The sequence below is a fragment of the Struthio camelus genome, chromosome 1 (genome assembly GCF_040807025.1).
Source record: "Struthio camelus isolate bStrCam1 chromosome 1, bStrCam1.hap1, whole genome shotgun sequence".
NCBI lineage: Eukaryota > Metazoa > Chordata > Aves > Struthioniformes > Struthionidae > Struthio > Struthio camelus.
This window is the reverse complement of record NC_090942.1, coordinates 223,543,219-223,685,212: the sequence shown is the minus strand read 5'-3', so window position 1 is coordinate 223,685,212 and position 141,994 is coordinate 223,543,219. Positions and strand designations below refer to the sequence as shown.

Sequence of the window (141,994 nt, the reverse complement as noted above, 5' to 3'; positions counted from 1 at the left end):
GAGGACATAACAGACGAGAAGGAAGGCTGCCCATGATGTTGCCTGAGGAAGATGCACAAATGAAGAAATATCCAATTATAGCAGTGAAATATAAGTACCATGAACTGAACATCTTCTGCTGATGATTGAGCCTTGAATGTGTAGTTATTGTATGGATAAAATAATTAACCCATTACAGGAGAGAGGCTGCGGGGTCTCTACCCTTGGAGATATTCAAAACCCTACTGGGCACAAAATCCTACTGTCCTGGGCAACCTGCTTGAGCTGATCCTGCTTGAGCAGGGAGTTTGGACCAGATGGTCTCCAGAGTTCCCTTCCAATCCCAACTGTTCTGTGATTTTGGGATTCTGTGATAGTGCTTGTTAGACATGTGATAGAAATTGGTAAGCAAGGGGAAATGCATCACATGGTGTAGCAGGAACTGAAGAAGGGCATGGAGGAGGGAGCTGTGCCACAGCACAGACAGACTGCAGAAGTAGGAAGCAGTCAGCTATGCACAGTGATCAGTAAGTTGGCAATGTGGCTAAGCAGCAGCGGGAATGCCAAACTCAACCCTAACGTGTGAACTATGAAAAGCATGAGTGTAAGTTCAAGATTGCGCACCGCACGCCCTGTGCAAGGAGGTTTGGTGCCATGGCACATTCATTCCATGGCATGGGAATCCCGAGGATCCTGAGGACGTTCCTGGTAGCTGGAAAGCAAGTCTGGTAGCATGGGAGGTAGTTCATACGGAAAGCGTGAAAGAGGTCACTCCTCCCAGCTTGCCTGAGCTACCATTAAGGAGAACTTAGTAAAAGGCTGAAACTTGGCATTAGGCTTTCCTCTTGAATTGAGAGGAGCAGAGAACTGCCTTTTGGGTAACATCACCTGCCCACAAATAGGTGAAATATCACAATGGATTGAGATGTAAAGCACAGTTAATTTGTCATGTAAACTGTTACCTGCTCAAAAGAGTGAGATTTCTGGAGTGGCCGTGGGCCCGTGACTGCCTGAGCAGCTTCCCACTTTACTGGTCAAATGAGCAGCAGAGATATGTAATAGTTCTTCCTCAGTAACAAAAAAAATAAGCAAAGAGAGACAGGGAAGAGCCTGAAAGCTGTCGGGTGCTTATGAGTCTGTGGAGTACTGCTAGTGAGTGAGTGAATGGTAATTTGTTAATCAGTAAGCTAGAATGCCTAGTACGTAGGGAGGCAGAAGAAATGCACCTCTCAAAAAGCCATACTAGGATTATATTTTTTTATGTCCTGTCCTCTTTAGGATTGAAGCTCTGCTGGAGATCTCTGTTGAAAGGAGAGGAAGCTTCTTCTAAGAGGGTTTTGATGAGCTCATAAGACACTCTTCATAAACTGTCTTAACGAACTGTGTTTGCTGTTAGGCCCCTGTGCTTTATGGAGTGCATCTGTAGTTCATATGGGTGTCCTGAGAGCAGCCTCATGAGACTCAGGCAAGACAAGCACAACTTGAATGATAAAAAGAAGACAAGATCGGAGACAAAAAAGACGTGACTAAATGGCAAGGGAGGCAGAGAAGCCTGAGTGATGTCATATGAGTGAACAAAGTCGTATGATATGAAAGGATAGGTGGAGAATGGCTAAACTTGTCCAAGAAAAAATAAGAAGGGCAGTGAGACGTGCAGAACGGTGCCACTCCACAGCACTTACAGTCAAGAGAAGGAGGTGGCCCACTGTCAGTACTGCCTCCAAATCCTTCCAGTTTGCAGTCTGGAGGGGCCCACCCAAAATTACAGTGACAATTTCGCTTGTTGTTGCACACCTAAAAGAATACAGAAATATTTTATGGCATGAAAAAAAAAAGAATAACATGACTAGGTCTATCACGACAACATAAAATTTCACAGGTACGTCTACAACTAATTTGTCACCTTCATGTGGTTCAAAAATTATGGCTTTTCCTACAAGACAGAGATCCCAGCCCCCTTGGTTATGCATTTATTTGTCATGTCCCGGCCAGATTACCCAGTTCCTGTGTTCCTCAGTTCTCACTCATTGTTCCTAGCAGACCGGCATGCTGTGGCCTAACACATTAATTGCCTGGAAAGGGTAGCAGAGGAGAAGGGCTCCCTGTTACGCTCATGAGGCATTGCTGGCCATCCTCACTGTGGACCAGTTTAGCCTGATATCACTTGGCTGACCGTGTAGACTCCCAACTTTGGGGCTGGACCTCCAAGAGAAACTCCACATCTCTGCTGGAGAGGACTCTCCCTGAAAGCAGCAACAATCTGCCATGCTCAAGAGAAGCAGCACTCCAGCTGACATGCTTCTGGGACCACCTGCCACCCGATCTGAAGCCAGATACCCTTGTGCAGAGGGGCCTGGACACAGCTCTGCCACCTAGTACTACTGGTGCAGGATTTGAGCTTCCTTGGCAGCACCTGGAAGCAGTAGGAGCATCCTCTGTGTCTGTGAGGCTGGGGAGCTGAGAGATAGTGCGGGCATGGGAGAGGGGAAGAGCAGGAGCAGATGAAAAAAGTCCCTTGAGATTACAGCCCTGATTCTGGGTCTATGGGGCCTGAGGCCAACCTACTTCAGTGGCATGCAGTGAGGAGGAGTGCGGAAGTGAGCCTCTCTAACCCTAGTAGTAGATGCTACTTGGCTGGTTGACTATTATTTGTTGTTAGTCCAGGTCTGTGTTATTTTTTGGCATGAGATAGGGTGGAGGCTAGGTTTTTCACTTATTTGCTCTACTTCTCAAACCATGCAGGACAATAATTATTAATTTCAAGAATATGTGTTTAATTTGGAGGAATGCTTCCCAGGAATAACGCATGTGTTTTTTAAATTTTGTGAAAGGTCAAAACTTTCTCTAACTGGAGACAGCAAAAAGAAATGTTTATTCCAGCTACCTCGAGAATTATGTTACCAGGCACATCAACTTCTGACAGAGTCAGCCACCTACAGCTGGTGACAGAGAAGGAGAAAAGCAGTCCTCTGACCCTTCCAATTACAAGCTGAGAGACTGCCAGCAATCTAGTTTCATAAATAAAGCCGAAAAACCAGAAGCACAAATGGAAACAGTAATTTTTCTTACTGGTTCTTAGGGATATTACAGATACAGGGCAGGGTGATAGCAAATCTCCCCTAACGTTCTCCCTTAGCATCCCTGCTAGCATCCAGACACTCTTTCTGCTCATCTACATTAATATCTGTACGGAAGGAAGGATAGATGACCTGAAAGTAAAATTATAACAAATCCATGTGTGAAATAATTATGCCAATATGAATATCTGAAATGTTTGTATTATGGAAGAATAAACACAGCCACTGTGGTATGAAATCTGCCATTTCTTTAGTATTTGCAAAGGAAGTGAAGTGAAGTATTTTTTAGAAGATCTTTTGTCCAGCTCCAGCTGGTTTAAATTCGGTAGCACAAACGGACGCAGTGAAGGATGAAGAGTTACGAAGTGCAAGCTGATTCTTAAAGTATTTGAGGGAACAAAGGAGAAAAATGGAAAAAAAGCATCCAATAAACACTGCTGTTAAGAGTGCTGGGACAGTCGGAGCAGAATTTGGGAGGACAGATACCGGTGAACAACAAAATAAACGCCATGCTGTTGAACCAGAGACCATTCTGAGCTTTTGACATTGCTTTTGAGATACTATATGTGAATTTACACTTTATATATTGTATTTTTCAAAGGATATTTAGGTGTTTTCTACTTACCCCTCTGCCACTGCATTTTGTCTTCGTACAATCATAGTTGAGATACATTGTGCTGACACATGTCCTATTTAAACATATCTGCAAAAACAGACATTTATATGAGTGAAATGATAAAATGACAACAACTAGGAAAGAGCACTGATGGTGAGTAGGATAAAAGTAGTGAAAGACTGCCTGGTGAGTTAAGAAATGAATTTAAATGGTACATAGAAAAAAAAAGAGAGATTGGACAAACCCATTGAGGGTTACAAAATGCACAGAAATGACTTCTGGCCCAGGAGCTGTATAATTGGAGTGGAAAATATTTAAGGTTGCACCAATACTGGATTGCAGTATCCTGTGTGACTGCTCTGTTTTTATGCTTCTGTAGGTATCTGCTGAAAGCTGGAGGAGGATTCTGGGCTAGATGGCCTTTGGACTGACCGTGCACAATCATTCTTATCCTCTGTGTGTCCAATGCTACTTCCCCAGCATGGTCTCCTGACTCCTGGCGGTTTGGGGCTCAGGAACTCCTGTCTTGTCTTGTCCGGTCCGTGTATCATGAACAAGACCTTGAGACTACAGAAAGTGTTTTGTTTGCTCAAACTTGGAATGACTTGGAGTATCTTCATAGCTCTAGGAGACACAAAAGCGTCTCCTCTGCACAGGAGGAGAAAGGAGGAAATATATTTTCAACTTCTTGCTTTCCAAGTGAGTTATTTTGGGAATGAATGTTCATATTGGTGGTATGAGACCTACCTCTCCTGGAAGGGGAATTTTACTGAAATTGAAACTCAAGAGCTCCTTCAAAACGCTTTTTGTGGAACTCAGCACCTCTGTTTTTCTTAGAGTTATTTTTGCTGCCATGTTAATAGCAGGAAACAGGTACTTAAATATGTCACCTTCTTGATTGGAATTTGGTCTACTGCACGGATCAAAGAGAAGAAGTGAATCCTGTTCTTGGAAGAATGTTTAAAATTCTTTCATATGCATAGCAAATAAACTTTGACCTTGGTTGGTAGCTTCACAAGAAGAAGAGAATCTACCACTCCTCCCTTCTAGTGGTAAAAATAGCAGTTGTTACCTTAGCCACTCAGTTCAAGAAAAAAAAAAGACAATGTGCTCCAGCAGCTAATGGAGGCTTTAAGAGAAGGCATTTTGGGGCTTATATCTGAGATCGAGGACATTTTTCGGGACAAAATCTCTCCATTTAATCTTTGTCCTGCACTACTCTCATATCCCTCTAGCTTTCTAAGGGTACCTTGTTTCTACCACACGTTGTGCCGTCTTTCACCGATCCATCATCAGGTGTGTCTGAAGGCAGATGAAATTCCAGTCCCCAACATAAATGGTTGTTCACAGAAGTCTGAACCACGGTCTCGCCGTCTTTCCTGACTGGTATTCTTTTAATGTTAACACACTGCACTCTTCCACACAGGATGTTCCTGAGGTAGAAAAACAAGCCTGTTTGAACATCCTAGTACAAATTTGGCGCATTCCAGCTCGTACTCTTGGAGCAATCCTGGGCGTTTTCTGTGGTTAGAGCTGTCCAGGATCAATCCTTTTAGGCAGTTTGCAGGCAGCCAGCCCTTTTCAGAGGTTAAGATGCTTGGCAAGCATTGTCGCAGTCTGTTTTATGCCAGTTGTCCTCGGTGTCTAGGGTTATATAGATTCCCTTAGCGGATCTATCACGGAAGTTGCAGAGACACTTCCGTTTGTATTTCTGACCCTCACTTTTCATGTGTTTTACCCATTCCTTACATAGTGTGGGGAATACTGATGTTTATGCGAGGAAGAAATGTGTATAGTTCGCTCAGAAACTCATCTCTGCGGCCGGAGATGGTGCAAATGAAGTTCAGGTGCCACCTGTGTAGTGCTCAGTAGGGATGTAGAGAATAAGCTTGACTTAGGAATTGCATCCTGGTGTCTCCTCTAATGACAGCACTGCCCCTCCTTTTGGTGAACTGTCAAACTGCAATCGTGAAAAAAAGATTACGTACAAGTAATCAGGTATTTTGAGTGACTGTTGATGTGCATAGGGACAGGAAATCTCTAAGGTCTTGGTAAATCTCCCTCTTTCCTTTGAATGATTATCCATACCCACACTCAAACGTGGGTGATTCTGAGCAGTCCTAGTCACAGGATGGGACCATAGAGGAGGGCTTGGATAACGATGAGAGCAAAGACTGAAGGACTGCCCTGTCTACAAAAAGGCCCTATCTGGAGATGTACTGACTGGCAAATGGGCCCCTGGCAGCAGCATGAACGGAATTACTGTTGAAGGGAAAAAAAGAGAAACAGTTATCTAACCAAACGGGAAAACCCAGCCCTGGCCAGATGATGGGATAACCCCTTACTGAGGGAGAGGAAACTGGGAAGAATCATGCTCTGAACTTCCATTAATATTGGAAGAGAAGATAAACATTGTAGTTTTCTTCTCTTTTCTTGCAGATAGAAAGATATAAGGCTCTTCTGGACAGGCACAGAGGAAATTTCTCTATTTTTCTGTAAAAAGGAAACTACCTTCACATCGCTTTCTGGGTCAAAGTGACCTGTAAAAAGAAGCTGTCCTGAAGAAGCACTGCCTCAGATTTCTCCTATTGCCCTACACTTTCCTTCTCTACTTTGGTACACAGGTAGGCTCTCAGTAATGCTTGTACATCACTCCTTCATCTATGAAAACTAAACAGAAAAGCCTAGCAGAGCCTCCAAGTTGTACAAAAAGCTGTGCTTCTTTTACTGATCTCCTTTTTCCTTTTGCGTCTCTGTTGGGATTAATCCCAACAAAAGTATTTCAGGCTAAAAAGCTCTTAGAAGCAATGTGTTGGTTTATTGCCTTTTACAGCACTTGCAAGAGTGGTGCCCCAGTCCTGCCTGGCTCCTGCATATTATGTACTGCCATACTTTTACTAATAACAACCACCACTTACTCTTCTCGACATTTAGTGTAATACGTCCCGTTCCAGCCACAGTTGCCACATCGGTCGCCTCGAACGTTCACTTCCCTGAAGCAGCTCAGCGGAGCACGTTGGGCGGCTAAAGAACGAGAGAGCAAAGTGAGGCGTTCATGGGAAGAGAGGGACTAACAGCACCCAACCTGATCCCTTTTGCTTATTTTTGTGATCTTTCTGACATCAAGTTCTAAAGAACTGTAGAAACTTTACAGAAACAATTTCCAAGTCTCAAGTCACTCCTTCCATTTCAAATTGAAATAAAAGAGAGAGTGAAGTGACTAAATGAACAGATTTGCTACCAAGAGATCAACTAATTATCAGGTCAGAATGGACCATGGTATTTATCCAGAACAACCTGGAGCAGAAAATTAGATTGCAGACCTCCAAACCTGTTCTTTTTCTATAATTCTAACCTGCTATTTAGCACAAGTCAGCATCTCTTACATTTCTCCTGAATCCGGAATCACCACCGTTATATTTGATTTTAACAGTGCTAATTCTTGTCAGACAGCAAAAACAGCTCACAGGTTCAGATTTCGGTAAGGCAGAACTATTTCTATCCTAGGGAACTCCCAGATTTTTCAGAACATCTTTATATTTACTGGGTGCTGTGTAAGAGTAACAGAACACCAAGCGAAAAGATGAAGAGCCTGTGGTCAATGCATGACTCCATCAGGCTTTCTTACAAATTTTCAAGTAGCCAGAATAATGTTTTCAGAGTAAAACTAACAGCCAGATTTCAGAGTCAGCCTGCAGAGATGGCTGAGATCAGTGTCTTGGCCACGTCAGCACCAAGTGAATGTTCATGTGACAGTTTCTTAAGTGTTCTTTGTCAAAATGAGGATAAAAATATTCTACCTTATCAATATTCCTGCCTTTTTTAGCAAGGACTTTCATGACAGATGCTGCCATCTTCATGTGCAAAGATTATGGGTTTCCAAGGAGTCCAAACTTTTCATAAATGTGATGGAACACAGAGAAAAGTGGTTTTACTTTATTTTTACTTGACTTGAAAGTGGTTTGTTTTACTTTTACTTGACTTTCACATGGTCTTAAAGAGACCTAAGACTGAAATCCTGATGGGCGTTACTGCAATCAGAATAATTCCACTCTTCCACTCCACAGCTTAAGGACACCTGTAGTGGGGAAGTTTGGTATTTCTTACAGAGTTGAAATAACTTCAAAGAAGACATAGAAAAATCACTTCCGTGCTTGCAGTATGAGCAGGGAGAAATCTAGATGCGCAAACTATATGATGTTGTTGCTTTCAAAGGCGTGAGACTGATCTCAATGGCCCAGAGACTGTCTCCAGCACACATTTATTTCTGGGACACTGTATTGGCAATTGGATGAGGGTGGCCAAGCCTGCTATTCCCTTTTACGCCTTTGAGGATGGGCATGGAGGGATATGCAGGGCACAGAGCAGCCCCAGTGCTGCCCAGAGGTCCATGCGTGAGGCATACGCACATTGGGAACCAGATCTTCCTGAACCGCACTGCAGCAACTGCTACTGCCACAGAAAACCCCTTTTTTATTACCCTATTATTCATACATATGTTATATTATATATATTATATATATATATATACATTGCTCTCTGTATATATTGTTATATAACTATTGTTATAAAATCATTGGGTATTTTAAAAGTATTTGTAGCATTTATTACGCAAGTACTTTTATTCTGATTAGCCGGTCCAGACAGGTAAGATTCACTGCCTTACAAAGTGTAAGCAGTGAGTCATCAGTGACTGTGGAAAAACGAGACTTTTCCAAAGCAGAGGAAGAAGAGGTGGTGAGAGGCGAGACCTGACTAATTGTTATCTTAAGGAGAGAGCTAACTCCAAATCAGATGGTATGGCAGTTCTAAGGATAGCATAGCTTGCCTTTGCCAAATAAAGCTTTGCATTGTGTCTCGTGGTTGTGGCAGTCCCCTTCATAGCAGCGGTCGTGGTCACTACATGGGGTTCCATCTTGCTTAAATACGTCTATGGGGCAGGCGTCCGAAGTTCCATTACAGTACTCTGGAAGATCACATATGTTCCTGACTTCTCTGCATAGTTTTCCTGCTGGCTGAAACTATGCGGAAAAAAAAATAATCCACAAAACAAGTTTTGAATGGAAGTATTTTCGGAAGGGCTAGCCCAAATTACTGACACCTACATGGCAAAATTTTAGGGAATGCCGCCAAAAGTCTATGACGAAGAACAACAAATTGAATTTACAAAAAATCTGACAAAGCAATGATTGGAGGGCGTAAAGGAACAGTAAACAAGGGGACAGTAAGCATTAGAGCACCTAACTGATAGCTTTGAAAAGTAATTAGATCCTTAGTTTACCCTGCATTACAAAGCCAACAGCAGTTGTTTGAGTTATAACTTACCTGACATTTGTGACAACATTCTCCTCTATAACAAGAAGCCCCGTGTGCAAGTAAGCAGGTGGAGGAGAGGCAGCAACCTTCTCGGAGGCATGCCTGGAAGTAAATAATGCCATACCACCTCAGTATTAGAGTTTCTTATTGGGATAGTCTTCCCTGAAGATTTTTATTTAGATCAAGAAACATGGAATTAAAGGAGATTAAGGGGAAAAAAATCTGCCATTTTCTGTCACTCTTCAAATTCCACCATTAGTCTTTTTTCTTCTGGGAGTTCTAAAACAAAGGGAAATACTCATGGCATGTGTGTAGTAAACCTTAACCCAGGATTCCTGTTGGTAGTTACCTGTGCTCTAGAATATACTTAATGTAGGACTTCAACACAGATTTCGCATGTGATAGTGCCAAGTGACTTCACTTGAGAGCTGTAGAAATGCCGATTCACTAGCTGTTTGCTTCCCAAGTGCTCAGCTTCTGACCCCTGTGTCTTCATTGTCCAGGATGTTTTGGGCATCAAGTGCCCACCATCAGTGAAACAATCAGGCTTTGGATGTTCGTGGTTAGGCATTCAAATACAGTAGACACCGTTAGAACAGTTCTTTTTGCTCTCAGGACTACTGCTTCCATCTCATATTCTCTGCTAATCAGCCAGCCTACCAGCTTCACAGTGGTGCTCTTAGAATAGGTTAATTAGTGTTTCCAAAGGACTTACAAATCATTTTGAGCACAACAGAAGAGATTAATCTCTCCTTCTGTCATTTCTGCCTTCTTTCCTACTTTCCTTCTTTCCCCCTTTTAACTCTCCAGTTCTTTCAGCAGTAATCCACCATTTTTTGACGTTCCTAATCCCAAATCGTTCAAGTATTAGAGCTGATGGGCTCTGAACTTTGTTGCGTGGGCAAAAGTAATGACTAAAATTTTAAGGATACCTGGAAACGGAAGGATATCTGTTTTATAAGGATAGCTGGTTAATGGCTTTTCAGCACGAAAGTCAACGACAAGAGACAGGAACAGTAATAAATTCATCACACAAATGCAGAAACCCTAACAAACAGAAGATAATGGAGACAGCAAAGACCAGAGCTCTCAGGACACTGATGGATGGGCCATTGCAGGAACTACTCCAGCGTAGCCTGGAGGAAGTTCAGCCAGAACTTGGCAACTAATAAGAATGGAGAAAACAAGATTATCATGGGTTTCCTGGAAAGACCAAACTTACTTTGCGGTGTTTGAGAGGGAATGTAGGGCTGTGTAAAACTTATTGTGCGTTGTTTTAAGGGGATTTTGGGGATGTACAAAGGTTTTTATGGGATGCTTAGGAAAAGGACTAAAGGCAGGGAAAGGGACAGATTGAGGTGGATTGAGGAGGAACAAGCAAGGGAAAATAGTGAGGAGGACGTAAAAGGGGCCGGCCGCGTGTAAGCAAGCTCCTGGACAGTGCACCTTGGGTGGTTGAGCTGTGCGCCTGAGCACTGCAGTCTGTCCTGTCTTCTTACTAAACTCTGTTCCTAACTTTTTTCTGTATGAGCGTGCTCACAATTTGGTGTGTGTGTGTGTATGTGCATGAGCCACTAACAAACTTGAGGCTGGACTAGCCAACAAAGAGAAGTCAGGGCACCAGCTGTCAGAGAGACCTGGGGGGCTGAAGGCTATATACCTTTTCCTAACATAGTTTTTAAAAACGCTTGAATCCTTTTTACCAGCAAGGTGAAGGATGTTCAAGACAAGCCTGGATATCATACTTGTGCAAATCTCTCACGTGGGAAACATCAGTGCAAAGGCTACATTTTGACAAAGTTACAAACAGCTTTGCACAATAACGATTATGCAAAATGCAAACAAGAATTCCTACTGGGAAATTCAAACGTTCTTGAGCGTCATAGCTGCATGGTTCCTAGAATTATAGCTGTGAAGATAAAAACATGTAAGAATGCTCTTAAAAGCACTCTTACAAAACTCTTCCACTGACTTTAGGATAAATATAATAGAAGAAAGAAAAGAAATGGAATAACTAGACCAGAAGATGGAAATATAGTGAGTGGCAATAATTTGTCTATAGGTAGAGCAGCTTGTCAGCAAAGACATATCTCTTCTCTGGAGTCTCCTGCTTTGACTGCAGCACTTCTCAAATACTTTTATTTTCTTCAAACCCTACATTCCTATGAGCATTAGCACAATCAGAGGAAAATCACCTTTCAATTTGGGCAAGGTGTGGGGAGATCTTGTTTCTGTGCTAGCAAGGGAGCTGTTCTTCTATGCCTGAATGATTCCTTATCGGATACTTGAAAACAGAGTATCTCCAGCATGAACTCACCAGTCGGTCTGCTTAGAGTCTGCTCCGAAAGGTCTCTCTGTAGTTATGGAAAAAAACCCTGACTTTACCTCCAGATATGCTCTGCATACATTTGTGCAAATAATATGTATTTTGGACACAAATAGTGCCATATTTGGGTAAACCCCCATTTCAGAGGAGTCAACAAAAGCGAAAGCCACTGAGCTCATCTGAAGGTGTGGCACTTCAGTGATCGCTCCTTCCCATGACTCAGTGAGCTTTTAAGGTTGAGAAAACACGAGGATTTTAATAACACTTGTGCAATGTAGATTGCAGTGAAATATGTAATTACTAACCTCATCACTGCCACAATCACATTCTTCCTCTTTTTCCAAGACACCATTGCCACAGTGATCGGAGAGAAATGGTTTCAAAGACGGTATGTTGAGTAGACAAGGTAGATTTTTTCTTACTACTTCATCGTAATATTCTTCCAAAGTGCAGTTACTGAATGCAAAGCACGATCTGCAGGAAAATGAAAATACTAATTATATATAATGATACCATATACATATAATAATAGGTGGACTCAAAGGACAACAGGTAGATTAGCTAGCAAACAGGAATATGGGATGTTTTAGGGGGGGTAAGCCTTTCCTCACACCTCTTTTCTCTTATAAAGACACAGGAGAAAACAATACTATGTTGGTGAGTAAGTTTCTGGTGATGAAGGCCCAAGAATTGTCGAGACAATCGGGATGACCAGAAACAAAAACTGTGGGACATTTGTTAATTCTGAGTGATACTCTAACAAGAACCATTTATGCCTACTCTGTGACCTGGAAGAGAAAAGGGGAAGACCACAAAACAGCTTTGGAAGGGCTTTGGTTGTCCTAGAGAGCTGAAGTTGGAAGATGGGACACACCATGGACAATGCAAGATCATCAGGTATGATTCATTCCCAACACGTGGAGAGGAATCGCTGAGCTTGAAAGAGCTTTTATGTGAACACTACAAAAAGTACCCAGAACTTGTGTGCTAACCAGGAGAAAAACAGGTTAGCTTCACACCTAACTGCTCAAATAAATAACTAGCTACTCATGAAAAATGCAGAACTGTGGTGATGATAATTTCCAAAAGTGAAGCTAACTTATTCTTGTGACCCAAAACTAAATAAGAGCTTGCCCTCAAGTTTGGTAAGCATGATGTTAGGCAGTACTGCAAGGACATCACAGCAGCTCAAATAAATAACAAGACTGTGCATATATTCTTTAAAGTGCTCTGCTGAGGACTTATATACCATTAGGGTGATGTATGCTTAGACAAGATTGATTAGGAGTAAGAATTGATATCATGGGATAGGGCAGAAGCAGTAGCAGATGACAAGGATGGACGAGTCAGAAATAAAGTTGCCAGGGATATACATAGGGAAATATTAATACGGATATGGAAATTATTGCAATCAAAGCGGAAGCAGGAGTCACACTGTTTACTGAACGTATCAAGTAATCCGCATATAGGAATTCCAGAAGAACTGTTGTTTAAAGTCAGAGGTCTGGAAACGGATTCATTTAATCAGTACATTAAGACAAAAAGGTTGCTATTTGATAACAGCAAAGACTGAAGGGTTAGAGAGCCATGAAGTGCGATTCTCTGACTTGCTGAAGCATTCACCGCAGCCCTGGTGTGCTGGGTTCTCCATCACCTTGAAGTCACTAAGGAGCTGGCTTCCAGGCTGAGGGGACAGGAGGAACCATCACGAGGTGAGTCAGGACTGCTGATGATCCCATTGAAATAGCTATTTTGGCGCTGATATTATTGAGAGTAAACACAAGTTTGGTAGAAGACATCAGCTTCTCAAGTCATTTACATCTTCATGGAGTCTTAGTTAGTCTCTGATAAAGAAAAGGGTCCAAAATTGTCAAGATTAAGCATGGATTCTCATTCCTGCTGTTCTCATTTTTGTGGTATGTATATTTCAGAAAGTGGAACAGAGATGAGGAATTCTTCACCCTGAGAAAAGTATCCTGCAATTTTGAAGTGAACAAATCTGAAATGGAGCAACCGTCACTGCCTGTTGAGGCTCACTATGTATTGGTGGACCTTTAGAGCTAAGAAGAATGATTCATTTTTATTGACATTGCCATGGACCATAAAGCATTATCAACAACATTTGGAGCTGACAACAGGAATGTTCCTGCAATATCATATGGTTCCTTTGATGCTGAAACAACAGAAGCTGACATTTGACAAATATCCTTGGCAGATTTCAGGAGATATTAATTAGTGGAATTATTTTTCTTGATTATGTAGAATGTTTAGCAACTTGGGTGATGCTGGCTGCAAATCCTCCAGTGGCATTTCAAGTGATCCAGTGACTCACCTCGTCACAGCCTGGATGCTAAGCAGTTTTCTGCCCAACAATCTCCTTTCTGAGATAGTATACACGATAGGTATCTTCCAAAGAGGTTCTCAAGGATCTCAGTTTGATCGTGAAAGAAAAATAGAAAAAAAAGTCCAGCCTAAGACAAAGGTGTGAAGGCATCATGTAGATATACTCATCTCTTAGAGACTAGAGTCATTTCCTTGGTGCCTTGGTGAGCATCACGAGGAGGAGAGCAGGCGCTAGGAAAGCTCCTTCCCCACACAAGGCACCATGTCTGGAAAATACATTTTCACAGATAGCAATTGTAAACAGGCCAGCACAAGAGGAAGGGATGCTGTAACCCATACATCTGCTGGAAGCGTCAAACCTAGCTGTGAAGGAGCTGAAAACAAGCAGCACTTGGGGAAAGCATACTGAAAATAAACGAATGGCAAGTGTGTCCAGTAGAGCCAAGGAAGCCCTGGGAAAACTGGTGTATCTTTTTATCTAAATAATAGCTATTTTCACAAAATTTTTAGGAACTTGATAAAAAAATCATTGGGTCACTTAAGTTGGAAACAATCTGTGGAAGTCTCTGGTCCATCTACCTGCATGAAGCAGGACCAGCTTCTCAGACTTCCATTCTTCTGCCAAGGGTGGCTGGAACTGAGGAATTTAAAGATGCTACGGAGCAACAGGCATACACACCGTTACAGAAACCCAGCAATTGTAGAAACCTAATTTTATTAAGCAACTCAGCTAAAAAAAAGGAAAACACCTTTACTAGTCATGAAAGACCTGAGTTTTCAAAGCCAGGATAAAAAAACCTACAGACACACTGGGAGTGCAGGATGGCTGGCTCAGAAACAGATGACTGACAGCAGTGAGCTGAATCTCACCCAAAGCGATGCAGTGAAAACTAAGCTGTACTTACCCCGGTGATGTTCGCATGATGCATCCTTTATGAGTGCAGTTGCAGTTACAGTCTCTGTCGTGAAATCGTTTGCTATCGTCATGATTGAAACCTAAACTGTGGCCCATCTCATGAGCAAGTGTCATCACGTTACTGATAGTGTCATGCCCAGGGAACTGTATGTAGGAAGAAAAACCACAGGTACACACTTTCTGGAGAGGGTATATATTGATGCAGAGAACTTCAGATCCAGGTTTTAGTGTTTTGCTCAGTGATTATGAAATTTGTGCTAGCTAAGGACTTGCACATGCAAACCACCAATTAGGGAACCCCTAAAGAGAATAGTTCTAGGGAAGCATTAGAGAATTATTATTCAGATCATTCCTAGCACTCACATAATGCTGCTTTCAATGGAGAGTGATCAATCAGAGGCACTTTTATTCGAAAGTACAGCTAGTGCCATCCGTCTTTTGCAAAGTAGTCAAGGGGTTCGTTTACTTACCTAGGAAATTGAAGCCTCAAAATATGTGTCAGCTAAGAACTCAAAACTATAAACTCCCGAGATCAGGGTAATGTGTTAGCATCTAAAGTGGCCACCCGCTTGCCATGACCCAAATTATAAATACACTGTGGGAGTACCGAGTTATTGGGGCAAGATTATGGCCAAAACCTTTTAAACTCAATTATGAGATGATCTCTCCATTTTGGGGCAGGCAGTGGAAACCCTCCAAGTCTCTCCTTACCGAGACAACGCCCATTGAGTTCAGCTGGCACATAGTCCCTTTCCAGGCAAATCCCAGGTCTTTGTAGTGCTGACCGCTGTGGCGGAAAAATTTTGAGCGTTAAAGAAATACAAAACAACATTATCTCAATAATAGGATGCATTGCCTAAATTAAAGTTGGGAAAAAATAGCTTCGGGGAACAAGGAACACCTTTCTTGCAGTAAAATCCTTCAATAGGGAGTCCCTTCAGCTCCACACTGACCTCTTGGGACTAATCACTGACACCCCTAATCAAGATTTCCCTTTCATGCAGAGACTGCATTAAAGGCTAAAAGCATATCCATGTGTTATATGTACGCAGCTGTAAATAAAGCTAAAGGACTTTAAGGGTTTGGGTTTTTTTCACACAGAACAGAGTGTTGCCTACGAATGAAGGAAGTGATGAAGCTTCTTGTTATGTGAGATCTAACATCATCACCTTAGGAAAAAGTTGTAGTTTAAATGGTGAGTTGTAAACCATGTGACACTGAATTAGGACACCTAAAAAATGAGTAGCTGGCATATCTGAAAAATGGGTAGCTTAAAAGAATTTGGTTGTACTGATTTAAAGAGAAGGAAGACTGGAAAAATAGGCTAATACTATAGACTAATAGACTACCTACTTAAAATCTCCCTGGTATCAATTTACATGACAAATGCATATGGATTAGCATATGGACTATTTAAGCTATGATATTGGGACAAAATAATTAGGCTAAAAAAGGTAAAAAAAAAAAAAAAAGGTAAGAAAAGCTAGGTAAAAATTAGAAAAATAGGAGGATGAAAATATTATGTCACTCTGCTTATCGCTCCGCAACCAGTGACCTGAGAGGTTAAAACGAAGGAGTCTTACAGAAGTAGCTCGATATGGTCGTAATTAATGCGGCCTATGACGTCCCTCTGGCACCACATGGAAAAAAATTGCAGCGTATGGGCCAGATCATGGGCGATCGTCACGTGGTCCATGTCGTTCCACATCTCCACCGCGCTCACCACGATCTGCAGCTTCATGGGCCGGTACACCTGGAAGCAGGTCGCTGAGTCAGGCGGGCGCGCGCGACAAAAACCACCCCTTCGCAATCAGAAAGCTGGTGGCCCCGAGCCCTTTCCCTGGTATTCTAGCCAGAAGTGGAGCAGCTGGTCGTTTCCTTTAGTTTAGTGCCTTGTATTAATTTATTAGGGCTTTCTGTATCGCTCATTTTACCTGCGTCGTGGCTGAGTTCTTGGCTGATGCACCAGCGTTTTGTCAGAATAGCCACACAGAAAAAGCGGAAGAGGAAAACTGCTGTTTCTGAGGGCTCAAAGCAAGGAGAGGATGAGGGGAAAGGGCAATGAGCTGCCAGAAAGCATGCAGCAACAGTAACGTAGAGTCCAAATCAAGCATCTTCAAGGGACAATTTCAAAGCATTTTTAAACTGGCTGCGCTCACACTTGAAACAATTTTTAGCAGTTGAAGCAGGTTTTGTACCGTTCAAGAACACATTATTTTCTCGTAGAATAGCTCTAGTCAAACACAGATTATTCATGTCTTTCCCAGACAGAGCACCACGTTAGACAGACAACCAATGGAGCAAAGCAGCAATCACGACCTTCGGATCATTATACTCACCGTGTTCAGGAGGTTGTTTATGGAAATGAGGAGGTGCAACATCAGAGTTTCATTGTAGTGATTAACTTTAAACTGGAAGAGGAGAAAGGAAACGTCACACTCTCAGGGTTCAGACAGAAACCCAGTTTTACGGTGAGCACTGATTGCTCACCCCTTCTGTGTCTGTCTCGGCTATTTCCCGGACTAACTCCCTTTTAACCACATGAGACGTGTCCGTGTCACGGGGTTCCTAGCACCGCTGCGGGTCAGTGGGCCACATTGATTTTGGGAGGAAAGCTCTGTGCATCGACGGGAGCTTTCGGAGGTACCTTTCTTGTACGTACACGTGGGCTGATACAAGCAGTTGCTCTTCATGGTGAGGAAGCACACTGCCAAAAGAAGTGCTTTTATTCCCTTCACCTTTGAGAATCAGTGACAAATGAATCCCCTTCTTGTCTAAAAACAGGCATTGATGTAATGCATTCACACAGGTAGGACTGAACGTGAAGGACTAATTCAAATATAGCAATACAGTCACGACAAAGTACCGCGGCTCTAACTTGCTGACACTTACCAGCTCTTTGTTTGTTATGAGAACTAATTCTAAATATCTCTTGGACACCTGCAATTCGTGAAGATTGGAAACTTCCTGGAAGTGAACAAATCACACCACAGTTATTATGGTAAGTTCAGGAATTTTTACCTGTACGCCAAATTGCAGATCAACGGGGAAAAAAAAAAACAGATGGCATTACTCAAGCAAATTCAGAATTTCCCCGGTACCCATATGACGAGGTATAAGAACACAGTGCAATTATGTGTTGGTGAATGAAAAGGATTAAGGGGTGCCAAGTCTAATCAGGGAGAAACCCGAAATATTCAGAGGCAGAATACAGTAACAGGTCAGCTGTTCATCATATCAGCTGCAGTAGCTGGCATTGCTCACTGAGAGTTGCAAAATTTTTGCGCTGCTTTTCCTTCTGCTGCTCAGAATTTATTTAATAATTAAATCTAGGACTGTACAAAAGTTGTTCTGCATTGGAGGGATAATAGAGTGGGGTCAACAACATGATCTGTCCTGCATCAAGAAGTTCAACACTGGAAACCAGAGAGAGAAACAGATAATTGTTGAGAGAGTCAAAGTTGTCCTGAACTGAAATTGTTCAAGCCACATGAAAGTCTCTAGAATAACTCTTAATTTCGTTTAATTTTTCCCAGAACATCTGAGTAATACAACTAATGGGAATATGCACACTGATAGACCCAACCGCTGAATCAGAAAGGTGCCATTTACTGAACCTGGATTCCAGCAATCTCTGGAAATAAAATCTTTAATACTTCTTGCTTGTGGCCTTTGCACACTTTTTTGAGGATGGGCAGCGCCGTAGTTACAATCTGTCATAGGTACGGCACTCTCAGTCTCGAAACATGAAGAAATGCGTGGAGATTGTTGGCTCGCGCATTTTGCACACCCAGTGAATTAATTGCTGATAGCACTTAATAGGCTAATGTGTAATCTGGAGGCTCATGCTTCCCTTTGGAGGGCACAATTGCTCAGTAGCTGCTATGTCCCATCTCTGACAACGGCCAGCAGATGGGCAAACAGTGAGACTTCCCCGATGCACTGTGACGTGGGTTCTTCCTAAGACAAGAGTGGTGGCTGTGAGTCTAAAATTCTGGTTTTAAGAAACTGTATTTACTTGTTGACATAGCAAAATACTATAGTGTAATCCTTGGAGTTTGATCCAAAGGAACGGCAAGCGAAAGCCAACTGTTGCGCGTGCAGCACTGAGCTCTGGAAAACTGGCCTTAAAAATTCCCTGGAGTCCAAGGGCTGCCACATCTTCTTGCCTGGGATAAAGAAAAAGCTGCAATAATCACTGTTTGCCCCATGCTGCAGAAGGGAAGCTCGAATTTGAAAGCTGATGGAGATCACCATCATCCCCCCTTCCTATGTGAGGAGTTGGCAGAAGGACCTTGTCATGAGATGCGTGAGTGAACTGAGGCTAGATATGGAGTGACACCAAGCTGTTGTCCCCAGTGGTGTTGATTCCTGACACACTTTCATCTGCTGTTAGAGCATCCCAGGGTGTGCAAGATCTGCAAATTTGGACAAATAGCAAGGAAAAAAAAAGAAGGTAACTCTGCAAATGGCAAGGTGGTAGCTCTGGTGTTGGCTGAGATGGGAGTGAGGGAGAGACAACAGCCTTTCTCCTAGAAGCTCTCGTGTGTCTGAGCTAGTAAGAGATGAGAAGTAGGTTTCTACCTCTCAGAAATGTGACTTTCTATCATTTGGCTGTTGCAGAAGTATGCATTACTAAAAAAAATATTGCTTAAGAGTCACTTTAAACAAGGGGACTCATCTCTCTTCTCAGTTGAACAAATTATACTTTATTAATGTTATAAATTGTTCCCTTTCTCTGGGAGCTTCTCGGTAAATTCAATGAAATTATGCTCGTTTATAAAACTATATTTCCAGCATGGGAGCTGATAAGCAATTCTTTCCTCTAAGTGCTTCATATTATTATCAGAAGGCAGCATCTTTGAATGTCGCTATTCCTTTCACTGTCTGCAGTTACAACATGCTGACATAGGATAGACTGTTGCTATAAATAATCCATGCTTCTAGTTACAGAAATAATACTTTATCTCAGCACTTTTGAAAGCAGAAACAGCAGTGACAAAAGTCTTCCCAAGCTCTAAAAAGCACTCATAAATCCAAGCAGATAAATTTTTTTTTAACCAAGGCACTTCTGCAAACAACATCAGTAATAGCCAATATTGAACAAATGATGTCAGAACAAACGAATTGCCTTTGATAACGTGGAAATAGGGTTTCTGAATAGAGGAGAAGCAAGAGATGTGTGCATTTTGACATCATTAAAGCTTCTTTTTCACAATTTAAGCAAACCAGGGCAGTACAGTTCAGGTTTGCTTGCTATAAGGCTTATACTAACATCATTGGGAAGTGAGATAGAGAGAGCAGTTGTTGCTGTTTATCTCCAGGATGTAAAGATGCATTAAATGAAGTCCCATGGGAGTCAGGCTGGACTGGGAAAAGAAAGGCAAACGAAGAGGGTGCAGGAACATCAGTAAGGCAGGTGAAGTAACCTTCTCCCTCACTCGCTGCTCGCAGGACATGAGCAAAAACACTGCTGAGAGACAAGGCACCCATGCGTGGCTACAGGGAGCTGCACCGTAGGGCCCTTTTGGAGTCCAGAGATAAGGCAGAGGCACTTTCACAGTGCCAACGGAACTCTACTTCCTGCTCGCTTGCTCCTTGTCTCCGTTTTGCACTGTTTCAGCTAGATCTCAAGAGAGAATCAAACCCAGGACAGGACGTCCTCATCTGACCAGTCCCTGATGAAGTGTTAACACTTTCACGAGTCTGTAGGGCATTAAGATCCCACAGCCTCTTCAGGTGATTTACAGCTATTATCATGCCAATTAATCATTAATAAGCAATGAGAATATGTCTTTTCTTCACCCTGTAGTCGTTGCACCTACAGTCACACCTCTCAGCCCAGAAAGCTCTTTACCCCACTAAAGCAGTAGGAAGAGTGAATAAGCAGAAGAGGTGCATTGCCTTTCCACCCCTAGGTCAAGATCTCTTCGAGGACGGATGTAAGCTGGGGATGGTTGAGTTTGTGAAATGCTGAACTACTCTGTGTTTGAAAGGAAACATCCCAGAGAAACAGAATTGGGTCTTCTGTTCTCACTATTAAGATCAGGCATGGCTGAAGGTATTGTTTCCATAGCATGAGACATTGCTTATGATAACCACACAGAAATCCTGTTAGCTTTCAGACCCACCAATACAGTATAGCTTGAAACTCCCGTAACGTTCTTCTGAATGCAATAGGAGTTTCCAGTAGAGTTGGGTCATTCCCGCAGTCCCCATGTATGCACACTAACATGCAATACTGCTCTAGCAGAGGAGGAATTCTTACTTCAATAACAAATATTTTACGACTCTCATTTGAAAGGTCTCCATCTTCAGGCAGATCTTCATCTTTTTCAGGCACTTGGCACAGATGAGGTACGTCGCTTTCCAGTGCCTTCCGATAAATAAGATGTTGAAACGTAGAAGAGTTTTCAACAGGTTCGATTTCATACCTCAAATCTCCAATTTGCAAAACTCCACTGTGAATTTTAAAAAAGAAAAGCAACTAAGAGATTTGACGAAGCTAAATGGCTTTTCAAATTCATTTATAAATGTGAAAAGAAAATGTGTATAAATGCACATTTTAAGACAAAAGTCTTAAAAGAGAGTGTAAACAAATGAGAGACAAACAGTAACTTCATCAAACTTTTCTTGTATCAAATACAACAGAAGACAATGTGGTGGCAAAAAGGATGGGTTACTTACCTGTCAGTATTTTTTCAGATACATTGTGGTATCATACTTTGGTCCCCCACCTGTGAACGTTGTTACCCAGCAAATTTGTTACCTTACACACACGTAGGAGTATGCCCAAGGCCCTTCCCTCTCCATGCACACCTCATGTGCTGATAAAAGGGTGAAGAATGCTCTGTCCTCTCCACCCCAGGATTCCCAGTGTTACAAGGACATGAGAGGAGGGAGAGGATGGTGCATTGAGGGGGGTCAAGCAAGAAAGGCTCCTAGAAGGACAGCCATGAGCAAGCAACCCATCCTTCTCACCCAGCACGTGTTTGCATATCCATTTCCACCATGGCTAATTCCAAGCACCGCCCAGCAAATCAGCGACAAGGAGAAGAGGTTCAAAATCCTTAACCAAAAAGAGACTAAAAGTCCACCCTCCCACTGGCATCAGTGGCCTGGGGCACAGCGGCAGGAGCACTGTGCTGGTGAAAGCACGGCTGGAGATGCTGGAGGCGGTCTGTGTAGATCTTGCCGGGGATGAGAATGCAGGAGACACTTCTGGGGCTTTGGTGCTATTTGGGCGAGCCCATATTTTATAGTTTTTAGAGTGGAAGATAAGGAAATATTCCTTTTAGCTTTTTCATAAGGCTGCTCCTACAGTCAGGGATCCAGTGGGACCTTACAAGGAACTTGTCGAAAAGATCTCCTAGGCAAAAAAGTATCATATCCAATGTTTAGGATACATAGGACAGCCGTGAAAGAGCAATCATGCAACTTTGGGGAAAAGTAAAGAGCAGATGAATTTCATACGTTGAGTGAAACTGAGAAGGCAATAAAAGCTCTGTCTGGGCTACTTATTTTTCAAGGAGAATCTGTCTGTAAGAACTGTTTATCTCCGAGAAGACACTGTGGCTGAATAGGTTGTGTCCATTAATAACTATAGGAACATGTCACCACTGGCACAAAAGGCGGTCCTTACAGAAAAACAACCTGAGGATGAGATTCCATGAGGGACTGAGAGGAGGAATAATTAGTTCTTTAAAAAGCCGTGTAGCAGTAGGGTTAAAAAAAAAGAAAATACTCAATCGAGGAATGAAGGGACAAAGTAGTAGCTGTGATGGGCAGTTAGTGTATATTATGTTCTGTAAGGTTATGTCTAGACAGGTGAACTTCTGGGAGCAGGGAGCAGATGTCTGGACAGAAAGTGGGATTTTCCCCAGGACACAGAGGACACTGCGTAATCTGCAGCAGCCCAGGGAGTCCTTAGGATCGCTGGAACAAGCATGCCTGAAGGAAAGGACCCACTTTGAAGGTAGGTAGATGAAGACTGGTTTCCATAAATCTAATTTTCATTTGCTTTTATGAAATTTTGAGTTTTCCCTATTTCGAAAGCTGCCTCGTTTTAGTCTGTATCCTAAAAAAACCCTCACTTAAGCAATTCAAAGACCTTTTGGTCGGGCTTATTTTAAGACGACGGTGTAAGTATGTCTACCCACATCTTGGTCCTATCCCTTGATCTCCTCAGAGAAGTTAAACAGGTCTTCGTTCTGCCAGAGTTCAAATTATTTAGTTCTAAAATGTCCAGAATTACTTGCTCATGTGTCAAAATAGGAAAGCGTGGCCTCGCCAAACACTGAGCTAGAAACCTAGAAGACTTTGCTGAGTCAGTTTTCTTAGTACACAGTTGATGGCATTTGTCAAGAAGACCTCAAATTGCAGAAAATGACCTTTTCCTCACCCTAGCAGTCCCCCAGTATCCGGGCTGTGAGGAGAGCTAAGATGTGAATGTGAAGCTGTCTCCAACTGCGTTGACAGGAGATCCTTTAATGGCAGAAAGGCTTTTGACCACTGAACAGAGAGGCACTTCAGGTGCTGAAAACCGAACTGCCTGGATCAGGCTGGGACTTTGTCCTGCCTGCTCTTACATACTACCTGGGCAGGAGGGGAACTGGAGAAAATCCAGAGAGAACTGGGAATACAGCCAAGAGTTACTGTGGAGGGTCTAATTCTGGAGCAGAACTGTCGGCATTTCTGTGTGATGTCCAAGGCGGCAATACTGATCTCTGTGTAATCCCAGTTTTGGATACTGCTGTCAAAATATTGTTATGAATCTCTCCACAAATGTTGCTCACAAGCAGGAAGACAGTTTGGGATGGACACTGGTGTGCGCATCACCTGAATGCCCGGGGACCAGGCTGAAGCCAGCTCTGAATGCCTCTCATATGGAACTTGGCACAGGAGTAATAAAGATGCAGACTGCCATTATCTCAGGATGGTTTTGGATGATGCTGAATGGTGAGATTGTATGTTCATGGTCAAATCTCTTCCTGCAGAAGAAATGCTATGATAGCTAAGGAATCTAATGGCTCCTCATGTTCCTTAGGTGTTGAGTAAGTCACGCACTTACTTCTGCAGCCATTGGGGCAGAAAGGGATCCCACAGAGCAGGTTCACCCTCACCAGGGATTTCCTTGCTGTTGCTCAAGAGTTCAGGGACAGTGAGACAGAGACAGGGATAGTTTCTCCTTCCAGGGCATGGAGAAATGCACCTAAAGCACAGGGGCTAGACTGTGGTCTAGAAAGTTAGTAGCTGGGGATCATCTCCTAGAGACGCTGACGCAAATACGCTGCATGCATGGGGAAGCAGGGGTTTTGTGGCCCACAGAGGAAGAGGTTTCTAGCAGGGCATGCACCAGCGACAGCCCATGACTGCGAGAAGTATTTTACATTATTTATTTGTTCTTTGATGCACTTTGCAAAACCCGTCATTTGCATGAGCTTTTGGAGAGGTCCCCAAGGCAGACATTTCTGGAGAAGATTAGCAGCCTTGGATCGATAATGTTGTAGTGGGATAATGTAAGTACAATACTGTTCATTTAGGCTGCTGAGCTGGGGATGGTTCATTTAAAAATTCTCATAGGAAAGGTTACACTGGCATTTCTTTTTGCTTGACTATTGTTATCAAGTAAATGAGTTCTACAGTAAAGACCTCAAGAGAAATGGCCGCAACGTTCGTGAGTGACCACTGGTTTAATGATGTGGCTCTGGGAAGTCTGAGTTACAAGAGGCAAAGACACCCGTACGCACACTGCTTTCCGTCACACGTTTGGAGCTTGCAGCATCAGAAATAAATATATTCAAAGACTCAGAGCTCACCTGAAGAGGCAAGTTTCTCAAAGGAAAGCAGCAGAGCGGTGCTTATTTAGTTCACTGCTTTGTAAAGTAAATCTTTAGCATGTAAAAACTTCTACCTGCTTGCACTCTGAGAAAAGAATATAATGCACATACCTGGGACAAGGATTTTATTAAAAACTGATTTTCTATGAAATGACTGCGTTTTAGATCTATACTTTAGATACTGTTAAGAGCTGTAAATGCATTTTTTTAACTATGCTTGAAGATATGTGTTTTAGTACCTGATGCCGAAGCATGTGCTGAGGGACACAAGGGATCCTGGGGAGCCTTCCACAAACCCCTCGTAGTAGCAGTCCTCCTGCAAGGTCCAAACACCCATTACTCCTCCGTTAGCAGCACCTGCATCCCCAGCGCTCATTGCTACGCTGGGCAGATGCTCCAGCACCGGCGACCGTGGCAAAAGCTCCCGTGTCCAGATTAAAAAGCAAAAACTGCATCACTGAAGGGGCATGTAAAAAAACCAAACGAATCCTCAACCCATTTGGAAAGGGTATTTCATGTGCAAAAAAAAAGCGAGGACGTAAAATGTAAGCAGGGAAAGACCATGAGCCTATGTGGGTGAGAGGAGGACCCAAAAGGCCAAGTAAGTGGCACAGCGTGAAAGGGAAAGTCTTGAACGTGAAGACAAGGCACCAGAGTTTTCTTGTGCTTGAAAACCAGGAGTCAAGGGAGAAATCAAAGCAGAGTTAATTAGTAAAGCTATTTGGAAATCAAGAAATGTTGTTCTGATCAATTTGAAATTCTTTTTCCCCATTTTTATCAGCTTTTTATGCAATTTCCTTCTTTCTTTAAATAAAAATGTAAAAATAGTGGATTTTTAGAAAATTGCCCGAAAAACAGAAAGCCATTTCTTGCTTAGATTAATTGGTATAATCAGATGACTCTGAAAAGAGGATGGTAATTTAGTTCTACTCATCATTGTATCTTTGACATATGTCTAAACTTACCTGAACGTACGGGTATTCAGTTATCAGATCTCCCTCTTGACTGTAAGTAAAAACGGGGAGATCCTTGGCTATCAAATTTCTGAAAGTCAGAACAGAAATCCTTAAAATTAGAAATATCAAGTGCTTCCCCTTAAGTGTAGCTATTTCGTTTCTCTCCTGCCGGCTGCAAGAGACGTCTGGTAATTCACTTCCCCGCTTGTCGGCAAGTCCCAGACCGGTGCCGTAATCTCGGCAGCAGAAATCCCGGCAGTGGGAGTGACTGAAGCTACATGACGTCAGATGAAGCCAATTCCCTGGATTTGGACCATGTGAGGTGCAGACAGATGGACAAAAAGATGATTATTTAAGATATATCCATTTATGTACTTTCAAAATGCTGTTCATATGGACATGGGAATGGCCATGATCATTGAGCGTGTGTATCCAATCTGCTCCTCCTGCATGTGGCAGCATTTTAAGCCCTGGACATAGAAGTCCATCAACCCACATGGCAAATATCCTTGGAATACCAGTTTTCTGATAAAAGGTTCAATTGGTCCAAGGCTGGGCTTCAAGGTCCACAGGAAAGACGATGGACAGCCCTAGGTGCTTCCTCAGGATGCGAGGGCTTCCCTGGGATCCCGCAGGCTGGCTGGGTCCCACCAGGAGCTGCCGTGCTGGGAGAAGGTCCATGCAGGGCTGCCACAGCTGCAGTGGCTCAGTGCACGGGTGCTCACGGCACGCCGGGAACGCGGTGCACCCCAGAGAGGATGCAAAAGGCATCTCCCTGGATAAGGCCCTGAGCAACCTGGTCTGACACCAGAGCTGCCTTGCTTTGTGCAGGAGGTGCGACCAGAGACCCCCCCACGGGGAGCTGTGGGGCGGCTGCAGGAGCGGGCAGGCAGAGGATGGGTAGTTGTGCTTAACAGCCGGGAGCATCCCTGGCGCTCGGAGCAGATTGACCACAATAATGGGCCGGTGCAAGAGTCAGAGAGGAAGAAAAACTCGGGAAGCATCAGACACTTACTTTGCTTGTGCTAGATGGACGATATGGTGATTTCCTTCTGCTGTTATTAAATATGACACGTCCTCCTAAACCGTTTGAGACGCAACGTATTAACATTTTCAAGATTTGACTCAACGGCTCCAGCCTTCCCTCATGAAAACCATTTAGTGCCTCTGCTCAAGCGTGTCCCCAAGGGTGATTTTTCCCAAGGGAGCATCTTCTCGAGATGTACCCTCGCACTCTCACCCTATTTAGTGCCCTTCCTTCATTGCCCACTAATGGCCACTGCCAGGAACGGGCTCCCGGGCCAGGTGGACGCGTTCTGGCCTCACGTCCCTGATTTTGCAGCCTCCCATCTCGGGGAAAGTGACTTCGGAAGTATTAGAGATGACAGCCACTCTCTGCAGAGGAGCTGCTTTAGTTTTGCCTTTTCAGCCTGTTTCTAAGTAAAATCAACTCTATTGTTGACAAGGGCTCGATATCTGGACTCCCAGGGTAGATATGTTTTCAGAAAAATATTAAAAGCCCTCTGTTGGCAGAGAAAGGCTCCAAAACTCAGCCCCAAACCCTTTTATCTTATGCAATGCCACACTGATTGCTCGGAGCGCGGTTCCTGTTTTACCCTCTGCCAAAGACTTCTTCTCCAGAAAGAAGTTGTTTATTTTTAAGAATCCTCTTTGTAGCGTTTAGCATTGTTCAGATGGCATTTAAAAAGAAAAAAGCGTTAACAAGCTCTTTTTTAAGTATCCAGTAAGTCAAAAGCTAAAGCCGGGCGCTGGCAGCAATTTCTTAAAAAGCCAGACCAGGAGCAATTTCCTAACAAAACAAATGACCTGTGCAAGCGCCCTGTCCCTTGGCTCCAGCTTCCTCGGCACCGTTACTTCGGAGTAGAGGATTCTTGACGTTTCAAAAAAACCTAGAAGAAATAAACTGCTGAAAATGGACATTTGAATATGACCGAGCTACGGTGGTCCCCTGTCAGCTGAGCCTTCCGAAAATGATTCTGTTCTGTGTTTAAGGGGAAATACCAAATAATGAAATATCTCCCACACCGACAATGTAGAAGGAGGATTTTAAATGGAAGATTTTTTTTTTTAATTTGGCATATTTAAATTTGCAAGTCCGTCTATCTTAAATTAGAGGTATAAAAGCTGGCTGAAGGGCTCTCGGCGCTGTTAACGCTGATTTCTAATGAAGCCCAGGATACAAGAAATCCCAGCGAACATTTTTCAAAGGGGGAAAAATGAGACCATTTCAGTAATGACAAGATGATGCTGAGCCTCGCTTTGATCTCAAGCAAAATCACAGAATCAAAACTGCTCTGGGATCGTAGGAAATTGAATGTCGAGATTTAAAATGAACAGCCTTTGTGAGAGCCAACAAGCCGGTCTGGAAGGGAGGACGCTGTCCCATGACCATGTGCCCGCCGGGTAGGCAGAGCCCGTGTCCCTTCCCACTGCGGCCTGGATGTCCCCAGCCTGTCCTCCATCACCAGCTGGGCTGGTGTCCACGTCCATCCCCATGTCCCCAGCCTGTGTCCCCCTGTGCGCATCCCTGCCCGTATTCCCCAGCTCATGCCCCTGCCCATGTCCCCCAGCCTATGTCCCAGCCTGCGTCCCCTAGCCCGCATCCCCCCCACCAATGCCCCAAGCTCATGTCCCCCAACCAGCAGTCCCCCACGTCCTGTCCCCAGCCTGCGTCCCTGCCCATGTCCCTGCTGTGTCCCCCAGCCCACATCCCTGCCCATGTCTCCAGCCTATGTCCCTGCCTGTGTCTCCCAGCCCACGTCCCTTCCCACGTCTCTGCCTGTGTCCCCAGCTGGTGTCCTCCATCCTGCGTTCCCCACCAGCGTCCCTCAGCCCACGTCTCTAAGCCCACCTCCCCAGCTGGAGTCCCCAGCCCATGTTCCCTATCCTGCATCCCCCACCAGTGTTCCCCAGCCCACGTCCCCCTGCTTGCGTCCCCTACCAGTGACCCCCTGCCCATATCCTCCAGGCCCTGTCCCCAGCCCAACTCCTCCAGCCCGAGTCCTCCAGCCCACATCCCCTAGTTTGCATCCCCCAACCCACATCCCCCATCCTGCGTCCCCCACCCCATGTCCCCAAGCCCGTGTCCCTGTCCCACCTCCCGCATCCCCCATCCTGTGCCCCCCACCCCAACCCAGGCTCCCGGTCGCAGCCCCTCACCTGGGCAGAGGAGCAGGATCAGCGCCGTGACCCTCGTGCCCTGGCGGGGTGGGCAGAGCCCGGCCCCCATGCCCTCACTGCTCGCTGCCCCGGCCAGCCCTGCTGGGACACAGCGCTCAGCCTGGCCTGCCCCGGCCGCCGCGGCTCTGCACCCACCACCCCCAGCTCCACGCTGCCCCCACCAACTGCTCCGGGCCACCTGCAGCTGCCACAGCCCCTTCCCTGCCTGCAGCCATTTCTGGCCTTGTCCCTCACCGTCAGCTCTTTCCTAACCCATGCCCCACACCTGCAGCACCCTGGGGTGCAGCCACCCTGCTGCTATCCTCCAGCCCCACTTTGGTCTTCCGTCTGCCCCCTGGCTCCACTCCCCATCTCCCACGGCCCCTTGCTCTGCCTCTGCAGCTGCCACCCTGACCCCCACCTCCCCTGGCCCTGAACTTCCCCAACGCCCTGCTCTCGCCCATGTCCAGCCCCATCCTTCACCCCAACTGCTGTGGGGGGCCCCTCCATGTCCTGCCCCTTCAGCCTCCAACTGCCACCTGGGCAGGTATGCCACCTCCTGCCATCCTGGTACCTCCTCCATTTGCCACCTGTCCCATCCTGTCCTGTCCTGTCCCTCGTCCACCTGTCATTCATCTCCTGCTTCAGCCCATCCCTCCTCTTAACTGCCACTTGGGCTCATTCTGATACCATCCGCTACTCCAGTCCCATCTCTATCTGCTACCCACCCCACCCCACCCCATCTTGTCCTGTCCCTTACCATCCTTTCTCCACCTCCCATTCATCCCGTCCTATCCTACTTCACCTCATCCCACCCCATCCCATCCCATCTCTCCTCCAACTGCCACCTGGGCATGCCCTGCCACCTCCCACCAGCCCAAACCCAGCTCCACCTGCCACCTATCTCATCCCGTCCCTCCTCCACCTGCCACCCGGGCATGTCCTGCCACCTCCCACCAGCCCAAACCCAGCTCCACCTGCCACCTATCTCATCCCGTCCCTCCTCCACCTGCCACCCATCTCATCCCATCCTGTCCAGTCCCATCCCATCCTTTCTCCACCTGCCACCCACCCCATTCCATCCCATCCCATCCCTCCTCCAACTGCCACCTGGGCACATTCTGCCGCCACCCACCACCCTGGTCCCATCCCCATCTGCCACACAGCCTATCCCATCTCTCCTCCGCCTGCCACTCATCCTATCCCATCCCACCCCACCTCACCCCCACCTACCTCCTGGGGCTGCTCCTCTGTCTCCAGCCTCAGCCCAGCTCCTGCTGTCACCCAGCCTGCACTGCCAGCACCTACTTGGCCCCGCCCTCCCACATATGGCCCCGCCCACCCCACCCGGCCACACCCACCCACCTGCCATCAACCCCACCCATCCCACTTGGCCCCACCCTCCCTCACCTGGCCCCACCCACCCCATCAGATGGGGTGGCTGCAAAAAAAAACCCTAGTGAGGTGTCCTGCTTTCCTAAAAATGCAACATTTTTGTGGGGAAAAAAATCCCCAAACTGCCTCCCAGAGCAGCAGGAGGATCTGCTGACACCGGTGCCTAGGGTATACGGCGGCAGATGAAATTCAGTGCTCGTACGTGCAGAGGAACAAACCAGCTTCCTCATCCGCCAAAACATGGCCCCTCTTCACGAACGGGCCCCAGCAACCCCCACTCAATGCTAAGTAGCCGTCTAGAAGTCAAAAATATTCTTGTGAATTGCTTGAAATCGATTAAAAAAAAGAAAATATCATAATGATTTTCTGTAAATCTTTGACACATCTGCACCATCTTGAGTGCAAAACAGTGCCCATCTCAAAAGGCATTAGGAGAACTAGAAAAGCTAAAGACAAGGATGAAGAAACAGAAAGAAGCATTGAACTTTTCATGAGGCGATATTAAATCCCATCCCTCACTCCCAGCTTTGAAAAGAGAGAACTGGAGCTGTTATAAATGAGCACAATATTGCACGAATAAGGAAAGTAGAAAATAATTTATTCACTGCTCCCCATAGCACAGAAACCAGGCTGCATAAGTTTTCAAACAAAACAAAGTGCTATCTCATGCAGCACATAACCAAAATCTAGAAATCACGGGACTGTTAATGCCAAAATTATGACTCTTCCCACCAAAGCATTTAAATAGAAGAAGCCACATCACGCTGTGCTTTCCCCATGCCAACGCTCTTTCCTTGGCCTGTGCTCAGGCCATTAGCAGGGACATGGTGCTGGACAAAGGGATTTGTGGCTGCACATTGCTCTGCTGTTCCCGTGCTGATGGCAAAGTCTCTTCTAGCAGGACATGCTGGTCCAAGGCATGGCAGAGGTCTACGCTGAGGCAGGTGCTCCAGAGAAGAAACAGTGGCTATGCTTGCCGAAGAGGAGGAAAAAGGACAAAACCCAGCAGAAAACCTACCAGTGTTATAAACTTCTATATCTTTGAATAACCAGATTAATTCCTTTTTCCATCAGCTGAGGCACACCAGGATGCTGTATCGTAGCTGCGTAAGAGGGAAAGAGGATGAAAGGATGGATTTTAACTTCCCTTTATTCTCATCTCTGCTGTAAGAGGACATTCAATGCATATCCCTGGCTAAACAATGCACTCCAAAAAAAAAAAAAAATCACATACCAGAGCCTGTGCAGACAGCAGCTGCCAAAGCTGATCTCACTCCACCCTGACAGTCGTGCATTAAGGTATCATTTCTCTCCCAGCCTAATATTGCTTTTGAGAGAGCAGACCTGGAGTTACTACTAAGATATTCGAACATTCAGGGTTGTTCAGATTGTTTCTGCTTACTCCTCTGCTGCTGCATTTTGGGAGGGCAATAAATGTCCATTCTGCATAACTGCAGTCCTAATTCGGAGCTTCTGTGCCAGCACTTACCCTGTTTAAATGTGCCTAGAAAAAGAGGCGTATAAATATGTATGGATCATGCAACTAAGTGGAAGCAACTGTGCCTATATGCTGAATACTGAACTACAGAGAGATATTTGCAAACACTATGATGATCTGAGAAAGATTTGTTGATAGTAGGAAGACAGGTCTGGATTCACCTGAGAACGTCCTACGTTCACCCAAGGAGCAGCAGGTACTGCGGCAACGCTGGCATATGAGCAAACAAGGCAAATCTTTTGGTGCCAGCTTCTCCATCACCCCAGACCACTGCTGTGGGATGAGGTTGGTCTGCAGCAGCTATTGTCAGCAGAGAGGGAAGTTTTTAGTAATCTTAGACAGGTTTGCAGACCGAGATGGGTTGTTGAAGGCACTGCCAATGTGGAATAAAGAATTTACATGCTGATGTTAACGGGGCTGCCTTATGGATCCTGCAAACAGAGGAGGTGAGTCCTGCTCTTGGGAAAGACCCCTTCTGAACTCTTTCTGTCATGCACATTGCCAGGACGGGTGGATGTGGGCAGGTCAGAAGCTTCAGGAAGTTGGAAGACATCACCAAGCCATTTCCAGACTCACAAAACAGAAAATAGCACCTCGGATACTTTGAATAAAAGTAGGTCTGGATTCAGCCTCTCCCAGCTACATGGGCTGTTAATACGATTGCCTGTGACTCCTCAGCTATTAGAGGTAGGGAAAACTGGTCTCAAGAGGAGAAGTCCAGGTTTTTCTCCTCCATTTCACCTCAGTTCCATGCTGAACATGTTTGTCTTTGCTCCAGTTTTCATGATGTGCCATCCTTCACTAAACCAATTTCAGTGACATCTTCATGGGTGCAGGAGGGGTCAGATGGGAGCTCTTATCTGGTCTGGATGGGGAGACAGAAGAAGAGGTGGGAACAGGAGAGAGGAAGTCCAGTAAAGAAATGAGATTTTGGACAACGGGTGCAAAGATTTAAAAAAAAAAGTGGCTGTGGGCAGAGGAGTGGAAGGACTGAGAAGAAAAGGCAGAAAAGGATTTCTGGATTCGTTAAAGCAGGGATATTTTGGATGGCTGGTGAACAGGAAAGACTCTTTCAAATCTGCTAAATTGTTGGGGCTGCTGAGTAAGGGAGCACAGTCAATTATCTCATGAAAAAGCACCAGTGGAGCCAGCTCCTTAGTGGGGTGTAGGGTGAGACAGAATCTTCCAGAAAGTAAATATTCTTTTTATCCCCACCTAATAAAGGCAGACAATTCAACACCGAGAGTGAGGGCACTGACGAGGCCTGAACTAATGCCGTGGAGGATGCCACCTCCTTTCCCCCATGGGTGCCAGACAAGCGGGAGCAGAGGAAGCTGCTTTGTGCAGGGCTCCTGGTGGAGGTGGGCTGGCACGCCGGGCTGTGCCTCTCACTGACAGGAACCGGTCTAGTGCCCACCAACGAGACAGGGCTGACCCAGGTCCCTGGCACAGTCTACACTAGCTTTCTAGTCTCCCTCCAGGCACTCCCAGGATATGATACATCCTGTCCTAGCACCCACATCTGCCACAGAAGAGCTGAAACTCCTGCCAAGGTACCAATTCTATTTGGCGACCATGCATGGAGCCTAGACATACCTCAGATGACCACTAAACAGGCACCAGGTCACATACACATGGACCTTGCTGCAGGGACCTCACTTAACACCATCATGGCCATGGTGAAGTAGGTGCTCTGGCTTTGGTAAGCCACCAAGGTGAGGAGGAGGCAGAGATGGTGACCAGGATGATTCTGAGGAGGCACACAAGACAGTGCTGCTAAATAGACATTGTCCTCCAAAAGCAGCCACCAGTCCTGCAAGCAGAGCATCATTTCCCAGCTAAAATGAGCAGGGGCATCATGACTTGCTGTCCGAGGACCATCAGCAAACATCAAGGACAAAGGCAAAGGAGAATTCCCTGTGCAGCACTATCTATTAAACTGAGTGGTGCTGGCAGCAATTTTTAGACATGAAAAGGGGAGAAAGCAACCTCCAGGGAGTCTCTTCTAGGTGTGTTTTCCTCACAGTGGCGAGGGGTTGTTTGGGACTGCAGCGATGGAAAGGGAAGTGGCAGGAGTGACCAGGAAATGGTGGAATTGATGGCTCAGAGGTGGGGAAGAAGGACAGTCACAGAAAGCCAATGGATTCGTCAATAAACTCACAGCGTGAGTATGTAAGAGCCCCTGGAAAACAGTCAAAGGAAAAAGGGCTCAGGAGGGTTGGCAGGTCCTTAAAGAAATGCTGTCCAGACCATGGAGAAAGGAGAGGAAATGTGCTGAAATGTAGTGGGAAGACAAAAGCACAGGTAGAGACCAGTCCTTTGTAAGGCCTTCGGTGATCCCCAGGAGAAGAGACTTGGGAAACGAGGTAAAATTAGAGAGAGCTGCAAAGATGGCATGAGACTGTGGGAATGAAATCAGAGCAACCAACACACACAGGTATACAGCCAAGATGGACAGGGGGAAAGGACACAGGTTCTTGAGACAAGTAAGAAATAACAAATGCCCATATAGGTCAGCCCAGAGGTTCATCAGTGTCCCGTTAGTGACAGTAGATTGACGGAGAAGGATAACGATGCTTTTCCTTTTGTTTTCTATTTGTTTCCTAGTAATTCTTAGCATTCTGTAAGATTTTGGGGGCAGCTGATAGCATTGAGTTGATCTTTTAGAGAACTCCCATGGTTGTCTTCATGCCCTTTCCAGACTGATAATACTTAATTTAGAGCTTATTATTGCATGTGATCGATCTGTCTTTCCTCATGTGCAATACTCTGCATTCATCTATCCTGACATTCAAATGCATCTGTATTACACAGTAATTCAGTATCATGGGATCCTTCTGCTGCTTTTCACAGTTCATTTTTGCTATCCTTAATAAATACTGTCACAAGAAAATGTCACGTCTCTACTTACCCATTTCTATATCACCTGGAGTTCTGGGTCCAGTGCTGGGCTCCCCGCTACAAGAGAGACATGGCACTACTGGAGAGAGTCCAGCAGAGACCTTCACAGATGATGACGGGCCTGGAGCATCTCTGCTCTGAGGAAAGACTGAGGGAGCTGGGCCTGTGCAGCCTGGAGAAGAGAAGACTGAGAGGGGATCTGATCAATGGGTACAAGTATCTGAAGGGAGGGTGTCCAGAGGATGGGGCCAGACTCTTCTCCGTGGTGGCCAGCCACAGGACAAGAGGCAACGGGCAGAAACTGAAACACAAGAAGTTCCATCTGAACACGAGGAAAAACTTCTTTAGTGTGAGGGTGACTGAGCACTGGCACAGATTGCCCAGAGAGATTGTAGAATCTCCTTCCCTGGAGATATTCAAAAGCCATCTGGGAGACCCTGCTTGAGCAGGGAGGTTGGACTACAGGATCTCCAGACATCCCTTCCAACCTTGGCCATTCCGTGAATCTGTGATTCTGTGAAAAGTTAGATCTTACCTACCAGAGAAAGGGTGACAACCATCCACAGTCTAGTTATATAGCTTTGTAGACAAGATTGGATAACAAAGCGAGCTCTGTCCTGGGGCACTGAGCTCATGTCAAGGTTCCGAGGTGTGAGCAGAAGCCCTCAGCTTCCCCATAGAATAAAAACTCGTATAAGGGCTGGTCATCTCCAACTGTTTCTTAATATTTTAAAAGTTATAAAATGGCCAGTAATGCAGAAAAGTTTCTGCTTGTGTGCTGTGCCTCCCTTGCTTCCGCCACGGAGTGGAGCTGCCACCGCCAGCAAGAGTCAAAGAGGCAGGAGGGTCTTTTTTGCATGTTGTTCCTCCAGGATCCTCCACAAACGCAGAAAGGTCGAGCCTGGCTGTGTCCAGTGGCCGCACTGGCATGCTCCAGGAGCTGGACAGGGCTGAGAGGAGGGAAGGAGGCCGGAGAGGCTGCAAGGAAGTGGCAAGGGTGGGTTCAGACATGAACATCCATACATTCCCATTCAAAACAGTAGGTCATCATATGCAATGTGGACATTGCCTCACTGTCCTCAGCACTGTGAGAAGAGCCAGAACAGCAGGTTCCAGCTTGTTCAGATGATCCACAGTCAACAAAGCCAATGGTTTGCAGGCTAAGGACTTGCGTGGTCTTTCCTAGGTGTTGCTCTAAGTTCATCTTCATTCTCCTTCCTTAGCAATGAGATTGCTGAGTGTTAGCTAGTATAACTTTCATATAAATTAGGTAGCTAATCCTAAAGCCGTGAATGATGTTATGAATAAAAAAACCATATGCTTCACCAAAGAAAATGTGTCTAGCCTATAACCAAAGGGAATAATTTGCATTTTAATCAAAAGGCAAAGTCAAACCAGCACAAATACATCTGTCAGGGAGGGGAAGAGCACAGCCAAGACATTTTAAATACTTCCAAAGTACCGTGGATGTTTACCAGATTCAAGTTTAACCAGGAAACCCTACTTCTGTATATGCACTAGGTACACACAAGTTGGGAAGACCACAAGCTTTGTGGCAGCAAACAGATAAAACTGCTGTTATGCACGGTAAGTCTGAGGACTGAAAGACACACAGAGCGACAGAAAGTACAGCCTGCATTTTGCCCACAAAGCTAGGAAACCTCAGTGAATTGCGATTCAGGTAATTTTATAGAGCAGCAATTCCCTGACGCGAACACTGAAGCGGAGCAGGACTGCAGTCACACCAGTTGGCCCCCAACCCTTGCCAGTAGATGCTGCTGCTTATTCTTGACTTGAAGGCTAATGTAAAGATGTGTGAGGCCAAGCAGAGTTCTTGCTGGGACTCTCCTAGTTCCCCATCCTTTCTAATAGCAAAAGCCTGCAGACTTGGGCACACCAAACGTCACTGCTCTGAAGCGGCAGATCACGAAGTGAGCTGTCACACGGGAAGGGAGGTGGGTTTTAAAGAGCACCGGCGCGATCTGAAGGACATCCAGCACCTGAGGTGGTTTGCAGCCGTGCAGATTTCCTCAGAAGAAATGCTGAAGAAAGCCGTTAAATAGGACAGCTGCAATAAAGCGTGACTGCGAAGTGGCTTCCCAGCTGCTCCCCCGGACTCCCTGGGGTTTGTGCCATAAGGTTTTTCTTCTTTTGTGTACAAAAAGAGTCTTTTTCCCCCCTCAATTATTTTCAGACTCTCCCAGCATGACAAATACACAGCCAATGTCGTGGCTTTCTGGGAGTGAAGAAATGCAGTCAAACAAAAGTAGCAAAAGCTGTACAAAAAGCAAAGGGAAAGCCCACGGATCAATGTCACCGAGTGCTACACTGCTAGTAGGAAAAATGGTGTGAAACCACCAAGGAAACGATGAGTTCGTAGCTCCTCATTCGCAGACTTGTACCATTGCGTGTTCCAGTGGAAAAGCTGATGCCAGGAGGTCACCGCCGAGTGACCGGGGCTGGGCTGCCTTTCCATGAGGAACCCCTCGTCTTCTCTAGGTGACACATAGGTAGGTCTGCACACGGGCGCATGGACATCTCAAACTGCAGTTTTACGTTTATTCCATTGAAATAAAAATCGAACTGTGTGCCTCTCCCTACTGCACGTGGTGTGACATTTCCAAGCCAGCCTTCTACTGGCTCCGAAATCTATAAACTGCCCCAGTAACCTCACAGGTTTGTATTTCGCTGCTGTGACGCTGATGCAAGAGCCCCTGTGAACTCGTTAGCCCTGACCTGCGTTAAGAAGAAAAGACGTGTCCAGCCCAGTCACTCTGGTGATCGCAAGCGTTTCCAGGTGCAGACCAGAGGAATTAAAGTAGCAAGATGACCTCTCCCTAAATGTGTCTCTTTCTCAATCCACTCTAAAGCTCTGCTGGAGAGCTTGGCCCTGATGGATGCAAAAGGAGGGGGGGGAAAAAAAAGGTGGGGGAGATGTGGCGTTGTTTGCAGCACCCAGGGGCTTCCTTCCTGGCTTTGCTCCTTCGTGGTGAGAAAGAATGTGCATGCAGGTACCCTGGGGTGCTGCCTCCACGGAGCACCCGTGGTGGTGAGGATGTTTTCACCTTAGGCCACATTAAAAACAAAATCAAACAACGAAAACAAGTTCATTCTGAAGTTCTTGTGCTCAATGCTGAGTATAAACAAAATGGTGTCTTGGTAGGAACTGTGGAAAAGGAATGTCAAGTTTAACAAGAACTTTATATAGAAGTATTCTGATTGTAAAATCAGATCACACAAATTCTCTTTTTAAGTTATTACTATAATGGCACTTGAAATAACCCGCCCTTTGTGTTCCTTCCACGTGTACATAATGCTCAAACTCTTCAGGCTCATGACTGATTTGGGAAGGGCATCTCAGGCATGAAGAAGTAGCAGCAAGTCAAAGAGGAGAGGGCCCTCATGACAGAGGGAGACCAGGAAATAAAAATGGGTGCTGATAAGGGACTTGGGCTGCACCTACTTTTATGTGGAAGAAAAAAAGATATTGAAATCATTTGCTTGATTTGACTCCGCTTCCCTTGGGGTGTACACACTTTTATGTGGGAAAAACATAAAAGTTTTCTGTCGAGAAAGAGTGATCTGAACTGCTGGGATGTGGAGGGCTGTCATCTCCCAGCGCTAGGTGGAGAGCATGGGGGTAATTTAAGGGCAACGGGGGGTATTAGGTTAGAAACTTTGCCGTTTGGATGAAAAGTAAAGGCAGACTCTCCAAAGTGTTACACAATGCTGTTCAGGCTGAAATGCAAATTGGGTGCTTGAGCTAGGAAGGATTTGAGGGTTCATATTCATAAATAGGCTCATGGCTCAGAAACACTTAGCTATATCTTGAAAATTGATGATGAGAGTTGGCAGGCTTCTTATGCTAGACATGATTCTTATTTAGTTTTTATTTCATCTTAAATTTAGATGAAGATCTGGAGCAGAATTGTGTGTTATGTGAGTATAATGTCTTGTAAAAGGAAGCAGCACAATCCCTCTAGACACTACTATAATGCTATTGCTGCAGATAATAAATTATATTAACTGGAAATGGCTTCTAGGTGTTAGGGAGAATAACTGAGCTGTCAAAAGTGATGAACGAGGCAAGTGGAGAAAGTTTTAGCATCCTATCTTTGTAGTTATTTTCTGTAATATTATTCCGAGTGCTGCTTGCAAGCCTCTCTGTCCCAACTGCCTCCTATAATCTTTCCCTTCCGATCTTGAATACAGACATTAAGGTGACTGCAGGGAATGGGCAGAGCCAACCGAATTCATTGCTTCCCTCTTAGGCAGCCAACAGCATTAGGTTTTACACAGAAAAAATTTCCAGCTACGCAAAGCAGATGAGCTGCTCACATTGCAGAAGGTGAAAATTCCCTTTAAAAACCACCTGAAATCCTTTGGATGGATTTTCGTCTTTTAGGCACAGCCACACTCACGATGAATTGACTAGGTGCAGACTGGGGCTTTCCTCTCGGCAGGCTCAGCTCCTTCCTCAGGAGGTCCCAGAAAATCCCGTCTGCTCAGTGAAAAACCTTTCAAGGCTGAGTCCCAGGAATGGTGTAACGTGCAAGGGAGGACGGAGGTCCAAGCACCAGTTTTATCTTAAAATAATGTCCTGAGCTGAAGGTGTGCATGCTGGAGCGATGCCATTTCCTGTGACTCCCATCACATTATTGTGGCAGCTGGTGACCTCCTACCCCCAGGTGATGGGGGAAACCTGAACGCTGGTCACTTCTCCAAGGCTGAATTATTTCTTTTTCTCCTGACTAATCAATGCAAGACAGTTCTCAGTGCAGAGCACTGCGCTCCTCATTTCCTCAGAGGCATACTAATGAGGCCATACTCACTCTTCCTCTCAACTGCAATGAATTTCGAATGACTTTCTAGTGCCCTGGCCCAAAGCAGCACATGATACAGTGGCTGTGGTGTTGCAAAGTGGTGGGAGATGTGGGATGGGCTCCTGGTAGACGGAGGAGGGAGCTGGGTCTGGGTCACCCAGATCCTGCAAGGGTGAATGAGTGCTCTGAGCACTCCATCGCTCCCGACCGAAGGGATGTAAGGACATGACTTCGGGAAGGATTTCCAAGCTGTGGAACTCGGGAGAAAAAGACATCCTAGCCCTGTTAGGTTGGGGGGAAACCCCTTTGGGCTAAGCACCGCTGCCATGCCTGGTTCTGTGCAGCTCCGGGTGCTGCCTGCTTCCCCTTCGCTGGGGCACTTGGAAAAATTTATGCAAACGAAATATATCAGTTTCACAGTAACTAAATTCATCTATTGAGGTCTCTTTTCTGGAAAACACTATCTCTAAAAAATGGCTTGATGAGAGGACTAAAACCATCCTTCTATGTGTATCAGGAAGGGAATGTTTAAAGCATTAGGCAGCAATAATCTCTATGTTTGATGACGGTACAACCAATATAAGATTATTACATGAAGTTTTTATGATTGTCCTTCAAAAAGTGTTAAAACATAAAGAGGACTTAGAGAACAGCCATGAGAATGGTTAAAAGTTTGGAAAAGACACGTTATAGTGAGAGTGTCTGGGCACCCATTTCATCTAGCTCATCAAAGAAGACTAAGGAGGAGTTTGATCATCTCGTATGAGGACTTATACGAGGAACAGAGATCTGGTGTCAGACAAAAAAATAGAACAAGATCTTATGACTGGAAACTGGATACGAATAACATCAAAGGAGAAATAAGGCTTGGATTTTTACCAGTGAGAATAATGAAAAATAAGAACACTTTTCTGGTGGCTATGAAGGATTCTTTAGCGCTATACACTTTTAATGAAGAGGGAATTTCAACCTAAAAGGCTATTCTAGTTCCAGCAAAAGTGATGGAGAAGAGGCAGAAATAAATTTGGATGAATTTGGTGGTTTGTGTTGTGGAGCTCAGAAGAAACGATCCCAGAAACTCCTTCCCAAGATCCACTCCAGGGTCCTTTTCCTTCCTGCGACCCACTCCAATCTCTCACCATTTCTTTGCCCTCCTTGCACTCCCCTTTGCAGGACCAGGTGTCCCACTGGCATCACCCTCACCCCCCTCCTCATGTGGCTTCTTCACGTTGACAAGCAGCATCTTCTCAGCCATCACGTTCAGCCATCACGCCCTCCTCCTTCATCCAGCCTCCCCCAGATTCATCCTGGCCCCAGCTCTACTGCCCAGGGCACAACCCCTGCATCCTCCTTGGTCAGCACCTTCTCGCGTTGGCACTGCTGGACCCTCCCATCAACCCACTCTCCCAGTTGGAGCCTCTGTCCCCCTGCCTCCCCTTCTTTCCCCTCTGCACAGTCCAAGCCCTCGTGATCTACACTCGTCCACTGGGCTTTGCAGCGCAAGACACCTCCCTCGTCCCCACCCAGCTGAGGTCACCCATCATCAGTCCACAGCAGAGCCTGGATCCTGACCCACTTTTGCCTCCACCTTACTGCCCCACTGAGCTCGCATAATGGGGAAATTAGTGTATTTTTTCTGGGAAATTAAGGGCAGACCCAGAAAGGCCACATCCTGTATAATCTGGGATCAAGGGAAATTTGATTTTCAATGATCCATAGAGCCCGGTCTCTAACACAGTCTAACCCTGGAAGTCCCTAAAGCCCATTAGCTACCACCTTTTCCCATGAAAGCTCTTGAAGCACCTGAACTTATGCTCCTAAGTAGGTGTGGAAGATCCCTGGTGGAGACCAAGAATTTCCTAGCTTTTTCTTAAAAATCTGTGCATCTCTCTTGCCTTAGGAATGGGTGATCAACTCTCAATTTGCAGAGCACACCCCTGTTTCACTCTGGGGGATTTCCGTGTTTCATCTCGAGACAGTCTTTCCGTGTCAGCAGGATCTGTGCAAATAAACTCAGCTGTTGGAAGGAAACTCACTTCTGAGGGGAGGAACCTCTCAGACCCTTTTTCCAGGATTCATTTTAGTATCGATGGTGTGGTGGGCGTAGGTGTGTTTGTGTGCCGCATGCTGATGAACACCTGGACATCTATTGTTCCCTGCTTGAATGCCACAATGTCTTCTTCATAGGAGCAAGGGGTTGTCCCTGAGCTCAGTTTCCACCTGCCCTGCAGAAGGAGGAGGTCGGGAATGCAGGAGCAGACGTGCCAATGCCTTCAGTGACTCATTCATCTCCCACTCACATGCTCATAACAGAGAAACCCCTCCGCACCTTCGAGACTTTATTTTAAACATTTTAAATATGGCCTTTCTTCTTTCTCCAATAGAGCTCATATTTTTATTAATCCTTTCTTAATTCTCTGAGAAGGGGTACAGATATGTGAATTAATCCCCAATTTTTGTGTATGTTTTTGGTGACAAATAGCACAGAATAGCAGTGCTGGGGGCTGAACTCCTTGGTGTTCAGTGAGTACGGCAGGCACGTCACCTCCACCAACCTGGCAGGGTTTCCTCCTCTCCAGGTGGCAGCCCACCGAGCTGGAGGTCTTCTGCTCAGATGCAGCCCAAGAAGCAATGAAGATCAGTCAAAGGAAAGCTAAAGATTTTTTTTTAATTGGAAATGGAGGTCCTTATAGTCTTACACAGGTTCTCAAAGTGGTGGTTATGCTCTGGGTTGAATCAGCTGTCTTGAGTTAAAATGATCTCTTCTCCAGCTCCATTCACAAGAGCTCGCCAGAGCTCTTCCCTGGTCCTTCTTCCTTCCCATCTGTGTCTTGCCTCATGCGAGGGGCAGATGTGGAGTGGAAGATGGGCTGATTTATTGAAAATGTTAATGGAAGAATGAGCTCATGTAAGAAGAGAGAGAGCCCACGTCTTCCCCCAAATAGCAGTTACAGCTGACCCCAACACCTTTAATGAACTTTGAAAGGGTCCATTAAAGGCACACACCGTAGGAGAGATGTATTTTTCATCATGTTAAAAAATCAGAGCTGCTGGAAAAGGTCAGAGATACTCATTTCCACCAGACTATCTGCCTGCTCTGCAAAAAACGAATTGAGTAAGCTCCAGATAAATATTCACACTTTTTGATGCTTGACGGAATCTCTCTTTCTTTAAGTTCATTGTGTTTTACTGACTGTTGCTTCACATTAACCTTCATTATACAGGAATCTGTGAATCAGACTATATGACGGCGCTATATTGCACATAGATAACATTTCATCAAGCTGTACATGTTGCCTATTACATTTCTCTTTTACCTTTCCCACAATTCTGAAGTCCTATAGAGTAATAACAGAGAATTTTCTCACCCAGGAATAATAACCCAGCTTCGCCTCTGTCATTTCTCAAAAAAATATCTCCTACCGTGTCTGAAATTTTAAATGGAGGGAGTAAAATAATGAAATCCTCTGTGTTGCAGTCTGGAGGGGAAGGTATAATAAAATATGCTATCATTCTCGTTTAGTTTTGTTCAGTGCATTCACAGCTTTATTTAGTGCATCAGTGATTTAGTCACAGAAGAATACAAACCAAAGTAGAAAATTATGATTATTTTTATACAAGTAAGCTAAAAACTTCACAGAAATAGGATGAAATACATTAATATAGGCTATACCACAGTTCATGGGACCCAAACCAGACTCCAAAGGCAATGGTGTCTTACTTAACCATAGGACTGGTTTTGCATCAATCTTTTGTGCTGGTGTAAATTTTACCTAAAGAAGGTAAATGTTTTAGGAAGGGGAGAAATTCTCAGAAAAATAGTCTTTTTAACTGCAGATTTTACTTCCTTATTTCGTAAAGTGTAAATGATTGGGTTTAACAGAGGAGTTAAAATAGAGAAGACAACATTGCTCATTACATGGATATCAACAGGAATGTCTGCTCTGTAAGAAACATATGCCGCAGCAATGGATGAATAGTAAGTGCCAACCACAATCAAGTGGGAAGTGCAAGTCGAAAAAGCTTTAGTACGTCCTTCTTTGGAGTTGATCTTTCGTATGGAGATAATGATGCAGGCGTATGAGAGGGTGACGAGCAGGAGAGGAACGATCGATACAGTCATAGCGATGGAGAACCCCAAGAAGGTTTGGAAATCGGCATTGAAATCTGAGCACGCCGCTTGCACCACTGCCAGGTGGTCGCAAAAGCAGTGATAAACTCTGGTTGTTTCACCGTAAGACAAGCGAGAGGTTTGCATGATGACGGGGACGGGTATTAACAGCGCCGTTACCCAGGCGCTCCCGGCCAACCGGACGTTTACTCTCCTTGTCATTTTGGCTGGGTAACGCAGGGGGTTGCAGATTGCTTCGTAGCGATCGTAAGACATGACAACGAGAAGCAGCGCCTCGGTTACTGTTAGCCCGTGAAAACTGTACATCTGCAGAAAACAGCCGTGAAATGAGATGGTTTTAGCGTTGGCCAGAAACATGGCTAGCATTTTGGGAATGGTGGTGGTTGTAAACAGCACATCTAACACAGAGAGGTTAATCAAGAAAAAGTACATGGGTTTGTGGAGCTTACGGTCAAGCACGACTACAGTGATGATAAGGATGTTACCAACCAGGATCAGCAGGTAGAACAACAAGAACACAACAAAGAGGGGGGTCTGGAAATCCTGAAGAGCCGGAAACCCGACCAGGAAAAAGTGTTTAGTGGAAGCATTGCTGCTGCAGCTGTCCATGGCTGGTGGAAACGCCTGCAGGGAAAAACACGGAGTAAGGAGACAGCCCTGGCCGGTGCGCAGGAAGGTTGTGGGATCGGGAACACAGCGGGCGTCTCTAAGGCGCTTACGGAGGTTGTGCAAAGGAAGCACGAAACTGCACAGAGCTGAGCGCATTGCAGCGCACTTCACTCCACCACCCTGGGGCACGCGCGTGTGAAGTCTCTAAGCCGCTGTTAAGGTGGTTTGAATTCTCTGTTAATAATACAAATTATTTCTGAAGGCTCTGAATGGCACGTTTTCCAATCTTGCCAAAGATTAAATCTTGCTAACAAGGAGACAAGGGGAAGAATGATATAACTGAGGCTCTCTAGAGTCGCATAAAATCACTCGTCTGGTATTTTTGCAGGAGCGGTAGCAGTTAGGAGAACAAGACTCACTTGTTCGCTGGAGGAGAGACTCTCCAATCCCATGAACAAGACTCGCATGCCATTGGCTTTTTTAGGAGGTTTGACGAACACCTCGGCTCCGATGGGCCGGGCAGGATTCGCCTCACCTACCTTCGGGTGCTCTCCATGCAGAGCCCTCTGTCCTCGCCGGTGCCCTGGGTTCCCTTTCTGGGCAATGGGGGAAAAGGGGCATTTTCAGGATGCAGCTCCTCGGATCTGCTCTGCACCCGAGCAGCTGCTTTCTGGACGTGCCCATTCTTCTCCCCAAGGGAATCCGGGGGATTAGCTCTGACTGGGGGATCTGTGTATTCATCTCTCTTTCCTTAGCCAGCTTTTACAAGCTTTGCTTGTCATTCTCATCAGCTGTTTTCATGTTACCTTTGGTTGGCTACTCGCAGCTCACTGCGTTGTCCATAGTTGTTGCGGAATGTGGTTGATTTCTGCTGGGATAGCTGAAATGCAGATTAAAATGTAATTTTTTTTTTTTTTGGCTTCCAGTTTGTTTCCTGGTACAAAAATACAAAGGTATTTCCATAATAAATGATTTGGCTCATCTAGCCATCAACTCTTTTATGATAGTCAGTAAGAAATCTTTTAGAGACTCATGAAGTTCAAAGACTCCATAATAAAAAATTCAGAAGAGGGACCAGTCAGTGACTTCATCTCAGATGAACTGAGCCATGATATGTAACATGGTATGTGACAGCTTACAGTCCTTTCGTCTGTTCGTTCTATATAACGTAGCTCTACAATTACATGATTCATATAAACTCGTGATCCTTTTAGTTTCTTCCCAGTTGTCTTCTATAACTGAGCACTTTATGCTCTTTCTTTTGTAGAAATAACCATTTTCTTTTATAAATTACAAATGTTTTCCTCAACCATGCTGGCTCTACACTCATTCTTCTGCAGCAGGAAAGGTTAAAAAAAAGCGTGTGCCACAGTTTTCCATTTGTTTTACGTACCACCATTATGTGCTCTGTGTTACAGAGATTTTCTTTCCTCTCAACAGAAATATTTCCTCTGTTGCACATAATGATTTAATGTAAGTTATAAAGGACTATTCTGCCCAAACCCTATGGAATATGCGTGCTCACTGCAGCAAAATAAAATGGCATTTTGGAAACTTCCAACCTTTTTTGTTCTAGTCTCCAAATTACTACTCCATGCACACAAAATCCTTTGGCACAAATTCCTTTGGAATCTCCCCGCTTTCTCCAACATCAGGAAAAATCAAAACTAAATTAATGTTCCAAAAAACTTCTTGTTTCTGTTAGGTTTATACTGAGAGAAAAAAAAAAAAGAAATGAAATTTAATTAGATTTTTTGCCTTTTCTTGGTTTCCTTATCCCCAATTTAAGAGAAGGGAAATACAGCCCTCTCGGAAATATTTTGTGCTTGGCCTCAAGTAGTTGAGAGTAATTGTTGGTCTCCTGCAATTTCCTAACGTCATTAAATCTCCGGTAATTTTCAGATAGATTCACCTTTCACTCAGAAAGTCATATGCCTATAGAAGAAATCCATTTAATATTAAAAATAAATAGATTTTGTGCCCCACTGAGATTTCAATACTACTGACATTTTGTATGCTCTCTCCCTTTCCTCTAAGCAATCCTACATTTCTCTTTCTTGTTATTTTTTTTCAAAACTGGTAAGCTTTAAGGATGTAATTTGTATAAACAATGCTGCATTATAAAAGCAACATAATTTATGGTATTGAATTAAAATTTCCAGCACGTAATGTCCTTAATATTAGCATTGATTTGAAGCTCTTTTAAAACATAGTAGATCAAATTCTCATTCTTTGGAGCCTGTTGACATATATTACACTAATTTTTTTTCCATCCTGACTCCGCAAGAAAAAAGTAAATCAAAATGAAACACTTAATTGGGTTGCAAAATATTATCGTATTAGCAGAATAATATAAACAATAACTCACCTGCCCTTTAAAGTGGTAACAAGGTCTTCTCCTTCCTTAGTGTTATCCTTAGTGATAAGTGCAGAACTCCTGCAATAAATCCTCTGGCAAATACACATCTTTTGAGCAAACTGCCCCACTCCCCTACCCTGTCCCCAGAGACGAGCTCAACGATGTTTTCTTGCCTTGAGCTAGGAGATCCACACACATTTATTTTCATGATAGATAATCTCAACAGTTTTGAACCCCCCCTGTTGCACTCCACAGTTCATAACAGGTGTAAATCACGCAATGGCTTTGCATAATCAAGAGAAGCAAAGCAAGAGTTTCCGCCACGCAAAGTCTGTAGAATGATGAAACTGCGCTGTTGTACCTGGGGCTTGGAGAGTGATTGGTGGGGAAATGCCAGAGGAAAACCACTCTTTTCTTCCAGCCCTGGAGGAGGTTCCCATGGTTCAATATTGGCCTTATCATTGGCATTTCCTTTTGAATGCCTGGGGTCACACTCTGGAGGGCATGGAAATAGGAGATTTCCATCTGCCCCGCTCACATGACCCATAGCATGAGCTGAAGACCTAGTGCACGGCCAAGAGTTTACAGCAAAGGAACAGCCTTCTGGTGGGGCCAGCAGCGGTTCTCCTGCACACAGATGTAGCCCAAATTCAGACTCAACCTTCTCTTCTAGTTGCATCTCCTTTTTCCAGGATTTTCTCAGGTCGAGCATGGTACTTGGCTCTTTTGGTACGTGAGGAGCAGGCAATCACAGAAGATATGTGGATGGGAGTGGGCCTGGATGTCTTTCTGACATGTTGGGAGCTTCTTTGGGTGCAGCTCCTGAAGGTTGGTCTCTGGTTCTTAACTCTCCCTCAAACAGGAGCCCAAGACTGCTCCACGCACCACATTTGCGTATGTCTACCTTCCCTCAGCGTACCACCCCGTTATACAGGTGAATGAGACAACTGTTTCAGACATCGCTGGGCCACTTCTGTGAGCAGCCCTCATCTCCTTCCTCTCCCCATCCCCAAGACAGTCACTGCTGAACCTCACCGTTTCTTCTTTCGGAGGCTTCCTCAAGAGTGGCTGAGGCCAAGGGCAAAGACGATAGCCCTTTGGAGCTGTGAGGAGCTGTGGGAAATACAGGCACGTGGCATGAAAAGTTTGCCACTTGGCTCCATAGTCAATGCAGGGAGACATACTCATTGAGGGGCAATTTCAGAGCTGCCAAATTAAACTCCTCCTCCTATTCTCCTCTCTGGGAGGCCCCTCTCTCTCTCCTGGCTGTACAGAAAGCCTAAGGACACTTGCTGCCCATGTGAAAACCTTTACTGATCCTTAGGTGAAAGCTGTCAGATGACAATTAGAAAGTGCTAAATCCTTCCTGTCCTATGTAAATATGCTCAGATGCCCTCATGCAGGACGTACAGGATGCGTCCTTAGACACCATATAAAAAAATACAGATTTGACTACAGTATTAGCAAGTCTTGAATAATGCACCCACTTATATCACAAGTGCATCAAGAAACATAAAAAAAAGACCAACAGATGCCCATTTCAATTGCTTAGACCTAGTTATTTATCCAAATTACAGTCATGACTTGGATAAATAAATGAGCTGGAAGAGACTTCTGCCAGGTGGAGAAGTCTAGTGGTCCCCTGGAGTGTGTCCTCAAGGTGATTTTACCCATGATGCTCCCTGGGAGGACATATCAGGCCAAAATACAGGTCAGGCTTTGGGAGGAATTCCTTGATCCAAGATTGGTCCAAGATTCAGGGATTGAATTCTCAAACTGTTGGAGACTGGGGCAGCAGAGCATCTCTGAGGGCTTGGCAAGCAGCTGAGATCTTTCTGGGAGCCTAAGGAAACAAAGACAACTGCCAGTTTGTTTTAATTTGTAAAGTGTGAGATAAGTTTAATACCAGATTTTGTCAGTTTGTTTTTAAACAGAATCCTTGAAATAAACTTTTACTGCAGTGGGTGGTTTGTGTTCATCTTTAGATCATCAGCTTTCTTTCCCACTTATCTCTCCTTGCCACTTTCTAGTCATATTGTGACCAAAAAACATTAAATCCAAAAAAAGCAATGTGGCTGCTACAGACAGAGCTGTGCAAAGTCTCTCCTGAATGATGCTATCTGGCCTTGCTAACCTCCAGGTGCTCAGGACTGAGGTTTTGGTGCAAGGGTCACACCTGCTCCATGATCACAGAATCATAGAACGGTTGAGGTTGGAAGGGACCTCTGGAGATCATCTAGTCCAACACCCCCACTCAAGCAGGGTCCTCTAGAGCACATTGCCCAGGATCACGCCTGGGCGGGTTTTGAATATCTCCAGCGAAGGAGACTCCACTACCTCTCTGGGCAACCTGTTCCAATGCTCTGTCACCCTCACAGGGAAGAAGTTTTTCCCCAGGTTCAGATGGAACTTCCTGTGGTTCAGTTTCTGCCCATTGCCTCTTGTCCTGTGGCTGGCCACCACGGATGGGCTGGCCTCATCCTCTTGACACTCCCCCTTCAGATACTTGTACACGTTGATGAGATCCCCTCTCAATCTTCTCTTCTCCAGGCTGAACAGGCCCAGCTCTCTCAGCCTTTCTTCAGAGGAGAGGTGCTCCAGCCCTCTAATCATCTTGGTAGCCCTCCGCTGGACTCTCTCCAGGAGTGCCATGTCTCTCTTGCCCTGGGGAGCCCAGAACTGGACACAGTACTCCAGGTGAGGCCTCCCCAGGGCTGAGGAGAGGGGCAGGATCACCTCCCTCCACCTGCTGGCAACACTCTGCCTAATGCACCCCAGGATCCCACTGGTCTTCTTGGCCACAAGGGCGCACTGCTGGCTCATGGTCACCTTGTTGTCCACCAGCACTCCCAGCTCCTTCTCGGCAGAGCTGCTTTCCAGCAGGTCAACCCCCAGCCTGTCCTGGTGCATGGGATTATTCCTGCCTAGGTGCAGGACCTTGCACTTGCCTTTGTTGAACTTCAGGAGGTTCCTCTCCACCCAGCTCTCCAGCCTGTCCACGTCCCTCTGAATGGCAGCACAGTCTTCTGGTGTGTTAGCCTCTCCTCCCAGTTTAGTATCATCAGCAAACTTGCTGAGGGTGCACTCTGTCCCTTCGTCCAGGTCATTGATGAATATATTGAACAAGACTGGAGCCAGGACTGCCCCCTGGGGGACACCACTAGCCACAGGCCTCCAACTTGACTCTGCGCCATTCACCACAACCCTCTGAGCTCGGCCATCCAGCCAGTTCTCAATCCACCTCACTGTCCACTCATCTAGCCCACACTTCCTGAGCTTACCAATGATTACTCCCACTATGTTTGATCCTAGGATTATCTAGGCTCAACTCATTCTCAGCAAATCAGTGGGAAAACGTGTTTTAGAACAAAAATCACTCCGCAGTTCTGGGAAATACCATGCGCTGCGGGCTCGGAGCTGCTTTGGCTTAAAATGCTGTGAATGTCGTCACTGGCTTTCCCGGGGACAGGACAGAAAACCTCAAAGCATGACCTGGTCCACAATAGCCTACTAGACTTGCAAGTGGCATGGCCGTGAGTGCGTGGACATCTGGTGGCATCTGAAATGTCTCCTCCCAGGATGCTGCTCTGCAGGATCCAGGAAGGATTCTGGTGCTGTCACTGCCACTGCAGGGTCTGCAGCTCTCCCAGGTGGTGTGGCCACAGTGGGTGGATGCAGAGGTCGCCCTCGGCAGAACTAGCTGCCCCTGTTCCACTCTAGGTGAGGGTGGGTGAGATGCTTTTTTGGAGAAATTCATCTTGTTCTGAAGCAGGTATCTAACACAGGCTGGAGAGACCATACAATAAAAAATGCCAATTTCTCTGTGTTGGCTACACATGAAACCAACGGAACTCACTCAGGTGTGAATCTCAGATGTCAGCAAGAGAGGCCGTGAAAATGCTGCAAGAAGAATCCCGCTTCTCAGTTTGGATGAGGGGCAAATCCACTCTGTAGACCTATGACCATGCAGAGCAGCTGCTGCCTCACACTGCTCCCGAGCCCCGAGCACAGCTGGGCAGTGGTGGGATGGGCACAATCTTCACCAGGGTGGCAGAGCTGCCTGGCCGTGCTTCTTAGATGGAAGATGACAAAACCTTCCCAAATGAGACCATGATGCCTCTTGAAGGCCATGCCATTTTACCTGAGAGCTCCCGCACTGCTTGGCTGGGACTGTCCCTTGGGCTGACAGAAGAAGCAACCCCATGCCAGGTCTGGTCGGTTCACTACTTACCATAGATAAGATATTTCTTTACAACTACTCTGCCCTTGCCCAAACCCCAAGACTCCCTTTTCACTCTCTTTCCTTCCACCTTCTGCTCCCAGCACTGCTATCACACTTCGATTTGCATTTGATTCTTGCCCCATCCCTCACTGCGTGCTTATCTCTGGTTATCTTGTTTTTATAGTCACTTTTGGGAGTGCTTTTTGGTGGTCACTTCTAGGAACACTTTTTGGCACACTGGGAAGCTGTCTGGACAGCACCCTGGGCAACGTGCTCTAGGTGACCCTGCTTGAGCAGGGGACTGGACTAGATGATCTATAGAGGTCCCTTCCAGCCTCAAGTGCTCTGGGATTCTGTGAGGATCTGCAGATCTAGATAGGATCTGGGCCTGCACAGCAGGCAGCAGGAACACATGGTATGAGAGCATGCAATGGCAATGCTAAGCCATTATCAAGCTCAGTGCAAACAAGCCAGGTCATCACTCTGCTCGTTTAAACACATTTCCTAAAATACGGCTTCAGAAGCAGTTTCCCACTTGAATTACTGATTTTGTTTAAGTGGATGTGACATTGGCAATAGCAGAGCTCCTGGGTTTTCACATTAAAAATACTCCCTGTAGATGTTTTGGAAAAGTTTTCGTTTCAAACCTGTTTGTTTTGAAATACTAATTTTTACACTTGGGTGGCAATGCCAATGAAGACAGCACAAATTGGTCTCTCAGCGGTTGCAGGTCTTTGAAAAACATTATGAAAATGTTTTTCGTCATAATTAATATCCAGGGACAATGTAATCAGTGTTTGCATGTTGGAGTATGCAGAAGCCTCAGAGAGTCCAAGCTTTCTCTGGGAAAACTTGCGTGCCTGACATGTTGCCTTCGCCCCTGCGGCACCAGGTGCTGGGACTGCTCCAGCCACTGCTGAAGTTAAGTTTGGCATTAAGTCGGAATCATGGTTGGAGTGGTGCCACCTTTCATATGGCTGCCTAGTTTAGAGAACCTCTTCTTTCATTTATTCTCCTCCAAGCTCCCAAGGAGCTCTGGGTACCACCTCTGTCATACTCAATCACAGGCTTTTCCATAGATTGGTTAGTGCCCAGATTTACATAATGCATTTTTTTGCATGTAGCTGAATTTCACGTGCAAAACAACCTCTGCAGATGACATTTGATGTATGACATTACGTGTGAGATGTTTGTGCATAACCAAAGTGACCGCATGCCTGGAAAGCCTCTCGTTCCGGCTCGCCGTCTGCTTCAAACAGGGCAAGGAAAACCTCAGTTCTGCAAATGTGAGGGGTTGTCTTGGTGCCTCTTTTTGCTCTCCTGTAAGTAAAGGAAGTCACGGAAACTGCTGCAGCCTGTGGGTGTCCCGGGACAGCATAATAACAAATGACAAGGAGTACATTAGTTCTTCTGAATCTGACCAGCTGGAAAATACTACTTTCATTTTCACACATATGCTACGCTTAAAGAGAAAAAAATCCAGCAAATAATTTATTTCTGTTGAACTCTCTTAAATTGATTCTCTCTGAAATAGCTTTCTCTCTTTATTTCATTATTCTTTTTTCCCTGAGGAAAATAAAAATACCTGAGAAAGTGTCTGCATAAAAATAAAGTCATGCCTGCTTAATCCCTTCATTGTCTGTTGATGGACCTGTTGTCCAGGGACTTGCAGATCCCCCTTTGACCTGCTGGTCCTGTCTGTCCTTGCAGCCTCGCCTGGCAGCGAGCTCCAGAGATGTGTAATGCAGTGATTCCTCTCGTCAAGAGGCGAGGGATATAATATAGGAACAAAACAATGCCTTTAGAATAATGAATCCAGCTTGCCCCAGTTAGAAAGATGACTCACCATGGCATTAATTTAGAATTTCTGAATTCCTGGGTAGGAAAATGGCTCATTTCTCTTTGCGCACATAAAACGCTGGGTGTCACTACTCAGTTATCCAATTTCCACCAAGCATGTGCGATCGATTCTTTATAAACTAGTTAAACAAGGGAAGATTAATAAATAGTTACGTTGCGAACACAGCGAGTGACACGGCTGACAAACTGCAAATCTAAACAGTACTTGGATGCCATACCAATGACTTTCCCTCCAGCGCTTGAACTCTACATAAGCTGTGCACATTTCCTAAAATAAGGATCGAGGGAGAGAGGGGTACAGGGGCAGGGGGATGCAGCCTTCCTCCTCCCCATGCACTTGCTTTGTTTCTGAGGCTTGTGCTGGCCCTAAGGCAGCCAGTTAAAAGGGGTGAAAGACTCACTGGTTGCCCAGAACACAGCGGGTCTCATGCAGCTCTTACCCCGCGACATCTAAGGAGGCCTTCGGGTGGGCTAAAGCACGTTTCCCAGGACCATGTCCAGATGGCTTTGGGTGGCTTATTTCCAAGGATGGAGACTGCACAACCTCGCTGGGCAACCTGTTCCAGTGCTTAAATGGTGCTTATGACCATGTGTTGGCAACCCAGCCCCACTCCAGGGATGTTTTAATGTTTAGCTGTTTCTCTGTCCAAAGGTTTGGGGGATTTTTTTGAAATCATATCACAAAGAAGTAGCAAATTTTACCCAGGAGAGGATAACATGAGAGTCACCGACACTCAAGGACATGGTCTGTGGCTCATGACAAAGGTTTGCCGGTGACCTAAACCTTGCAACTGCATACTCTGTTCCCACTCTCAGGTACTGTCACACTGCTCCCAGCATCCCAACATCGGCCTCCTGCAACCACCTCTAGCCACATGCATTACCTAGGGCAGCACAGTCTCAACATCTGTCCTGACTTTGCAAGCAGAGAAACTGAGGTCCACGGAAAGAAGAGATTTCCCTAGGAGCAGCCAGCAGGTCTATCCCAGAAGCCAGGGTAGATCTGAGGCTCCTGAAGTCTCCCTCCAGCGATATCCACCAGGCCACTCTATGTGGTAAGACAAGGATTTACAAGGACTTAAATCAGCAGAAACCACTCCATAACTTCTGCACAAGAAACGGGATCACGCCATTAAGTAGGGAGGATGATATGCGAGATCCTCTGAGCTGTGTTTTCCCAGGTGCTGTGCTTTCCAGCTGCTGTGCTGGAGGGCACAGCACAGCCAGTCTGCATGAAGAACAGCCTTTAGCTGTCTACAAACATCTCTGTGACCCAAAGACCAGAGCAGATGCAAGCACTGCGTGGCTTTGCAGTCTGGACCCGTGTGGCTGCTAGAAGCTCATGAAATGGGGGGCATGGGTGCTGTGTGGAAGACACCCACCACCTGACATGCAGGTGGGTGAAATGCTCCCTCACCTGAAACATCTGTCGGGCAGCAGCAATAGAGAGTTGCTGTTTGGCATTCCCTTTTGCCTAGCCCAAATTTTCAGTTAAACTCAATATTTCACATTCCCTTCTTTGCCCAGGGATATTCCCAAAAATGAATTTCGTCCCAAGCCAAGGAGTTCTCCGAAGAACAGAGACTGCTGGTGAGATGGACTCACTGGACTGTGACTCGGGGAGCTTACAAACTGCAAGCTCGAGGTCTGAAGGAGTTTCCTCCTTCTCTGCTCTCATAGTGCCACCCCTCGGCTGAGCCCTCATTGCACAGCCTGCACACAGCTCCCCCAGCCTTTGGGCCCCCCCAGCACCCACTGGACCCCAGATGGTCCATCTGTCCATCCCCTCAGCTGAGCTGCGCTGGTGACCAGGAGCTGACTGCCCAGCCAAGGCTGTGCACAACCCCCACCAACTTTTAGACAGCCACATAGCTCCCAGCTACTTATTCCTGTGGGGTGCACAGCCCAAGTAAGTGGCATTCAAGTGAGGGTCCTTCTTGTCTGACCTCTTACCTTGTCTTACCATAGCTGTGTAATTCAAGCCACATGCAAGCCCATTATCTGCATATGCGATTCAGATTTTCACCCATGGGTGGATATGTGACCTGTAGGCTGTGATCCCACTTAAATCCCTTTAATGCTCCCTAGTGCAGTGTGTGGTCAGCACTATGTGACAGGGAAGGATTTGGGAATATGATCTCCACAGCTGTGTCTAGCCTGGGGCTGGGGCTTGGACAATGCATTGCTTTCACTAAAGCCTGGCCCTGGTGCTCAGGGGAGAGTGAGCCGCCCGGCACCCATCTGTCTACGGCCACCAAAATCCCTCTGCGAGGAGTGGGAATTGTGGCACCTCAACATGAGGTTTGCAGTGGCAGAACGTGGAGCAAGGCCAGCGAGCAGTATGGGAGAGGGGACCATACTCCGAATCCTGCCTCCATCCAATGTGGGATAGGGCCATTCCTCCTCTTTCCCATCAAAGCTGTGCCATCCCTGGTGCAATTACCGGGATGGTGAGAGGCCACAGGCACTCACCCCATTAACAGCTCTCTGGTCACGTGCTGTGGTTGGTGCCAAGCTCAGAGCTTGTGGGGGCTTTTTGGAGAGATGGACTGGTCTGTGGATCCCCAGTTCAATGTGGATAACTGATACAGTTTGCTGTGAAAATGCAAGTTGCAGAGGTGGGGGTCCACGTCCTCCAGCTCATCGCTGCATGGCAGGTGCCCCTACCTGAGTGAGCCATGCCGGGCTCCTTCGCAGTAAGCACTGGGCACCGGCACAGCATGGTCTGCCTGGATTTGTGGCATCTGCCCTGGTCCTGTGATCCAGATGAAGACTGGAAGAGCCTCTGCAGGCTCTAGTCCAGCCTCCCACTCGAAGCAGGGCTATCTTCAGCGCTGGGTCGGGTCATGAGACCACATCCTCAAAATGCTCATTTCTTTCCACCAAGTCCAGAGGAACTACTCGGATGTGGAAATTTCCTTTTGGGTGGGTGAAGATCAGCCTTCCAGTGAGACGCATGCTAGTCGGGCCCTGCCAACCCCACTTTCGATGCCTGAATTCCTGCAGTGAGATGTTGCTACCTTGACCAAACTCTGGGGCAATTCAACAAAGTTGCTGGTTGGGTGCTTCAAAATTCAGCCTTGAGGCTCCTGCGTGTAGGGTGTTGTGAATGCTAAAAGCTGACATGAGTTCATGCAAAGACTTGGCCTGTCTGTGCAAGAGAAATACTACCTACCTAAAGACTGTCCTGACTCAGGAATCATCAAGCTGCAAATGGATGGAAACTGAGAGAGTTAGCATGCGCACCTTGTTTTTCCTGGGCTTTCACTTTTGGGACAACTGTTGGAGACATCCCATGGGGTGAGATGGGCTGCTGGCTGGCTGGACTGACGCATTATGGATGTCCTTCTGTTCTTAATTGCTCCTGCAGCATTTCCGAGTTCCTCACAAGGGGCATGATTACATGGACATGGATATTTTTCTTTCCCATTTAGAAAATCCAATTATTCTGACTTAATGAGAAGGCACCATTGTGCCTGGATGATATTTTCCTGATGTAGCCATGGCTAAACTCACCCCAAGAGACAGCCACTTGGTCTGCTAGTGGGAGGCTAGGTCTGTGCAAAGTGGAGATCAGTGGCGGAGCGTGTCAGCCCACCAGCTTGTCACCTTAGCTTAATTAGTCATTTGTTGGGCTGCCCTAGAAGATGTAAAACCCTAGAGTGACATGTTCAATGTCAATAGTTCTGTGCTGTGACTTGGCTTTGCTGTAAGAACTGAAGATCACTTGCAAATCACGAAAAAAAAAGTAAAATCTTGAAACTCTGAGGCTATTCTGTATCCTGCTGGCCAGGCAGAGGCTCTGAAGGCGAAGACATCCAAGCCTGCTGAATGTCACATTCGCATTGCCCACATGGTAGTCAGCAATAGCTGGCTGTGAACTTGGCTTATGTCTGCACGCAGACAGCACAGCCTCGGCATGGCGAACTGCCAGCCGGCACTGACGGCAGCTTAGCGTGGCTCCTGGCTGTTTTCTGAGCTGCTTTTGCTGTTTTTCTGTTACTCATCCAGATTTCCAATGTCTCACGTATTCCCCATGACTTTCCAAAGCCAGTATTGAAAATGACCTTGTCCTTAAGTCCTCTGAAATAAGGCCCAGCCCATTTTAAAATAGTAAGCTAAACCTAAGTACTCCCTAATGTAGCCTTTCATCATTCTAGGCTCTCTTTTCTCCTTCATTGCCAGTGTCTGCTTCGCTTGCAGTTGCAATTGATCTTTTAGTGAATGCTGATGTGAAAAAGTCATTGAACATCTCAGCCATCGTAGTGTCAGCTGGCAGTACCACCAAGGAGTGGCAGACCAGCTCTCCCCTGGGCCCTCCTCCTTTTCACAGACTTGCTCTCATGACCATCCTTGGGGCTGCATCTCTCCTCACTTGCTCGTGCTACTCTTCGACAGTGTCCCTAGCAATGTCCTGCAGCTCCTTCCTTCTTCGTATTTTCTTCTTGACTTGAGATCACTGAGAGTCAGATCGCTCTCTTACGACACTTTCTGTCCATCCTTCTATCCAGTTACAGTGCCAGCATCTGCTCCTGGGCTGGTGACAACTTCCTTGTCGTTGGTGGATAGAGACAGCTGTGTTCAGGGCACAGTTCTCCTGCCCTGGGCTATGCATCCACTTTAGGATAAGGTCGATCACGACCTGGAAGCACCTGTTTCTCTCCTGCTTCTCTCCCTTGGCTAGCTCAAACCCAGGGCAACTAGCTCAGCAGCAGAAGTGTACGCTGTCGACTTCTACCGTGATCAGATCGATTTTCTCCTCCATGTCCTGACACAGGTAGTCCTTTCCTTATACTTCCCTGGGTAGGTAAAATCCCTCATTTCTGCAAACTCCAGCTCTGATGACCTTGTTAGCTACCTACAAAAGCTTCATCCACCTGATCTTCATGGCTCCGTAGCAGATGCATACAATAGCATTCTTTTTTTTTTCTCCCTTCTCACATAGACTTCCATAGGTCTAACCACCCGCCGTGGTCTGAACGTCAGAACAAATCTGTACTTCCGCAATGGACAAAGCATCGCGGTCCTCTTTTTCTCCAATCTGCCATTTCTGAAAAGGTTATTCCTTTTTATATTAATATTCCAGCTATGGAAATTTTCGTTAAGTCTCTGTTACAAGCCAGAGACCTGAGTTTACACTTCCAGATCTTCCTATTTGCGCCTCATCCTTCTTGCATTAATATACAGGCACCTGGGATGTTTGGTCCACTGACCCATCACCCTTCTTCCTTGCCCCTGCAAGGACTAACCTGACTCCTAGGAGTATTCAAGGTTATTGCAGGAGATGCTGAAATTACGGCTTTGAAAGGGTCCGTCCCTGCCTCTCCTGCGGCCCAGCACCACGGCACGAGTCTCAGCAGTCCCAGCAGTTTGCCGAAGCCGGGACCTCGTGTGGGTTTCGGGAACCCGGCTTGGCGTTTGCTGGGGAAGTCTGTCCTCCCCGCTGGCCGCATCCTTGCAGCTGCTGGGACGCTCTCCAATTTCTGCGACATCCAGCTGGTGGCATCACAGGGAACAAAAATCCCTAAATGCTTTTCTGTGCCGGAGGGTTTTCATATCTCCTTTATTTCAAGGGCTGCTTTTCCCGAAGGATGTTATTGCTCTGCCCCACAGATTTGTAACTGAAATTCTCCCAGATGGACTTCTCTTTTGTAATGTCAAAACTATCTTTTAAATTACTTTGACCCAAACAAATACCTCTCTGCTTACTGTGCCACAGAGTCTAGATTTCTTTCCCGATGACTTTTCTGTCATAGAAACCAATGAAAATGCTTTCTCATGCCTTTAGTTTTGAGAAGGTCTAGGCTTGGTAGGGTTATATTTCAATTGATAGCTGATGGTAAACATCTTGAAAAAATTCCCAGTGAGAGTAAAATGAGGACGCTGGTAAACAAGGGAAGAATGCAGTGGTTTATCACAGCTCTATTAGCATTTGTTTACATATTATTTTATTACATTTTATTATTTTATTTATTCTATAGTAGCATAGACAAAGTACACTCTATTTAAATTTTAGCTTTTCTATCCTATTCCTCAGCAGCCACATGGCTCACGGGCCAGAACGAGGACCGTGATAGTTTGCCATCCATGTCTGCAGAAGACATTTTGCCTTCAGTGCCTTTTATTCCTACAGAAAACAGGGAAGGGTTGGGAGCAACTGTCAATATTTAGATAGGTTTGAGGGCTGATGAAGGAAGGCTTTTTTCTAAGGATTTCTATGTATAATTTCATGTCAAGTTTCGCTTCAGTAACAAATGCAAACAATAGATGCTTCCAAGAAGCAGGAAGTCTTTCAATTATTAAGCATCCAGCAGTGCCCACTTTGAACTCCGCAGCGCAGTCTAGCTGAGTAACTAATTACTTTCCAGTAAAGTCCTTCTTAGGAGCAGCTCTTCCCCTCCTCGTAGCAGTGCTATTGGCATTCGCGTCATTAGAAGCAATTAAGACCGAGTCTAAGCCCGCACGGATGGAAAAGGCTTTCGGGAACGGTCCAAAACTGCAAGACGGTGCAGCTCCCCATTAGAGTTTGGATCGAGCTGCCAGGGCCCGCCGTGGGCACCGTCGGATGGCTGTTTCCCAAAAATTAAGCCTCAGTAAATCGTGTGCCGTCAAGACTGCCATTAATTGGCACCTGTCTGCAGGCTCCGTGGAAAGAGTAGAGCCCATACGGACAACGAGAAGGGGTCTAGGGGCATTGCCAGGGGCGCCCGGCGTTTTCAAGCACGTTGAAAGGACAACGTGCAGAAGTGCTCACCCAGCTGCACTTCCTCCGCTCGGGAAAGAGCGGGTTCTCCAAGATGCTCAGGACCTGCATGATTTGCTTTTCTAAAGAAGGAAATAAAACAGAAAAACAGCTGTGTCTCTCACTGCGCTCTTGCTATCTGCAGAGTCATGTTTTAGTCTCTTGCCATCGTGCCTTGCCTTTAGGTCTCCTTACTAATACGCACTGCTGAGATGTAGCGAGGGGTGAAAATTTGGCCCGGACAGAAGTCCCATGCCTTTTGCAGCCTGCATTTTTAACATAATTACAAACAGCCTCAGCATTATGGCCTCTGTCCATAAATCCCAGCCTCTTTGACACAGAGTCCCCACGGAGTGAACTGTCTAATAGACTAGAAACCCTTCGAGAAGTGCATCTTGTGCAATTATGCAGCAACAAAAACGATCTGAGCCCAGACAGTCTCAGATTGCGGCATTAATCCCCTGCTGGATGATGTTCAAGTAAAAGCACATCCTTCAGGAAACATTACTGCTTCTGTGTTATTCATAAACACATTCTTATACTATGAAAGATTTTCCGAGACAGAAGGCATCTCACTCAGAGCGGTCAAACGCTGTCCTAAAATAGACACAAATCAAGTTTACGCCCAAGGGAATGTGGTAGCACTTTCTCAAGAAGAGGGTGGGGGAAAGTTGTGTTTTTTCCCCTTCTACTGCTTTCCTTTACCCAAAGTAGGATTTCTCTTGGCTGCTCTCCAGCTATTGCTACAGATGTTGAAACTGCTCTGTCGCAACTCGGTCTCCTGTATGTCTCCGTAGCACTGACCATTCATAATAATTCAAGTTTCAGTTGAATATACGCCTTGACGTTTCCTTCTGTTGCAATAAAAGCATTTCGTGATACGGTCCAGAGGCTAAACACGGAGAACCCTTCTCGCTGTATTTGCACAGCCTGTGAGATTCCTCTTTCTTCAGGACAGGAAGGAAAGTCCCCTGGTCAAGGGACAGGAAAGGGAACCATGAGTTCAGGCTGTGCTTTTGCCTTGAGTCTTAGGTTCTTCTCTTATGAACTCAGTCCAAAACTACATCTGTACTACAGATGCGAAGAGCTAGCAAGAACACGCTCCCACGTGCAGCGAAAGGCACGGCAGCGATTGAGAAAGCCGTCCCAAAGTATACAGAGGTAAAAAGATTAATTGCCACTGGCGGACTCGAGCCACAGAGTTTAGATCCCAGGTCTGCAAACCGTTTCTGCAGCATTCAAAACCTTCGCCTCTTCGACTTGGCTCATCTAATTAACTTGGTAGGACATCAGCAGAGCCCAAACGTAAAATGCAACCCTAATCCAGATATTTTTCCTAGCCTCACATGGGGGAAAGGGTTGGATTCATCCCCACAAGCAGAAACGAGCCCCGTTTGCAGCACGGGCTCCTCCTATAATCTCAGACACACTCTGCCCGCGATAAACGCTGCCGTCGTTTACTGAAACTGGTTTTAATTGCTCCAAGAAGCAGTCCTTTCACCGCGTCCTCCGAAGGATTTAATAGTGCTGAATTTACTGTGATGAGCTTGATATGATTTCTTTCTATGAAAGCAATCTTATGGAGCCCATTCGGTTTTTATTGGCTGGCACTTTCTCAGCGCTGGATTTTTAATAGGCACTCTGCCTTTCTCTTCAATGGGGTGCACTCGTGGTCCATAAAGAAAACCTACCCAAATATTTGAAGGTCAAAGGCTGTGTGCAGCCTAGGAAGGCGCATGCTAAAATAGCTGCAGAAAGGCTCTTGGTCGGAGAGTGGCAGCAGCGGGCAAGAGCCAGGGCCAAGCTGGGAGGCCGCAGGGCTCTGCTCACCCGCCGGCAGAAGGTGCTTGGTCTCAAGGCGATGCACGGGTTTGTCTCCTGCCTCCCCTTCCCCATCCTTCCCCCCCCCCCCAAAAAAAAAAAAAAAGCAAAATAATTTGGAGCATCCCTCGGGGCCGCTCGCGGGCTGGAGACGGGGCCTCGCCTGAGGCACGGCCGGAGCTCCGGCTGCAGGTGTGCAGCCAGATGTGTCCTGCGCCGGCCCCGGCGAGCAAAGCTGCTCTTCTCCCCGGTCCTCGAGCGACAGGGCTCCCGCTGGTTTAATGCCCTGCGGGAAGCTGCTCCTAAACGACAAGGCAGGGACGGGACAGCCGCCGCCAAGGCTGGTGCTGCCAGAGGGGCCCGTGTGGCAGCTGAGACGCGACGCAGCGTGGGTTACTAGCGAGCTGCTGGTGGGCACACCAGCTGGTGGGGATCTTCAGCGTCGTCTTTCCGAGGTGAAAAAGAGCCTGCACGGCTGCAAAGCCCGCGGCGCTAAGAGGGAGCAGGCCGGCGGCGCCGGGCACGAGGAGTCAATAGATGGTGCTCTTCTTTCATACAATATCGGAGGCGAGGGGAAGGCTGGGGGCTGCCAAGAGCCCGCGGTTGTCCACCTTTCCCGGCCCCTTTGCAGGCTACAGGGTGACAACCCATTTTTCAGGTCCCGTTTGGGTGTCGACAGCATCTCCGGAAAGCTTTTCTGGGAAAAAAAAAAAAAAAGCAGTTATGCAGCTGCAAAATATTAATAATACACTTTAGATCTAATAATTCCTTCCTGAGATATCGCGGAGCCTACGAGAGCAGATAAAGTTTATTTTCTCCGCAGTGCATTATCTGCCTGATGCAGCCCTGCTTGGGAGGACAGCTCAGGGTCACTTGGGCGAGGAATATTTTTGAACGCACTGATCCAGCTGTCTCCTGCCTAGCAAAAAGCCTCTTCCCTGCTAGAGCTAATTAAGTGGTTTAACTATTATTTGAAGACCTTGTGCATGGGCAGCGGATAGTCTTCCCCTGAAACGATGCAGGGGAAGAGCAGGAGGGTTGGCCGGAGTTGGGCAGGCGACCGAGGGGGGCGTCACGTAGGTCGGTCCCGCTCCCAGCCGCCTTGGCCGACGCTTCGCCCCGCTTTTCCCCAGGCTGGAGTAGCCCAGCGCTGCAAAACCCCTGTCCTCTGGGTTGCCTTGTCCTCGTTCACCAGAAAGGAGATCCCTGCTCCGCGTTGCCATCAGTAAAAACCAGCTGAGCTTGCACCACCACTGACTTCCGAGAAATCTGCTGCGGTCAGAGGTGTTTCCTTCGCGCTTCGAGCGGCTCCTTCCCCCTGCTTCCCTTTGCGCTTGCTGGCGCGCATCTTCGGTCCCCGCTCTCGGCTGCGCCGTCCTCCCACCCTCGAGCGCCCGAGGTACGACGCCTCGGAGCTGCCGCGGGAAATGCGGGCGTCTGAGGGAGCTTGAAACGACCTGTTCGGCCGTGCTCGGCTCTGGCACCGGCTTTCCTTTGGAAGTAGCTCCTCTGCTGCAGGCGATTGCAGAGAGGGTCTCAGATTTTTTTTTTTGGGGGGGGGGCAGCAGCTTATGCCGCTGGCCGGGCAGCTTGCAATTTCTTAGGAAAGAAATCACCAGCGGAGCGAAACGGAGGAGGGCAGCAACGTGGGAGTGATAAACCGGAGTGCCGGGGTGGCACGAATATCCTTGGGAGGCAGGAAAGCTCCCCGGCGCCGGCCACCAGCCCGTCCCCGATGCGAAGCCCAAAAGCAATTAATCCACCAAGGCGCCGACGGGAAACCGAAGCGAGACATCTCTGTTTCCCTCTGACAGATGCGCGGCCCGCGCATTAATTCCTCTGTTTCTTATCTCAAAGTTCCTTAGTGATTAGTGCAGAACATAATCAGGAGACTTATTTAAAAATAAATAACTGGCGTGGGGTTGTATAAACAAATGCTCCAGATCAAAACTCCCACACCACCTCCAAAAGCACAGAAACAAATTGCAATGAGAATATGAGGATAAAGCAAAAGCCCACGAGGGACGGGAGCCTCTCGCAGGGTGGGAGAGGGGAGCTGAGCCGGGGGAACGGAGCAAAGCCAAGGTCGGTTTGTGCTGGGAGTTTGCAAGCAGTTTGCAAAAGCTCTGAGTGAACAAATCATAGCAGCAGCCTTGCAACTTTTGGAATCGCACTTTATAAGGCAAAAAAAAAAAAAAAAATCCCCGTTGAAAGGCATTGCAAAATTTGCTATTATAAGAGCACTCCAGCTACTGAAATTGTAGGCTAAGCCCCACCTCCGCACACCCATCCCCACCTCCGGGCTGGGAAGTAAAAGTACCGAATGGCCAGAGCCCTCGCGGGCAGCAGGAAAACTTTTGCTAGTTCCCCAGCGGCCGGGGACGGTGGAGGGCGAGTCCTGAAACTGTGAGTATCCCAGCGCGTGTCCCGCGTGGGAAAACGCTGCCGAGCGGTTCGCGCGGAGCCGGCTCGGGCTCCGTCGCCCGCGGGCGGCTCCGTTGCTGCAGTTTCTCTCCGCCCCGCGCTGCTTTGCAAAGGCTCCTTGGACCCAGTTCGGTTTCGGGAGCTGGATTTTTCTAGCAGCTTCAAGACTAAAGGAGGTGGGGGGGGGATAAAAAAAAGGAGTGATTACAAGTGGTCTGTACTGCCCGTTCTGCCAGGACGCTCTGCACGTGTGTTTTGCTGCTTCCTCTCCGCTCTTGGTTATTTATTTGATTCTCTTTCTTCCAATAAAGCAGCTGGGCTTCTTTTCCTCCTTCTGCAGCCTCGGAGCTAACCCCGGAGGCTGCCGGGGCTGCTCTCGCTTACGGGTTTGCTCTTGCCCTTCGCGGCAAAGCTGCTTTTCGCCCGGCTCTGCCGGTGTCGGGGTCGGCTCCGCGGGAGGACGGCAGGCAGGTGTGAACCTTCCCCTGCGCGGCTGCGCGTTGTAACCCCGGGCGCTCGCCTTGGGTGACCGGGCGAGAGCGCCTGCCTTGCGGGGGGGACTCGGGCCAGGCTTCACTGCTCCGGCTTTGCAGCCGTTCAAGGGGAAATCACTGCAAAGAGCCGCCGTGAAAGGGTTAAGGCCGGGTGAAGGCGTTTGCTCCTGTGCGGGACACCCAGCTCTGCAGGTTTCGGGAGAGCTGCGGCTTTTGCAATCGGGCGCCGGTGCTGGGTGTCGGCGCTGTCATCGGTACGTTTCGGAGGCGATGCACGATGCGCCGCGGTGCTTCGGCCGCTGGCCGGCATCTTATGGGCGCATCCCTGCCTCGGAGCCGGGTGGCCGCAGCCGGGAGTCGCCTTGGGCTCGAGGCGCAGTGCCCGGCTGCCCCGGTTTGCTCGGGGATGCAGCGCAAGCGGGGCCAAGCGGCGCGCCGGCAAAGGACAGGATTTCCGGACCGCCGCGCTCCCAGGTTCTGCCGCCGCCTGGGCAGGCGCTTCGCTCGTCTCTAGCCCTCTTGATGCCCCAGGTGCAAAACAAGAAGGAGGATGCTCATCAAGGACGTCGGAGCAAAGCAAAGAACGGGGACAGATTAGGCAAAAAAGGGAGCCGGTTAGGGCCGGATGGATGCCCCAGCCCTGCAAACGGGCCGGACCGAGCTCCTGCAGGAGCTTATCAACATTCACGTCGCTGTTTCTTCCCGCTAGCTTCGGACGGTAACGTTATGCAGCATCCGTGCGAGGCAGCGCGGTGCCGTGCGGGCGCCGGTGCAGCTCCGGCGGGCCGCCAACGTCCCTCACCCGCACTGCCGTCGGGGCTTGCTTTCTCGCCGGCCATCCGGGCCGTATCGCCCCGCTCCCAAGAGCCTTTTCTCGGTCGCGCGCGGACATTTCCCAGCTGCGGTTTTTTCTTTTTTTCTCTGCTGGTTCCCGCGCTGCCCTGCTTTGGCCGGTTAAGCCCCAAAAATTTCTGGAGGGCTGTAGGGGGAACCAGCTCGCATTAAACTGCTCCCTGCACCCCAGTTTTTATGCCGTGCCATTCGGTTATTTTGCAAATGGCTCGGTGTCTCCTGCCGGTACCTGGCTAAACGTGGACTTCGGGGATGGCTGAGGAGCTTAATTGCCGGATTTCTCGTTAGCCCCCAGGGCTTGCCCGTGTTAATTTATCCCAATCCCGGCTCTGACGGGCAGGAGCACCCCTCCCCGCCGGTGCTGCCGTGCTCGTGCCTTGTCCCGGCGTTGTCCTGCGATTTCCCCAGCTCTCTGCTGCCCGCAGCGTTTCCTCCCGGGGTATTTATAACCTCCCAGCCCTTCTTTTTCGCTGGCCTAGGGATGTTTTTTGACTTCCTCTCCTCCGCTTTGCTCTCAGTTCCCCGTTGGCCCCGCTGCCCGTGCGAGGTGCGAGGCTTTCGGCAGCACCTGCACCGTTCCGGCAGCGTCTCCCGCTGCTCCTTTCGCAGCGGCTTCTCCTCCGAACGGGCGGTTTCTGCACGGACCTCGGCGTCCGCCGCACGTTAGATCCTGCCCGTTGGGTTTTTTCTCCTGCTTTCATGCATCTCCTCCAGCTGTTCCCGGCAAACGGCACAACAAAGTCCTACCACTTTTTAGAAATAACCAGCAAAACCGCAATCTTTGTCTCATTTTTCGCTCCTGTTTTTAGCGTCAGTGAAGCCACGCGGAGGAAAAAAAAAGTGTTCAGGATATTATTTACGGGGGGCGTATATAAACCCCCCAATCCGAAAACGCTAGCTTGGGATTACCTTCCTCCGTCCTCCGGACGTCCCTCTCCGACGTCTCTTGGGGGTGACAGGAAGGGGGGACACCCTGCAGGGAGGACTCCTGCACTTTTCGCAGGACCTCTGCCGCAGGATGAAGCGTTTGGCTAGAAGGTCTCCAAAGGCCGGAGCTCACCTTTGCTCCACGGGACACGCAGCTCCGGCTCTGTCCCCACAAAAACGGGAAGGAGGCCTTCACCGTTCCCAAACTGGAGAATGGTTTGGGGTGGCGGGGACCGCTGGAGGCCATCCAGTCCTGCCCTGAGACGAAGCTCTGCTGCCTCGGTACCTCACCCTCACCACCCACCGTTGCATCTCACAGGTTTCGTCGCGGCTTTTCTCTTTCTTTTTCTAAACTTTTTACTTCTCTGTAGCAGTTTTCCTCATATTTTGCTTCTTGCAGGATTTCTGCAATGTGTCATCCCTGTCACATTTCCCATTATAGAGAATCACTGAGTTACTCTGATCTCATTTTCACTTTCTTTTTGTCTGTTGGTGTGAGATAGAAATAGCTTTTGTGCAGATCCACGCATCCATTTTATCTCTCAATCTTTTCCCAAGGAGGAAATGATGCGTGCACGATCTCTTTCCCTTTCTGCGGCATTATAAAGCATTTTTTCCACCTGTATTTTCCAAATCACCTTCCCATTTAACACAGGCACACTCATACAGAGGCATGCTGACACCATCCCACTTTTACCACCGGTGAATATAAATTACCTAGAAATTCAGCAGAAGGAAGACAGATAATGGGATATTTGTTGGCATTTTGTCTCCCCTGCCGGGATTTAATTTGCTGTGTTACATTCTCTGTTATTTACTCAAGCTCTGCTGAGCCCGGTGCGTGCTTTTCCTTGTTCAGCTAACAAGCGCTGTGCTGCTATTAATAAACATGTTACTATAGATTTATGTCCTCGGGAATGGGAAGGGACTCCGGTGTCACTGAGTGCGGTCCCCTGCTGCCGGAGCCAGGATCGTTGCACAAGTCTCGGAGCAACCGGCCGCGCTCAGGAGGGGTCGGGGCGCTTCTGCTGGCCCTCAGCCACCCCGGTGCCACAGTGAGGACACCTCGGGGACAACGGGTGCATCTTAATCAGTGATAGAAAGACCGATGAGATTCCTTGGCCAAGCTCTGGTCAAATGAGGGTTGCTCCCTAGAGCATAGCCCCTTGCTCGGGCCCTCCCCAGGTCTTGGGTGCCTCTGGCTCGCAGGATTGCTGGAGCAGGCTGGTAAGACATCGGGCAAGCAAGGCTGTAACTAATGGCAGTGTTTTACTGTGGCCTGCACATGTCGGTTTGCCTTGGACTGGCCTCCTGGCATGTCCAAGCTCAGTGCCGTGCCTCCTTGTGCCCATGTCTTGCCTTCCCAGCTGGAGGAGGAGATGCTGCGACTCGGGTCCTCATGATCACAGCCAAAAACGTGGAGCAAACAGGGCTCTGGGGGAAAAAAATCCCTTATCTGTAGCTGCTGGAATAATGTCAGCGGATGGATCTGAGGAATCCAAAACCTTTGCTCTCTGAACAACCATCCATCACCGCCCCTGAAGGGCATACTACTGGGAAGCAAATCCCTTGGGTGCTTCTCCCATGCTTGGTATCTCCTAGTCAGGGTCCTGCTGTATGCGCCCCTGCACCAAAAACATTGGCTCCCAGCAGTTTTGCACAGTGAAATCTGGCCGTCGCTGTACCTAGTTAGACTCCTAAACGCTGCTGTTGAGTGCAGAAAGTCCCTGTGAGTTTTATGGGAGAAGCAATTTTAGCTGAGAGTTTACTCGCAGGCGTATAAGGAAACAATTTTCTGCTTCATCAGGGTGCAGCACAGGCTTTAAAGGGCATTGTGCCAGGGTCACTGGTGCCGCGCGTGATCACAGACCCTGCCACCTCGGCCGGTCACCCTGGATCCTGTCCAACACAGATGCAGCGATTGCATCTCTCCTCACACAAGTTTGGTGCTCCTCGGATTTGGGAAGGAGAGGTGACCACACCATTGAAAGCTCCAGCAAAGCAGCGTTTAGGGTAATAAATACCACGCTGGGCTGTCTGCAGGGCTGAGGCAACGCCTCTCCCGTCTGCTGATGGATGTAAATGAATATACTTGTACATATAGTTACTTAGCAGCTCATGTAGAGTTGTACACACAGAATCACAGAAGGATTCAGGTTGGTAGAGATCTCTGGAGACCATTGAGTCCAACCCTCCTACTCAAGCAGCATCACCTACAGCAGGTTGCCCAGGAGCACATCCAGATGGCTTTTGACTATCTCCAAGGACGGAGACTGCACAACCTCTCTGGGCAACCTGTTCCAGTGCTCCGTCACCCAAGAGAGCAATTGCATGCAGAAGTACCCCTCAAGGTGCCACAGAGATGTGGGCCCCCAGGGCCAGCAGCTGCTTGGCAGGTGGTTTGACTCCTCGGGTCAAGGAGGGAAAGTGAAGACAAATGCTGAAGCCTGCTTGGATGAAACTGCTCAGAGGGCTTTCTCAAAGCAGAACTGCATTACTTGGCTGCCCTGCAGGCTGGTGAAACCCGAAGCTGTCAGGGAACAGATGCATATGAACTCCACATTGTCTTTCATTGCTGCCTGGGGTGAAGACCATAAGCTTCATTTCGGGAGAAGGATAGCCTGTCTGCGAAGGCACCTCTATCAGGACGGACAGAGGAAAGCTTTCTGGGGAGAAACACAGCACCTTTGCCGTCACCCAAACACTCCTTGCTGCACTGCTGGGTTCCTCAGAGGTCCCTTCCCATCTCCTCGCCAAACAAGTTCATCCTTTTGGTCAGCGAGAGACCAGCAGCTCATGAAATAGGGCTTAAGCTGCTGTGTTGTCCCGGTTAGTGGCTTGCCAGGAGCAGAAGACAGGAGTCCTGCAGGCTGTCGCTCCTCTCACGTCATCCTACACAGTGCTGCAGCCCATGGATGGCACCAGGAGCTCAGCTGGAGAGTGACACCTGGAAACTTCTTGCTGGGGGCTGGCTGGAGGGGGCTATTAAGCCAGGTGAAAGGTAACGTGGAGAAATCCTTTGGGTACTTATTTGCCCACTGCCATCCCTAGGTGTGACCGCATCGCAGTCCTTTAACAGGTCTCAGGGCAGGATTCCCAGCTGCCTCCAAGGCTCGCAAACAGCCACTGATGATGCTCGTTAAACTTGTGGTATAAACATGGTGTGGTGTGCAAGCACAGCCTAATTGTTCTCGTTTAGCTAATTGAATAGGTGGGATGGCCACACGGGGCTGAGGTTTGGAAACGATGCTGATGCGCTCCCACGAGCCTGGCCGTTCTCAGCCGTGATCCCAAAGCGTCTGTGCTTGGAGCGCGAACTTTGAATCCTGGCACGGACGTGAACATGCGACTTGACTGCATTTACGCAGTGACCGCGAGAGCCTCTTCTAACAGACCCAGGCTTGTTTCCTTCTCCGCGATCCTGTGAACACAGTATCATCGCTTGTATAAAAAAAAAAGTCTCGCAAAATGTGCTGCGAAGGAAGAGCTTACTCAGCTAGCGTAGCTGCCAGAGGCGCTGAAGCCTCCACTCTTTGCAGCGCTGTGGAAACCAAATGAAACGTTTTGCTGCTTGGCTTAACATCCCTGCTGTCTTCCCGCATAACCTTGCTCCACTGTAAGAAGTAGGATTCATGGCTCTGCCCCTTGCAATGCAGTTTTAAATTGGAGGAAGAGGCTCAGAGCGGAGCGGATTGCTCCTCGGTGAATTGGGAGCGTTCAGCTGCGGCAAGGCTACGTAAGCAATTAGGAAGGGCAGGCTCTTGTGGCAGCAGCTCGGCTCTTGCATTATTGTTTATAACAAAGTTCTTTTATAGCCGCAGCTGACTCCAGCATGCAGAAGTTCAGGAGAGCAGTAAACAAGTCTCTCTGCAACCCCCTTTCCTCCCCTGTGACAGCAGGGCCTGGGAACGGCACCCGGCGCGCTAAATCAGCCCCCCCGCCATCGCAATGCGTGGCCTTATCTTTCCCTGGTCACTCGCTAAGGCAGGTGGTACCTATGCCCTGGGGATATTCTTGGGGAAACTGAGGCACGAGGCCGGGTTGGAAGTCCCAGTCCCGTGCTGCGCCTGCGAGGCTGTCCTGGGAGTGGACGTGGGTCAGCCTCCCGGCAGTTTGGGCTGACATCGCTCCGGGATTTACTGTTTCTTGCCTTTTCCCCAAGTGCTCCGCAGGTGCCCCAGGGGACGCGTGAGGGAATCGGGAGCGGGGCAGCAACAGCAATTACCGGCCGTGCATCCTCTTCCTGGGCTGTTGCAGGGTGGCTGCAGCCAGCGGTTGCTAACAGCCGCAAGCCTGGCCCAGGCACCTCCCTTTGATTTTACCTTTTTTCACCGCTTTCTCCTCGCTCTGGTGTGGGAAGGAGCAGCCTGGGTATATCATTCCGGCATTTGCTCTCTCTTCCCTCCTTTTTTCCTTCCTTGCCACTGCCGTACTGGCCTGCGAGCCCTCGGAAAGGGTAAGTCTGCAATGTCAGTCCAGCCTCTTTCCCGTAGAGGAGCAGATTCAGGGAGACCTCCTGACTTTACACAGAAGAAATTGCGTTAATTGAAAATTATATTTCTTTCCATCTGGAGATGTCCATTCCTTGGGAGGAAGGAGGGTCTTGCCATCCCCAGAGGTGTTATGATATGTTATGGGAGAGCAGAGAGCTGCCGTGGTTGAGCTGAGCAAAACGGGCTCAGTCCTGGGGAAGGAAGCAGGCACCAAACTGACCTTTGCATGCTCTCTTCATGCAGTGTTCATTTACCGGTTAAGTCTTATCTATCTTGTCCTTTGGACGAGTCGTTATCCTTTGTGCTAAGTCAAAGTACTTTTCAGTTTCGTTTTATTCTCGAAGAGACATTATGCGTAGCTAGTATCTAAATCCAAGAGTTTACTCTTGTTTCGAACTCTGCAGCGTTTCAGATCTCTGCTGAACGTTTCCTCTCGGGCGTCTCTACGGCTCGTCTCCCCTCTGCCTCTGAGAAGCGGCACACACGTTAAAGTGATACTGAAACGCAAGCAGGAAACCTAGTCGACCATGAGATCGGGGCGTGCATGGGGGGATGAAGGCAGAGCTGGCTGTGCATCCTCGGCCGTCGGCTGCTGACGGCTAACGCAGGTTCTCCTGCAGCTCAAGGGACTCCCTCCCCTGGGGAAGGAGGAACCGAGCACCCGCAGCGGGGGCCTGGCGGATTCGGGGTGACTGTGGTGCACAGCAAAAGGGCAAGGGGCTTTTGCACCCTGTTTGGGCAGGGATTGGTGAAAACATTCCTGCCTGTGTTTTCTTGCCACGTTATGAAAATACAGCCACCTAGAAGACAGTGTAAATCTGTTTAAGAAAAAGGATAGGCAACTGCAGCATCCCAAACTCACTGAAGGGTTAGAAGATGCACGTATTTAAACCCAGGGCCTGGAAGGGTTGAGCATACTCTCACAGACCACAGTATTTACTGTTTGCAGATCTAATTTACTGCATCTTCTCCGGTGACAAAGGCTAGCAAATATGTTAAGACAGGTAACTCGGGAAAGAAGGACGTTGAGCAGCTAGTGCTCAACAGCTCCACGGGCATGCCCATTCCTGGAAATCAGGGCTTGGGCTCCTTTCGGTTTCCTCCCTTGCTACCTTGGCACTCCTATTTCTTTTCTCTGTGTCACCTCTGAGCCTTCGAGAGGCCTCAGCTCTGCCAGCAAACTCAGTCGCCGTAAATAATTCATCACAGCACTGCTCCCAGAGACAAGCAATATTGGACACCGTGGTCCAGAGACAGGCAGGTACTTTGGCTTCGGCGCTGCTTAACTCTCCAGAGGTTCAGCAGAGCTTTTCATGGATGCTTTAATTTACGATCAAATTTACTTTATTGATCCCATCCTATATTTCACTGTAGCACTATCTCATCTCTTGAAATGGGGCTGAGGGCAGCAATTGCTTTTTGCAAAGGATGCTGTGGTGCTTGTAATTCAGTGGTATGCAGGTCCCACTCTCATATTTGCCTCTCCTGCACTGAGTATTTAGGGGCTGTATAAACACCGCGGTTAAGACAGTCTTTATTGCTAGAATTGACATCAGCCAGTAATTTGTTTATTTGTTCCAGGTTACAGTATCTGCTCCTTTGCCACCCGTCATGGGGGAAATAGAATTATACAAAATAAGCAATAATTGCCAATAATGCAAAAAGCCTTTCACCCCGTTTGCTGTAGAGCTCGTAGATGCTGCACTCACCGAGATGGAAACATGTATTAGAGTGTACTGAACAACAAGCTAAAGCCTGATGGGTTTAACGCGCCGCCAAACAATGCCGCTTCCTGAGCAGGAAGTCCAGATACTGAAAACACAACAAAGCAATCAGCCTCCTGCAAATCATTCAGTTCGCAGATGCAACTGGTGAGAAAGGAGGATGGAGCACGGGGTGTGAGAAGGGACGGAGGTCGGCGGTACAGGGAGGGAGATGCTAGGTTCCCACAGGTTAACGTTTCTTTGTTAAATTTAGATGTTGGTTGTGGAGCAAGGAACGTAATGTGGAAGGCTGCTTCCAGGTGAGATGCAAAAACGCTCTAGATAAGAGTGACAGACAGCAAAGGAGGAATTTAAACCATCCTAGATGTAGCGTCTGGAGGGATGGAGAAGGGCTTGCTGCACTCCCCTCCCACAGGCAGGAGCTGTCCTTTCCTCCCGCTTCTGCGCCTGTAGGAGAGTCCCCAGGTCCATCCTCATTTAGCAGCACAATCGTTTCCTACAGCCTGCTCTTGGGAAGGCAGTTTGACAAGTTAGCACCTCCAAAACTGCCTCATCTATGGGAAGACACCTCAAGTGCACCCTTCTGTGCAGCTTGCCCTGGTGCAGACTTCAGCCCAGTTTGACAGCGAGCTGAGATCAGTCAAATCCCATGAAGACACTTGGCAGCAAACCTGCACTCGGTCACAAGGGTCTGGACAGATCCCTTGGCACAAGGACTGCTCTGGCACAGTTTAACAAGCTCAGCTGGGTTTTTCTCTCAGTCTCTTTTGCCATCTCATCAGAGCTGCGGGTATTTCTGTCATTTCATAGCACTGACCTTCAAATACAGTGTCACCGTGTGATGCGTTTTGCAAACATATCTAGAAAGCTAAAACACCACTGTGGTATAATGCAGTGTATAATAAGGAGGCTGAATCCTGCTCTCAGCCCTATCTAGGTAAATCAGAGGAGCTGCTCTGGAGCCGGAGGAGCTGCCCTACCTTGGGAAGGAGAATAAAGCCCAAGGAGATTTCCACCAGCCTGGTGGTGACCAGAGTCTGCCCAAGGCACTGTATAAAGACCGTAGGATGCTCCTTGTGGTGGGGGTTCAGGGAGGGATTAGGGCAAGTCTGGGGAGGTCTGTACTGACCGGATGGTCGTTCCAGGCATGGGGCTTATGCTAGATAAAAGTAAGCCAAGAAGTTCTGTGTGGTTCAAAGATATGAAGGAGGCAATCAGAGCAATCGAAGAGTCCCATCATGTGGGACAGGAAAAAAATTGCCCTCCTTCCTCCTGCAGGTATTGAAATGGTTATCGGAGAATCACAGAATTGCAGAGGCTGGCAGGGATCGCTGCAGATCGCCTGGTCCAAAAAAAAGCAGGGTCACTTGGAGCAGGTTGCCCAGGGCTGTGTCCAGCCAGATTCGAATATCTCCAAGGAGGGAGATGCCACAACCTCTCTAGGCGACCTGTTTTGAGGATATCCAGGGTTCTGGCCCTGCACTCTTTACTCAAGCTGTTCATGGTTTATCCCTGTGAAATAAAATGACTGATAATTCTTAACCTCTTAACCTTCTTCTGATAACTCTTAACCTTAACTTCTCCCATGCCCTGGCGGTTAGGTCATCAGCGTTTTGCATGTTCCTTTGCAGAAGTGAAGTGCTAAAAGACATTAAAAAAGAGGAATAATTAATAATTGGTTATGATGACCACGTGCCTGTTGTGTGGGCGTTTGCAAAGCATGACTGGATTTTGCTGTGCTGAGCAAAGCGAATTCACATGGAACACTTTGCACTGTGCTGAATGATTTATTTTGGCAGGTGGATAAAACAGACCAGACAGAATGACAACTACCACCACAAAGAGCAGCTACCCAGATCAATCCCGGAAAGCGTTCTGCAAGAATCCATTTCTCAGTATCAAGGTAAGTACCTCCCGCTTTCTATAATCCCCCTTGGACTGCTGGCTTAGAAAAGAAGAGGTTAGCTTTCTGCAGAAATCTTTGGCTTGATTTCTGTCTAGCAAATGCATCTGAGAAGTGCAAGAGGGTCCTCCCTATCGCAGGAGTGGAGTGGGACAAGCGGCCATTTCAATCTAAAAGCAAGCAACGATGGAGCAATGATGTTGCAACACGAGTTTCAACTTTCAAATTCTGCAGTATTCAGCTTGCGTCAGTGAAACTCGCAGCACCCAAGCCAGATCTCCAAGAGAAACAAATACGTTTATATAATATATACAGTATTTATAACGCTTAACCCTTATGAAAATAATTTTTTTTAAATCTCTTTCCTTCATGCTCTGTCCACCGCTTCACTGGCATGGCTCAGATAAATGCATGCAGGTAGCAGAGGGAGCAGAAACTGAGGAAAGTGGGAATTGGTGCTCGCTCAGGGTGGTGCTAGGCACACAGCAGCCTGCAAAGCAGTGGCTATGAGCGCCTCTTTAGGCATCTACAGAAACGCAAGAAACAGGATCTACTTGGCTTAAATCCTGCTATTGTTTGAATTTACACACTGAAAACGTGTGTCCTAATCAGTTAGGATTAGGACACATGTTCCAAGTGCCCTTCAACTCTGCCCAGTCTTGATGGAAATTCCTACTACTTCTCCTTTTTTGCTGTAGGGTATCTCAGCACTCACCGCTAGACATTTCTGGGCATGCAGGGAGACAGCGCTTCCACATCTTCATCCAAGAGCTCTGTAGGGGTCTCGTTTAGGCTGACAGGTGTGTGGACTTCACTAAGTCCTTTAGAGAAGCTTCCAAAGTTAGACGTGAATGGGCCCACAGGACGTGGCGGTCACTTCTGCATAGCAGTGAGATGGCTAAAGCACCCACTGGAAAAGGGGAGGAAGACAGAGGACTGACTTTATTCGCCAGCATAGGAATGAAGCCACATTTCCTACGTCCTGGGGCACCCAAGGCATAAAGAAGCCTGGGAGAAGGTCCCTTTCTCCCCCTTCCTCAAAGCTGGGCCATTAGGCTGCAAAGCTGAGAAGAGACAGGAGGCTGGATGGGGCACAGGCAAGGGGAAGGCAGGCTCTAGCCTGAGGGCTTGCATGCTCACCAGCATGGGGAAGCGCAGCCAGACCCTGCTTCCCAGGACATGTCTGTTTTTTAGGTGGGGACCCATCCAGTGATGGTTCTGGAACAATTCCTTGGGCAAAGCCAGAATGCTAAATCTCTTCTAGCTCACTTGTTTAGGACCAGATCCCTGCATGTTAGTCAGATAGCATCTAAGTTCACACCAGAATTTGTTGAACTGACTACCACCAGAGCTGAATAGCCCCACCACTATTTCAAAAGTACTCAACGCCCATCTTACGAATTTCTTACTGGCCTATTTTAGTGGCTGTCTGAGCAGAAACTGAATTCTTCTGGCAGCGGAGCTGGTACTGCCTGTGTGTAATTAACGCTCATCCTGAGCTTGCCTGCAGACATGCGTGGCTTCTCGCCTCTTATGTGTGGTTGTGTCAGCACCCCTGAGGCATCTCAGCTTGTATTTGTGGAGCTGTTTGCACTCTCAGTTGTTTCCAGGAGGAAAGTCTGTGATCCTTGGCTCCTGAAGAGGTGGTGGTGAATCGCCTTCTCTCTGTATAGCGCTAGGGGCATTTAAAAAAAGAATCCTATATATTAATGATGATATGAAAAAACCACCTATGGAACTGGTGGTCTGCTACAAGATAGTGTTGGAGAAGGCAGTGTAGCAACATTCAAAATACTAAAAAATAGGTAAACATTCAAACAAGAAAAGCATCTGCCGAGTGGTGGTAATAATCAGCATTGACCACGGCGATTTAGGAAAAAGCTAATGCTCAGCTGGCATCAGAATCAAATTCATGTTCCCATCTTGTTTTCTATAAACAGTACATTTTGGAAGTTTTGTGCTCTTTTCTCAAACATTGCAAGGAGACAGGAAACTAGACTTTACTAACTGTTGGTCTTGCCAGATGACAATTCCTATGTTCGATGGAGCATTTGATCTGGTTTGGGTATATCAGCTTTCAAGATGCTCCTATTTAAACAAATGAAGTTGACAGGAATGGACTCTTCTGCTATGGGAATACACTACTGTGGGGTAGGTGCTTGAAACAGCAGAGATCTGTGAGAGCCAGGACTCTAGGTGGTATTATGTGGAAACAGCTGAAAATCTGTCTGCTGGGCGAATTGAGAACAAAATGGAAAATGCTTTCCCTGATATTATGTGGCCACTGGTTTGGGGATTTTCTTTGTACGCATATAGTAAGTTAGACATCGCACTGTAAAATCCGCAGTATCGTGGTGTTACCATGGCCAAAGGCTTTTTATCGTGAAAAACATCAATGATTTGCTGCATAATGTCGCCCAGCAAGCATGATGAGAAAGCATGTAATTTAATATCAGCTTTTCTTAGCGTGTCATTACAAGCATGTGCAGGAAAAGTTGTTTTCATTTAGTTAGAAGAATCTGTAGTGACTTCTTTAAGTTGGGAGTCCAGGTTTCCATCCTCCCTTTTATCTTCTAATTGAATTTTAACGTATGCCAGGACATCTCATTTAAACCTTACTTCTTTAATGTCCTATGGAAATGCAATGTCCTGCTGGACTTGGTGAAGCCTCCGAGGTCCGCACAGATTGAGGGATTGAGGAAATCCTGGCAGAACCGCAGGCTGCACCTAGCTCCTCCACTCCTGGGGGTGACTCCCTCTGTACTGCAGCATCTGATTCATTCATATTTGGCTGAATAATTACACATTATGAATAATACCAGCATTGTCATCAATTTGCCCTTAATGCTACATCGGTACAGTTGGACTCATTGCAGAGTCTCACTAGGCTGTAGAGCAAAATACGACAACCGGAGTGACACATTGAACTGAGAAAGGGAATGTTCCCTCTAATAATAAGATTTAAGATTTCTCTATCATTCGGGTGGGAAGGGTTTTTGGTTTTGGATTAATTTGTTTTTTTTTTTTACAAATGCTGGTGAATTTAATCCTATGAATCCCTTGTGGCAGAGGGGAACACGAGCTCCCGAGGGAGGAACTGAGGCCGAAGGTGACGCAGAGCTGCACAGGTTGGAGGCACTGGGAGAGCTGAGAGCGTAACTTTTTCTGTGGCAGATGATCCTGGGGCTTCTCCCCCAGGCCTCTGAGTCATTTCAGCTCAGTTTCTTTGCATGTCAGCAGGAAATTCTTTGAAAACAAAACCCCATTGATTTTTCCTTGTGATGATATTTTGAAGTGGTTTGTAACTTCAAAGATAAAAGTCACTCAGGTGCAAAATCAGCTTGGATCTATGACCAGATTTTTTAATTTGCTGAGAGAAGACAGCTATGAAGCCAGAGGTGCAGGAAAAAGTTGGCTGGGACTATTGCAGGCCACCCCTGGGCACAGTGATGGGCAGCTCTGAAACTGGTTATGGATGCTAGAGTCTGTTGCTTTCTGGAGGATATCCTAGAGGACAGAAAGTGTGGAACATGGGTGGAGATGGTTATTGAGACCAGTTCTTCTCTTCCTGGACACTTTGCTGCTGGTCTTCTACTTGGTAAGCTCAGCAGAAAAGTCAGTGGCCGATCCTGTGTGGATCCAGTAGCTGAAGGGGATCCTTCAAGAAGCTGCAGGAGGCGGGAGGCAGGTATCGCCATTGCAGCAGGCTGGGACCAACCTTGACAAAGCCATTGCTCGACGTTACCCTGGCTACAGCACACAGCCAAGGCAAGCAAATTCCCTTCTCCGGTTTTGTGCTTCACATTTAGCTGCCTGCTGTAGGCCTTGTTTTCACCCCTGAGGCTTGTATACCTACCTGCTAATCTCTGCCCAGGCAGAACTGACCCGGCCATGCATATCACCAAGCACACAATTAAACTCAGCACAGAACGTATCCGCCGCATCACTTTTTTTGTTTTCAAGAAGTTAGATCACCCTGTCTGGTTTCTAAATAAATAGAAAACGTCCTCAGAAAATATAACTTCAAGACCAGGGTTTGAATACCTCTTGCAGAAACACAAAAATAAGTACTCCGTGTAGCTTGTGTGTTTGAAGTGGCTGAAGAACTGAAAATCATAGCACTGCAATTTAGATATTTATATAGAGAGGCATGAAAAGTAATTGCCGCATGTCAAAATGTGACTCAGAGACATGACTCTAAACAGTCCTTCCAGGAAACGCTCTGCCGGCTGATGGACCCTAAGCCTATAATATCTGACACTAATTCTTGCAGCATGTCAGAACAGATAAAATAAGATCTGATGCTGCTTCCATTGAAGCCCAACATCTTGTCTTGGGTTTGAGGAGCATTTTACACCTAAAGCTTCATACATGATTTAGGTAAGAGTAGTTTTGCTGAAGAGCTCCCTCCCACCACTGCAGGGTAGCACAAGGATGTAGAGAAGTAAGTAGTCAGAGATGCTCCGATGGAAATTGCCACAGATGGAGAACCTATTTTTGAAGGACTGTATGTGTTATAGCAACAGTTCACCTGCAGGTGAGAAGGAAGCAGGTCGAGAGTGATATGGTTTGCTTGACAGTAAAAACATACTCTATGGCATGTTCCACTCTAATCAGTATAAAGAGTTTTTGCCCAAGAAATTTGGGGGACTGAGTAGCACTTACACTTTTTAATACTGTGCTTAACAACGTGATCACTGCCCAGCTGTTTACCCTGCGCAGTATGTTGTGGCTGGAGGGGTGCACGTTTCCAGGCATTGTTGCCAGGTCTCCTCTCCCTGTTGCACTAGGTCAATCCCCTCTGTGTCCAGTGAGGACTGTGAAGCCCATCCTCGTAGAGGCAAGCGTAGGAAGATGAGTGGCCTGTGGAGGAACCTAGGGCATGGTGCCACATGTTTCCCGTCCATGCCAGACCCTGGCCTGTGCCTGTGGCTGCCTGGTGCCATCCTGAGCTTTGAGGATACGTCCAGGCGCAGGGGGACCTTCACGCCCCAGAGGGTGGCCTCTAGGATCACTCGCAGACGCAGTCGTAGGTCCCACACCTCTCCTCAAGGGACAATGTGTACATACCCCTGTGGACACTTTCTAAAGCTATCGAGGAGCTGGTAGAGGTCATTCACCCTCTGTGGCAAATAGTCTGTCTCAGCCAGAACCAGTTCATGTGGCTTGTTCCCCGCACTGGTGGAAACCTGCTGTGCACCAGACAGTCCTGACATCAGTGACCTAGCTCTGTTGAAGGACTCCATCTCTTTCAGTGACACAGCTGACCTTGTGTTTTCTGACCTGATGATGTTTTCTGCTCTGTGCCTTCGCTCAAGAAGAAACTGGACGTGTTTCTACCCTGTGCCTTTATTACAAGTTGTTCTGCAGAGTGGTGGAGCCTTGGGCCCACTTACATGCAGTTGTTTTTGATTAAACCGGAACATACCAATTCCTTCAAGGTCCATTCCCTCCTGCCTGCAAGAACAGCCCAGTGCATGGGATTTTATCACGTGCCAAGGCACAAAACTGGCTCTTAAAATTGCAGCAAATGTCTTCCAAGCGCATGGCAGCAGTGTGACAGGGACTTCCCTGTCACACCCAGGGTAAGAGTCGGTGTGTTTCCTTCAGAGCCTTTAAATTGAGGATTATTCATTGCCAAACTGCATGAACAGCACTAAAACACAATGGAAGCTTTGTAAGAAGCTTTGTAGACCATTGAAAGATAAGATATTGGTCTTTTATCCCCGGTTTTGCAATTTACTGTCTGCTTAGACTTGGCTAAATTTCTCTTTCCTCTTACGTGTGTCTCTGTGTAGAGCGGGAGAAGCAATACCTTGCTGACATAATGCAAGGCTTAGTGGCATGAAGCTGGCAAAGTGCTGTGGGATCCTTCAAAAAACAGGAAAAAAATGCAGAAAAGTAGTGCTCTCATTCTAAAAAGCCTGATTGCATAGAATCAGGAGTTTTGCTCCTTGTTGGAGAAGGCACATTCACCCCCCTGCTGGCTACTATTTACTGGTTATAAATGCATAGTCGTGATGCTGCCTTTGAGCAAGGAGCCATCACCAGAGGGGCCATCACCAGAGGCCTGGCAAAGACGCTCTCCTTCCTTCTGGGGCACCACGAAGTGCAGTCTGTCAAGCCACTCCAGGCACAGTCTGGTTTTGTGCTGGGATGGTGGAGACATGTGCCTGGGCTGAGTAACACTCAATCCCTCACCTGCAGACATCTGTGGGAAGCCATGGTAGGACAGCTACCGCCATGTTTCCCCAGTGGACCCCAGCTTGTGCCCTCTCCCTGAGCTGGCAGAGGTGCGCTCCGCTTTGGGCTCTGCGCCCTGCTTTGTGCAAGGCATTTCCTGCAGAGGAGTCATCTGGGGTCAGGTCCCTGCTCCAGTGCTCTTCATGCTTTTTAACCAACTATGCCGTAATGTAAAGTGCCTGTGCAACTGGTAGGGCAGAGCCTGGAGCTCCCTTGCTTCCAGCAATGTTCCTCCATTGTGCCTTAGGTCGAGGCTCTTTTGCCTCTTGCTCTTGGTCTAACATCTTCAGCCATGCGGTGGTCCAGCTCTGGAGAAAGGAGGGTTGCTCTGCAACCTGGCACCGTGTGGACAGTGGACGGGCTTGTTCTCTGCAGAAGGACGTTGGCACAGAGCATCCATCTGTCCCTTGGTCTTCTACAGGTCCAGTACGATGTTCAGTGTTATACCCAAGCAAGTTGGCTTTATAATAGTGCTTCAGAGGTGTTTATAAATGAAATGTTGTTGCAAACCTCTCCCCTCCTTCCTCCTCAGCCTATGCAAATGCTGGTTTGGATTTTCAGTGTTGTTTTAATGCCAGCAGATTAGAGGGGAGAGGATGTGAACGTGGATCAGTCTATAATGGGAAAGAGGTGCCAGGCAGCTGGGTTTGGGGTTGTTTCTGGGATCCTCAGGCCCTGGGACTGCTCCTCTCTTTCCAGGGCTGTGTCCTGCCCTCTGGGCCCAGGGTCTAGAAAAAGGCTGGTTTCTGGCAACCTAAGTCACCTCCAGGTTATCTTCTTGTGTTCCTGATGATTGCTGTGGCTGATGAAGACGCTAATTGTAAGAGGAGCAGTGATTTCTTAGGTTGACAGGGCCAGTTCCAAGGATGGCTTTAAATACCAGGACCATTTTCTCTCAGTTGACCTGCAGACAAATCAAAATGATGGGGCTTCCTGATCTCCTGAAATAAAGAAGCTAGAGAAATCATATTCCCGCTGCCTCTGTAATCCGTCTGACTCAACCCAGCAGATCCCATCAGTCCCAAGCCCAGTCATGGAGGGATCCTGGCCTCAAAGGGTTTTTTCATTGGAATAACCAGCTGGCACAGAAAGCCAATGCAGAGGATCTCCCAGACAGAACGGAGAAAGACACAGGTAGCATCCAGGTCTGCACTTGGCCAGCACAATGTTCAGCTCTGATGTACTTTTACACCGAATATTGTGGCAAGTCCCACAGAGGCCTCCTGACCCATGCGGTCTCAGCAACCCGTCACGAGCTATGACAGCTGGAATGGGGCAAAATGGGAATCAAACATTGGCAATTACCAGCCTGCTCCTTGCAATGGGCCAGGGCATGACACAATATTACAGAAACTGCTGTGGGTACCAGAGTAGTTCTCACTCACTAAAATATTCTTCAGCCTAAAGATGCCCCACATTTAAAGTGGGTGCCTGCAGCGACTCTTGGAGGAGCAAGAGGGGGACTTGGCCTTGCAGCCCTTTAATTGCAAGGCCTTCAGTTTTGTCACCTCAGAAAAGTAAATTGTCATTGTGGAGAAAAGAGGAGCACCAAATGGGTGGCAGATCCTGCAAAACGCTAAGTTTTTCTGTGACATTTTGCTAGCACTATTTGACTTACGATTGCTGCAAAAGTTGGAGCAAACACAGGCAATAACCTTTACTTTTCTGTGTTTCTTCCCTCTCAATCATTGCCATCCTGACTTTGACTTTCGAACAGTTTTCCTGCTTGTTCCTGACTTGCGTCTAAAAATGTTTGTGCAGGGACTAGCGCAGTTGCTCTCCATGAATCCAGGTTTTTGTAAATCTCTTTTTCAGCACGCAAAAGTAGGCAGAAATGCTAAATGTTGGCAACTAGAACGTGTTCGGTTAAAAGTTTTTCCTAAAAGGCATGTGTTCAAGAAAAGACATTGAAACGCTTAATTAAAAGCCGAAGGAGCCCTTCGGCTGTTGATAGCGCAATCTTAGGAAGTTCTGCCGGGGGGGGGGGGTTTCCTTCCGTTTATTTCACCCTGTTGTTTTTTCAGTCGGGTTGGATGCCTTCCTAGCTCTTCAAACGAGCCCACTCCCTCTGTGGGACATGTTGCACGCCTGAGGGCTCTTGCTGTGCTTTCTTTAACCTCCCCGTGGTTCTCTGCCTTACCCAGGCCTCCCTCCTCCGAGGACTGGCAAAGTCCAGCTGCAAATGGAGAAGAGGTGGCTGCTTTACACCCCAGCAAAGCCCCTGTCGTGCCACCCCGCGGTCCTTGCAGTGGGATGCTGGGGCTCCTTAGACAGTTTCAGGTTTCCTTAATCTGGTGCCTTCCCCTAAGGTTGTCCTGCAGCTGGGACGTGTTCAGAGCCCTGCACTGACCCAGGCTTTAGCTGTTCTCCACGTCCCTCAGAACCCGGCGTATTGCTTTTCCCTTGCAGAAAAGGAGAAGAGAAACCTGTAAAAACACACTATGGATTTCAGTTCAGGAGCTTTGTGAGCTCAAAGCGTGGATCTTCGCCATCCAAAAGCCCTGCCTTCAGAGGCCGTGGCATGGAAGACGGCCCCAAAATCTGAGCAGACTGAGAGGCACACAGGTTGTGCTTGCTCTGTTGGTGGAAAGACCAGGATCCTTCTTCCAGTTTAGGTTTCTGCTCTGGATGACCGGAACTAGAAGCTGAAGCTTGCTGAGAGAAAACCAAAACCCTGTTTTTAAATTGATGCTTTCAAGTGGCATAAGCCCACATACTAATGCCTGAAAATTGTTCCCATCTGGAATGTCACCTTGATTCTAACATGTTCTTATAAATATATACATTTTCTCTGCCACTAAGAAATCAAAACATTAACAACAATTGACCATGATTATGTTGGAACTACTGTTCATGGTGAATTGCAAGCTCAGCGACTGGAAGTAATCCGTGGAAAGAGCTCTGGAAAGAAATGAAAACACCACGCTATTGTCAAACTCCAAGAACACTGGAGCTCTGAAATCAGTATCTGACAAAAGAACAAGGTCACGATGGGCCAGGCATTTTCCCCATGGCCATGCTCTTCTGACTGGCACGGCAGTGTAGCTGAGTCTGCTCCACACCTTCTCCAGGTGGCACTTCCACGGGCTGGTGCCGGTCCCCAGAAAGGCTCTTCCAAGCAAGGAGTGGACATTTAGGGTGTACTGAGAGCCTGAGCAGTGGCAAGGCACATCCTTGGCGCTGGAGCTTGGCTGGCTGTACCACCAAGTTACCCAAGTACTGCTTGCATGTCTGGGGCCTGAGCCAGCTACTGCTTTCCCAAAAAGCTCTTAGGCACAGGCTGGGGCTTGGCATGAACTGCAGACCATTCACAGCAGGTCTTTTGGGTGAAACCACCCTGTTTTGGAGGCTGAGAGAGTTTGGTAGTGTGGATGTGGGCTATGCTGTTCCCACCAGCCTTGGTACCAGAGAGCAGCCTTGGGCATGTATCACGTGCAAGTATAGATTTAACCTTTGGAACTGAACCAAAACTAGTCTTGCAGCCATAAATTTGGATGCAGGAGACACGGACCAGCTTTTCTGGTGCCTCAACCCCCTTCCAAGCCTGTCATTAGGCTTGTAGAGCAGACAAGATTTGCTTCCTGTGCTCTGAGATGGTGGAAAGGGATGGGCTAGGGAGGGAGGGAGCCAGAAGTAATTTGATTTTAGTGACACTGCTCTCTGAAGCTTCATGATCTCCTGCCTCAGAAGGACTAATGCAACAAGGAGGGCAGGGTAGCATACTGGGAGCCGGATGCGTCATCAGCCTAATTTACCCCTGACCCCTGCCACGTGCCAATCACTCTTCCGAGCACCAGATTCAAACCAGGCATGTACATCAGTTACCGAGATGCAGCCTCTCTTCTGTTGCACTCTGTCGTGTGGGAAAATGTCTTCTTGTCCAGAGGTGCTTTAGGCATTTAAGCTATGTAGCTCTCAAACACAGCTGAGCCATAAGCACTCCAGCGGTTGATGCTCGGGGAAATCTCTCTCTCTCAGTTATGAGGGTCACCCGGGTATAAATAGTGGTCTCATTGCAGGACTGAAGACCATCTTTCCAGACCATACAAGTCAAAGTGCCAGATGGCCTGATCAGATACAGGAATGTAAACAAGCCATTGCTGCAGGACAGAAAGCAGCACCATGTAGAGCAGCCAAGACAAACAGGGACGTATGTCTCTCCAGCAGGGCGGAAGTTGAGGAGTCTGGTCCTTCTTTTTCTGGCAAATAACCCGTCGTGCTGTGGTCTGGTGGCTAGCGTACAGCCCCTGAAATAGGAAGAACTGAGGTCCTTGCCCAGGTCTGTCACTAAGCGACTACAAATGCTTTGCAGGGTCATTTCTCTGTTCTGTGCTTCAGTTTGCTCATCTTTACCATTCCAGCCTCCCGAGCTGTTTTGGCCTCCTGCAATGAAGAGGATGTGAGGGAGAGCTGGGGGGGGCTGTTGAGCAGGCAGCTACTGATGCAAACCAACGTGCTGTGAAAATTCTGGATTTGGATTTCTGTTGGGCTACAGATGCCAGGAAAAAAATGAAGCTGGTCTCAATGTTTTCATCTGGACTCGTGTATGCAGAAGACAGTGCCTAGCATGTCTTGCAGCAGTGTAGCAGTTTAGGTGAAGCTGTCTCTGGAAAAGCTCTTCTTTGGCTGGGGGACATTTCTAGTCCAAACTAGATGCACCCTTCAGTAGTGGCATGAGGCTGGAAGGTGCTGGTTCACATCCCTGCTTTGCCTTGTGCAGATACAAGTCACTGAAGGCAGTGGTACCCATTCCCTGATATTCCAGTTCTCAGGGAGCCAGCCGGGTTCAAACATGCCCTTTTTCCTTTTTTTCTTTTTTGCATTGTAAATATTCCCTCTGCTTACAGAGCAGTCCAGTTTGGCAGAGTTCCCACTTCAACTCAGAAACTGAATGAGACACAGCAAAAATCCAGCCTGGGGCGAGTGGCTCCTGCCTGGTGGGAGCTGGCTGTGATGTGCAGAGAGGTACAGCAATGCCCAGCTCTGGCCAGTGGCTTGGAAAACATCTGCTAGAAGCAGCACCCTATGACTTTCTGCAGTGCCCACGGCTGAGGGCAGCATCTTTGCAGGAAAGCAGGGATATTCAGTCTCTCTTGTGGTGAGATGGAGTGTCTTGTCTCAGGGCATGTGATGGTTTGGGTTGCTTAGCACATTTTAACTCCTCTGGGGACAGGGGAAGGATGTCTGTGTGGAGCCATTAGGCAGCACATGGCAGCTCAGCTTTGCAGAGCTCTAGATGAAGTGGAATTGCTCTCCAACCATCCTGAGGCTGACCTGGGACAGTTTGCTGGGCAGCTCAAACCAGGCGTTCATCCAGATGGCCATGCGCTAGTCAGTCCCAAACTCTGGAGGAGATGAAGTCAGAGGATCTTCTGGGAGCTAAAGGTCTTTGACAAGGTTTCCTTCAGGAAGTGGAGAAGAACCATCACATTTTCCGAAAGGAGAAATGTCCTTTTCATCCAGAGCTTTCAGCCAGGAAAAAATAAAAATAAAAATAAAAAAAGGAAAGGGAAGATGAATAGCTGACTTTTCTTCCCTGTCCTGCTCTAAAGACGCTGTTTGTTGCTGAGTTTGGTGGTTGGGCTCATTCCCGTCGCATAAGAGCTCCTGCCAGCACTGAGGAATAGCTGCCTGGCTTGGGCTGGGCTGGAGTGGAGAAGTTGTGTAAGCATCCACCTCAACTGCTGGATCTCAGGGTCAAGGCCAACATAGACTATGATCAGACCAAGTGAAAAGATTTGTTTGTCCAAAGCTATTTTCTACTGAAGAAACTACTCTCCTTGCAAGTAATAACCCTATTGACATTTTTCGCCGAGAAATGTTTATTGACCCTGACCTAATTTCAGAACACAATCAACAACAGGAGCAGGGTAATATTTCAACAGCGGCTATTCATATTCAAAAGCCCTACCTTTGTATACGAAATGTATTTATTTTTAATAGAAAAGAGTTTGTTGTTATATCGCAGCTTGCAGTTAAGTCCTGGACTATCTCTTTTTGTGTTGGCAGTTCTTTGTTTTTTGCCATGGGCTCCTGCAGCTCTCCCAGCTCTTGATCTCCGGCTACCTGAAGAGCACCATCTCAACCATTGAAAAACGATATGGCCTGTCCAGCCAGACATCAGGCTTACTTGCTTCCTTCAATGAGGTGACACCTGCTTTCTTCTCCCCCTTAGTCTACCAGGCAAAAACTTTTCCCATGCTCCTGTCATTCCGTTGCCTGGCATTCATGAGGTTTCTTGGTCTGTGTCCTGCTGCAGGTTGGAAACACGCTGCTGATTGTCCTCATAAGTTACTTTGGGAGCCGAGTGCACAGGCCTCGTTTCATCGGTTGCGGTGCAATTCTTGTCTCCTTGGCTGGATTTCTGATGTCTCTCCCTCACTTCATAACAGGACCCTACGAGTATGACCAGTCCATTGCCAGTAGGTGCTCTAGGTGCTTATTTTATGCCTTTTAGGGAAGATAAAGGAAATGACCTTTTCTCATGGTATCAGGAGCTATAAGCTACAGGTTTGACCTCAAGAAATTGAATATTGAATTTTAACTTTCTGGCAGTGAAATTGTCTCAGCTCTGAGAAGCAACAGCTGATCATGCAGAAGCAAAAATAGGAGACAGCTTATAGGCTGGAACCAGAGAAAAAGACATTAAGACTGGTAAAATGTGGGCTGTGCTCCTGGTTACCCTGGTCTTCCACATATTTATGCAGCAGATAGTTAAACAGCAGATAATATGACGCTCTCTCCCCAGCCAACAAGGAGCTCATTTTCCATGAGGGGAGCTGACTTGCCCACACTCACATGAACTGCTCTCTTGTTTTCAGTTTCATAACTTAAACAAGGCCTGGTGAACCCTGTCGCAGGAAGCAATTTGCAAGAAGATAACAGGACAGAGCCCTGACTTGACCCAGGGCGATGGGGTGCGAGAGGGGTGAAATGCAGTTGTCTGCAGTGGGAGAGCAGTGGTTCCACAGCCAAGTCCTCCTGCTTATGGGGTATTTCACCTGTGTTTGTTTGTTTGGCTATGCTGTCTCGGAGGGAACACTTTGAGGTTTTAGACTCCATCAGGAAAACAACTTCTTGTGAGAAACACGCAGGTGTAAATCACTCATGGAGGACCAGGCCAGGGAGGAGTTATAGGCACAAGATCCCTTCCTGAAAGAAGGTGAAGATCTAATAAGGAAAAAAAGAGAGAAAACCAGCAAATCCTTTAGAAGTCTCCAAAAAATGGCTTTTCTCTGCCTCAACAGAAATAGCACAGTTGGTTTGCTCGGTGCCGACCACCAAAGACAGATTTAATAGGTGAATAATTCAAAAATGCAAGCTAGGTCACGTGCTAATGACGGTTTGGAAAGCAATTAACCATGCGTTTCAGAGTGGCTGGTGCAGGTGGCCATGTGTCCAGCACTTAGAGTTGCGTGCCTTGGGATATAGCCATGGAAAAGTGGTTATAACCAACCCCTTGGTATTTTAGGGGTAATCAGGGTGCAACATGATCCTTGACCGGCACTTTCACTTAGGCATCTGTGTAATCCTTTTTTGAGTAAAATGAATTCTCATTTCCTGAGTAGCTGTTTATGAAAGCTGCCATTTTTGCTCACTTAGCTTCATTGCAAGATCCATCAAAGGTCCTAGAAATGATCTTGGCTTCACATCTATTGCGTGCGTACCTAAGGGCTTGCTGCTATCCTTAGGAAAAGCAGACGTTAGGTAGCCCGTTATTTCTCATTACTGAGCTTTGCCCCCAGGCTGGCCCCCTTGGACTTGCTCCCCTTGTCTCTGCAGGCGTGTTCAGCAACGCTACCGACCTCTGCCAGCCTGATGGCCCGGGGAGCAGTGGGAACCTCAGCGACACCAGCTGCACCCCTCACACCGCAAAGGAGAACCACGAGGTCCTCGTTGTCATGTTTGTGGCCCAGGCGCTGCGGGGCATTGGTGGTGTCCCCATCCAGCCCTTTGGGATCTCCTACATTGATGACTTTGCCAGCGAAAGGAACTCCCCCCTCTATTTAGGTAAGATGGGGAATGAGCCCCATTATGGAAAAGAGGGGAGCCCAGAATTAGCTGTCTACAGAAAAGGCAGACATCGTACTAGTCTGCATGAACGAGAGCAGAGCTTGCTGTTCTACCATGCACTAGGAAGGTTTTTGCAAAACTGGTGTGTCTGCTTCAAGCTTGGACAGACTGGAGACAGACCAGAAAGAAGTGAGGAGCGCTGGAAAACACAATTTAGGAGAGAGGCTGGAAATACCGTGATTTTCAGACGGACAATGAAAAGCCTGAGAGGGGCACGATAACCATCTCCTCCTACAAAAAAGCTTCAACGAGAAGAAACAGAATAATCTCATCTCCATGCTCACAGGAGGCAGCTCTGGACTTAAGCTGCAAAAAAGAAAAAAAGACTTTGTTTAGCTATGGGAGAAATTATAGGGAGCTTAAGCACTGGAGGCAATTGCCTGGGAGGCAGGCAAGTATCCTTCAGGGGAGGAGGTGCTGGAGAACAGGCTGGACACAAGGGATGTCTCAGGGTGGTGGGGTGGAGAGGATGGGCCCTGCAAGTCCTTCTCGCTTTTTTGCAGCTGTTATCCGTGACAGGGGAGTGAGGATGGCTCAAGAACAAGTCACCTTAGCTCTCAAAAAACTACAAATCCATTTATTTTGTCTGCATTGACTTTTCTCCAGTGGGTGCTCCAACCTCCTGGAACATATTTAAAAGGATCGCCGTAAGATAGGAGTTTAATCTTACACGTGTTTGATCTTTTTATCAGTAATTCACACAGGAGCGTTTGCTGATAAGAAGTAAATGAGAGGCAGTAAACTGTGTTATATAAGGAAGTGATTAAATCAGAAAGCACAGGACAAATGTCAGTTCAGATTATGTCAGCAGTTCCTTGAGTACCTTTGCCTTTGCTGGATTTCTTATACCAAGGGGCACATCTTGGTCCCAGGGGTATTTCAGCCTTTATGTGAGGCCAGAGTAAAATTCGAGTTCTGCAAAAGTTTTCCTGTGAACAGAGCCTGGAAAGTAGGGGTTGTAGAGGAGCAGACTGTAAGGAAAATAGCTAGAGCTGGAGGCAGGACGCAGTGTAGATGGATCCTGGTCCAGCCCGTTCTGGCCAGTCCCACCTCGCTGCATCTCCTGTCCCCCGTGGTCCCTTTGCTCATGGCTGAGCTCCTTTCTGCTCTCTTTCCTCCACAGGGATCTTGTTCTCTCTGACAGTCGTCGGACCTGGGGTGGCCTTCATGCTGGGCTCTGCCATGCTGCGTTTTTACGTTGACATTGACAAAGACATCGGAGGTGAGTTGGCCTGTCTTCAGAGAGCCCTTCTCCATGCTCCAGCACCACGTCAGCCGTGGGCACGTGGTGGGTGGATGGGCCGGAGCAAGCCTGGGAGACGGGCAGGAGCATGTGTGCACCTCTGGGTGCAGGAATACCCATTTACCGAGCAAACAGCCGTTTAGCCCCTCTGCAGGCATCCTTGGTACCAAGAGGGTCAGGATATGACCTGCTAGCAAGCGAAGCAAGGTCTGACTTCCATTCAGTCTTGCGTGTCGAATCATTTCCAGCAACCGGTCCCATTGGTGCTAGGGTGCATACCCCAAGTGAGTGAGTCCTTCCTCTCCCAGGTAGTGTCATGCATACACGTCCACAGGGTTAAACCCAGCCTGGTGGTTGCTGCAATCCCATATTTCCATCACCGCTTTCTCCTCCTTCAGACCTGGGGGGTCTCTCACACCTGGGCTGCTGCTAGGTCTCCTTAGAGGGATGCTCATCTGCATCGTGCTTAGAGGGGCTGTGCCTTCCAGAGCAGACTTCATGTTCATTATTCTAAAAATTTTCTGCCATATGCCAGAAACACCAGCTGGAGCATTTCACTGCCAGTCAGCTCAGGGGAAGAGGGAGGATGTGGAATACAGGCAAAATTCAGAGAGACATGAAAGAGAGAGATGAAGCGGGACATAAGAGAGAAGGAACAGAGACTGAGTAGCAGGACTCTGAGAGAGGTGAGGAAGCAGGGGGAGGGGTAGGATGGCAGAAATGCAGGGTAGGGCAAGAGAGGAACATGAAGGAAATTTCCTGTACCAGCTTTCCAAATGCCTGAATCTGAGCCATGCTGTCAAAGCGTCTGCAGAAGTCCCTGAGCAGACGGCCCATCTCTGCCGTTGCAACTCCAGCAGCATGTTGGCAGAGGCCAAATGTGTGACCAATGCTGGAGGAATGATGAAAATTGCTAGTGACAGATACAGCCCTGTTTGCCAGCTCACCCAGAGACCTGCTGGGCAGGTGCACTGTGGAGAAACAGAGCCCCAGGGGAAGCCGAGCCAGGGAGGCAGGGAAGGACAAGCCCTGAGAAGGGCTGCCAGGCCAGCAGCCAGGCTGAGCTGGCACAGCCCTCACCAACCTCCTGTCTTAGACCCTGATGGGACTTTCCCCACACAGGGAAGGGCAAGAGGTTCTTCAGGAGCCATGTCCTTTTTTTGGCTGCTCTCCAATCCTGGCATGGAAAGCATGAAAATCTTTTCAGGCTATTGGTAGCAGACAAAAATAATGCAGCTCAGCATATCTTCATTCGAGAAAAATGAGGTTAGACAAGCTCCTTTGGGTGGTGACCAGACAGCATGAGTATTGGAGCTGGGTGCTTGATGCTATAATTGCAATAGCTTTGGCCCCTTCTTGGGGCTTCCAGCTCGTTTCTGCTCATTGACTTCAGCAGACGTTTTTTCGTCTGGACTTTATCACTTTATATTTATAGTATTTGCAGCACAGGAGCACACCCTAATCTTCCCACTGCTTCTTCTCGGTAGGTAACCTCCAAGCTTATTGCAGCATTAATCCCTCCTTCACACCGGTGCGTGAGCCTTAGAGAAGCGTCTTGAGTACAGACAGTTGAAGTCCACTGGCAACTAACTGCTTCTGTACTAAGCACACCTGGGCTAGGCAAAGGAAACGTGCCCTAAATTATGATCTTTCTCATATCCTTTGCCTAACGTGTCCCTGCTTACAAAGTATCCTGGGGCTGGTGCCCTGATCTTTGCTCCAGGGGATGAGCACCATCCTGGTGCTGGGGGTGGTTTAGCTAGTGGGATTTTTGCAATGCCCTGGATACAGTGATGTTCGGGAGTGACACGGGCTGCTGTGCACCACAGGCATTTTATGGGCAGGTGGATATGTGGTGGTGCTGTGCCCACAGCAGAAAGCAAGTGCATGGGGACAGGAGCCAAGAGTTGAACTTTTGGTTGGAATCACAAAGGCAGAGGAAGCCATAGATGTGCTGCAAGAGCTGAAAAGACAGGGAAAGTTGCTAGTGAAGAAGGAACCGCTCTGAAATCAATATATTTGGCCCTGCCAAAGTGCTTTCACTAGACTGCACTGGGTCTGCAGTCCATGAGATAATATGTGTGGCTCTTAGGGCTGTAGGAAGTGGCAAGCAGGGGAATCTCCTGGGAAGCTCTCTCCCCCCAGCTGCAAGGAGCAGGACTCCATTTCCCATAGAGCTGAGACCATGCAAAGGAGAAAGACAGGCCCGAAGTACCTTGTGGTATGGGAGGAAAGGAAGGAGCTTGCAGTCAGCACGGAGGAAGCAGGAACCTTCTCCCCAGCTTCCCAGAGCACCACCAGGAGGAGGTGCCTAATGGATGAATGTGCGGGACAGGCACTGGGATATGTGACCAACCAGTGCAGAAAAGGGGGGGAGCAGTGACCTGATGGCATAGACAAGGGATGGGTGCTTTCCTGTGCGCTGGAATGAACAAGATCAGAATGGGTTATAGGACTTGCATGCATGACTGCCCCATGATGCATGGGCTAAGAAGCTCTGCCCCAAAGGCTAGCACTGGCACAGAGGCGAGGGAGCCTATCTGAAGCCCCAGGAGCAGAACAATAGCCTTTGGTTATGCTGGTGTCATGGTCCTTAATTTGTCACCCCCTTCCCCATGCCAAACTTAAACAGAAGTTGTTGAAGACAGCGCACACATGCAGGAATTCCCATAGCTGCTGTAGCCTGGGGTAAGTCTGGTGACCTGGCCCCTACAAGCCATGCGTCCCCAGCACCGCTCAGTGATAGTCTACCATCTGCTTCTGATTCATTCCACCAATGCCTCTGCCATTTCCACCGAGGTTCCGCTTTGCCGAGTGTCTTATTCACACATTGAAGCACCCCTGAACTGCAGCATCTTGGGAACTTGCAGCCTGCTCCGGCCTCACCCCGAAACCCTTTACTTGGGCTGATATGACCTGTATTTGGGACACCGTGTGCCCACACACCCGAGACAGCAGCGTCATAGGAGGGAAACCTTTCTTGTGCAAAGGGAACGAGGAGGCAGCAGGAATGGCTGGAAGGAGGCAGTTGGCTGCTTCTCCAGGAGCACGGCCAAACAGGCACCACTGGCTGTGGGAAACCTCTGACCAAGTATTAGAAAAGGGGATCAAAAGCTAGATCTGAGGATTTTCCCAAGCTGCAAGAACAGGCCGAGATTTGCCAAAGTTGAGCACACTAGTAAGAATGAACAGGAGCTGGGTATTTCAACACTTACTCAAATTGGATGGGCTATATATGTAAAGAAGTTGTGGGGCACACAACAAAGCCATGGGACCTTCCCTTGTTCACATTCATACATATCTTGAATCCTTTAACCAGATCATTTTCCTAGGAAGGAAAGTCCCAAGGACAGAATTCAATGAGCCCTTTCTGAAGTGAAGAACTGATAGCTCTTTGTGATTATGATCCTTTTTTCTCAGTCCCAGTTCCTTTGACCTTAAAAACAGGTTGAAATTTTTCTGCTTGACAGATCAGTTCAGTATTAAAATGCTTGCAGTTATATACCAATACTCCATATACTAATACTCTACTTATTATCTTCACTAAAACACCTTCTAGATATCTTTCAGGTTGCACACATATCCACACACTTCCCGTCCAAGCCCCACGCTCTCAGAGACGAGCTCTGGCCGTGGGTTTGTCGATGTCTTTGCAGAACAAACACTACCACTTCTGCTGCCAGCCCCAGAGGGTCCCCCGGTCGCACGGTACTTGGCTTATCTGCCTCTGAAGGGTGAAGAAATGGCATTAGGGGCTGCCGTCTGCATGCACACCCTGATGCTTTAATCTTCTAAGCCATCTCCAGCAGACCAAAGTTGAATGAGAAATGTGTTTGAGTACCACAGTACAGTGAACTGATAGCAGTTTTAATGGTCCCCCCGCTTGACAACAGCTCACTTGTGTTAAGCCTCATGGAAAGAAGGAGGTTTCTGGAAGGACTCGTTTCCTTGCCTTGCTCATGAATGCCACTGAACCCCCATGAGCTGTAGAATTGTTTCTTCGTTCACTCCCAACCTGTTGTGAATTTGCATTCTGGCTTCTTCACGTCATGTTTTATTTATGCCAAATACCCTCCCCACAGAACACGTTCTCTTTGGCAGAGTGGCCCATGACAGGGAAGGATATTGTGCTAACAGAAGGAAGGTGGTCAGGAAAAAGGGATTAAAATTAAAATCCGTAAAAGGGATATGATCCTTTTTTTAAAACTGCCTTTTGCTGGTGGAGGTGCAAAGGCAGGAGGCTGGCTGATGGATGAGGGTGGTGGGCAGAGCTCCAAGGTACAAGTCCTGACACGACCAGTGGATTTTTGTGCAGATAGCCAGACTCTACAAATCAAAGCAGGGCTCTTGGATGCCTTATGTTGGGGACTAGAGTTAATTCTTGCCTGTGCTTTAATCTTCAGAAAGGGATTTTCCTTGTGTGCTGACAGAGATCTTGACTTAATCCTTCTGAGTGAGCGTTCATGAGCTTTTCCACAATGTGGGCACCCTTCTCTGAAAACGTGGTGATGGGAGCACTTTCCTTTGCATTTACAGCACTAGGATGTCCCTGTCCCACTAATGAAGAATGAAATGAGATGTAGCACCATGGGATGGGCTAGGTGCAAACGCTACTCAGACCCCAAAATTGATGGCCCTCATGTTGGGAACCATTGCTGTGGAGCACACCGACACCTCCAGCTGGTTGGTGCCACCCCACACTATCCCTTGCTGGGCGCATGGGAGGGCAGCAAAGGCACAGTGGGATCCCTCTGATCACCTTTATTTACATGCCATTTTACCTCTTTTTGTTGCAGAGGAAATCCAGCTCACGAACAAAGACCCACGGTGGGTTGGCGCCTGGTGGCTTGGTTACCTGGTTGCAGCCAGTCTTGTGGCCGTGTCTGCGGTGCCTTATTTCTTCTTCCCACGGGAAATGCCAAAAGAGGTAGGATGGGAAAAGGCAAGGTGTGCTGCAGATTGCTCCTGCGGTTTGAACACAGAATAACTGTGACTGCAACCATCTCCTGGGGTTGCTGAGCTCAGTTCAAAACCTGGCACTTCGTGGGGCTTTACAGAGCCTCGTGAGCATGAAATTAAAGCATAAAACACAAGTGCTTTTTTCACATTGCACGCAAATAGGCTGTTCCTTCCACACTACCAGCCTTTTCTGCTACATCAATGGGAAATGGGACCATGCCAGTGGTCTCAGGCTGTGCAGTTTATATATGCGTCCTGAAGTCAAACCTGTGGTTCAATTATCCTGCGGTTCAATCTCATCTCCAGCATCAGAGCCTCTTTCTTCTTGGGTCTTGTAAGCTAAGCAGAGCCCAGTTTGGCTAGTGAAACCCAGAGTGGTGCAAGCAGTTTAATGGGTATTATAATTCCTTGGTGGCACTTCGAAGCAGCTCTGTGTGTTGATATCCTTGCCTGCATGACTCAAGGCCCTCTTCATAGAAATGTATAGAACTGGGCAAACCTCATGTGGATTAAAGTCCTGCCTTCTTATAGCCACCTCCCTGTTTCATCTGGAAATGGGATCCCTTGCTTTCACTACAGAAGCTGTTGCTCCTTCTTCCTGGTCTCCTTTGGGAGCTGGTGGGAATGGCTGCACAAATGGTCCTTGCTTCCTTCCAGGAGAGGCCAGATGTGCCTGACAAAGAAATTCGTCCAGGTTCACAGGAAATGTGAATTGCACTTCAGTAGCCTTTTCATTAGAAATGGATGATGGGAATTTTATCCTGGGGGTATTTGAAACGCTGAGGCTGGCTGAGGTAACTTCTTTCTCATTCCACCACAAAAACCCCCTTTAACCATTCGCTTTCTGTGGGCCTTGAGTGTCAGCTGCTGGACGAGCATTCAACTTTGCCCGTCACCTCTTCTCAGTGACTTGCCTGTGACCTCTTTGCCGGGCAAGAGGACTTTGGATGACTTCCAACCCCTTTTCCCCAAACCATGCCTGACATCCCCTAGAGCATAATTCAGAGGCAATCACCTCCCCATCTGTGAAAGGGGCATCACGATGCTTCTCCTGGCTCTGTAAAGTGCTCAGAGCTGTCTGGCAGAGAAAAACCTTTAACAACTAAAAGCTATTGCTGCAAGACAAACTAACATCTGACTGCTGTTCGCTTGCAGGAAGCTAGTGTCTATCCTTTGTTGGAGTACGCGGGTGGGGGAAGCTTTACTTTTGTTTACTACCAGGGTTTTGACTTCTCCAAAGCCCTCATGAACGCATTAGAGCTTGAGCCAACATATAAAACAGTCTGCAAGCTTCCCAAGCGCTTTGCTGGCTGCAGGTCCTGGTCTTTGGCAAACAGTGTGTCATGGGGAATAATTTAAAACAAATTGTGCTTTCAGAGAAGGCATGATACTATGGCTCTGAATGTGCTTAGTTATCAAAGCTCCCGGGACGCGTTTAGTAGGTGAATTTGCATTCATCTTGATGTCTGGACAAGAGGCAGGACAAGAGACAACGGGCGCAAATTGAAACACAGGAAGGTCTGTCTGAACATGAGGAAAAACTTTGCTGTGAGGGTGACTGAGCACTGGAACAGGTTGCCCAGAGAGGTTGTGGAGTCTCCTTCTCTGGAGATATTCAAAACCCACCTGGATGCGATCCTGGGCAACGTGCTCTAGATGACCCTCCCGGAGCAGGGGGGTTGGAGTGGATGATCTCTAGAGGTCCCTTCCAACCTAAACGATTCTGTGATTCTGTGATTCTGTCTTGGCCATATTCCAGCCTATGTAAGTGCCTCTCACATGTCTTTTATGTTAGGACAGCATCGAAACTTTCTTGCCTAAACTATTGCACGTACAGTCTGGTGTAGAATAGTTCTTCACTTCTTCTGCCGGTGCCTGAACTCCCTAATGGATGAGCTATTCTTACTGCGATTTGGGGTTCACTTGCTCTGAAAAATGTAACCTTTTGTACTCTTCTGGGGGTTATAATGATGTATTATACACACTGTTAAAGTCCCAAAAGTGCTATAGTCCTACAAGGTAATGGAGCAGAAACCACTCAGCACTCTACACAATGAGGACAATAGTGAATGCAACGGGCCTGATTTGTACTTGTGAAGCTTGGTTCACTTTAAAATAATTATAAATGATCTATCTGTATTAGCAGAATCTGTTCAGTGTGTAAGGGTGACACATGACATCTTAGGATAAAGGTTCTTTATTAGGACTGCTGAGAATATTAATTTCAATAATGGCTTTTGAGAGAAAACAATGTACCTCTAACTAAAATAACTGCACTCCTGCAAGTTCCTCACTCGAATCAGTCTGAGAGTTTTGTGGCATGTAACAGAAGAGCAATTGGATACTGATTTAAAAAAACACAACAATAGGAGGACTTCTTTCTCCTCTACAGGCTGATATTTATGAGGAATGCTCTCAGACTGCTGAGCACTCATTTATTTCTTTGCAGCCCAGATTTTACTTGAATTTCTCCCCACTGCAGTATCTGCCCCAGAAAGCTTCTGGGAAACTTGTTTATGGCAAAGAAATAATCACAGAACAGAATCACAGAACGGTTAAATAATAATTAAAAAATAATTAAACTGATGGCAAAATTCTGTCTGCCCCTTGCAGAACTGGAGATGCCAGGGCCATTTGAGCCCATCTGCTGGGGTGGTGCCCATCTCACTGGGATATCAGCACCACCAGCTACAGGGAAGGACCATGCTAAAAAAAAACCATACCCCTTTAGGAACTCTGCCAGAAGTTGTTCTGGGTAAAACCCCTGGCTTCTGTGAGGCTACTCAAAGCTCTGTAGGAAATCTTCATTAGAGCAGGTCATTTTCTGTAGGTATTCTGGAAAAAAGTCGTTTTTGCTTGCTTGCCCTTGCAGTAAATTAGTGTTGAGCTAAGGGTATAAACCTGACTGTTTTTCTGTCACAAAGGGCAGGTGCCTTTCCTCTCCACTGACCTGGAGTCAGCCTTGTTTCTAAGGCCACCAAATTACCGCACCAGCCATTGAGCTTGTTGGAGAAACAGTTCCCCTCCAAAGGGCCAGTAGCCAAGGATAAATTGCCAGACCCTGCAGAACGGATGTTTAAAGTTGAAAGAAATGCAGGAGGGAAAGGAGATGTGGGTCTCCAGGCTCAAAGTTCAGTGCCGTATCCTACACTGGCTTCACTGGGAGCTGTGGATAAACTCAGGTCACCAGTGGGATGTGTGCTTAGCTCTGCTGAAAATGTGGCAGCAACGTCTCACGTTGCTGTCCAGAAGGCCCAGGACATGGGGGCTTCAGTGAGAGTTGCCCATGATCGTAATGGGTTGCAGTTGAACAGCTCGATGTCCCCAAAAACGGAGATGCTCATGCCCTACACCATGCTCCAGGGCTGCTTCACCACTCCCTTGGACTTCAGTCTCTTGAGACTTCCTATCTGGCATGGAGAGGAGAGGAAGGTGTTACTGTGGGCGAGTGATGACAGGTAGCAGAGGAGAGCAAGGGCAAAGTCATTCATCTGCAGAAGCCGGTTCTGACCTCTCACTCTGAGGCACGGCGTTCCAGACGCTGGAGGCAGAGAAGAACCATCTGGACAAGGTCCCTGGAGGCCAGCTGACCCTGAGCCAGAGCAGAGCTTTCACTTTGTTTGCTTTTCCTTCTGGAGCAATCCAGGGTGAGTCTGCACTGGTGAAGGGTTGACCTCAAACTCGCCTTCTGCTGCCACGATCATACTGGCTGCCCTTCCTTGTTAGCATTGGACCTGGCCACCTCACAAAGGCTCACACTGGGCTTTTGTGGCATTAGGATTGCTTCCAGGTTTCCTTCGACTGCATGGAGAAGTGTTGTTTCTTCTTGTGCTTCTCTCTAATTTGGGATGTGGCGGGGGAGAAAGGGGGTGAAGTGGCACCGCAGCAAAGAAGTGCAGATCCCTGCAGCAGCTCCCTGTCCGAGCTCTGCAGCACGAAGCCCCGTCCCAGACACATTGCACTGGGGACAGTGAGAACCAGAGCAGCTGTGGGGTTGCCTGTGGCTTGCAGTGTAGCTTGAAGGGCCTGGGGCCAGTATAGGACTTTACAGACAGCAGTCAGCAAGATCAGACTTTGTGATAACCTTTGGGTCAAACCTGTATAAACACAGCTGTCGCGTTAAAGATAGTCGGCATTTCCCTGGCTGCCTTCAGTTTCAGGCCATTTGTCTGTCCGAACTGGAATAAAACAATCTCATTGAAAGCTAGCAGCAGAGCACTGCAAGCTACAAGCACTCTGAGACAGGAATTGGCCTTTTCACCCTGATTATAAAGCTCCGGCACAATACCTTGAACCATAACCACTACACCGATGTGCTGCCGCCATAATAATGCATGGGAAAAGCATGGGCCTGTCTTCTGTGTCCACAGAAGAAGCCCTGATGTTTCTGCAGCACCAACTGCAGGCCTCATTTCTCAGAGGCCGAAAAGAAATTTCAGGCCTCCCCAGCCACTTGGTCCTCATGCCGCTTGCTGTTTGCAAACCCCTTGGACCACATATGTCTCAGCAGGTCATGAGACTGCCTGGGAATAACATGTGGCCACACAAAGCTGTGAACGTGTTTCTCCATTGCAGAGTCCAGCAAATGTGATCAAAGTAGCAGAGGCCAGTGCATGGCTCACTTCTTTTCACTGCCAAAAGCACTGTTTCTTTTCTCTGGTTTTCATCCTTCATTCACATTTTGCTTCCTTTCTCCTGACTCGGTCTATATAACTCATTTCAGCCCTTGGTGATTTCTCCAGACCAAGGAGCATCCTTCTCGGTGCACATTATCCAATAAACATTGTATAATAATGCATCCCCCTGTCTTTTTGGAGATTTATTTGCCTCCCCCAATGAGCCAAGACAGACCTAGGTTATTCTGCAACCACATTTCAGCTTTACCTTTATTTTATAGCTTCTTTCTTTGAAGTTCCTGGAATGACTCGTGCACTTAATGTTCATAATGTTAATGATAATGAAAGTTTGCTCTTTCAGTCTTTTTTCGTAAATCAGTCACACCAGGACCTGAACATTTTTGTTCCTTCGTAGCTGCTCTGACTTGTCAGTAACTTTCTAGCCCTGAAGTGCCCTGAAAAATCCCGTTCGAGGGGCAGTCACAACAAAGCTATAAAGTTGTCACGATCTCAGGTGAGGAATGAAAGAAAAAAGACTTTTATTGGACAAACTGTTTCAAATCAGGACCAGGTTCTTCTTATAATCCCAGTTTAATGCTGCCTCCCAGGAGCCCAAACCATTTGTCTTATCTGGCACAGGGCTATGTCCTGGATTGCGGGGAACTACAGCATTTGAGCAATTTCCAATTGCTGAATAGCCAAAGTTCAGTTAGTGTCTTAAATGAAAGCAGGAACATTACCCTCGTTCATCGTGTCTCATGTGCAAGACCTGTCTTGCACCCTGATCGTCTCCTGGTTCAAGTTTCATTCTGTAACACTTCAAAGTCCTGTAGAAACTATCTCCCAAAAGCCGTAAAAAGGGGGTGTATGACACTTCCTCTTAGCTCTGACAAAGCTTCTCCTGTAATGTCAGCATATATCATTTGCAAACAGACGCTTCATGAGAAAACTCAGATGGTTTTTATGGAAAGCAAGCCTACAGGTCCTGGTCCTTTCCAGGCTCCTTGTCACGCAGTCCTCTTCAGATATCACTCTCTCATCAGTGTTTGCCTCCTAACCCTTATGAGAAGGTGACTTCAGAAACTTACCTCCTTGCATGTTACAAAGCTTCGTCTGTTCCTCCCATTTATATTTTATGCCTTTAGTTTGTTCTTCTCCTCATGTTGTCCCTATTCCTAATTAAATTCTTTCCTGCTCATTGCCATGCTGGCGTGCTTTTATAAAGGAACTGAATCTCCTCCTCGCCTTCATTTTGCTGGGCTAAGGAAACTAGCAAGGCAACCTGATGCGTCCTCCACTGTCAGAGATGTCCTCCATCCCAGGAGCCCTGTTCTTCACCTGTCCCGGTCAGAATTCGGTTTTCCCGATGTGGGTCACTGCTACTCAACGCTGTGGTCAGGATCTGGTCTCTAATGGCTGTGCAGCGGGGTCAGCACTTCCCCAGCTCTCCTGGAAACACCATCCTTGATATTTCCTCATATCCAATTTGCTTCTTCCGTGGCTGCACCATATGCTGATGGGGAGAGAGATCTGGACATACTTGCCATTCTCTTCTCATCTCCAACTGCTGAATTTCAGATGTGCAGCTGAAGTTTGTTATTAAGGCCTAAGCACATGGCTGTGTCCTTTGCACTGTTAAGTTTTGTTCTGTTCCTATTATTTCAGCCCTCGGGTTACCTAGTTCTTTCGGTATGGTATCCCAGCCTCCTCTGGAGGGACAGCTCCGACCTTCCTTCTCCTCTGCAAATTAAATAGTACGTGTCTTCTTATTATGCCGGAGAGATCATTGTAAATATCAGGTAAGATTGCTTCTGCATTGAATCATGAAGGAACTCACCAGAACGTCGCACCAGCGCAATATATACCCTTCAGGACACCCCATTCTTTTATCCTACTTAGCAATGTTGCATTTACTCTCCTAATTTTCCCATTCTCCGGTTTGACTAACACTTTCCCATGTGGTGTTGTCTGTTCTACTTTGCCCAAGCCTAGAGATATCAGGTCTACTGCGTTCTCTTTATTTGTTTAAACACCAGTGTTACTGAGTAGGGAGAAGAGGCTGCTGTCATCTACGTGCCTCTGTCAATCCCTAACACCAGATGACCCATCTTTAGTTACTTTTTCCTCCAGAATTTGTTGCACTTCTCGATTATCTGTGCATCTTCACTGTCAAGTATAATCCAAGGCTCAGTGGTGCTAATAAAATAAAACAAGAAGGATGTTCCATATCCCCTACTAAAAGATTCAGTTAAGGTGAGGAGAAACACATGGGTTTATGCTTGAAGCATGCAAATAGATTATAAACCTGGAAAGCATAAGGACGTGGTTCCGCGGTGACTGTGAAGTACCTTAAAGTGAGGATGCTGCCAAAAGTCCCACTGCTTTTCCACCCCTTCCCACCTGGCACCTGTTTCCTTGAGCAGAAAGCTTCTGGGACGCCTGTGGGTGCAAACCAGAGGAGATGGATGGGGTGATGCCCCTTTTGTGTCAGATCCTTTTCCATCTCAAAGATTCATATATGGCACTTCTACTTGGATGCAGAGAAGTACAAAAACAGGATTGAAAGGAACCATGAATATAATTAATTTCTCATTCTTAAAAGGTACCTCATTATGTCACGGCAAAGCAACCAAAGGGAACCTAGCATTGTAGCTGAAGACCACGCAATATACCGCAGAGTACAAGCCCCATCTAGCTCAGCATATCCAGTGCATTCATTTGTATAAGCCATCCAGCTCTGCAGATGGCTTCGTTGTCCTCAGACGGGTGCCCTCGCGGCAGGCTGTGCCATTCATGCTCAGTACCCACAGCTCACGCCATCCTGCTGGAGATGGATGGAGCTGAGATCTCTTTCCTCAGTGTTACTAACAGGGGAGATGGAAGGGGCAAATTCATCTCCTCTGAGACAGGATGGAAAAAACAGTAAATGAAATCCTTTGCTGCTGGCTAGTGGGTGAAACGTGGATTTCTGAGGGCATTTCACAGTGGGGCCTGGCAGAACATGAAAGGTAATCCATCCCAGGGCAGGAGTGGTCAGTGAGCACAGCAATGCAGTGGCTCCACGGTGGCCTAGCAGGAGTGAGTTGCTGGGATTTCTGCCCCAGCCGCGCGGGACATGTGTCTGCTATCATCTGTCTCTCCGGATTTTGCTTTAAATTTCCCCCTGCTGGGAAGTCCGAGCAGATGCCCAGGGTCAGAAGGGAACACCAAGCTGGACTTGCAGCCCCCAGCTCGGAGGAGACCGATGCAGGAGAGCGGAGGGTTAGGAAGTCATCCTAACCCAAGCTGCCAGGGCAAATCCCATCCGTCTAGGCAATGCCTCAAGCCATGGGGCAAGGACCTGGAAAATTTAGGAGAAAGACTGGCAGAGCAGACTGACCCGTTCCATCTGCAAAAGCACCTGGTACACAGAGACAGGAGGGAGGCTGCAGACACAGACTAACCTTGAAAAAATGTTTATTCATGCCCTTGCTAGCTCAAATGCTTGGGCAGCCCTGTTCCTGCCGGGGATGATATCACTTGATGAGATCCAGGCAATGTCTGTCCTTTGCCTCTCGAAGCAGCACATTAGCAGCAAAGAGAAACCCCAGCACACAAAATGCAGAAGCAGCGTTTCTGCCTTGCTCTTGCGATGCTCCGTGGACGCTGGTGCTGTTCAGGCAGAGCAAGCCGCTCTTGGGCATGTTGCAGGATTGCACCGGCATGCCCAAGCCTGCAAAGTGCTGAGAGCCTCCTGCTCTGCCATGACCCCCCACCCCCGGCAGCTCCCGCTGGCATCAGCAGGCTGAGAATATTTGCAGGATCTGAGTAGCTGACAGCTGTGTCTGAAGGTGGCCCCTCAGCTCCCAAGGGTCCGGGCAAACTGTTTGGGTCCAGCACGGTGGGAGTGCTCTAGGGACACAGCTGTTCTTCCGGGCAGGCAGAGTCTTTATGCAATTGCATTAGAGGAAGGAAGGGGAAAATGACTTCTCCAATTTCTGTCTCAAGACAGACTGTCCACCTGATACAAATCCTCTCACATTTATTCGGCCGTGACCTGAGGTGCTTCCAACGGACATGAAAAGCTGAAATGAAAATAACTGGCAAGGAAATCTCATAAAACCCTGCTCATACGCAGGTTATCGGTTGATGGAGAAAGGTTAAAGGGCTGGCATAGGGAAATCTAAGTCTCTGTCAGGAAACCTTTCCCTTGGGCTCCCCTAGCTGGAGCAGTCCCTTGGCTTCCCACCTCCTGCAGGGAGACACCAGCTCCTCCAGGAGCCCGTGGTGCTCTGGGGCTTCTTCAGTCCAGCTCCTACAGCACTGCCAAAGGTAATCTGGAAATAGCAATATTCGGGGAGCACCTGGTGGCCAAGTATGTGGGTGTGTTGGCGGCAACACACATGCAAGTGCCTGTGTTACTGGAATGGGTTGGCCTCTCTGTTCGGATTTTTCCCAGGGAGCTTTACAGACAGGCACCAACCACAGCCAAAAATAATCATCACCTTACATGTGAACAAAGTGCCTGCAGACTGGTTATTTTAACGTGGTAGGAAACAGGGTCCCTGGTGGGACCCGTGTTTGCTGGAGGAAGCATAAAGAGGTGCTTGCAGGGAGCATGACCTTGTCGGGAGAGAAATTAATTCTCACTTGTGGGGGGTCTGGAGCTATGAGGTTTTACGTTTTGTTTGTTTAATATAAAAATAGTGTCCTTGACCTTATTTTTCACTAAGCCCGGAGGGCCAGGTTCTGCTCAGCCAGAGGGAAATGCTGCAGAAGCCCCAAATCAAGCAAAGAAAACCTCTGTGCCACTAGCAGGGTTATTCATCCTCTTTTCCTGTGGTTCATCTGAATAAACCCAGCCCGCCGCAGCCCGTGGCTGCCCTTCTCCCGGGTGCAATGCCGCGCAGGTGTAAGTGGCACTTGCTGGCAAGCCACCTTCATTTTCCTGCAAAAGCAAGTCCTGCTCCTCTCCAGGCTCTCAGCCTGGCTGCGTTGTGAGGACTAATTCTGAAAAATCTGAGCACGGGGGAGTTTTGCAAGAAGTTTCTCCCTGTTATCAATTGCTTATTTGGTTTTGTTTGACCAGATGCAGCGGTAGACGGTGGGGAAGCACCAAAAGGCCAGCCCGGAGCATTGCACCGATGGACTCCGGCTTGCCAAATCGCCCCCTGCTTTACGTGCAGCTCACATAAAGAAATCAGGGACGGGGGATTTTTTGAAGATTAGGGATTTTGGTTTTTTCCTCGATGTGCAGACAGCACCCAGCACGCTGCTACCTCTCAGAAACACAAACAACTGTAATCTGAGAAAATCACAGGCAGTAACAGCTTGAAAGTATTTTTGGAAATTAGTGCAGCTTTTGGGCATCTGGTTCTGCTTCTGTAAGAAACAGGGAGAGACGCTGTAGCTCTAATTGAAAAGTGAAAGGAAGCTGGGTTTTATCTTTGCATTTGAAAAAATGTATTAACCTCCAAGTTTTACCAACAAAAACCATGAACGGGGTCTCACAAACTTCACTTTTGCCTCGTAGAGGCTGTTTGAAAAGGGAATATGGCGTTTGCAGTGCAGGACATTTTAACCTCTCTAATATTTAGAGTTTCGTTTTCAGAGGAGAAGAGATGATTTTAGCCAACAAGCTATCCAGTTCTTTCCGTTCATTTGGAACATCTAATTCCTCTTGAATGAACTCACTTGTCCGACTCGCATTAACTTGGTTTCAGAAGTTGCAACAGCGCCGTTGCTGAGCTGAGGGTAATATGTCAAAACTGTATCTGCTGGCTCTGGCCAACCGGCTTAGAATATGCTGTGGTTTTCCATGAAAACCGCATTCCCATCTGGACGCTTTCTGCTACTATACATGTAGAGTAGCAACTCTCATCTAATTAAGGCGCTCCGTCCAGTGATTCCCCTAAAAGCCTGTCGGGCCGGGGATCCGGTGCACATCCAAGAAACCCTCCCCTCGCTTCGCCTCCCTCTTGCTGATGCAGGAACTAAATGCCGAAGTGGTTGGATGCTTCAGTTGGGTGCTTGCCCGAGACACGTGGCCAGCTCCTGGTGGAAGCCGGGATGATGTTAGGCAGCCCGAGCCTTTACCCCCTCCATCCTCTGTCTCTCCTCTTCCATCGGCCCCCTCTCTACTTTTGAGCCAAAACTGTGCACAAGGCGCATCTGGCTGGAGGCGGCAGCGTGACACCCAGGTCCTGCACGCTCCTTGATTAGTGTAGGTGCAGAGCCATTAGCACCAGCTGAGACTCAATTAGAGGCGCAATCAGAGGCAGCCAGAGCTGTTTGACCTCCAGCTGCAAAGCACCGTTCCCGTGAACGGAGGAGGAGGAGGATGGGGCAGCTGCAAGACCTGGCCTCTTCCCTGCAGCAGGAGAGGAGGTCCCGTCCCTACTGCTGTTATTCGGGGTTGGGGGGGGAAGTCACAGCCAAAATGTCAAATGCCAGCAGGAATTGCTGGTGACAGGGGCAAAGGCCTTGCGGCTTGTTGCTCGATGCACCAAGACTCAGGGGAAGCATCCATCCCGCGCCCAAAATCAGGGCGCGTTGAACCTCCTTTGGGCTGGGTTCTGCCCTGTGAGGTCTCGGCGTGTTGCTCCTGGGGTTTCTGCGCCTGCTTCCCCTGCTCACGGGGACCAAACCGACCCTCTAGGGAAGAAAAGCATCTCCCGGGGTGTGGGGGGGTACGGGATGCAAAGGGTGCCGTTTCCTGAATTTCCGTACTACTCGAAGCTGTGCGCGTCGTGTGGCCCGACTTGGTGTTTATGAAACGTGAGTCATTACGTCTGCGAAAGGGGAGAGCTGGCTCCTTCCCCATCCGTGCAGACTCTGGGGCGAACCCCTGCAGCCCCGCGGACACGGCACCGGGCCGGGATCCGTGCTCGCAGCGCGCGCAAGCCTGGGAAGCGTTTGCAGCTCTGTGCAACCGTGGGCTGTTGCCTGTCCTTACCCGTTCGCAGCGGGCTAGGCCAGGAGGGAGGTTTGTCTCACTGTTGGAGATGCCGCTGCGGGAAAAGGAAGGCAGCTCCGTAGAGACGCTGTCGGGCAGGCCATCGAGTGACAGCCTCTCTCGTCCGTCCCCAGGTGGCGAGCGGGAAGGAGAGCCGCCGCAAGGAGAGCGAAGATATGCTCAGCCAGCTTCGCTCACGATCCGAACCCATGCAAAACATGTCTCTAGCCAAGTTCATCAAATGTAAGTCGACGCGTCGCCCCGCTTCCCGCCCTCAAGCTGGGAGGCCGTTTCTCCGCTCGCACGAACGCCCCGCGGCTGCCGAGCGGCGTTCCTCCTCGCGCTCCTCCAGAAGCCCTCGAGATGCCAGTCAGGCGTGCTATGGGGTTAAATTCGATCTGCTGCTCCCTTCCCGGGCTGCTACCAGAAAGCGCTGGCCATCGTGAGGCTGAAACCTCGCCGGAGCCCCCAGTTACACCCCCAGCAGCCCTCATTTTCCAAAACGCTTTGCAGTCCCCCTCTTTCAAAGCTGGTGACGGTGGCAGAGCTGGCTGCTGCCCTGTCCCGCTGCGGATGGCTGGTGCTCCTTGCAGCCGGCGTCTGAGCACTTACAATCAGTGGCATGTTTGTGCAGGGTGAACTTAATCCAGTTCATTTGGCTTGTTTAGGAATCAGTGGCCTGAAGGGAATCAGCTGGGCTTCAATCTGCGGAGGCCACTGCTAAGGGTTTTTTCCAAAGGAAATACTCCGTGATACTCCGAAGTTAATTCATGTTGGCTTCTTCCATATTTCCATGCAATTTATTGGAAACTGTCTTTTTTTATTAAGGTCAGTGCAGGGCACGCACAGCCAGGTGAGCGTGGGCAAGTTTTTATTCTGCTGGTTGCACCGCTCGCTTGCTAGCCTAATCCCAAATTAAAGGCGTGACCGGGGGGTTATTCCCCTGTTGGCCTTGCTGCGCTGTGGTTTAGAAAACCCGTGTGCTGCGCGGTGCGCTGAGCACGTTGGTGAGGGAGGCTATTGCGTGGGAACAGGTTTGCAGCGCTCAGACGGGATTTTTCACACCGACACTTTGCTCTTTGCTTTGGAAAAAGGAATACAAACGAGTTACCTGCTCCTGGGTGGAGACAGAGGGAAATACTTTGCCTCTGCTGGAGCTGTGAGTTTGACTCAAGGTTCACATCAGGGTGCTGCTGGAGCTGTGCTAACATGTTCCCTGATTTTTGAGATTTTATGGCTTAAAGCCTGAGCCTGCAAACGACTAAACGTCCGTAACTTTTGCCAGCAGGGCAATCCCCCTAAAATCGCTGGAGCTCTCAAATACTGGCGAGTGGTAGGAGCACTGCCAGAGCCCCTGCTCGGGACGAGGACCCCCGAGACACCTGGCAAATACACTTAACGCTTGCCGCCCATTTCTGACAAAACGCTCCCTGGGGCCAGAAACTGGATGGTAGCTAGTGTGGGATGGGGCAAACTGGGGTAATGTGGGTGAAGTCAAAAGGCTTCAGTCCTAGCTCACGTAGGAATTACTTGGAAGAGAGTTTTGCCCCCAGGTCTGTGATTCCCCTGCTGCTTTCTCTCACTCAGCGTTCCTACCTCTTTGTTTTTACTGTTCTCCTCTTTGCAATGGTTTATGAAAACAGCATTTGGAGAGTTTCCAGCTCAAATCACCTTGAAACTTTATACTTTGTGTTGCTTAAAAAAAAAAAAAAAGAGAGAGATGAGAGAGGAACAGAACAAAATGCGCTGGAGAAATGCTGGAGAACACTCTGCCTCCTATGCCATATTCATAGTCAGCCTTTTTTTTACAGCGCATCTTAGTTCCAACAAAGTGGCTCCTGAAGGAAAGGGGTGCCGCTTTGCTCACCTCCACAGGCTGGGTTTGAGCGGGTCGTGCCGTGAAGCCTTTGAAAAATGTTTTCTTGGTGTTGCTGATTGCCACCGGCACCTCCACGGGGTGCGGGGAGAACCTGCTCTGCAGCCACGCAGAAGCACTTAGGAGATGGGCAATGCTGGCCCACCAGCAGAAACCACACAAAGCAGATGCCCATAATCTCTGACAAGAGAATAGAGCAATCTGTGTATTAGTTCAGTGCTATACCTGTGGATCTTCTCTGTCTTGTAAAAGCCACATTAGTTTTGTGGGCTAGTGGCTGAGCCCAGGGCTGGCGATGGCTGTTAGCAAGAAGGAGAAGTGGTTTGGACCTCATCTGCTCACTGGTCCATTTGCATCTCGAGGGAAGTCTTCACGGACAGCCCCATACCCAGAGCTACTCGGTGCGGTGGTGTCACCCTGGGATGGGGAGCTCCAGACCATAAATGCAGCCAGCTGCACCATGGCTGTGGGTTGTGGGATGGGGATGAAGAAAGGCCTTAGGACCCAAGCAGGGACTGCACGAGATTTTTCTGACATACATCTCAGATTTCCCCCGTGATATTTTAATCCTGCTCCTCTTGCGTTCCTTGTAACATGCTCTGTCTCTGCTTGGATTTTGAACACTGCAAGTTTGTAGCTTGTAAAAGGGCCCTGGAGATTAGGACTGTGCTTTGTTAATGGCTCATCTGGAGATCTTCTTCAACCACTTTCAGCTAGATGAAACTAGCACCAGCAGTGCTGCGTTTGCCTATGCAGTGTGCTCAGAGTTGACTCATTGCTACGGTTAAAGCATTTTGAAAACTGGCCTGATACTTTCACGGGGGGGGGGGGGGGGGGGTGTCCAGGGTGGCAGGGCTGTAGGATGGCCGTAAACTTGAACAAGGATGAGAAATAGTCCACCCGGGAGGAAAGCATCTTCTGTCCAAAAGCCTGTCAAGCTGGAGAGAGCAAGGACAGTTTTCCTTCCAGCACTGATGTGTGGTGGAAATGCAATCGCCTCTCTGGACCTGGCCAAAACTCAGGGGAAATTCCAGGTGGCGAGAAAGATGCTATTTAGGCTGTGATTCAGCAAAGTACTTGAGGCTGCTTCTTGAGAAGAATGCCTTTAAAAGTTCATTTTCTTAAGGGCATGGCTGAAGTAATCCTTAAATTACTAAGCTGACCTGGAGGAGAAAGAGATGCTCAAAAATGTTGTTTAGTCACGTATTTCAGCTTAAATGATATTTCATCTTAAATGATGCAACATGAAATATGATTATGGAGGAGGAAATGCATTGTGTCACTTCTTCTGTCGCCTCAGTGCACATGGAGATAACTGAGAGCAAAATAAGGCTTGAAGGAATTTCTGCTGCTGACTTTATTGGGAGCAAAACGAGAATAGTTTAGAGTCCATCCCTTGAGCTGCTTCACGTTCTCAATGTCTCTGAAAGCCACCAAGCTTTGAATCTTTCTGGGACAAGGTGTGATGAGTGCAGAGAGCAGTTTGCAAAGCTGTGGGAAGTATGCCTCAAGGACAGGAAGAGTTTTTCCATTCGCAACAACCAGCAATAACAGGATGGAGCTGTGTACAGGATAAATATTCAAGCAAAGCTTTGGGGACATTTTCAAACAATGAGGTCAATTACTCGAGAAGTGAGCAGGTTCCAGTCACTGAAGCTATTCAAAACTAGGAAAGTCAAAGCACTGTGGGGAACGATCTTGGCTCTTGCACAGATGCGCTGGATGACATTGGCTTGCGCCCTGCTCCTCGTACTCACGCACGCGCTCCTTCTGCAGTCACTGGAACTGCTCGCAGTAATCAAGAAAGTGGGATTTAGCTAGCTCTAAATCATTTCCATTGCTGATTTCCAGGTGTCTGCTGAAAACACCTGGGAGGGCAGTTAGCTTCTGTTGCACATACTAGGAATTAATCCATTAAAGGTGATCTTCAAAGCAATTAAAATACTGGGCTTGTGACTTGTTTGTTTCTCTATGATGCCTAAAGATAGTTTCAATGATTTATTATTGTTATTTTAAAATTTTAAGGGTTTTTTTTTTTCCCCACTTGCTTTTAGTTCAGGAGAGGAAGTTAGGCTGGTACTATAAGAAGGCCTGGATTTCTAATGAGATGGTGATTGCAAAGGACAGCAATCTCACTGCCTCCCACTGTGAAGGCTAGACCTGCTTGCTGCTATAGCTTTAGAGCTCTGATTTGGGGTGGAAGAGGGGGAGTAGTAGTTTGATTGAAAAGACCAAAAATATCTAGGGAAAAGAAATCTCTCTTTGTGAAAGATTTCCAGTGCCTTGTTTAAAACCCTGGATTTACTCTCAGGAGATCTTTCAGCAAGTGCATTGAGGTTTCATATTTCCCACACATCTAAGATAAAAACTAGGCAGTAATATCCTTCAAAATGCAACAGCTCTGTTGATACTTGGTAGCAAAACTACCTCCCTTCTCTGGAGTTGACCTTGGTCTAATTTAGAGCATGCCTCTGTGACAGGTGGGCCATTTTCTACTGCAGAGTTGTCACAGCTCATTCTCTTATTTGTTAACTGCTATACACCTAGCTCTCTGTCGTGTCCGTATTTTGGGGTCCTTGAACACCACGTCTTGCATTCTTGGATCCTTTCTAGTGCCCTGACTTTGATGCTCCTCCTGTCCCTGTACTTAGCTGTTTGCATAACCCTAAGAGAGGGGTGCTGAGCAGGCGGGGAGCCTAACGAGAGCGTACAAGGCTCCCTCTCGCAGCCACAGAGGGACTTTTGCTCTTGGAGTAACTTTGCAGCCAACTAAACCAAAAGCCCAGCTCAGGGCAACTTCCAGACAAGTGCCTGATGGTTGTCCCAGGTGCACTCCCTCAACACATCTGTACTGGTGCAGATATAAAGATTGTCCCAATTGTTTGTGAATTACTGAGAATTAGCACCGTTAATTTATGGCAGGCCCTTGCATTAATCCTTCCTGTTAATTCCTTATCTCTGCTCCAGCATATTGGCTTCTAGCATCGTCATCTGGGAAACTCATCAGCTGTTTGTCTGGAAATTGTCCTTAGCTGTGCCTTTTGCTTGTGGGCTACAAAGCTGAAGGAGGAGCAAGGAGGAAGGCAGTGGTTCAGGATGAGCAAAGGCACGAGCAGAAAGGTGGTTCAGGCTTTGCATGAAGAGCAAATCGCTCGGAGCTGGGAAACAGCATCATGCCAGCTGGTGGGCGTCAGTGCTAGGCATCCCAATTCCCACAACGGTGGGGGCGGCGGGAGCTGTCTTTGCTGAGCAGACTGAAGATGTCTTTTCTTGAGCAGCGAGGGTTCAGCCACTGGGGAATTTGTCCGTGTGTTTCTCACCTGTAATCAAAAACTACATTTATGTGATTGAAATGAAAAGGATGGTGGAATTGCAGCTGCAGCATACAAGGAAATTAACCTTTAATTGCTTCCCAGCTACTTTTCGTGTGTGGGGTTTTTTGGTTTTTTTTTGTTTGTTTGTTTGTTTTTTTTTTGCAGAATTCTTGCAGAAAGCTTCAGGGTGAGGATATGAGAAGCTGCTTTTACTTGGGTGGTGCGTATTTGTAGCAGCTTTTGCACTCCATCAATGCTGGTTAATATAATTTGCACATGCTACACAGGAGACCGCATCTGAGACGTAGCGCCAGTCTCTGCTCTGTCCTACCAAGGCAAATGCCCAGTCCCTGTGGTGTGGGTTCACATGTGCAACACTAGCGTAAAAACGTGGTGCAGCCCTCAGGATTTGCTCATGGGTGATGGGGGGGATAAAGGTGCTGTTTTCCATGCTGCTCTCAGCCATCCCAGTACAGTCTGCCCATTGAAGGCAGGAAAGATGGATAGTATTTATAGAGGTTCAGCGCAAGCACAGAGCTGCAGTGCTGAGGTTGAGCCATGGGTTTCTCTCACGTGGCCTTTTGGGGACGTGGGTCCCCTCCAGGGTCCTGGTGGGTGCAGAGCGTGCTTAGAGCAGGCGTTTCACGGAGGAGGTATCTCAACAGAAGGCAGCAGATTTGTCCTCTGCACTAGCAGAAGATGCTGTAATGTTGCTTGGACCCATCTTGCAAGTGCTGGTTGCAACGCACGTATGTACCGTATCAATTCGCTTAGGTTAAGAGGCTTCGCTCGGAGTTCACTGACAAGCTTCTAAAAATTTTATGCATGACTCAGACCTTTCATACATTGTCTGTGCACACATGTATTTAGAGCAGTTCCTAGATCTAATGCGCTTCAGCAGAAAATAAATGTGACCAACCTTAGCAGCAAAACAAAAGAATGAAGTGATACAGAGATGAGCTTGGGAGGGATGGGACGAGTCCAGAGAGGAGTCATTCTGTGTTCATGCTCGCTTTGAGGCTGGACGGGCTTCTCACTGAAAACCCTTTTTGTTGCTTCGTCTTTTTCAACAACTACCTTCTGCCGCTAGTTCACTGACCCGTGACCGATTCCTGAGGCCGATGGGACGAGCTGCCGTCTGCTTCCCTGTCTCTCTCCACTTAGTAATAGGGGAGCCTAGACAGCTTAAACAAGATGCCTCACTCTAGGTGGCTGGTGTTGGCTGAGACGAAATCTGCTTTGTGTTTAGGGAATCCCTGTTCCTTTTTTTAGGGCCTGACTGGATTTTCTAGTCCGTGTCTAGTGGGTAACAAAGAACTCGCCATGCAGGGTTACAAAATAGCTCATTCTATGCAGAAATTTCAAGGAAATGTGAAGCTTTTTCCGTGGAGTAGTGTTCTGCTTTTCACCCCTTCCGTATGAAGATTTCCCTTTTTCCTTTCAGGTTTTCCCCTGGTCTTACTGAGGAATCTCCGACATCCTGTCTACCTGCTAGTGGTCTTGGCTCAGGTCAACCTCTCTGCCATGGTGGCTGGTTTAGCGACATTCATGGGGAAGTTCCTGGAAAGACAGTTCTCCCTCACAGCATCCTTTGCCAACATGATCATCGGTAAGTGTTCCTGGCACACTCAGGGACTTGCCAGCTTTTGAGCACCTCTTAGAAAATAATCTAGCGACTACTGAGAAACACCTTTTCCTCTAGAGCTGCCACTCTCCTTCTGTTACCCATAGACACGTACAGGTCCCTGCCTATGTGATTTGTCAGATACTAATTTCCTTCCTTCCTTTACATTGCAATTTGAGCTCACTATAGTAAAACCTTACAGGACTTGGAGGAATGTTTATTCCGTAAAGCTGTTTGCTTTATACTTGTTTGTTTGTTGGACTAGATGATCTCCAGAGGTCCCTTCTAACCTGAATCATTCTGTGATTCTGTATTTTAAGAAGTAGGTAGTAAACAAAATGAAAAACTGCAAAAATGTATGTATACGTTTTGCATCAAGAAAAAGCAGACCAACTAAATTGTTTTACTAGTCTTTTATAAACTCTTCAAGAAGCTCGCTATAGTTAAACTACTTGCTCATAACAGTTGGGCTAATTGTTTGCTCTTGGTATTGTTACAAAGGGAAGGAGGAAGTTAGAAGCAGGATATGTTCTCGTGAGATTAGACTGCACTTGCTTGTAATGCTGTATTATCCGTAACGTCCTCTCTTGGGCTGGGATCTCACTGCGCAAGTTTATCGTGTTAATAAAAAAGTAAAGAATAAAGCCCTGCTCTTCCAGGAAGTCAGACCAGTTGAAGAGTTCAGAAGTCTAGACAATAGATGCAGAAGTATTTTCAATACTTTTTTAAACAAACAGTATGCATTCCTCTGAGTAGGGATCTTCTAAAATCTTTAACAAATAGATCAGAAGACAGTGATCAGATTGGAAAAAAGGAACAGGCTGGAAAAGCCCCATAACACTGGGCTAAATATAGTCAGAAGCCATGAAGCAGAGGTATTTTCCACTAGCGTGGCCCTGTTGTTCCCAAGCTTGATTTACCCTCAGTGATAAAGATGTGCCCCATATTTTTTATAGGAATTTATTTTGCTTTCACTCCTAGCGATTGAATCTTGCTTTGCCTTTTTCAGTGAGATTAAAAAATTTTCTTTCATTGGAAATTCTTTGTGTAGGTATTTATGGAGGGAAAGCAGCCTCCCGGTAATCTTTTATTAAATTAAATAGGTTGTGCTTCTTTGGTATCCCATTGTAAACTGGGTCTTCAAAACCACCAATTTTTCATATAAATCTTTGCTATTTTGTAACGATGACACCCGAAGTAGGCACATTATTCCATCAATGGTTTCATTATGCAGAAATAAAATATCGTCTCCAGGTTTACTTGATATTTTCTCCTGTATACACTGAAAGATCACGTTTGCTTGGTTAACCCTAGCTTTTCACTGGGACCTTGTGTTTGGGTGATTTGATCCCTAGATCTTCCATTTATCGATACAGAAGAGAGCCCGTTTGCAGTGGGATCTGGCTGACCTTGCAAAACTGCTATTTCTGTTCTGAGTAATAGTCCACGAGTTTTGCTAAAACAACTTTGGTCCCTTCCTCATCACTGATGCTGAATACTAGGAAGCTGACAACCAGATCCCGAGATCCCAGAGCAGATCCTCTGGGCCTTCACTACAAATAGACCAATGGTCATTTCCTCATTCTTACTCCAGAGACCGGTAGGGCTCAGGGGATAAAAATCAAGATACAGGTTCAAGCTGTAACTCTTAGCGTTGGGCTGCTAGGTGGAACAACGCACTTTGTCTCTGCACTCTTGACTTGCTCCGTCCTCAAAACGTGGTGCTGAGACTTCCTTTGCAAGGTGCTCTGAGAGCTTGCAGTGCCCCCGACGCTGTTGCTGGAAGCTGCTTTTTGGTAAATGAGCTAGCTCTAAGGTCACTTAGAGGCATGACTCCTCGAGGAAGGCAGTGGAGAGTTCACAGCGCCGTTTGAACTTCAGCTCTCTTGCTTTTGGTGCCTTCCCCCAGGTGCTGTGAACATCCCCGGGGCGATGATCGGGATCGTGGTGGGTGGTGCCATCATGAAGAGGTTCCAGATGTCCCTGAGACAGTGTGGCGCCTTGTGCATCCTTGGCATGTTACTCTGCGTTGTCCTGGCTTTTCCCCTGCTCTTCCTCGGCTGCCCAACACAGAAGGTTGCTGGCCTCACCTACAGTGAGAGGTACCATGAACTCGAGCTAAGTTAGGTGACCGGCAGTGCATCTGTGGTTCATCTTCAGGGGTGTGAGCGTCGCCACGTCCAGTTGCACTTTTCAGAATGGAGATGGGAGTTTAAAAGTTAAAGAGAATACCCAGAAATGGGGTTATTCCCTTATGAGAAACAGTTAATAGTGATAGAATGAGGCTAGAAATTAACAGTTTGGGGGTAAACGGTGAATCTGCTGCATTCTTGCCCATTCTAACTTCATTGGCCATGAAACCCAAAGTGAATCCATTTGTGGCACAAACAGCACAAGATTCAAATTTCATCTTGGAAAGTGCCGAATATTACTCATGGGCTCGTAATTTGCCAAGAAGGCAGCCGTGGGAGAATACCTTCAAAGCAGTGGCTACTTCCCTGCACAGCTGGAGTGCAGGCAGGACCTTGTCTTCTCTTGAGAGGTTACATATGTGGGAGGTTCAGTGTTAAGCTACCAAGTGTTTCTTTGCTAATCTCTATATATGTATCTCCTGACATATATTTCTCTTATTTTCTTTATAGGGTATATATTAGTGAAGGTCATCTAACATGCACTAATATATTCACAAATTTCTTTCCATCATAGCTCTGAATTTGGACACCATGCTTTGGAGTGTAACCTTCACTGTAACTGCCCCGAGAAAGCGTATAACCCCATCTGTGGCTCTAATGCTATTGAATACATCTCGCCGTGTTACGCTGGCTGTGACGTCGTAAATATTGATGCAGATAAAAACTCAGTCGTGGTGAGTCATTCCCATCGCGTTACTGTCCTAGCTTGGAACGGCTAATGAGGGATGACCAATGCAGTGCTTAACCCTGGCAATTAGGTTCTCTGGCATTTGTTAGTGTTGGACAAGCCTCTTCCTCTGAGTGACCCTGTGCTGGACTGTGGGATGGGCAGGGGAAGACTGAGAACATCCCAGGAAAACCCCTTGCAGAAGGTGTCTCTTAGCACTCTCCAGTATAACATAGCCCTTTCCAGCACAGGCCCTTGTCCAAGGCAACAGGCAGAAACCTTTCAGGACGACGGTGCGTCCTTCCCCACCTGCTGCTTCACCCCAGGTCAGATTTTTGCATAGGACACTTTAGCTGTAATATATCCCTTGCTACCCAGCAGCTTGAGCTGACTTTTTGCATGGGTGACACAAGGACCTTCTGCATTCTCTTCACCCTTAAACTTGGACCTACAAGGTCTCCTTTCCTAGCTGCGTTTCCTGTGACAGCATGGGAGGACATGCAGTAACAGAAGGGCTAATCACAGCACCTAGTGTGACCCACCTAGACTGGGAGACCAGCCTCTTTGGACTCCTGTAGTAGTCAAGGGATGCCCACCTGTACCAGGCTCCTGCTGTGAACTGCTCCATCTGTATTCCCTGAATAGGCACCTATAGAAACCAGGCTCCTAATATAGGCAGATTCTGTGAAATTGGGTGGAGCCTGAGCGTTTTCACTTTTGCAAGACTGTGAAGGCCAGTGCAGGTGATGCACATTTTTACATACCCCTATGCCTTGCAGCAGGTACTGCTCACACTGCTCACCCCATAGTATTTTCTTGGGCTTGACCCAAAATACTGCTCAAAGCCTAGAAAGGTTTTTTCAGATAACCTAGCCAGCTCCATTTCTTCTGCCCGTGCTGCCAACAAATGTTCCTCTGCACAGCACGTATATTAACCACGCTCAGACTGACATGGACTATCACAGTATCAGGCCTTGCACAGCGAAATGCAAAACTGCAGCCAGCCCATATTGCTGTCCTTCTGAGAGGGTGGGAACGCCAGTGAAAACACACAACTGATTGATAGCCGCAGGAGGAGAAATGGGTGTTTCCATCATGTAACTTGTTTTAGTTGTGCTGCCTGCCACCATATACCTCAGGCATCTATAGATCATGTATAAGGATGAAGGGAGAAGAGGTAAATCCTGCTTTCAGGAACTCAGGTAGCAATTTTGTATGCTCTGGGCAAACCAAGCCCAGATGGACCATTTCTCCAGTGCATGCGGCACTGACATTTAGCATGGTTTCTATCCCAGTTTCCGCGGTATTCCACCCATAGGCCTTCAGATATGCAATGCCTGCATGATCTGGTTGTGATTTGCATCCTGTCCATAAGTACGAGTGATCAAGTCAAGTGTCTGCATGACATTTAGTGGGGGCTAAAGATAGTCCTGATGTGGGGGCTAGAGAAATGGGTTCTGATCTTGACTTTCTCACAGATTTGCAGAGACCTGGCCAGGGTTATTTAGCTGTCCTGTGCTCCTTTTTCCTCTGGTACTCCCTGCCTGTCCACTGTAATCCAAGCAGAGCTGAGTTTTCATAGTGCCAGTTGCCTATTGGGTCTCCAGGCAATACAGTTCTACAAATAAATAACACGAAAATCTGTGCTAAGTCAAACACCTAACTGAAAAATGTTACCAGTTCATTTAGGGTGAGTAATTTTTCACCCTGTTCTTGGCACAGAATATAATTGCAGCATGGGACTGGCTCAGCACAGTTCTTATTAGCAGCATTTTGTTAATTAACAACACTTAATTTTAATAACAATTATGTTTTCTGCCAGAGCTTATTCCCAAATGTACTTGTCTGCAGGCCTGCCTTTTGTGCAATAGAGCCTTTTAGCTGCCGCTGCTTTGTCAAAGACACCTCCAGCCCTTTGACATCCTCCGTTCCTGAATGCAACCCACTCATGTATTTATTATATGATGGTTGTAGCCGCATGCTACAATAAAATAAGGGCTCCCTTTATGTTGCCGTGCAAATGCTCCTTGGTAAAGCCAGCAATAGCTCTTCCTTTAGCGCTTAGATAATTTGCCAAATCTTCCTGCCGACTACTGATGAATCTTGACCCAATTTAAGCCGTGTGAGAACTTCCACGCAAGGACCTTATCTCACTACGTTGTTAAAAAAGCCAGGCCCTATGGCAGCATGTAGTAGGTGGAGCACATTGCGTCTCCCCGGGATGGGGGATCACGGCAGGCAGTGATTCGGCTGTAGATGCTGAGCCCTGCTCCTCTGTCACGCTCAGGAGCCAGGCTTAGGTGTCTACAGAGCAGCTTCAGTCCCGTCTTGCTCTGGATGTGGCACCGTTGCTTTTTTCGGAAGGTTAACGCTTAAGTCCTGTCCATCAAGCAGCAAGAGGAAAGGTGTGAGTTACACAGGGTGTCTGCCCTGCTGCTAGCTAGCTTGGATAACAGCGTGCTGCATTGCCGCCATCCAAGACAGGAGTTATCTAGATCACAACTGAACTTTACTCCCCTCCCATCCTAGTAGTAAAACTCCGTTATTGGCCTCATATTCTCTGCTAACCTGTGGCAGGAAAGGAAAAATGAGCTTATTGCATTTTATGGTACTGCTCCAGCTCCAGTTTTCACTGCTATGTTGCACCTTTGTCGCTGTTTTCAGGAGCTCTTTGCCAACGCGGGGAGTTGTGGCACTCCTTGCCCACTGTTTTCCATGTCCCAAACTCCTGAGCTTCTAGGAACCCTCCCAGGGCACCGGGAAACTTGCTATTTTGTACTTAGCTTTGCTGCAGCCCTTTTCAGAGGCAGCTTGTGTAGCACAGTCTCGGTTTTAACATTGTCATTAGAGAGCTTTTGTACACTGAAAGGACATGATTTACCCTTTGTGTTGCCTGACGTCCGCAAATCTCATTTCCAGAGGGCCAAGAGCAGGACTCTGCAAACTTTGCCCAAGAGCAGGGGCTTGCCATGACAACTTTTTAGCGCTTTGCTATTTGTTTGGGTCCAACGTGACCTGCTGAAGTGAGGCAGCCTCCGGGACTCCCCCTTGGGCTGCAGGAATCCCCGTGCCAGCTTCTCTCCTGGGTTCACTGCTGAGCCCATCTCTACCTTCATCATGAGGGTGGAGACATGCTCTGGAAATGCTGCACGTCCTCCTGCAGCCAGCCGTGCCAGCGATCTGCGCTGGGCCCTTCCTGCTCGCAGACAGTGTGCACCCCAAAATTTGGGGTGCTGGGAAGTCCCAACTGGGGAAAAAGAAGAAAAAAAAAAAAGAAGCAACACACAAGTGAGCCACTTCAGCTTTTAAGAGAACCATTACCAAGTATTATTGTCAGGGATGTTTGACACAGCTGAAAAACAGGGGGCTGGCTGTACGCCAGCCTGCAACCTGATCCTGCCCGGAAACCACTGCCCTCATTACAGGGCTGTGCTCGGCTATTTTCCTCTCCCCGCCGTGTCGTTTTGGGCCCTGGTGGTTTGCCCAGCATGGGGACAAGCCTGGTGCTGCGTCAGCTTCGTGGCGCAGCCGCCCAGACGGTCTGTCGGATGCGGCTGGGCCACTGCCGGCATCGTGGTGGGCTGGTTCCCCAGAGGGTTTCGCAGCCAGGGGCTTTCTCCTGGCTCTGAAATCCTCTGGGGTTTTGAACGAAAGGGGCTGAGCACGGTCTTGTGACTCCATCGTGTGCATCTCAGGCCCTTTTTTCCCAGTTTGACCTCTGTCTTTGTGCAAGTCACCTAAATGTCGTGACTCTGAGTTTTTACAGAAGGGAGTTGGTGGTGATTACACAGATTAAGTAAGCTTTGATTTATCTAATTGCATTTTTGTTAACCAATTTGGTCCAAATTCATCTCAATTATCATAGCCACTTATCTGTAGAGAGGTTGGATGGCCCTCTGGAGACCCACTTCTCTCTCATTGACTGCAGAAGGAACCCAGATAATGAGTTTGCTTTAGTTCATTTCGGATGGCTGGGGAAGATAAATCCCAATCTTAATTTAAAATATTAAATCCTCTTTCCTAGAGCTGGAAGGAGGGAACTTGTCACCTCTCACTCCAAATCCCCACTGTGCTCATCAGGGAGTGGTTCCTTACAGGTCTCATTTATGGCTGCTTCCCCCAGGTGGTGATGTAGGAGCAAGCACTCAGAAGACCCTGGGTTGCTCCCACGTCTGGGATCTCTCTTCTGCGAACTGTCACCCCGCTGTGAATCTATTCCCCTCCAGGATCTCCAAAATCGTACTCTCTTTATTTAAAGTTCTGTCCCAGAGAATGAGACTTCTTGTAAAAAAAAAAAAAAAAAAAAAAAAAAAAGACAATTGTGAGAAAAACAGAAATCCGTATCCCCTGCCCAGGGCATCCTTCCTTTGCTAACGCCGTGCCAGTTATTTATGACCGCCTCTCAAAGGTGAAGTTTTGCATTTTCCCCCAGAAAGTGTTTTCTGATTAAATATCCCATTGAGTTAGGGCTCCGTGAAAGCAGGAGATGGATGTTGTGGCCTGAGCCAGGCCTGCTGGGAGTGAGCAGGCCATTTCTCAGCCCCGTCTTTCCAGGGACACTCAGCCTTGTCCACCAAGTGAGCTGTGCTCCCAGGGGATCTGTTGCAAAGCGTTCCTAGGCACAAGGCTCTGCCCGGCCACGGACGGGCTGCTGTGTCCTCTCCCAGCCTCAATTGCCAACCTAGGTAAAGGGTTTCACAGTGGTCCACCCTGGAGGAAACAGAAGCTAGGTTCGGGTAATGGAGCCCAGCCCACTCCCCTGGAGATTTCTGCCAAACTGTGTGACACGGGCCGGCAAGCTCCCATCAGGTTTGAATGTTTTATCAGCCGTGAGAGAGATTTTTCCAGAGCAGATGGAGACATGCCAAGAATCCAGATTTATGTGAGATACCAAAGCATTTAGCTGACAAACGATGGCATTAAAATAAACCTGTGCATAAGCGTCTTTGAAGCACAATGTGAGTGAAAACACACTTGTGGAAGGATCTCTACAAAGGGGTAGGAAGGCATTGCTGGGACTTACATGAACAAAGCAACGATGCACCTGGGTTGGGAGAGCTTTCAGGTGCTTCTGAAAGCTCAAAGCTCAGCCAAAGTGTCATGGTGGTCCAGCTCCCCTTCCCCATCAGCTGCACCTGCTCACCCCTGCGCCACCCCAGCAATGCCATTGGGACCTGGTGGGACTAGGTCCTGGTGGGTCTAGGACCCGCTTTCATAAATGGATGGATGCGGAAGGCTAGAAGTGGGGATGGGAAAGTGTAGGTCCTCATCCATTCAGTCTTCCATCTCCAGTCAGATTTATTGCACTTATTTCTTTTTTTTTTTCCCTATCTTCTCTGAAATATCAGATGCTAATTACTGCTAATTATTTACAGACAAATCCTAAATGCTCCCCCCTTCCCTTACAGCTGGCAACTATATTTGATATCTCCATTGCCTCGATCGGATGAGCAGCCTCTGGATTTTTCTCTTCTCTTTTCAGAACTACACCAACTGTCGCTGCATCTCCGAAAACGGGATGGCAGGCTCTGCCAAACCCGGGACCTGTGGCACCGGCTGCTCCCACCTGCTCCTTCCCTTTGTAGTGCTGTCCTGCCTCGCGGGAATCCTTGCAAGCACATCCCACACACCGTCCTTCATGCTCATCCTGAGGTGAGCAGACCAGGGAGGAGCCCATCTAGATACAGCCACTGCTTTAAGTATGGTGCTGCACTCCAGAAATGGCATCGAGAGGCTGAGTTTGGAGAAGAAGCGTTGAAATGGGGGAGGAAGGTTTTCTCCAGCTGAAGTAGACGTCATCCAATTGCACACATCCATCTTCTAGGCTAGGCCTCAAGTGGAGCTGCCGCCGTCTTTCTTTCCCTCTCACTGTGTCTCACTGCCCCTGTTTTTGCGTTAGAGCAAATCCCCCGGGCTGGGAGGAGAGCCAAGCATGCCATATCCACCTGCCTTTGGAGCGGGCTGTGCTTCGCTAGCAAAGACCTGGTGTGCCCGGCCCGTGCAGAAACACAGAGCAACTCCACTCCCAAATGTCAAAGCAGGACTCGCTCTTGCAGACCCTGCCTTCACAGAGCTCCTGCTGAGCTAAGGCTACAAAGGCTCTTCCAAGATCTCTTTAGCTGCTGCTGCTGAATGCCCTGCGGAGTTAAGCAGCAAGTAGAGATTTCAGGCTGCTGGATGCTTTTGTCAAGTTGCTGCCAGCACCGCGTGGCCACCAGCAGCGTTGGCAATTGCTCTTGCAGGCATCATGACGTTCGCCAGCAGGTTCAACCAAGCAGCAGTGTGTGGGTGCCCCCCGCCACGCCCACCACCCACCACACCTCCACCCACCGATGGGGCCGTGGGGCTTGCAGGAACCCCACGTTTTTCCTCTCAGCACCTGTGTTCCCACACTTAATGCAAAAAGCCTCTTTCAGATCCAGCAGCTGCTCTGTTCCTTCTCCCCACCCACGGCTGATACTTCAGTAATGAGATACGCTATTAACTTAGCATTAATTTAGCATGGCAGTACTTTGGCAGTTTTTAATGCAGCTCCTTGTTGAGTTAGGAAGTTTAATTGCATGCTTTCCTTCTGAGAGGTCTCACTTCAACAGAGCCTCACTTTCCAGTGCATAGAAGAAGTTAGGGCACTACTTTCCTGCACCCTAGGAGCAGTGCCTACAGATGTGACACCTCGCCAGGATGCCAATGACTCCATACGGTCACCCAGGAAAACCTCCTGTCCCTTGATGAGGGCAGTGATTCCTGCCTGCTGCTCGGCACTGGTGAGGCCATGACTGGGAGCTGGGTCCAGTCTGGGTCCCCCAGTACTGGGCAGGCTGGAGCGAGCCTGGTGCAGCCCCGAGTTGGTCAAAGCTGGAGCCTGAGATGGGGCAAGGTGGAGCAGGGGAAATTTTCACGCGATTCTGTGAGTCTAGCTGCTGGGGATTTGAGGCAGTAAATAAGTTTGTGGCAGCCCTTCTGGAGCAGCGTGCCTTGCTGATAAGGTACCCCTTAGGCTGCACTCCAGTTTCCTTGGAAGTAATGTCTGAGTCTGGTGTGTCAATGGGACTCGTCAATATTTTTCCCTAACCATCCTCTGTAGAGGGCATTAGCAGCCGGGTGCCAGAAAGCTGAAAGGGTGCCGTGGCTCTGACCAGGACTGGCCAAACCGAGAAGCTGATCCAAGTGGCCACCCTGGAGCTGCGATAATCGCCAAGCCCATTTCTCAGGGCTGAGACACCTTTCTACCTTCCTGCAAGGCGCCCCAGGGTGGAGACCTGCAGAAGGGCTGTCTATTAGTCCATAAGTGATATTTCCAAATACACTTCCATGGTCAAAGCACTCAGAACAGATGCTTTTTGGGGAAGAGCTGTGGTACAACCTATTTTTACAGTGACCCTCAGGCATTATTAAATGACTGTTTATGCCATGCAATGAGTGAACTAGACATATGACAGACAGTGAGAAAGGCAACAAAGGCTGAGCTCTCTGAGGTGTGCTGAGCCTGGGGGGTACTCTGCTGCCCAGTCCTCTTGCATGTCTCAATGTTGAGCTAGCAAAGAACCTCAAAGAGGTCATCGTTTTGGTACCACCATGATCTCCTTATGGGAACATAGGTACATTTGGGTTATTTGTGTGACCTTGGCAGGAACCACAGCCTAAAATATTTTTTTGAGAAAATTGGGGTGCCAAAAAAAAATACACTGGGACAGTACATCTCAAAGATAGCCACTTCCTGAATGGGTAAATCACTTTTCTTTTTCATTTACAAGCATTCCTTGTATTGCTTGTACTTTGTGGAGCCAGGGCTATATTGGTATCTGCTTGTGGTTTACTCATACCGATTCTTTAAATTAAAAAACAGGGAAAAAAAAATACTTAGCTGAGCTCCTCCCTGTCTCCTACAGAGTTTGGTCAGATTTTAAGGCCAAAAAAAGACTGTGGCAAGCAGCTAGCCCTAATGAATGAAACGTCATCCCTTTTGCTGCCGTAAATGGGAACAGTCTCAGGTCCTTTGTGTTTGAGCTGAAGGATGACTTTGTGGGTGAGGTGCCCCAAGGACTCGTGTGATGCCGGGGAAGAAAACCTCCATTAAGGGCAAGAGGGACACACTGAGCCCTCTTTCAAATTTGTTTTTCAGGAGTGTCCAGCCTGAAGACAAGTCGTTTGCGGTTGGGATACAGTTCATGCTGCTGAGATTTTTAGGTAAATTATGTGTTGAAATGGCAGCCTGAAGATCAGGGCAGCTGTTGGGGATGCGCGGGGGTTCGATCGCTGCAGAGCCCCAGGGCTGCAAAAGAGCATCGTCTATTCGCAGCCTGTGCTCGGGGAGACGCTGCATTGCAGGACCCAGGATCGGGGGCAGCATGCCTTGGGGAGGGAAGAGGCATCTCCGGAGGGGGGCGTCTACACGGTGAAATGAGAGAGGGCCAGGGAGTGGGTCAGGGACTGGGATGCTCCTTGCTGCTGCCTCTTATCTCACTACTTGGCTCCAACTTTCTCTCCAGCCACATCCACTCCAGTTTGATCATGAGCAGTGTGACTCTGAGCTGACTTTATTTAACAGTGTAGACAAAGCCACATGCACCACGTGGGTCAGCGCCTGCTCTGTGGCCATATCAGAGACAACTCTCCCTGGCCACCCTCTGTCTGCTCAGCCCATCTTGGAAAATATTCCGGATTGGGTCTATCCCTGCAGAGATGGTCCCGTTAACACAGCCCCTCTGCCCCTGTGCTTTCAGCGTGGATGCCCGGCCCGGTCCTGTACGGCAGCGCCATCGACACAACCTGCATCCTCTGGGAGAAGAAGTGTGACAAGAACGCCGCCTGCAGATACTACGACAACGATCTCTTCAGGCACAGGTAGGGCCTCCACGCGCCCTCCTCGCCTGCCTGTTTGGGCTCATGCCACCATGCTGAGAACCACGGGGCCAGCTGCCTCGGAGGGACGGGCGGTGGGAACGAGGTGTGGGGACAGAGGGAAACACTGGGGGGATGCAGCATCGTGCCATCTCCCACGTGCTATTGACCCTGAACCCTGAGACACGGGGCACGTATTTTCATATGCTTGCTTTTTACCATGAGATGTGACTCAACGCCAAAGAGAAGCCCATCCCAAGAGCCATTCCTGTTCTTTCTGCCGTTCTTCACGGGAGCCAGGCTCTGCAGCCGTTGCTTGCCGGTGTTCGATGAGACCCGCTGTGCCCACAGAGCCCGTCCCCACGGTTGGGGTTTGATGGGTGCCTGGGGGCTTTGGCGGTTGGTGCTTTGTGCACCCTTGAACGCTATGTTGCCCCTTGCTGCCCTATTTTATTGTGCTTCCACCCCACAGGTATCTTGGGCTCCAGTTTTTCTTTGAAGTGGGAGCTTTCCTGTGCTTCGTGACTGTATATATCATTCTCAGACGGCAGGAGAGGGAAGCCAGGAACGTAGCAGAGACAAAGGCAAACCCAGAAAAGGAGAAACTAGCAGAAAATTCCGTAAAGAGCCCAGAATCCAAAGTGTGAAAAGAAAATGTGAATTGCAGTCCATGTCCGGGGAGAGAAAGCCACATGAATCACCCCTCACTTGAACTGTGAAGGTTGGATGCTTGGAGCGGCCGAAGATGAGACTGCTTCTAGGTGGGCTGTGCTACTTCTGTACTGCCTTGAGAGTCCTCCTACATGCTCTTCTATACCTGCCTCCATGCGAATGGTGCAGCTGCACATTTGCATGGATCAGTCCATACACATTAATCTCTGGACACTGCAGTCTCCTGGATTTATATCCCTCTAAGCATTTTTGTTCCTGCTGACACTCTCAATGCCGAATTTTTTTTTATTAAATGCTTTTTAATAAATGGTTTTGTACTGTACCAGTATGTCTCCATGAATGATGGACTGTCCTCAACCCCAAATGCCAATTATTCTTGTTCCTTTCACTCTCATGGTGTTAGACGGTCTCTCTACTCTTGAAGGCTTCACCCAGCTCCAGATGACGTTGATGGGAGTTTTGTTCCAAGCTGAGGACTGTTGCAGAGACCAGCTCTCATGTCTCACCCAGCTGCTGGGTAGAAGAAGTTGCTTGAGAAGGCTGGTGAGGGGCAAGAGTGAAGGAACTGGGGAGGAGAATCAGGGAAGGAGGACACCGAAAGGAACTGCAGAGCCAGCCCAGGAGAAAATCTAATAGCTGCAGAGTTGTAGTGCTTTGGCAGCATGGCAACCTTTTGCAGTAATAATAATAACTCTCACTTTCAGATTAGCTGTACTTGTCTAAGGAGTTTACTGAGGCATGTGAGCATTAAGCCTCCTTTCCATTTTCCAGTTTGAGAAAGGCAGAATTTTTCCCAGGGCTGCAGCACCAGCGAGGTTGAACCCAGCCCTTTTGCAGACTGGACAGAGCTTGTGGCTAATCTGTTTGACCACAAGATCAGAACGCTGTGCTGCACTTCTCAAAGGGGTTGCTGTCAAATGCAGCTGCAATTATGGGCTGAGGGTCGAGTGTGGTTTTATTTCAGTGCAACTACTCCTATTATTTCCTTCTTTCTTTCCATCTGGGGGTTCCTGTCCACCCAAGAGCAAATTGTACTGCTGGGCTTAGGCCACCAGTGCATCACCATAAACTGTTGGGTAACTTGTCATTTTTGGCTTCAGAACGGAATTCAGTAAAGAAACCAAAACTTCTAAGTTGAGTCCAAAAATGCAGAAGAAAGGGGTCAGAGAAGAAGGGTCAGAGTATCCACTGAGCACCGCAGTGCAGTGGCGGAGGCTGTAAAGGACGTTGGTTGAGTGGCTGGCTTGGATATTTTGCCAGATTGTTTGTCCAACGATTTTGAGAGACCTAATTAATGGGCCTCAGAGCAAGAGACTAAAAAAAATATGCCGTGTCTTTTGTTTATTGAAGGTGTGTTTAATAGAGACTTCAGCACTATTCACAGGTACCTATACGACGAAGTGATTTCTGGCATAGAAGAACACGTTAGAAGAGACAGACTTGAGACTGGGTGGTTGAGAGAGATGAAGACAGATCCATTCAGGCAGAGCAAGCAGCATATGCTAACCACGAGCATCAGAAACCCAAATCCGGGGAGCTTTCCACTTTCAGTTTTCAAGTCTTGACAGCCAACACATTAGCAGGTGGGGATTTGGAAAGAGGGTTTTGGACAGGGCTAGGGAAGAGATGGGCCCCGATGGTCACAGTGGTCCCCCCTGGCTCTTGGCAGCCCAGGAATTTGTGAGCAGTTCATTTGCACCTTCTCTGCGTCCATCAGTGAAGAAGGGTCTTTCCCGGCTAGACACAAGTCCTTGGCTTGCAAATGGTTTCTTGTATTGTTCAGCACAACCTCAAGCCACTCCAGGGTACTTTCCAAACCATAACAAACTAATAACAACCTAATTTGTTTCACATGCCATGAAAAGCTGAGAACTGCAAAGTGCTTTGCCAGGACTTTTCCTGGACTGGGTTAGAGGATGACTTGGGTAGGGGGTAAAATCAGAAAGGTTGCACCTTCATATCATGAGGCCAGCTGACCTCAAATGTGGCCTGGAGCAGCAGAGAGAGCCCCACAGCAGCCCAGCCTGGGCAGCATCTAGAAGACAGGACCACAGCCCCAGCTTCTACGTTTTGGGCCGCCAAAGCAAAATTACAGCTGCCCCTTTTCTGGTTTCGTTGGCCGTGTCCGGCGCTGCCTGGGTCTGTCGTGCTGGGCTGCCAACGAGAGCGGGGATGGACCGGGAGGGCAGCTGTGTTCTTGCGTGGCGGGCTGCGTAGCACCGGACTTGCCCTGCAATAAATCACAGAGAGACCCTCAGCCACATGAATGCAAAGCCTTTCTGAAAGTCCCCAGATTGCAGCAGCTGCTCTTTAATCCTCATGATTACCAAACGCCTGATGAAAAGGAGCCAGTGATGCTGTTTACGGAAAGGGAAAAAAAAAAAAAACCTTACATAGCAATTTATCTTGTAAGTTTGTTCACAAACAGCATCATGCAAAAATAAACAATGAGTTCAATTACCTCCCCAGATTTGCGGTGCTGTTTCAGATGATGGAGAGACCGCGCTGTTCCTCACCCGCTCAGCTGGAACGATGACCAAGCTGGCTGGGCTGGTGATGGATGCAAAAGCCACCCGTGGTATGGCCTGGCCTCCTCATGCCCAGCGCTGCTTGTGCTCACTGCTGGGCTAAGGACCGTACATCTATTTTCCACTTGGAAAACTCCTATCACATCAGAGAGAGATTTTCTTGGGCAGGGCACAAACCGGTACAACTTCAATTCCTCCTTTCCTCATTACCTCTCCGTCAGAAAAGAGCTCCTGGTGGGTGAAGCAGCTGAGCAAGAGACCCCGGTTTGTGGCCATCTATAGGCCTATTATTATGCTTAGGCTGCAGCAATTTCCATTAATTTGGGCTGGAGTGTCTATAAACAGAAATCAAAGCACTTTCTTCCCCTTCTTCTCCTCTGCTCTTTAAAAAAATCTATTGAGAGAGACTGACTTGCAGGGAAAGATAAAGAAAAGGCTGTTTGGCAAGGGTAGTTCCCACTGTCACGGGGCAGGTAGATAAAAAGCAGCAAATATGAAAAGGTTGTCGGCACCAAAGAGGAGGAGCGTTAAACGCAGGACGAGGGGCATGTAGGTAGGAGGACTGCAATGAAACAAGGCGAAGGAAGACACAACATCAGGGAAACATGCCCTGTGCTGTTACTCTATGCCAAACTTTCCCCAGGGGAGAGAGATTCCCCTGGACTTAGTTTAAAATAGATTTTACAAGCCATCTAAGGATGTACCCTAGGTAAGAGCCATAAATTGCATGAGGGAAGATGGCAACGTCAGTCCAGCTGTGCTGTAACTCCATTGATTTTCTTAAGTCTCGCTCCCTTGTGCTCCAGGAAGGGTAAAGCAGATCAGCTGTACCAAGGCAGATATAGCAGAGACCTCCGGGATGAGGAGCTGAAGGTACTCGGTGTTTCTGGGCAGCAGTTTGTAGTAGCCGGGGCTCCAGATCTGAAGATGAAACAAGGCCTTTGGGTCTGTGAGAACTGCACGCGGGCAGGCGGCAGAGCTAGGACAGGAGCGAAAGCTATTTCCCCAGTTTCAAGGAGGCTGTGCGGGTGCAAGCACGGGCGTGCAAGGTGTGGGGGAGCCGCACGGGTGGCAGCAGTCCCAGCAACAGCAGCAAGCTGGTGAGCAGAGGCAAATCGCTCTGCAGGAGAACGTCTCCGAGGTTGGGGAGCTGCTTTTGCCTAGCGTTATCACTGTTAAATCATCCTGTTCATGCCAATTGCCTGCAGATTCAGCTGTGACCTGCAGCATCCTTTCATCATGCGCTGACACTCTTTATGCTCACATTTTTAATGCGGTCAAGGTGCCTCTGTCCCACAAAGAAGTCTCCAGCCACCCACACATGCTGCTGCCCTTCACAGCTGTAGTCCGAAATTAATGACCTGAGGCTTCCAGCCCCCAGTTTTGCCCTAACGGATCTGTTTCCTCCTCCTCCTCTGTTGCCTGGGTCCTGAACCCATTTTTTTGGCAAATCGAGGCTAACCCTGCCCCATGCATTTTCTATTGAGTCCTTATAGGCTTTCTGTGCCAACAACTGCATATCCTCCCTTGGTAGCTGGGACAACACGACGCTAGAAGGTCAGTGGTACCCAGCAGAGTGGTGCACGGTCCCAAGGTACCTAAACCAGTTACCCTTTGCAGCCCTCAAGCCAGAAGCAGATGAGACACCTACATAAAGAGCCTCACTGGGATCAGGCACAGGTCAGCCCACTGCTGCTTCCCAGGCTGCTCCGTGCCATGCTGTGCGAATAGACCGGCCCTCCCGGAGCTGGCCCATCCCTTTCAGCCAGTCTCCCCTGCTCAGTGATCAGAGCCTTAGGAAGCTCTTCAGATCAACCAGCTCAAATCTTCTGTCTTGCAAAATAAACGCAATTCCTCTTGTCTTTACTCAGGGAACACGGGGGAAATCTGTCTTGACAGTAACTTTCTTCATTTATCCATTCGCCTTTGACCTTTTCTTTGTCAAACAAACAAACCCAATAACTGCAGCCTGTTCCCCTAGCTCCTGTTTTCTTAACCCCTCTTAAGTCCATCCACTGCTACCTTCTCTGGTCTCTCTGGCTTCTTCACAGGTCTCCAAAAGTGTAATATCCAACTGGACACAGCTGGGACTTCTCCAGGACCAATTGGACCAGAAATGTGACGATGTTCAATGCTAACATAGCTGAAGGGCAGTTTCCCTCCCAAAAGCCCCATCGCCCAGGAGAACAGATGAAACCTGAGCACGCCTGTACCTAGGACAGGGTGTATGTGCCCAAGATACTGCTCAGCTGTGAGAGACCATGGCTGAAGGATGTGGTGGAGAAGGGGTGAGCCTGGGTGCAGGAATCAGCGAGACACCCAGCAGAGTCACGCACCAGAGGAAAGAGGAGAGAAAGGAACTTGGAAGAGTTTCCCTGGATCATCTGATTTCCTCAAAGCAGGCCAAAGTCCATCCCTGATGGGTGTATGCCTGACCTACTCTTAAAAACCCACCAGAGTCCACCCCATCACTGCACCGTGAAATCCCATACATCACTCTAGAATGGGTTTTCCTAATTTCAGCCTCTTCTGACGCACTTGAAGCTCACAGCTTCTTGTCCTAGCATCTGGATTTAGGCTCTCTCCTTCTCTTTGATTTTCCACTACTGGAAAATGGACTTTATTTCTCCCCTGCAGCTCACCCTTGCTAAGTTAAAGAAAGCCAGCTCCTGCAGTCTTTCCCCCTGCTCGTGTTGTCCAAACATCTGCCTTGGCTTTTTGCTCTCTCCAAGATGCTCTTCAGCTGATGGGCATCTTCCCTGAAGCAGCCTCTCAGCCCAAATGAAAGGCTGAGAGATAATCCAAAGCCCTTCCCCAGAGTCCCCTTGCTAGAGGCCAGCAGTTTCCCAGGCAGAGTGTGTGGCAGCAGCTTCCCAGCCAGACCAAGGATGCTTGCCTCATGACTGAAGAGTCATAAATGGCAGTCAGGAATGATGAGAGCAGCAAATGCAGTAATTGCTCTCATCGACTGCATTAAATCGAGAGAGCTTAAAGCAGTAGTTCTCCAGGTATCCCTGGACACCACGCAGACTCAGTCCCTCCAGCAGGAGAGGGAGAACTGGGTGCCCTGCAGTCTTCCTAGGCATGGATGACGGCTCCCAAAGGGCACAGCTGCATTTCCCCACTCTGCCTGGCAATGCCCCATCTCATGGCGAGGATAACCTTCCCTGTGGGCTCCCTCATGCCAAGCAGGGATGAAGACCAGCACCTCACAGTGGGGTCACAGAAGACAAGGCACAGCGCTGGGACCTTCTTGAACCAGGCGGGGAGAAGTGCTGGGGAGGTGTGAGAAAGCAATAGAGCCTCCCTTTTTTCATCCAGTTGCCCAGTGACTAAAGCCCTTGCTTGGGGCAGAGGAACCCAAGGCTCCAAACTTCCATCTCCATGAGGGTTTTCAACCATTTGCATTTTCCCGACAGCAGCGCTCATGCCTTGCTGGCATTTTAACCCCTTCCGCTAAACGGCCCATCCACTGGGCTATTGATTTCAATCTGCAAATATTCATTGTGGATTTGAATCTCTGCAGGCTGGGGAAAAAAATACATCAGCAGTTTGCCAAAGATTCAGTGAACCTGGCTCATACCTGTCTGTCTGAGTGGGGAAGGATCCAAGGCATTTACAGAGCTGAGAGCTACTTTAAAGCTAAAAGCACAGTGTTCATTCTTCTGGAAAAGAGGAAAGTTAAAGTTTTAAAATATCCTAGCATCCTGTTGGTCTATTTATCTTCTGCTGCTTCTCTCCCTGTGGTGCTCCTGGCCACCTCTCTGCTGCAATCAAAGCCCAGGTGATTTCTCCCGATAGCCTGCTGCTTTTAAAAAGCAGGCTTTTCAGCACAAGGGGTATGAACAGTCCCATGTGAATTCAGTGACTGTTCACAGAATACCAACAAAAAGCATATTGAAACCCACTGAATATTTCCATTAACATTCGCTCAAACTGCCTCTAGCGGCTTAAAATCTGTTCCCACAAAATACTCACCAGAGAATCACAGGTTGTAGCAAAAATGCAGAGAATCACTGTGCCTGGCAATAGGTTAGGGAGATAAGAGCCCAGGCCCAAGTTTGGAAATGAGCAAGGCAAAGAATATATACATATATCTATATGTATTATGTATGTGTACATACACATACATATATACACATGTATATTTAAGGTAGAAGTACTCGTGTAGCAAGATCTGATAAATTCCCCCAAGGGTACTGAAAGGACCAGTCAAGGAATCTCTGAACCACTCTCAACTAACCCTCAAACTTGTGAAGGATAGGGTTTCCTAGAGGACCTGAAAAAGGGAAAAGGGAGAAGCCAAGTCAAGGAGGTACAGACCCGTCAGCTTAGCTTCCACCGCCAGAAAGATGCTAAAGCAATTATTAATCAACATGCAAGGACTTAGAGAACAACATGATGGATTGTCACAGACAGGTCACATCAACCCTATTTATTTTCTCCCTTTGGCAGGTAGCTGGCCCACTAGATATGCAGAAGCTGGGCTACGGCTTGACCTCGGTAAGGATTATGATTATGACACTGCCACATGACTTTCTCATAACCTAATTATCAGCCATAAGAAACACCATGCAAAGAGGAAACAAAGAAGAGGAAAGAGTATTGGAAAACATCACTTTTAAGTGTTACTCATAGTTTGCTCAAAAGAATTCGTCTAATAGAATCTCACAAGGGTCTGTCCCATCTCTGGCACTAATCAATATTTTAACTAATGACTTGGATGATGATACAAAGAGCAGCTAACAAAATTTGTGCCTGAGGTCACAAGTTCTGCAGATGGCAGGATTAGAATTCAAATCAGTCATGATAAATTGGAGAAATGGCTTGAAATCAATATGCTGGAATTCAAAACAGACAAGTGCAAATGACTGTACTGAGGAAGGAGAACTCAGATGCGAAATGGGGGCTGCCAGCGGCCTGGCAAGTGAGGAGGGAAAGGACAGACCGGACTGCAAACCAAGCATCAGTGACACCCTGCCAAGGGAAAAGGTAAATCCACTCTGAGCAGTGCTAATGGGAAAGCCTCCTTAAAAATCTGCTCTGCACCGAAAGGAGATGTGGCAGCTACCTCCCCTACAGTGTTGCTGTAAGGAGGAGAAAGATCAGTTGTATTCTAGAAGAAAAAGTTATCAGTTGGAGAAGAGGTGGAGTGAGAAACTGTAACTGTAATGAAGTGCCTGAGCAGACTGCAAAGCCCTGGGTCTCCATCAGCAGAAGGTTTGAGGAGCAGGAGATGCAAGTAGCCATCTGGGTGAGCCAAAATCACAGCAAGGTGACTGTGGATAAAGGCAATGCCTTTCCTAGACTGCAGTTATGTATGAGCCTCTGCCCTCCCCAACCCACTATTTCCAGGACCTGTACCAGCCAGGGACCGAAGTCGAGAGGAATAGCAAAGCAGAAGGGATGCCTCAGGACTCCGTGGGGAAGCTGTGCAAGCTGGCACTGCTCAGGCAGAGAGGAGCTGGCAGCATCGCCAGGAGTGCTGTGATATCAATGCTGCAGGTTATGTGACGGTGAGTGAACCTGACAGGCAACATGTTCAATACAGACCCGGGAAATATATCCCCAAGGGATAACTCCTTCACCTGCGCATCTCGCTGGCGGGTGGAAGCACTAAAGCAAGAATTCATCTGGATGCTAAAAGGATCTAAGCTTTGTATAGATCTTGGTAATACCTAGAGTTACATAAGGCATGGTTACAAATGTAAAGGGACAGAAAACGTCCTACTTCAAAGCAGGATCTGCCGGGTGGTGAGCAGAAAAGCTTCCTTTTGGCGTTTCTGCTCTTCTCCCATGTCCGAGACAGGCTATGGAGCAAAGCGAAAGGCTGCTGTGATTTGATCCGGCAGCACCCTTGTCCCAGTAAATGCACACCTTGTAGCTTGTTCCCCAGCTGGCAACATGAGTGAAGCCAGGCCCTTACATGGTGGCACAGTGGAGAAACTCATACCTGTGGCTGGAAATCACAGTGCTGTGCAGGCAAGCACAAAACCAGCCTCTGGCCCAGCCCTCCGCCACGTGGCTGCCACAGCCAGGCTTAGCTTTGCAGGTTTTGACCGCGTATCTGGATCAGGAGATACAGAAAGAGCCAGTAGCCTGGTGACTCTACAAGCAGACAGACCCCATAGTTTCAGCCAGGCTTCCTACCCCAGCCTGGGTGGTGCTGGGAGCAGATTTCAGGACATGCCACTCCAATAACACGAACCCTGTGGTATCTCAGTTAAAAGAGAAATAATGCCATACGAGGGCTTATGACCCTTCAGTTCTGCAGCAGAGAGAGTGCCCCTGAATCACGCATGCGGTCTGATCTGGTGCTGTTTTCCAGGTCTCACTCTGAAGCAGCCCTAACCCAAGAGAAATCTTGCAAAGAAAGGATCCCCTGCCTTTTCCATCATGCCGTCAAGAGGAGGAGGGGGAGATCCAAGGGATTCCTGATATCAGAAATTTTCTTAACTGCTCATCTGCTTCTCTGTGCCATGATGGTATCATGTTGCACCCACTTAAAGAAGTGGCTGAGATGCTTCTCCATCTCTGGATAAAAAGATAAAAGATATCACCCCCATGAAATACTACTTGCCTGGGTGGGCTTTACTTGTAAGCAGTAATTGCACCATCAGACCAGGACTGAGAAAATCATCTCTATTAGCCACTTTCCCAAAGATTCCCCAAAGTATCTTTCTTTGTTTCCTGCTCTGAAGTGCTGCATGGCATTTCACTGTCCTTTTACAGAGGTACTTGCATTGCAGCGCTAGTTACTTGGGTCAACATTTCCTTACAGAGGTGTGACACCAAATGTCACAGAGGGCCTGACATTTCTAAACCTCTCTTTATTCAGCTGGAGCTCAAAATGCATTTGGAAAAAAAGAATTAATAAGCTGTGCATCTAAGAATGAGCACACCATCCATGGGATGCGGCCCCCTCAGGGTGACCTCCCTAGTCCCTTGGCGGAGATCGTGACAGGGCGAGAGGGATACGGCAGCTGCCTGAACGCACAAGGACACATAAAAAGGCAAAATGTGCTGGGATTTGGCCAAGATGCTGGGTCTTCGTTATAAGAGTTTTAAAGCTCACATCATCCCTTTAAATTAAACTGACATTCAACAAAGTTTGCATGCTGTATTATCTGGAGAAGGTAAGATCTCCCACACCTTGGGGCATAAAACTATGTCCCTGTATTGATAAATTGAATGTGTTCTCCTACTAATTTCTGAGTGCCCTCCCCTCTCTCTTTTCCAGTTGTGCTTTCTTGAAGGTCCAAGACAAACAGAGCAGAATAAATCAGGAAGTCTTTTCTGTTTGGAGACAGGTTGAGTAATGATTACTCACGAAATATGAAATTCATCTTTTGGGCTTAATGTACTTATAATGAAGTTGTGCAAGAGCTTGTTGTTGAAAGTTCTGAAATTACTGGGGCGAGAGAACAACATCCTTTATCCTCAGGATCTGATAAGAGCTGACACTGCATCGTTGAGAATATTCCCAATTTCATCCTAATCTGTTGCTTTCAGGGCACTGAAGGACAGAAGTACTTTCAGACAGAGCTGATAAAGGCTGTCATAACATTTTAATCCTTCTCACCTAACTTTCCTAGTTAAAATGTCACTTTCTAAGGAGACCAGACCTGCAACGGTTCCGAGTTATGCACAAAGTTATGACTTTCCGAGGCAACTTCAGAGAAAAGAGCGTTCCTCGTCTGGCTCGCTGTTGAAATCTTCTTGCTGTTGTATGCGCTAATAAAAAAGGACTTCCCTTTTCACCCTCCTCTCCTCCTGCTTCTCACAGTGCAATGACCAAATTACACTTTGGCAAGCGGACATATCCAAATTGCATTTGGATATTTTGGGGGAGTTTGTGCACCTCTGTAATGACGGGATAATAACAGTGGGCTTGGGGTTACATACTCAAGAAGAGGATTTATTTGCTCTTGGAGTGACAGATGCCTTGTTCCAAGCACACTTGAAGTGCCTACAAAGTGGTTGATATGCAGCAATCCAGTTACTCTAGCCCAGAGCATGTTAGTGTTTAAAAAGCAAAGCTACCCACCAACCTTCTCCTGAAGATACGTTATTCTTCCCCATCATTCTGCTCACAGCTTCATTTTTTCCACCATTTTTTCATTTTTTCTGATTTCTTATGACTGCAGGAGTGTTTTGGAGCAGAGGCTGGACACGGGCGCAGAGTGCAAAGTATTCAAAAAATCTTTGAATGCAAGAAGGGAGGTGAGCATCCACATACAGGGTACTCAGATCAGGCTGAGACAGCAGATCTGCCCATCACCTACTCCTCCTCTCACAGCATTGTTTGCAGGCAGCTCTCAAGGGAGAATTTCAAGACAGGACCTGAGAAAGGCACGCAAGGTGAATTTGCAAATATTTTCAGGTAGATTTTGCATCAGGTAACCCTGGAGACAACAGAGATATTTGGAGGAGGTGGTGACCTGTTGCCTCAGAGGCTGTCATGGTGGTGGAGCTATGCAAGGATGCTTTGGGAAAGACCTCAGTAGCACAGAGATGGTAACTACACCTACAGGGCTGGAGTAGGCAGAGGCATAGAGAGAAGGATAACCACGGCAGAGCCTGTGGAGACCCCACAGAGAGCTAGAGGAGGGAGGAGGAGTCGCAGAGAGGAACAAGTCATGAAAGCCAAGGATAACACTTCTTATCATCTGTTCTGTCTTGCTGCTTTTAGAGAGTCTTCAGACAAGCAGGTCACGGAGAAAGATTTGCTGTCTTCATCCTGAGTGGTTCAACTTAGGCTTCAACCGAGGTGTCAGCCACCAAAGTGGTCCCAGGCTGGGTGGCAGGAGATACTAGCTGACTTTGTTCCTTTGCGTACATGTCCCACTCAGTGCTTCTGCAGGGGTCCATAGCAGAGGCGTTGAGAGGTGTCTGAGCAGAGGGTAAAGGAAAATGCCTGTGTGTGAAAGCACCCGCAGAAACACTGAAGCCATGGGAATAGGGACAGGAGGCTGAGAGACAGGGGCACCATCGACAGAGATTAAATGGGAACAGTGGGGAAAGCCCTGCTCCGACCCAGCCCAGCCCCATGCTCCAGTATGGTGCCACACAACAAACCCCTGGGCACCACTGGCGCCGGTAACAGGAGGGTAGCAAGGAGGTGCCAGCATGTCCCACGAGCTGCTGTCATCCTGCCATCCCACAGGGAGACGGACTAGTTCCATAACGAGCCCCAGAATGAGGAGATGCAGCCATCGGGCAGCAACTTTGCCTAAGATTCATGAAGACTAGGGAAACAGAAGCAAGATTTTGATGCAAAAGATATCCCCTACAAAAAACTGTTTGATTCCTCAAGGCTACAAAAGACACCTCTCAAAACTAGTTTGTCATCACCGGTCAAGAGAAATCCAAGAGAGACAGGGAGGCATGGAAAGCAGCCTTTACCCTTCGCGTTGCATGTAAACGATCCTGAGCAGACCTGGGATACGCACGCCTTGGAGCTTGTACGTACATGGCATGAGAGACTGTGGGTGAAGTCTAGGAATGAGCGAGTGCAAGTGACTGAAATCCATTTAGATCAAAATAGATACCACTTTCCCTTCCAGAAGGTCTTGCATCAAGTCTTATTTCACTGATTTCCTACACTAGGAGCAGAGCACAGCCTTTGTCCCTGCCCCCTCCGCGGGGGCATGCAACACGAGCAGCCTCCTGCCGGGATCTGAGGTGGAATTTGCAGGCAGCCAGCAAGTCCCGAGTCCATGCTCAGTTTGGATTAAAGACGTTTAGACACACAAGGCATCACATTGCTCCTGGAACACGCTGGCAACGACAGGCAGGCTCGGAAGAAATTACAGCCTTATCATTTCCAGGAAACTGGAGAGAAGCTGTGCCTGGCGTGCCAATGTCATTCCCTGAAATCCCAGCTGCAGAGTCAAAAGTTCTCCAGATTTCCTCATACCACAAGGGAGCAATTGCAGAAGATTTTCTGGGAACAGAGGTCGCAGAAGGGAGGAGTATCTAGAAAAAGCAAAAAAGCTATGGCAGTTAAAGCACTGTATCAGCTGCAGAGAGCATACTATAAAGCAATATCCTCCTCCTGATTATATTACACCTGATTTTCTCTCATCTCTGACTTCTAGTTCCCACTCCCCCTGGATCTATCTCTAGGGAACTGTTGATACATACCCATTTTAGTGATGGAGAAATTGAGGCTTGGAGACATTAAATGTTCTGGTTATGTGCAGAGCAGAGAACTGAGCCAGTGACAGACAAGGCCCATGATAATTTTTCAAGCCACAAACATCTTTTCTCACCCTCTACATAGCTACAGGGATGGGACTCAGCTTTCCCATTAAATCCCCTAAATGCAGCTGTACACATGCCTTCACACGCACTGTTTCAGCTCCCATTAGAGTCATGAGCAACGTTTTGCTACTTAGACACAGCTGTGTAGTGTCATTTAAGACACACAGGGTGTCCCCCTCTTGTCCTGAAGCATCTGCTTTGCCCCAGGCTGCACAAGGGCCATCGGACTCAACGACAGCAAAGAAACTTCGCCCTGTGGGCAGCTCTGCTAAAACATCTGCCCACCCCCATCCCAGCTGTGCTCCTGCAGGGCCACAGCTGCAACTCCAGCCCTGAGGCTCCCTGCTCCCAGTAGGCAATAGAGCCCCAGGCCACCATCCAGCATACCTCCAGGGAGGTCCGGACATGCCAGCTCCTGTGGGCCATCACTCAAAACCCAGGTGGCCCGGAGGAGCCTGGGAGAGGGGATGGCCATGGCCTGCAGCCCTGAGGCAGGTCCGGTTCAGAGATGGGATCCTAAATGGCTAAAATAGTTATGTTCCCCTCTCCCCATCCTACCAGAGCTTCCTACAGTTTGGATGCTGCAGTACCCGAGGCTCTTGCCCCCAAACAGGATCCTAGTGAACGCAGAGCCCCTCTCCTCACAATAAAAAACAGAGAAATGACCTCTCATTGCTGCTGGGTAACCAAGCAGCTCAACAGAGTCCACAGGAAAAGAGGCTGTGATGGGCCAGGCCTGGGTAACACCAGGATGATTTCTGCCCACCAGCAGCTTCTCTGGGAGAAGGCAAAGGGAGGAGGATGCACAAGGGTTAACGTGGTGCCTGTCCTGCCTCTTTGCACCAAGAAAACATATGTTTGCTTTTCTTCCAAACTGAAGAATAATAAAAAAAGTGTTCATATACCTACAGGGAAACAGCTGCTTCCGCTTACTTCTAAACTGGAAAGCAAGAAGGATGTGCAGGAGCCAGGCAATGAAAGGGAAGGGATAGTTCCTCAGTATTTCCCTTTCCGACCACATCCCAGTCCCAGGACAGGAGCCGGCATCCCTGCAGGGCAACGGACACCGATGCTGCCCCTCCAGCGCACACACTCCCATCCTGGCACAGAATCACAGAATGGTTCAGGTTGGCAGGGACCTCTGGAGATCATCTAGCCCAGCCCCCCTGCTCGAGCAGGGTCCTCTAGAGAATATTTCCCAGGATTGTGTCCAGACGGGCAGCCAGCATGGGCTTGTCTTTCCATCATGCAGGATGTTGACTGTCTCAAGGAGCACAATAGCCCCGCTGGCCACAGGATTAAACTCTTTCCAAAGATAAGAGTGGCAGTAGATTTGTTAAGGTTCAGCTTGGCACATACCAAGTCCTCAAAAACACACATCTGTAAAAAATATCAGATCTTGAACATCCTCAGTTCCTGCTGTGTCAGAAGTGTTGGAAAACAAGCAGGCATTGGTGTTGATCCAAACCCTGGAGCGTGAAGAAGGCTTTTGGAGCTGTGGTTTCTTCTGGCCTGTACGAAACTACAGCTTTCGTGTAAAAGCACCTTTTGAACTAGAGGTCCCTACCTAGCGTCCAGAGTTGGTAGCTTTGCTATAGTTAGCTAACAGATAAGGAGGGAGAAATTGAGCAGAAGATGTTTATATTAATAAGGAATAGAGAGGGAGAAAGAGTTGAACAAAAGCAAAGGCAAAAGTGAAACAAATAGATGAAATATCAAGTGATATGGGAAGGGATCCAGGACAGCAGACAGCAGCAGGGAAGGTGCAAGATCCTCCTTGGCTCCATTTAATAGGGCCCCATCACACACCGGAGTATCACTGGCTCAGTTGGGGGTCAGGTGCAGCTAACGCTGTGTGAGTTGTCCCATGTGGACTCCCAGCATAATCAGAGCAACCCGGCCAACAAGAGCTGAAAACACCTCACCTCGCTGTTAAATCCAGCATCCTAGAGCAGCTCCAGGATGCTCTCACAATATGTACAAGTGCACTTTGTACAGGTGTTTTTAACTCCTTACATTAATAACCTCTCTTGCTGCTGGCCAGCCAAGTGTGCTTGTCCACACAAGGCGGAGATCTCTGTTCAGCTGTCTTACGCTGCAAGGCAAATTTAAGTAATCAAAGCACTGGCATGCCTGTGTCACCTGGACTATCCACTGCACCTCAGGTGGGTCACAGCATCACTGGGCCCTGAGGTGACCACATCACCCTCAGCATCCACCTCCATCAGTGTCAAAGCATTGGGAACATCCAAGAAGGGCTGAAACTTGCACTGAAAGCACAGGGCAAAGCAGCCCTTCCAATCCCAAGTGTTCGGGGGGGGGGGGGGGTTTGATGCTTTAAGAAAAAGGTCCACATCTTCCATCAGCTGTTGGTTCCCTTCCCTTGAGAAGGGACTTCAGTCCCCCTCAGGAGGCAGGAGCCTGCCTTCTACTGGCAGGTTTTGTTCAGCATACGCAGGCATCATCATCTAAGAGCTTTGGAGTGAAGCCCTCAGCTTCACCATCTACTCCATAAGCCCCAATTTTTATTAGTTACAGGAATGACAATCCATTGCCAGTGTGCTTACATTGCTCATGTTCCCATGCTACTCCTTGACGTTCCCCAGTCGCCATAGAGAAAAATTGCAGTTCTTCCTCTCCGATTTCCTTTTGAGCACACTCCAGCACAGACTGGAGTGGTCAGTGGAGAGTGAAATGAATGCACCTCACATGCAGCACAGTTGTCATAACAAGGATAGATTGTGCAAGCACCATTTATCTAATGCAGCTGTATAAATCAAACCAAGGAGAAATGGGAACCTTCAGGGAAATCCCAGGCACAAAGTAAGAGGAACTCAGATAAGGAACATAACATGGCACAAGGTACCAAGGGCCTCTTTGTTCAGTGGCTGTGGAGATGGATGGGAAGAAGCTGCAGAGGTGCCAGGGGACAAAGGGAGCAAGCAGATAAGTTGGAACAAGAACTCAGTGGAGCATGAACTGTGTTGTGTGTTTGTGTATACAAGCATGCATGTGCCAAAGACACTCTCTTGCCCGCTCCCGAAACCACAATTATTAGTCTTCAGACCCACTCCAGTTTTGGAGAACAATACCGTACGAAGCTGAAAAGGAAGTTAAGAGTAGGAGAGATGATACTATGACTTCCCTGTGCTCCTCCGCCATGCTGAACTTTGCATTTGCACATAGTGAAACGCTTGCAGCACAGGGCAACGCTGATCAGCAGAAGACCTCCCTGCACCCCTGAGCAAGCTGATTGCATTATTGTCTCTGAATCCAAGCATCAAGACAGTCCAAAGGGTTTAGGATCCCTTGTTCATGTAGAGAGAAGGCACATCCTTGGACTACTCTGGACCAGAAGTGTAGGCAGAGGACAGCCCCTGCTCTGAAACAACTGATGGGCTCAGCCCTTCCAAAGATTTGGCGGGGCAACCTTGCCCTTCAGACCAAGGGAAATATCCACATGTATCTCTGCATCAACAGGCACGCATAACAGTCTCTTCAAAAGCCAACGCAACACTCCATACAAAGTGCTCCAGCTCACAGAACAAGTTGGTCAGTTGTCATCCAGCATCCCAAGCCCGACCACCTGCGTGAAAGGATCTTTAGTGGTCCCAGTGCTTGAGAGGAAGAGGGATTTTTCTTCTTGAGCTAACCGGCATTGCCCTCAGACAACAAACAGCATATCCAAAGAACCTAAGAGCTTTCAGATGAGGGATGCAACATGCCCGGAGCTCCTGAGAGAAACTGGAAAATCCAGTGAGTATCCACCACTCCTCACGAACTCCACCAGCCAAAAGCTGAGGTCTTTGGTCAAGCACTATAGAAACCAAACTCACTGAAGACTAAGGTAAGTGTGAATCCCCTGAGTGGCATGAGGCTTCAGCTATGTTATAGACTCAGTACAGTCTCAGAACTTGATCTTGGGGGTTCCCAGAGTGAAGCTGGCCCAGAGCGCTCTGTGAGCAGAGGAAAGGCTTGAATGCTCTGTGTTTGGCTCGCAGATATCTGAAGCACAGTTGTTTGAAATCAGCGTGTCCTGTGCAGCCCAAACACACCTGCATTTAATGTTAGCATGGGCACACTCAGAGCCTTTAAGGCCAGGGCAAAAATATCTCTTTACTTGCTGCTAGGTTAAGTAGGCAGCAATGCAGTTCGGTCAGCACAGACCATAATTGAAATGTTGGGTGGATGACAGCAGCAGCAAGTGAAACTCAGGCAG

The 141,994-nt window shown here is 47.8% G+C and overlaps 3 protein-coding genes across 7 annotated transcripts in view; 1 reads left to right on the top strand and 2 right to left on the bottom strand.

The window, feature by feature from the left end:
* The window catches only part of LOC104144680 (disintegrin and metalloproteinase domain-containing protein 9), a 43,181-nt gene extending 2,761 nt beyond the window's left edge, over nt 1-40,420 (bottom strand). The window contains exons 1-18 of the mRNA XM_068934260.1: nt 40,369-40,420; nt 27,196-27,278; nt 26,384-26,448; nt 25,378-25,456; nt 24,652-24,728; nt 20,842-21,034; nt 17,466-17,540; nt 16,913-16,984; nt 16,157-16,326; nt 15,285-15,360; nt 14,563-14,717; nt 11,620-11,788; nt 8,998-9,090; nt 8,501-8,693; nt 6,591-6,696; nt 4,922-5,105; nt 3,682-3,759; nt 1,662-1,773 (exon numbers count right to left, since the gene is read on the bottom strand). Coding sequence (XP_068790361.1) covers nt 1,662-1,773; nt 3,682-3,759; nt 4,922-5,105; nt 6,591-6,696; nt 8,501-8,693; nt 8,998-9,090; nt 11,620-11,788; nt 14,563-14,717; nt 15,285-15,360; nt 16,157-16,326; nt 16,913-16,984; nt 17,466-17,540; nt 20,842-21,034; nt 24,652-24,728; nt 25,378-25,456; nt 26,384-26,448; nt 27,196-27,278; nt 40,369-40,420 — 2,032 coding nt within the window. The remainder of the gene's footprint in view (nt 1-1,661; nt 1,774-3,681; nt 3,760-4,921; nt 5,106-6,590; nt 6,697-8,500; nt 8,694-8,997; nt 9,091-11,619; nt 11,789-14,562; nt 14,718-15,284; nt 15,361-16,156; nt 16,327-16,912; nt 16,985-17,465; nt 17,541-20,841; nt 21,035-24,651; nt 24,729-25,377; nt 25,457-26,383; nt 26,449-27,195; nt 27,279-40,368) is intronic.
* A 2,514-nt stretch (nt 40,421-42,934) lies between these two features.
* OR2AT4 (olfactory receptor family 2 subfamily AT member 4) lies at nt 42,935-44,749 on the bottom strand. The gene is made up of 2 exons (XM_009675834.2): nt 44,727-44,749; nt 42,935-43,898 (listed from the first exon to the last, which is right to left on the bottom strand). Exons 1-2 carry the CDS (start codon nt 44,747-44,749, stop codon nt 42,935-42,937), a joined length of 987 nt encoding a protein of 328 aa, XP_009674129.1.
* Nucleotides 44,750-63,204: 18,455 nt separating this feature from the next.
* On the top strand, nt 63,205-125,303 carry SLCO2B1 (solute carrier organic anion transporter family member 2B1). Of its 5 annotated transcripts, none has more exons than XM_009675827.2 (15): nt 63,205-63,316; nt 73,624-73,727; nt 85,980-86,117; nt 86,230-86,392; nt 87,753-87,980; nt 89,167-89,265; nt 94,083-94,213; nt 105,930-106,038; nt 112,430-112,594; nt 114,519-114,711; nt 115,316-115,475; nt 120,951-121,120; nt 123,591-123,655; nt 124,192-124,312; nt 124,782-125,303. In XM_009675827.2, exons 2-15 carry the CDS (start codon nt 73,647-73,649, stop codon nt 124,954-124,956), a joined length of 1,998 nt encoding a protein of 665 aa, XP_009674122.2. In that variant the 5' UTR covers nt 63,205-63,316; nt 73,624-73,646; the 3' UTR covers nt 124,957-125,303. The 5 variants fall into 5 exon arrangements, with proteins under 5 accessions (XP_009674122.2, XP_068786939.1, XP_068786940.1 ...); XM_068930838.1 differs by lacking the exon at nt 63,205-63,316 and adding an exon at nt 64,528-64,546; XM_068930839.1 differs by lacking the exon at nt 63,205-63,316 and adding an exon at nt 68,590-68,608.
* Nucleotides 125,304-141,994: the final 16,691 nt, after the last annotated feature.

Coding starts and splice junctions, on each gene's coding strand:
- OR2AT4 (XM_009675834.2), bottom strand. CDS start 44,749: ATGGACAACGCAGTGAGCTGCGA. Junction 43,899..44,726: donor GACAACGCAGTGAGCTGCGA/GTAGCCAACCAA, acceptor AGCCATGGACAG/CTGCAGCAGCAATGCTTCCA.
- SLCO2B1 (XM_009675827.2), top strand. CDS start 73,647: ATGACAACTACCACCACAAAGAGCAGCTACCCAGATCAATCCCGGAAA. Junction 73,728..85,979: donor ATCCATTTCTCAGTATCAAG/GTAAGTACCTCC, acceptor TTGTGTTGGCAG/TTCTTTGTTTTTTGCCATGG. Junction 86,118..86,229: donor TACTTGCTTCCTTCAATGAG/GTGACACCTGCT, acceptor GTCCTGCTGCAG/GTTGGAAACACGCTGCTGAT.